Source organism: Talpa europaea, assembly GCF_964194135.1.
Source record: "Talpa europaea genome assembly, chromosome: 16".
Classification (NCBI taxonomy): domain Eukaryota; kingdom Metazoa; phylum Chordata; class Mammalia; order Eulipotyphla; family Talpidae; genus Talpa; species Talpa europaea.
In genome coordinates, this window is record NC_140084.1 from 7,129,115 (window position 1) to 7,270,658 (window position 141,544).

A 141,544-nucleotide genomic window follows, 5' to 3' on the forward strand; every position below is an offset into this window, starting at 1 on the left:
CACCAAAACTTGACTCCTATACACCTCCTTGGGCTTCATCATGCTGCCCCCCTCTCCTGGAATCTAGTTCTCCTGGGACTAAGAGCCAGATCCTGAAACATTCCTGTTGGCTTGTGGCTCCTGCTCCGTCTGCTGCCGCTGCTGCTGCTGCCCAGGGGCTATTGACAATCCTGCAGGCTCCGTGGCTGGCCCATCTTCCCAGCTTTGTCCTCTCAGCTTACAGGCCTGTTTCCTTTGAAACAGCAGTCCTTCAGTTCTTTTTAAAGACACCACCCTTCTATTTCACTTCTTCAGTTCCTCTGCCCACCATCTCCCTCTTTGGAGAAAGTGAGATCGAGGGAGGAAAGGCTAGGTTTAGATTGGTAAGGACATAGACCAAGATGGGCAGAGACAGGGACTGAGAGACTGGGGCAAGTGGAGATGGGCAAGAGACAGAGTCTGAGACTGGGACACAGTCATGGGGTGTTTGAATTTTGTGGTCCAGAGCCAGGGAGGGGAAGGGAGTAGGATCCCAATTCCTGCTTCCATAGAGCTCTGACAGCCTGGGCTTCAGGGCTCCATACCGCTGAGCCACTAGAGGGCGCTCTGAACACTCATACTACATCCATTATTGACCAAATCTGGAAAAGGAGAGTGCAGGTAAGGTCAGGATGCCTATGGCTGACTACACCGGTCCAGCTGCACCGCTGGCCCGGGTGAAGCCGGACAGCAACATGAAAGAGAGAAGCACTCAGGGCCTCCCTGGTGGTGCAAGGGGTTAAGCACCACACTATGAAGCAGTCCGCAGCCTCTGCAGCACGAGTTTGATCCCTGGCCTGCCAGGGAGCAACCCACATGGCGGAGCAGACCTCTCCTGTCTCACCTGCTGCTCCCCTCAGCAGTGTATTTCAGTCACTCTGGCTGTTCTGTTCCCCACTCTGTCTCTGGTGAATCCTGCATCTCTGGCCTGTACCCCAGCTCTTGTATGCTTAAATAAATAAATCTTTTTTTAAAAAAAAAAAAAAAACACTCACACAGAGGCCCTGCCCAGACTGCTCCCCAAGCTCTGCCCTGACACTCATCTACCCTTGCCACCCATTGTGGCCTTGCACTCAGCCCCACTGCCACCCTTGCCTTTGCACCTGCAAAGGAAAGGCATGGAGTCAGAGCAGGCCTAAAGATCAGCAGACTGGGATTCAAATCTGACCTCTGCCATCTCTGGTCAAGAAGCCTGGGAAGTCTGACCTCCCTGAGCCTCAATTTCCTCATCTGAAGAATGGGGGTGAATAATTGAACACTGCTGAGGAACAACTGGTGCTGGAGGGCATCTGATCCACTGCTTGGTGTACAGTGGCTTTCAGTTTGTGGGCTGCTGTACCAGGGCATGAGACCGTAAAGCCAGAGATCTAGGAGCTGGCAGGTTGTATATGTGGCTGTTGCTAGGACAAGTGGAGTGGCTGCCATTGAGTCTGGAGCCATTGACCAGGGAAGCAGGAGCAACTGATCCAGGGAGCAAAGGGTCAGACGCTAATGACTCCAAATAAATATGCTCATTCCCATCTAGGGAAGGAGTTCCGGGGAGAGAGCACAGCATGGGCCGCACCAGTGAGGACTCTTCCAGGATCATGTTAGGTCTATGGGGAGTAAGATGGAAAACCCTCTCAGATACAAAGTCAAAGTTGTTTCAGTGTGTATTTTAGGAGTACCCCCTGCCCTGTGGGGATGGGTTAGTGGGAGCAGGATAGGGATTGGGAGGCTACTAAGACTGGAAAGAAGAAAACATGAGCTTCATGTTGGGAGGAAGTCGGACAAAGCATGCAGGGTGCTGCCCATCTCTGGTTGGCTTATTGGATGCCAAGAGCAGGAATCTGAGTGTGGTCAGTCTGAAAGTGAAAGGTGTAGCTGTGAACGTGTATCTGGGAGAAATGACTCCATGGCCCGTGGCTTGATGTGTGGACAGGAAGCTAAGGGGGAGGCTCACGAGGTCAGGAGGCCCAAGACTGAGGCTCAGCACTACCGGAGGGAAAGCAGCCCTTGAAGGAGATGAGGGAGCAAGCAGAGGGAGAGGAAGAGGACCGAAGGGTGCATGCAGCTCCCCCATGAAAGGTGTGGGCAGGGCCAGGGAAGATGAGGGCTGAATCTTGTGTCTGAGCCCCAGGCAGGCCCGGGGTTGGGACAGGCATCCCGGAAGCCTCCGGGGGCTCATGGACTGTGTGTGGGTCCCAACTGCAAGTGGAGGAGGCCGAGTCCCGGTTGTCCTCCTGGGGGCCTGGGAGCGCGCGGCGAGCGGGTGTGGCGGCCGCCAGGTGAGGGGCCGGGCCAGGAGCCACCTAGGAACTGGGCGTGGGGGCCATTTGGACGCCCCGCCCCTGCCCCGCGGCATCACCCCGGCCTGGGGCTCCTGGGAGGCCCCGAGCGCCCTCCGGTCGCGGGTGGGTGGGCCCCCTTTGTGCCCGCGGGCGCGGCAGCACGTGCGCGGAGCCGGGGCGCGCGGGCCGCGGGGGGGGGAGCCGGCGCCGGGCCCACGCGTCGCGCCGTGTCGCGAGCCGCGGCGGGTGACGTGGCGGGGGCGGGGCCTGCGCGGCGCGGCGCGGCGGAGCATCCTGGAGGCGCCGGGCGCGAGGTAACGGGCAGGGGCGCGGGCGGGGACGGGCGGGGACGGGCGCAGGGACGGGCGCGGGCGGGGGCCGGGCGGGCGGGAGGGCGTCCCGGCCTCTCTCGGCGCAGCCCCGCGCGCGAAGCCGCCCGGGAGCCGGCGCGGACGGGCACGCGGAGCCGGCGCGCGCGTCGGCGGGACCCGAGCGGGAGGGCGACGCCGGCAGTGGGGGGCCCGGGGCGTGTGGGGAGACCCCGCGTGAGAGACGGGGGCCGACGCCCCGAGCCTGAGGGCCGCCCCGCGGGGGTGAGGTGGGGGCGACTCGCGCCGCGTGTGCGGCCGGGCGGGAGGCGCGGGGCGGGAGACTCGCGTCCGGAGCCGCCACGGGCGAGAGGGAGGCGGGCCCGAGAGGCGCCCCGAGCCCGGGGCCGGCGGCCGGCGGCGACCGCGCGCCTGGGGGGCAGTGGCTGCGAGACCCGGGGCGCGGGACCCCCAGGCCCCGGCAGGGGACTCGGCTCCTCGGGGCGCCCGCGGGGCGGCTCGTGCCCGGGCAGGGGGCGCCGCCGCGACGGGATCCTGTGGCCGCGGGGGATCCCCTCGTCGAAAGTGGAAGGAGATATTTGTGGCACATTCTTCCCTGAGCACTAAGCAAATAGCGCGCCCGCGGGTTGAGCAACGGCTGGTATAAATAGGAGCCGCGTTTCATGGAACACTTGTCTGTGAGCCCCGCGGCGTGTGTGGTGACACAGTGGAAAAGAATCTGTCCCTGCGCCTCATGGCGGGGCGCACCCCCCAGGGGAGCGAGCACCGTCTAGCACTGCGGTAGCAAAGTGCTCTCCCATCTGGTGCTTATCTGTCAGAGCTGCTCCCTGATTTGAAGATCTGGGAGGCACAGACTTTTCTAAACCTGGGAGTGCTTCCTGCAATCTTTTTGCCTCTTTGCTTTGCCCTGAGGCCCCTTAGGAAACTGCCCAGGCTGCCGACATTCCTGGCGTCCTCATGTGTGCTGATCCCTTTTGCTTCCCAACTTAAGTCTCAGATGTCCTTCAAGTTCTTCTTCTTTTTTTTTTTTTTTTTAGAGATTTATTTATTATTTATGCAGAGAAGAGCTGGGGTTAAGGCCAGAGATGGGGCGGGTGGTGAGATGACTCACCAGAGACAGAGTGGGGAACAGAACAGGCAGACCGGCTGAAATTCAGTGCTGAGGGGAGCAGCAGGCGAGACAGAAAGGTCTGCCTGCCATGTGGGTTGCTCCCTGGCGGGCCAGGGATGGAACTCATGCAGCAGAGGCTGTGGACTGCTTCACAGTGCGGTGCTTAACCCCTTGCGCCACCAGGGAGGACCTCCTTCAGGTTCTTAAATTTTATTTTCCTCTCCTGATTAATAGGTGGAAAACCACCAGCCATATTTTTCCTCTCGTCTTCCTCCCTTGTCTGGCTGTAGACCTATTTTTTATTGCAGACAAAAGTAAATACCAGTTATGTCACTGATCTCCCCGGCCCTTCTCACAGGAAATTTTCTGACCTCTGTCCTCTTGAGCTTCCTACTGCAGTCTCCAGGATGTTCTACAAAAGTGACACAAAAATTCATGGGACCTGGGGCTCCGGGAACAGCCGCTGTCTAGACATGCGTGATTCGAGATGGCCAGCTTAGTTCTCTCGACACGTGTTTGGGCTGGTTGTTTCAGTTACACCCCAGTGTGGGTGTGATGGAACTTCTCAGTAATTGCTGCCCCTGCTGGGCATGTACAAAGGAAAATATTGTCCTACTGCTTACAAGGTTCTTTTATTTATTTATTTTTAATTACTTTCCTCACTCTTTGTTGCAGAGATTAAATGACCAAGACAGAGATGAGGAATTAGGCCTTGCTGCAGAGACTTCAATTTCTTCCCAGTACCTGACCATTTATGATGAGGCAGCTTGTGGAAGTGTGATGTTTCCTTATTTCCTCACAGGTGAATATTATTGCTCTCTTATCTGTGAGTTTTCTTGGAACTGTATGATTTGTAAAGAATTTTAGTTATTTGTTAACTGTGAAAAAGATAGTAAAAAGAATGGCTCACACATAATTAACAATTATGTGGCATATAATTTATTATATGAGGAAATTATATATTATGTTATACTTTCAGAAGAGTAATTATGGTGTTTTTTTTTTAAATTTTTTAAAAAGATTTATTTATGCATACAAGAGCTGGGGTACAGGCCAGAGATGCGGGGGGGTAAGAGGATTCACCAGAGACAGAGTGGGGAACCGAACAGGCTGACTGAATAAAATACACTGCTGAGGGGAGCAGCAGGCAAGACAGGAGAGGTCTGCTTTACCATGTGGGTTGCTCCCTGGCCAGGGATTGAACTTGTGCAGCAGAGGCTGCAGATTGCTTCATATTATGGTGCTTAATCCCTTGTGCCACTAGGGAGGGCCTTTTTTTTTTTTTTTTTTTTTTTGTGGGACCCTCGCTGGTGGCCACGTATGGAACTGGCACTGCAGAGGCTGCGGGCAGCCTCACAACCCAGCACTCAACCGCTGCGCCACCAGGGGAGGCCCAGGGAGGCCCTTTTTTTAATTTTTAAAAAAGATTTGTGCATACAAGAACTGGGGTGTAGACCAGAGGTGTAGGGGACAAGAGGACTCACCAGAGACGGAATGGGGAGCAGAACAGGAAGATCCACTGAAACACACTGCTGAAGGGAGTAGAGAGCGAGACAGAAGAGGTCTGCTGTGAGATGTGGGTAGCTCCCTGGCTGGGCATTGAATTTGTGCTGCAGAGGCTGCCGATAGCTTTGCAGTACTGAGCTTAATCTCTTGAGTCACCAGGGAGGCCCTGGACTGCTTTTTTGAGAATGTATGAATGGCGATACCATTGTGATACCATTGTGCAAATGAATCCAAAGTCATTGTTATGATTTTAGAAGCTTTTTGTTACTTCTTTTTCCTTGTTCATCACCTGTTCTTGAAGAACAAGTACCATGACAGAAAATGGTGGGAATCACTGTCTTGGACTGCTTTTTCTCTTTTTTCCATATATATATATATATATATATATATATATATATATTTAAATGAGATACCATTTGATAATCTTTTGGGTTTTGTTTGCTATTTGTTTGCATTTTTTAATTTTAATTAAAAAAATATTTATTTTTATACAAGAGCTGGGGTACAAGCCAGAGGCACGGGAGGATGAGAGGATTCACCAGAGACAGAGCAGGGAGCAGAACAGGCAGAGGACTGAAATACAGTGCTGAGGGGAGCAGCGGGTGTGACAGGAGAGGTCTGCTGTGCCATGTAGGTCAGCTCCCTGGCCAGGGATTGAACAGCTGCTTTGCCTGGGAAAGCCTTTGCAGTGGTAGTTCTGAGTCTTAACCCTTAGGCCACCAGCGAGTCCCTGATTGATTGTTTTGACTTCTCATAGTGGGTGGTTTTTATTGCTCTTTTGTGTTGCTTGCAATTTATTATTGATTGTCAGACACAGTGTATAGAGCAGTGGAGACTGAGGTACATCATATTTATTCTGAGTAAAGTTAACCTCTACTTTTGCTAGGCTGTTAGTGGGGGAGTTTGAGTCAGGAGATTGGGCTTGGGTTTTATGGTTGCTATGGTTACCTCATGTGCACTAATGGCTTCAGATTCCTTAGGTATTTCCTTATGCTTAGGCTTGGTTTAATGGAGAGTGGTTTTTCTTAATCCTTAAGCTTCACCCTCAGCTTCAGCTCTTCTTTGTGCACCTATGCCTCAGTGCCCAGCCTGCCAGTCTTGTCGCCGGGTCAGGAGCAGAGGGCTTCTCTCTTGTTTTGTTCAGTCTTACTCTGAGTTAGAGCCTATTTCCCTGGGTCTGGGGTGCGTGTGTATGTGTATAGGTGGATGGATGTTTCTAGGTGATCTTACCCCTCCCCCAGAGGTAAAATAACTATAAACTATAACACGTATAATGGTCTAGATGAGAATTTGCCCTTCCTGCAGGCACAGAGAGTTCTCCTATCTTTTGTCCTGCCCCATCTTCCTTGGGAGTGAGTTTTCCATCTTTTACCAGGGATTTAAGATTTGTATTGTTAGAAAAGGACCAGGTGGACCTTTGTCTTTTTCCCAGGCCAGTCACTGCTTTCCTCCTCCAGGCTGGCACCCCGGAGAGGCTTTCCCTGTTTTCCTGCCTGATATTTCTTAGGCGCACCACTGAGGTCTGTGGAGGAAGACCTCTTGAGTGTCTGTGTCTCTTGCTAACCCACACTTGACCTTTAGTAGTTCATTAAAAACTGCTCCGAATTCTTCTTACTTGCCTGAATACTGTCCCATCATCTTCCTCTGCCATCGGTGAGCCAGAGCTTGCCTCTCACTGTGGAGGTGCCTGTTTCTCCTGAAATTTTTGTCCAGGCCAGTAACGTCAGCTCTCTAGTGGCTTCAGGAAATGTTATGGTTTTGTAGGTTATTCGAACCTTTCTTGTCATTGGAATAGGAGCGATGCTTTCCCTAGCTCTCTACATCCTAACTGGAAATTAAGAGTCAGGGAGATTCCTTTTTAGACTCATTTTCCAGTGAAATGAATCCAATGAAATGAACTTACCTGTCTCTTTCCCTTCCTGTAATATTGTAATTAAATATATATTTGGTCTTTGTCCACAGTTCCTGGCATGCAGCTCCTGTAATTTCCTATATAAGATCCATAGGGACATCTTTTGTTAAAATATTTAATTTTGTTACTGGTTCCTAAAATAACTCCAGAGCATAAAGGAAAAATGTATATCTTTCATTATTTATAAAATTAAGTCACTTTCAACCACACATGAATTTATGATAATGAGGTAGATTTTGGAGCATCTACATCTCTAAGGATGGGGACTAGGACTGATTGCTGGGGGGACTAACCTTGTGATTAGAGGGTTGAAACTTTCAGTCCAGTCCCGACATTTGGGGATGAGAGAAATTTGAGACTGAATCACCAGTGACTTAATCAGTCTAGTCTGCCTTTGTGATGAAGCCTCCATAAACAACCCAACAGGATGGAGTTTGGGGAGCTTCTGAGTTAGTGAAAGTGTGGAGGTCCTAGGAACCCAGAAGGGCCATGGGGACTTCATGCTGTTCTCACACACCAATGCGTCTCTCTCATCTTGCTGTACTTGAGTTGTAGCTTTTATAATAAAATGTTAATTTCGTAAGTAAACTGTTTTCCTGAATTCAGTGAACTGGTCTAGCAAATGAAGCAAACCAACAAGGGCGAGCAGGAGCCTCTGACTTATAACCAGTTGGTGGGAAGTACAGGTAACAATGTGCACTTGCCAGGGTGTCTGAAATGGGGGAGGGGCCATTTTGTAGCACTGAGCCCTTGACCTGTGGGATCTGGTGCTCTTTCCAGGTGAGTAGTGTCGGAAGTGAGTTTAATTACAGAACATCTGGTGTTTAGAAAACCCACCTGCAGTGGTGGTGTCAGAAGTCCATAAAGAATGCCTGGTAGTCCCAGTCCTTGTCCCCCCAGCTACGCTCTGATGGGGTAGGGGGAGACTGGAGTGGTCACATTTCTCTGCTTGCATGTGTTAAGTTGAATGGGAAAGGCAGCCTCTCCCTCTAGTGAGAATGTGGGCTCCTTGGCTGTTTCCTGGTTTTGTTTTCATGGATGCCTGGGCTCACCTGACAGACACGTGAAAGCAACTATGTTCCCATGTGGCTTATAGGGAAACTTGCATGGCTTGGTGCTAGAAGGGAAAGGAGAAGCATTGCTTCCTCAGAGCCAAACCTCATCTGAGCAGGGGTCAGCTGGGGCTGGGGGAACGCTTATTACTGACCCAGGGGAGCATTTTTCGATTGGGCTGAAGTCTGCACTCTGGAAGCAGTCTGGGACAGGTAAGGCAGGAGTTTTGTGGAGATAGGATTTTACCCTGAGAACTACTCACACCTGAGTGGCTGTGGTTCCCTGTCCTGGGCTTTATGACACAAGATTCTGGCACATCACCTTTGTTAAGTAGATGAGAGGTTTCTAGGAAGATGATATGCTGATCCCACTCTTACCTCTGGAATTTATTTCTGTGACCGTTAAGGACTGACTCCTGGGTGGGAATCAAATGACCTATCAGATTGCTTCCTTCAAAAGATGGGGCAGGTCACAGTTGCTCCTGGGGATCTGAGCTCCTGGTCTGCTGTGGTTCCAGGAAAGAGACAAGGCCTGTGGACCGACCATGGATCTACAGCTTTTAGTGAGGGAGGGGTGGGGTGACTGGAGCTGGGGAGGGAGGCACGGGGGAGGGGAGTGGTGGTTGGTGGTGGATTATTGGTGGGAGGGCTGCACCTAAGAGGAACAGTAACTATAGAAAGATGATCCACAATGTAAGAAAATAAAAAAAATTATAAAAATAAGCAAAACAACAACAAAAGACGAGGCTGGAGAGGGGAATGTAAATTCCTGATTCCTGGGCACAGGAATTGAGGGAGGGAGAAGGTCATGCACAGTCAGGAAGGTGCTTGTCTTTCTTTGGCAAACTCAGGGTCCTTTATAGGAAGGTTGGTGTGGAATCCAGCTTCTCTGAGGTTTCTGGATTGGCCCAGCTCTAATCCAGAGGTAATAGTGGGTGTGGGTGTCGTCGTCGTTTCCTTATAGGATGCCTTCCAGGGTCAGAGCTGTGAATAAGAGAAGTCTTATAGCTTTAACTGGGTATCAAGATTCCTGGTTTCTATTCTGGAAGATTCTCTTTCCAACCCTAGATGGTAGTGAGGAACGTGCAAAGGGGAAAACAACAAAGCAAATGAGCCCCAGGTTAGGGCATCCTCTGGATGTTCTTTTTTTTTTTTTAAGATTTATTTATTATTTATTTGTTTATTTATACAAGCACTGGGTACATCAGAAGCGCGGGAGGGTGAGAGAATTCACCAGAGCCAGAGCGGGGAGCAGAGCAGGCAGAAGGACCTAAATACACTGCTGAGGAGAGCAGCGGGCGGCAGGAGAGGTCTGCGTGCCATGTGGGACCCTCCTCTGGTGGCCGGGGAGCAGCCGGGGATCGAACTGGGCTGCAGAGGCTGCGGGCAGCTTCGCAACCCAGCGCTCAACCGCTGCGCCACCGGGGAGGCCCTGGATGTTCTTTTTCCATCTGGTTTTATTATGTTATCCCTCCTGTGTACTTTGGAAAAAGAAAGGTATTGAATGGGTAAGAAGTGTTGTCAGAAGTTGGTGGGTGTTGTTGGACACAGCTACACATAGGTGTTCATTTTCATGAAGGTGCTCTCCTTGGTCCATTCTCTGAAATAGTGATGTTCCTTTGTCTGATCATCTTCCTTCCCACCATGTTCAGCCTAAACGTGGCTACAGATCTCTACATGTGGCTGGACACCGTGGAAGTTCCTATTTACATTTGGTGGAGGTGCGGGGGAAGGACTGTCTGCGTGTGGGTCATGAGAGGCCTATCAGACTGGTGAGGGCTGTGAACCTGGTGCTGGGACCCTGGTCTTCCCTGTAGGGTAGGTCTGCAGGTGTTTGAGCTGGTAAGAACAGAACAATACCTGCACCTCACGACAGACCCGTGCTTTGGATAATCCCAGTGGCAGCCTGCTTAAGCCTGGCCCCTTTTTAGAGTTGCCGTCATATAGTGTCTGAGCGCTCATGGCGCCTTTCTCGGGAGCAGTGGAGCTCTGCCTATCTTCCTTCCTCTATTTCCTGTGGTCATTGCTTTTAGCTCTGTGAGAGGCTTGTTGTCTCTATATAAGATGTGGACAGAGAAACCTGCCTTTGTGTCTGAATCAACGCTTCATCAGTGCCTGCCAGAGACTGACATATTTCTGTACTTTGCCAGGCCACAGTAAACAGAGGTGTGAAGGAAAAGTTAACTATGGAAGCTACGGAGTTGGAGAGCCCCAGACCCACCTACTATCTCATTCCTGAAACCAGCCAGCTGAGGGAGGAAGAAGATGTCAGCATACCCTCTAAAGCAACCACAGAAATCATGCAGCTGAAGAAGGAGATCTCTCTGCTGAACGGAGTTAGCCTGGTGGTGGGCAACATGATTGGCTCGGGAATCTTCGTCTCACCCAAGGGTGTGCTGGTACACACTGCCTCCTATGGCTTGTCACTGGTCATATGGGCCATTGGCGGGGTTTTCTCTGTTGTGGGTGCCCTTTGCTATGCAGAGCTGGGGACCACAATCACCAAGTCTGGGGCCAGCTACGCTTATATCCTAGAGGCCTTTGGGGCCTTCATTGCCTTCATCCGTCTGTGGGCCTCACTGCTTATCGTGGAGCCCACCAGTCAGGCCATCATCGCCATCACCTTTGCCAACTACATCATCCAGCCCATCTTCCCCACCTGTGAGCCCCCGTACCTGGCCTGCCGGCTCCTTGCTGCTGCTTGCATATGTAAGTCTGGGGGCTTCCTACAGAGAATGTGTGGGGGGCGTGGGTTATTATAATAACTTCTAATGGTACCATGTTTGAACAGCATATTTAACTTTACTTTTTGGTGGGCACAGCGGCATCTTACCTTTGAAGAGATAATTTCACCAAAGTCATTTGATCCTGAGAGATAAATAAGAGTGTAGGATGGGGATGGGAAAAGTCTGAATCTGTTTTTTAGCTTTTGGTGTCTCACATTCCTTCAACTTCTGGCTGTCCCTGAGTTTGCATGTCTTGTATTTATTTTGTGAGATTTTTTTGATTGGAGTCAACATCACTAGTTATGATTTTTTTCCTTTTTGTTTAATTTTATACTGTTATTCTCTCTTTCTACTCATTATAAGTTAACTCAGAAAAAACTCAGTGGTGAGGTCTTTATCCTGCTGCTCATAAAAAAGAAAAGTTCTTTTGCTTTCCAACTTTTCTACCTTAAACCAGTTTAAAGGCATCAGTGAAGAAATAACCTTCCCTAGACGGGGATGGGAGCGGTTCTCAAGGCACGATCCCTCAGACCCAGCAGACCTCCTCCTTCCTGTGCTGCCATTATCTGCAGCTATTCTAAGCAGCAGGCACCACACCAAACATGACTTTTCCCATTGGTGTTTCAGATTTCTATATGCTAACTTTGTAAACAAGCTCTGTGGTGGCCAGTGAGGGTGGCTTCAACCCCATATTTGGGTTTCTGAGAACAGAACCTGAGCGCTTTATTTTCCTTTTTCTCTTATGAAGTGGTTAGGAGGGATTCTGTGTAAAATCACTGAAAGGGGGAGAAGCTTGCTGTAATTTTCCCCAGTCTTATAGAGCTAGTGTTTTAGCTAAGAGGTGGCCCAGAATTCCCTGTGTTCGTGGCTCCGTGCTGCCAGAGGCACTTAATTATGCTCCGTTCTTTCCATAACTCTGCTAGCAAAGGCTTTGGCAGTGTGTGGAGTGTATCCACAGTGTTAAAAATAGACTGAGTGTACCTTGGAGTTAGCAGTAAGGAGGTTGTACGGTACACCTCTCTCCCTCACTTTAAGGAATCTGTTAAAGACAACTGTTAAAGGATAGCCCTGGGACAGGGAAAGGTGGGTACTCAGGTTTGTGTCTGAGAGGATTTGGCCAGGGGAACTCTGTCTGGCTGAACACTCTAAAAAGTGAATACTTTTCTTACTATAAAACATGGTCATTAAGGAGAAAATTAGCTGAGCCTCAAATCACCAAGAGATGAATACTTCCAACTGTTCAATCGTGTCTTCATTTCTTTCTTTTATAGAATTGGCATCATACTTTGCATGTAATTTTACGTTGCTGTAAACATAACGCATCATGGATTTTTCCTTTGCCTGGAATGTCCTTCAAAAGAAACTTTATTTATTTATTTAAAAGATTTATTTATTTATGCATACAAGAACTGGGGTGTAAGCCAGAGGTGTGGGGTAGGGGGTGAGAGGATTCACCAAAGACATAGTGTGGAGCAGAGCAGGCAGATCTGCTGAAATACACTGCTGAGGGGAGCAGCAGGCAAGACAGGAGAGGTCTGCTGAGCCATGTGGGTCAGTTCCCTGGCTAGGGATGGAAATCATGCTGCAGTGGCTGGTGACAACTTGATAGCACTGAAACTTTAACCCCTGTGCCACCTGGGAGGCCCCTGAATAATATAAATAATGCTGCTGTGGGGATCTTTGTATATAGATCACTTTTCACAGTTTTTACATAATTTCTTAGGATAGAATTCTGTAAGAGAAATCCCTGTGTCTAAGGAAATAAACTGTTTTAAGATTCTCCATTGCTTTCTAGAGGGTTCTGTGAGCTTGTGCTTTTTATCTGAGTACTTGAGAGTGCATGTGTATTCTTTCCATGATTCCATAGGATGGGTTCCAAGGAATAACCAAGTCAAAGTGCACCTTTTATATAATTTTTCTTATATAATAGATTTTTGTTAAATCTTTTTCTCCTTTATGAATTTTTTCCCATTTTCTTTATGTTTAGGAAGTCCATCTCCATGGCAAGAGCCAATCTCTTGATTGGAATGATTTCACCTCTTAGAAATGCAAAGTCATGATGTTAAGTACAATTAGTGTGCAATACAGAAAAGGGGACAAATGCCGTTTCCAAATCAAGCACCCAAAGTTACCCATCCCCTTGTGGGTGAATGTCCAGCCAAACAGGGTTGGCCCAAAACAGGGCCTCTGAGGCCCGAAAGCCTGCCACAGGGCTAAGGCACCTTCTGGTGGGGACCTATAGAAAAGGGACAGAAGAATCCCAGCTCATCTAGGACAGAAGGAGCAAAATTACAATCAAAGCTGCCATTGTTAACCTCCCCCCAGGTCTCTCACCCACATCTGTTTCACCCAGTCCAGGACCAGAAAGCAAGTGCAGCTTCTTCACTGTCTCTCTGCTCCATGTGGCTCCATGTCTCTCTGCTCCGGGTCTCCCCCTTGCTCTCCATCCATCCTTCTTTTCTTCCCCAGTCTCTTCTCTAGCTTCTTCCAGCTCAGCTCTACCCTCCCTTGGGTAGGGCAGGAAACCTGGAACCTTCCCTTATCCTGAGGACCATCCTGTTAAAAAGATATCTTCTTTCATTAAATGTACCTTTACCCAGATTTCTCAGAATATGAATTCCTGCAAGCCTTCTATCCCAGAAACCCAGATGTTTCTGTAATCCAGGTCTGAAGGCAGAAATTGGTTCCAGGTGGAACCAAATGTGTCCTGTCCTATCCTGTCTGACTAGACTTTAGGTTCATCTTCTCTTCTTGAAACTTAGGGTGTGGAATCAGGCTGATGATTTCACAAAGCCGGGGTGTGCTGGAGAGAGTCTCCTTGAGCAGGGGTGGCAGTGGGAGCAGCCTGGTCTCAAGTGACATAAATTGGAAGATGCCAATTAGTTCATAATGAGGGAAAAAAAGAAAAATTTGCACTGAATTCAGGGTGAACTGAATCCTGCTTGGAGGGTAGGAGAATTAAGTTAGTCTTGGAATTGACACATTAGAGAGGATTGTTGGTTGGAAAACTGCCTAAAGAAATCATAGCAATGCCAAAGTAGACATTAAGAGCCCACAGTAGAAAGACAGAAAGACAGGCCCAGACAGGCTCCATGTATTCCACTCTAGGGCAAAGACTACAAGTTGGTGGTCCATGTGGCAGACTTGGCCTGCAGATAGGTTGTCCCACCCGGGTTATAATCAATTGTGAATTTCTTGCATATTTGAAAATCAGAATTTGCTCTTTCTTTTGAAAAATCACAAGTTCTGGCAAACTTGGACCCTAAATCCTGCCTTCCACAATCAGCTGAATGTAGGTGGTGGTCGGGCCCTTTAAATGGAGCACATACGCTCCAGTCTGCTGTAGTCCTCTCCCTCTTGTTCTGTACTCCATTCTCGCCTTTGCTTTTCTGGATTACTGCCCGGGCCCCTGAAGGCACTGCTGTTTTGGATCCCGGCTGCAGCCGCCCAGGTTACACTGGCAGAGAGAGCCAAATAGCTACTTTTGAATTTCAGGCTGTCTTAGCAACTCATTATCCTAGAGCAGTGGGTCGCAACCCTAGGTGAATTTGCTCCCCAGTGGATTTTGGCAAGGTCTGGAGACTGCCTCAGCTGTTGGGAGGGAGTGCCACTAGCATCTATGATGGGGTCAGGAAGGCTGCTGAAAATCCTGTAGTGCATGAAATAGGACTTGTCTGACCCAAAATGTCAATAGTACTGAGGTTGACATCTCCGTCCCGAGGTACAGTCTCCTCTACACATTCTGCATCTTGAAATCTTCTGTGGAGGGTTGGGCCTCAGGCTGCAAACTGAACTCAGAAAGCTTGGGAGCCCTTATTCACTTATGGGAGCGTGGGGGGAGCATGGGAGTTCTTGAGGTCTTCTTTGGGCCCCTCTCCCTGGCCAGGTGACAGGTATGTTCTCTGTAGGCCAGGTAGTTAGCACTTGAAGAGTACTTGATTTGAACGCCAGGGGTAATGTCTCTGGCTGAGTTGTGGCCGGTCCATTTATCTCTGTGGGATCCTGCCTGTGGTATCTCCTCACACACACCACCGGAGAGTATCTGCCGGGAAGGTTTTAATATGGAAATCAATTCAACACTGACAGTGTGACAGCAAAGCGGAAGTCTGCTGGGCAGTATCTCCCCCGGGTTTGCGTGATGAGGCTACAGTGCGGGAAGAGGTGGAAGGGGAGGGAGACTGCCAGGGTGAGACTGGAGTGAAGATACGCTGAGGAAGCCTCAGTAACTTTCTGTTGTCTCTTGCTGTCCTGGACGCTGACTTGGGCAGGGTGCTCAGTAGGAAGGATGTGCCTCCCTGTTTTGGTGAGTTGTTGCTATGGCCAGATAAGCTTCCCTGTTCTGCCAGCGGCAGGCGTGAGGAGGCTTGTGTGTTCACCGTAGTTGCTTTAAGGCCCGAGCTAACTCTGCTCTGTATACATACAGAATAAGAAGTTTTTATAATAAGAGTGAAATTTTTATAATAAGGCTTAATACATATGTGTGTAATAAAAAGCCAGGGGGCTTTTTTTTGAAAAAAGGCGCGAACCTTTAATAAACAGAGGGAGGCTGGCGTCCAGGGGACCCGAGGAATGTTGGTGGAAAAAACACAGTTCCCTCCCGCAGTGCAAAAATAAATAAATAAAAGCAAAAATAGTCTGTAGCCGAGAAGATTGTTCTTAAGAAGGCATGTCCATCACACGTTCATGCGGTTCCAAGAAGCAGCTCTGTGTGGTGGTTCTGCATTTGGGAGGGTTTGTTTGCTTTTACTGAACAGTAGAACTTTTCTCTCCTAATCGTTGTTTTTCTCCTTTCTCCCGCTTTGTTGTTGGTAAGGATTGCACGCCTCTGTCCTTGAATGCCCGTGAGTAACACCCAGCCTGTTTGTGGGAGGATTGGAAGGGTTCCTTCTCCCTGTTGCCTGTGGGGAAAGGGAGCTGGGCCTCCCGGCAGGCCAGGATTACCCTGTGCTGCTCTTGAGGAGAGCTGGGGGGCGCAGCTCTGTCTCTGGGCATGTGCATTATGGGGTTTCAGGCAATGGAAAGCCTAAAGCAGCAAGGCTCACACATACTGGGGTGTGTTTCTCTCACCTGGGAAAAGGAGCAGTGTGGGGCTGGTACGATGACGTCATCATTTAGTAGGAACCGGGTTCTTCCTTCTGTCTTACTGCTCTGCCATCCATCTTCAGCGTGTCGCTGTGAGTCGGGGGTCCATGCTGGCTGCTTAAGCCCTAGCTGGCCCGTCTGCATCGTAGGGGCAGGAAGGACAGAGCACGGCATCTGCCACCTTGCAGATGTACTTCCCTGAGGTTCTGTTTCTGTGAAACGTTGCTCTCATCCTTCCAGAACCCAGTTACTTGGTCACATCGACCTGCAACTTTATTTTGGGCAGCCATGACTCCAGCTAAAACCCCTATTGCTAAGGAACAGTGGAAGAACAGACATTAGACGATACTTAGCACTCTTTGCCATAGAGACTTTGGGGATTTGTTTCTGTTTTGGAGTTGAGTCTGGATTTGCTGTTTGAATACTTCTTTGTCAGCATCAAGCCCCCAGAGAGCCTTGAAGACCCTCACATGGGTGCCAGAATCTTTGGTGCGAGGAAACGAGAGAAGGGAAGAGGGAAGCTTGGGTGTTTTCATGGTGGAGCCCCTGGCCTGCAGGCTAGCCATGTTGTCTCTAAGTTCTGACATAGTCGGTGTCTCTGATGCACTCCGTAGGGATGGGAGTTCTGGGAGGGACGAAGGGTGGAGAGCAGATGGCGACATTTTGTTCCTTAATTAGAATCAGGACAACAGTCAAGGAAGGTACTTGGTTTCTGCTCGGCAGCCCTGTTCTGGGAGCTCTCTGTTCTCTGGCAGGCCTGAGAAGAGGGTGAGGCAACGAGGCCCCTGGGCCAGCATTTGGGAGGTGCCCTCTCTCGGGAGGCCCTGGACGAATCCCCTTTAGTTTCATGCCCCAGGGGCCTCACTTCCCTTGCCCAACCCCTGGTCGTGCTCCCTGGCCTCACACTGTTGTTAATTATTTTTACTTTTATTAAGGAAGAAGCATATGTGCATGGGAAATAAAAGTAGAAAAGGGCATGTACAGTGGAAAACATCTTTGTCCCTCAGAGCTTCAGTCTTCCTCCCCAGAGGCAACCTTATCTCCTTCCAGCTGGTGTCGGGGCTGGGGGGGGGGGGCTCTGCAGGGACTTGCAACAGGCTGCTGTCATTCACTGAATTCCTACCATGTGCAATATTTCCTTTATTTACTGGCGTGCGGAGAGCACCGAGCCCTGCAAGAAGTCTGTAGCACGATGGCAGGAAGCAGAAGCAGGGACTGCCAGTCTGGGGCAAACGAGTGTCCTCTTCCTCATCTTTTTTTTTTTTAAGATTTGGTTTTTATGCATATAAGAACTGGAGTACAAGCCAAAGGTGTGGGGTGAGGGTGAGAGGATTCACCAGAGACAGAGTGAGGAACAGAACAGGTGGATTGACGGAAATACACTGCTGAGGGGAGCAGCGGGTGAGATGGCAGAGGTCTGCTGCGCCATGTGGGTCACCTCCCTGGCTGGGGATGGAGCTTGCAGTTGGAACTTCCGCGCAGTGGCTGCGGACAGCTACATAGTGCTGTGGCTGCACCCCTTGCGCCACCAGGGAGGCCCTCTTCCTCATCTTGCAGCCACATTTCGCTCTACAAACCAGAAGCTGGGGGAGCACGGCCAGGTTCCTGGGAGACAGTCTCTTTCTCTGTGTGCGTGCTCATCTTTTTGTCCCTTTCTGTCTGTCTCCGTCTCCTGTTTTGTCTCCTATCTCTGTCTCCTGTGTCCTTCTGCATATCTCACCGTCAGTGTTTTTCTCACTGGCTGTACAGCCACTCGCTTCTGCTTCTTTCTAGAATCCTGTTTCCTTCCTCTGCTTTCTTGTGGCTTTTGTTTCTCTATTACAAGAGCTTGTGTGTGACTTTGACTTTATTATGGTCCCAAGCTTGTTGCTAATGTTAGTTAGATTCAGTCTCTTGGTATCCCTACTCTGTGTCAGGAGAGATTATTCACTAAGTGAAGTTTGGGTCCAGTGTCTAAACGGATCAGCCATGGTTGGAGAGGAGGAACAATTTCTAAGAAGGGATTCAGCAGCTCCCTCAAGTTATGCTTACTGCCTTGCACAGGGTCCTGGGGATTACCGGTGATTATTAACCAGGTTGTCCTATGTCAGTTGATCTAGGCTTAGCACCAGGAAGCACACTGATAAGCAAGGCAGGTCCTGGGGAGACCTACCAGCAGCCTGCATTCCTTTGGTCCTCTCTCACCTTGACTATGGTCACCCCCTCCCCCCAACACTAGTCACTGCTTACAGGCTAGTAAGCACCTGGGTCACTGCCAGTGTATTGAGTGAAAGCCCTTGAAGTGCCCTGGAGATTGTTCTGTCCCCAATATTGCTTATTTCACAGACTGGTCCTCGGCAGTCCCCTCCACTCGAGTGGAGGATCATCCGCTGTCTGGCAGTTGCCTTTCCCTGGGGAACTGGCAGTTAAGTGAAAGTCACTGCCACCTTCTTCCAGTAAGGGCTCCTCAGTTCCCCTCTTGGCTTGACATTGAGCTTAGAAAAACAGAGTGCTGGGCCTCCCCGGTGGCGCAGGGGTTGAGCGCTGGGTTGCGAAGCTGCCCACAGCCTCTGCGGCACCAGTTCGATTCCTGGCTTCTCCCCGGCCACCGGAGGAGGGTCCCACATGGCGCGCAGACCTCTCCTGCCGCCCGCTGCTCCCCTCAGCAGTGTGCTTCGGTCCTTCTGCCTGCTCTGCTCCCCGCTCTGGCTCTGGTGAATTCTCTCACCCTCCCGTGCTTTGACTGTACCCAGTGCTTACATAAACAAATAAATAAATGAATCTGTAAGAAAAAGAAAAACAGAGTGCTTTTGTTTCCCCCTGAGAATTTGTGGTCTCCTGGGGGACGTACCACCCCAATGCCCAAGGGAGAGACTGGCATGAGACAGCTGTCTACATGACTACAGCTTGAGGAGCTAGCTGTGTTGTGGAGTGGGAATGCTGGAAAATTCAGTGACGCTTGAGCTCAGTGACAGGCTGGCTAGTGTATTTGGAGAAGTGTTTGCCGAGGAAGTGGGGGTGAGCTGCCTTGAGAGTGGGAGGTGCTGTTGTCCGTGGTGGGAGGAAGAGGGAAGGTGATTCTTTATAGGCTTATCTGGCACCGAGAAGGAGAGAGGCCGGCTGAAGGAGAGCGTACAAGTGGGTGGGAGGACTAAGAAGTGACCTGGAGGATGAGCCCAGCAGATCCTGTGGTGACATTTGAGGTTCACATAAAAGTTCTGTTTTTGGAGATCAGAGGTGTCATTTTGGAATCCCTGGTTATTTGGGTCTCTTCTATTCCCCTCTTGTGCCCCGTGGATCAGAGCTATCCCTGTTCAGCAAGGGTAAGGTCTGGGACTTTCCATGTAGGGCCCCGCTGTCACTGGGGTATGTGCAGAACCAGAGCATAAAGCCCGCCCTGCTGCCCGAGCCTTCAGAGCCCCCAAGGCAGCTTGCTGCTTCAAGGCCCTCGCCAAGGTCCATGAAGGTTTGGATAGAAATGGGGGTGGGAGATCAGTGGGGTCCATGTGTGCTTGGGAATGGTTGTTAGCCTCCTTCAGCCTCAGTTTCCTTACCAATGAGATGGGAATAGGAATGTCTGTATTTGGGATGGTGAGAATTAGTTTTGAGGATGTATGTGAAGTTGTCGGGCTCTTAACAACCCCCCCCCACACACACACACACGTACATGCAAAACACTGTCTTTCTACTTCCTGGTGACCTACCACCTGCATTCAGATTCAACTCAATTTATTGGTGGGCCTATATTTTTATGTAGTCATGGAGAAGTCTTATGCCTCATCTGACTGGAAATTGGGGCGCTTGAGTGGGGAGGAGAGGGTGAGTCCACCATTCCTGGGGGTGGGAGCATTTACAAAATGGTTCTGGCTATCGGAATGTGTGAATGTATGTAGCTCACTTGTCAACAGTGATGGCCATATAGATGGCTATACAGCTACCCCTCAGCTGGGGCAGATGGGCAATGTCCCCCTATTTGCCAGTTCTGGTTCCGACTAGTCCATTGACCCCTTTACATTAGGCAGATAGGACAGAAATGATGTTCTTTGTAAAGGGATGTTGGGCCTCTCTGCCCTCAGGTCCAGCCTACCAGTGACTTTATGGTTTTCCTCCTAGGTCTGCTGACATTTGTGAACTGTACCTACGTCAAGTGGGGCACACGTGTGCAGGATGTAGTCACTTACGCCAAGGTCCTGGCGCTCATTGCCATCATTGTCATGGGCCTTGTTAAACTGTGCCAGGGTAAGAAGGGCCTAGGGTGGGGAGGAGGGTGGCTGACTCCTGGAGTCCCTCTGGGTTCCCAGAGGAGGACATGGGACTCTGCTAGCTCCACGGCTCAGCTCTCTCTGCATCCATGCTAGCCTGCGTGTGTTTGCGGCCCAGGCATCCTGGGCTTCTTGGCTCAGGCTGCCTTGGTCCTGAGTCCACCTTCGCTCAGAGCTGCTTTCCCTTCGTGGAGGTTGAGAGCATTACAAGGAGCCTGCCAGGGCCTAAGCGCTCTAGAAACTTGGACCATGCATAGGGTCTTAAAAATAATCAGTGAGCATAGTATGTGCTCCTGTTTTAGGTCTGTGATGCCCAGGCAGAGCCTACGGGAGCTTGGGGGGGGGGGGTGGGGGGGGCGGGGCATATGCGTGGTATGAAGGCGGCTGTTGAAATGAGGGGTTGTCTTGCAGGCTTTATTTTTATTTTTTTAAAAATTTATTTATTTATGCATCCAAGAACTGGGCTTTAGTCCAGAGGTTGGGGGGGTGTGTGAGAGGATTCACCAGACAATGGGGAGCAGAACAGGCAGACTGACTGGGATACAGTTTGTGTATCTGCCCGCTGACTGAGCAGCAGGCAAGTCAGGAGAGATCTGCTGTGCCGTGTGGGCAGCTCCCTGGCCAGGGATCGAACTTGTGCTGCAGTGGCTGCGGACAGCCTCATTGTTATCCCCTTACGCCACCAGGAAGGGCCTAGGCTTTATTTTTCATCTGAACTTGCTCTTTAGTATTTCCTCCCCAAGTCAGCTCTCAGCAAAATATTAAAATATTGTGGAGTTGGCACTGACTTTCCTATATGTTGACTTTAAAAAGTTTCATTCCTGCATCAGAGCAGATTGGCAGTGAGGGTAACAGGTCTACCAGGATCTCCTGAGCCCTTAGAGAAGTTCTGAGTAGTCTTTGACCAATCAATTAACAATGCAGTTCTCTAGATGATGCCTCTGAACTTGGCTGTGTTAAGAATCACCTGGGGAGCTGAGACCCACTCCCCCTACCCCGGGGCAGACCTGTGGGGGCAAACTGTTTGGTTTGGAGTCAAAAAAGGTGCAATTTTAAGACATGCTCTGGGTGATTCTTAGGCAGCTGGTTCAGCACCTTTGTGCTTGTATGGCAAGTTAGTATAACCAGCTATCTGGATGTCCCTCAAGTCTCAGGAACATCCTGAGGTCAAAAAATTGGGGTGGCTGAGTAATCCTCCCTCCAAGATCTGTGCTTTAAAGACCATCTGCTATGTGTGATGATTCACACCGCTGGGCCCTAGGGACTCTTTATTTTTCCTTTTGCTACAGACACTGGCCTGTTCACTGAGGGATAGGTCTAGCTTTCTCCAGGGGGTGACAGCAGGCTTCATTTCAAGTTTGGGTGTAGTTAAAACCCGCCATTGTGCCTGAAGCTCTCTGGCCAGGGCAGCTTGGTACTAACTAGCCTCTTGACTTTCAAGTCCTGAGTCTCTGGTGTCCTCTAAGGGGAGTGACAAGTGCCTGGGCTGGATCTGCAAGGGTGGAGGTGACTCAGGCCTACCCCAAACCCAGTTATAAGGTCCTAGTGCCTACGTAGCCTGTGATTTCCTGCCTCATACAACCACACCACACCAAGTGTAGCAACAGAGCTCTCTCTGTTGATCAAACTGTGTACTGGGCTGGGCCAAGAGAACTAGTGCCGCGGGAAGGTCTAAATGTTAATCAAAAATGAGTCCTTTATGTGAAACAGGGTTTTTTCCTAGAAAATAGGAACAACTGTCGCCTGCTCTGAGGTTGTGAGCAGGAAATGGAAACTCATTAGAACTTTGGAAGAGGCGTTATCACGTCAGACAGAAGGCAGCCGGGAAAGCCCTTATTTTTTCTGAGATTGTCTAGTTTTACTAAAAGGATGTGAACTTTCTGAGGGAGGAGGTGGGGTGGTAAAAGGCAGGCCAGGGAGCTGGTGGAAATTCTTGTCTCGGTGTTAAACTATGTTTTTTTCTTCCCCCGCCCTCTTGCTCCTCCCTTCTTTCCTTGCCCTTCTTCCTCTCTCCTTTTGGCCGTCTCCCCTTCCTTTTTTTTTTCTCCCCTTTCCCTCCTGCCTCTTCTCCCCTCTCTTCCCCCTTCTCCTTCTCCCTCTTCCTTCTCCCTGAACCCCCATCTACCTTTGTCTCACACAGGACACTCTGAGTACTTTGAGGATGCCTTTGCGGGTTCCTCCTGGGACCTGGGACACCTCTCTCTCGCCCTCTTCTCTGCCCTCTTCTCTTTCTCAGGTTGGGACACCCTTAATTTTGTAACAGAAGAAATAAAAAACCCAGAAAGGTAAAGGCACGATCACACCATCATTGTCACTCCCCAAATTGGCTGGAACACGGGCTGACTGTGGGCACATGCTTCCCCCCACCCCCGCCGCCCCCCGCCTCTCATCCTTCCTCCCACTCCCTCACTTTTGCTCAGAAGGATTTGAGGGAGGATGGGAAGGCCTCTGGCTCCTTATCCTCCTGTTTACACTGGAGCACCCCAGGGCCTCTCTTGAGGAGAGGTCCTTCAGTGGCAGCGGCACAGCCACACTCTGTGCTGACACTGAAGCCTGGGGACCCAGACATTTATTCTGGGAAGGCAGGTTCCAGCCTGGCTTCTAGTCCCGAGAGGACACGTCTTCCTCCAGCGGGACCCATTTGTCCTGCTGTGGCAAGGATCAAGTAATGATCATGACCTTTCCCTCTGCTTCTCTTTCTCCCCCTCTTCTGTCCTCCCCCGTCTTCACCTCTCTCTCATTCAGTTGAAATATCCTGGGGCTGGGGTGTGAACCCAACCTAGGCCACAAGGGGGTGAGGAGCCTGCCTCAAAGACCCCGAGGCCAGGGGACTGTTAAAAAATTAGGGAAAAAAAAAAAAAATCCCTGGGTGAACTTTTACCTCAAGTAGAGGTTGGTTCTAGGTAGTCCTGTCTCACTTGTCCTGACAGAAATTTGCCCCTGGCCATCGGGATTTCTATGCCAATTGTGACGTTCATCTACATCCTGACCAACGTGGCCTATTACACAGTGCTGAGCATTTCCGATGTCCTTGACAGTGATGCTGTGGCTGTGGTGAGTCTCTTGGGATCCCCATTTGCTCATCACCTTTTGGTACTGAATGGCTTGATTTCTCTTTCTGCAGCCACTTCAGCTCTGCAGGGCAAGGTGATGGATGTAGGCCAGAGTGGGATGCCTGCCATGACAGCGTTTGTCCTGCGAGCTTAGATGCAGGAGGCTTATGGAATCCTGCCTTGTGCCAAATGCTCCTTCTGTGTTCTGCCCCCAGACTTTTGCTGACCGGACATTTGGCATGTTCAGCTGGACCATTCCCATTGCTGTCGCCCTGTCCTGCTTTGGGGGCCTCAACGCATCTATCTTTGCCTCATCAAGGTACTGTGTCTTGCTTCACCCATAACAGACGGACAGTATTTAATTCTCTGAGGCTCCAGGTGAGCCCTTAAGGGCCCTTCTTTCTCCCTCTCCCCGCTCTTGGAAATACAGTGTGCGTATGTACATTTGTGCTGGTAGCTCACATTTGCATTTGAGGCGAGGGCAGATTGGTAAGAGGCAGAGGGGAGGAATGCAGTAGCTCTGTCAGGGTCTAGGCGTGGCTCCTTGTGGGTTATACCGCACTTGTGGCACTTGCAGAATCCACTGCTTCCAGAAGGAATTAGTAAGCACTTTTTGTGTCCCAGGCACTGGTATAGGATGACTGTCAGTCACTTCACAGAAAACATCAAGGCCAACAGGTAGACGCCTTGTCCCCTACCCCCAAAGATGGTGTTTCCCGGCCTCCCTGGTAGCACAGGTGGTTGAGCTCCGCACTGTGAAGCTGTCCACAGCCTCTGCAGCGCGGGTTCGATCCCGGCCGGCTGGTGAGAATCCCACATGGCGAAGCAGACCTCTCCTGTCTCACCCGCTGTTCCCCTCAGCAGTGTATTTCGTCAGTCTGCCTGTTCTGTTCCCTGCTCTGTCTCTGGTGAATCCTCTCACCCTCCTGCGCATCTGGCCTGTACCCCGGTACTTGTATAAAAATAAATAAGTCTTAAAAAAAAAAAAAAAAGATGGTGTTTACCATAGTCCCTTCCTTCTCTATGTCCCAGACATCCCAACTGGCTCTGCAAGTCATCCCCAAATAAATACTAGGTAGTGGTAACTTCTCACCCACTCAGACATCTTGTGGCATTGACAAGAAGATGAGGGGTGGGACAGTGGTGACTCTGGACCTGCACATGAAGGGCATCGCAGCCATTTGAAGATAGTGCAGGTTGTTTCTGCCTGTGTTACCTTTGTCACCTTTTTCTTATTACCTGTGCAGCTATCTTGGCTCTGTCCTAGAGACCTTTGCCTCACCTACACATCACCCCTTGCAGCATTTCCCTTAGCACATTTCTCCTCCACTTGGTACAGATTATTAGCCTCATGATCCAATTCCATCTCTGCCCTGTGACACCTGTCCAGGGGACATCTACCCCAAGCCTGGTGCTGTGGCTCCGGGACGGTGCCTGTTCCTCTGGGTGGCATGCCACTTCTCTGCTGCTGGGTTCCAGTTGGTAGGGCTCGTTAGGTGCAGAGAGGAAATCTGGGCTGTCCCACGAGCCCCAGGCTTACCTTGGCACATCACAAATCAGGATCTTAGGGGAATATATGTGAGGACAACAGAAGCTTGGCTGCCCTTCTTTAAAATACCTTTGTGTCAAATATGAAATCTGTTGGGTGGCAGAATGGGGATACCCCTGGTGGAATGGATTGGGGTACAGGTGGATAATGGTGAGGTATCTGGTTGAGAGCAGTGGGGAGTGTCTGTGGGTGGTGGTGAGTTCCAGAGCTGTGGGGTTGGGAGTGTCAGCAGATAGCAGCAAGATAGGGAACTTGTGGGTAATAGTAAGGTGCCTGTGGTTGGCACATGGGGACATGTGTGGACATGTTGGGCTGGCCACACAGAGGACGTGGGATCATCTTGAGACATAACCCCCTGCTCTTTTCTGGGACTCTGAGCCTAGTTTGAATGGGGAATGTGGCTGCATAGCTGCATAAAAGGATCCTGCTGACATATTTCTTATCCTTCCAGGTTGTTCTTTGTGGGCTCCCGTGAGGGCCACCTCCCCGACCTTCTGTCCATGATCCACATTGAGCGTTTCACACCCATCCCTGCTTTACTGTTTAATGTAAGCTCTGCTGGGGGAGTGTGGGGACTGGCTATAGCAGTCTATTTAGTACTTCTGCTGACTGTGAGATGACTGTTAGGTGGGAGGGAGATGGTTCTTTTTTTTTAAAAAAAAGATTTCATTTATTTGTATACAATAGAGGTACAGGGGGTGGGGGTGAGAAGATTCACCAGACAGAGTGGGGAGAACAGGCAGATTGACTGGAATACACTGCTGATGGGAGCAGCAGGGAGACAGGAGAGGTCTGCTGTGCTATGTGGGTCAGCTCCCTGGCTGGGGATCGAACTCGTGCAGCAGAGGCTGCGGATAGCTTCATAGTGCTGAGACTTAAACTTCTTGCACCACCAGGGAGGCCCCCAGGAAATAACTTCTTGAGATATTTCCCAACCATCTCAGAGTTTCTTCCTTTTTCTTAAAATTGAAAAAAATATATGAAGATAAAAGTATAGTCGTTTTAGAGAAGGCAGATTACAAAAGAATATAGAACTGCATTTATAAAAATTATTGTTCAAGTCAGTGACTTCTCTTTCTAGCTCCTTTTTTTCTTTTAAATTAAATCATATTTAGAAAAATCAGGCCGGTTGTACACCAGCCACCCTAGGGGCCTCTATTTGTATCACAGACGTCACAGATCTATATGTAGTGGATGGCAGTAAACTAGATCCAGTAAATCCAACAGAATCAGTAAATTATGAAAGTATTCTGAAGAATCCTGAAGAAGGATTATTTCCTAATTTTCATTAAGGTTTACAGAGACCCTAGACAGACCTTTCTCCAAACTAGGTTCTGTTCATTTTTCTTGTCATTTAGTTCTCTTATGACTTCATTAACTTAAGTAAATTTTGGACTCGTCTGGAGTTTATATTTTGGTGTATAGAGTGAGGTGGGTATTCACTTAATTTTTCTCTAATCACTAGCCAGAGCTATACCATTATTATTTATTGAATCATCAATTTTACCACAATTGTCAAATTTTTATCATATAAAATAATTATAGTTAATTTTTTAGATTTAGGTTACTTGAGATTGCCTTTCAAATTTGTCATTTTTTTTTTTTAAGATTTATTTATTTATTTATTCAAGCACTGGATACAGTCAGAAGCGCGGGAGGGTAAGAGAATTCGCCAGAGCCAGAGCAGGGAGCAGAGCAGGCAGAAGGACCAAAGTACACTGCTGAGGGGAGCAGCGGGCGGCAGGAGAGGTCTGTGCGCCATGCGGGACCCTCCTCCGGTGGCCGGGGAGCAGCCGGGGATCGAACCGGCACTGCAGAGGCTGTGGGCAGCTTCGCAACCCAGCGCTCAACCACTGCGCCACCGGGGAGGCCCCAAATTTGTCATTTTAATTAATTCTCTTCATCAGCACGAAGCTTCACTATTTAGCTTTCTATTGATTATTTGAACTAAAGAGGAACTGAAGATACTTTCCCCCTACTTGAATTCCTGGAAATTCTCACATTTGTTTCTCTTGATAAACCTTGGTATAATTTTATCAAAATAACAACATCCTCTCAATATTTTGGTTGGCATAGCACTGAATTTAAAATTTAGAGAAGAGCTGTCATATTGTCTTTTAAATAAATCCCTTTGCATCCCACTTTTTCCTGTACTCTCTCCAGAGCAGGCTTTCTATTTTGAATCCTTCATTGATAATCTGGGTGAAAAGATAGGTAGGGGGAACTCTGTATTCTTAAAGTTCAAGCAAATCTGATCTTGTCCCAAGACTGCAGTTCCTGACCCCTGTCCTCTAGAACTCTTTTGTTCCAGAGGAGAAATGCTGTCATACCTTTCTGTCCAGAGGTAGAGGCATTTTGCTGGTCTGCAGAACAGCAAGATGGTCCCAGAACAGCAAGGTCCCAGAACAGCAAGATGGTTCTAGAGGCATTTTCCTCGTTTGAATGCCAGGCAGTTGAGACCACGTGGAATGGTGGCCTTTTCCATCACAGTGTGATTCGCGTTGAGGTTGGGCAGTGAGGAGGCCCCACTGTCACCAGGAGAAAGGAGTCTGGCTTGTTACTGAAATGCTTGCAAAAAGAAGAGAGGCACTGAGTATAGGAAGGGAACCCAAGAAAAGGGAGAGAAACCACCTGAAGGTTAGTGGAGTGAAAGGACCCATTGAGTGCCAGAGGGTCATTGAAAAGGACTGGAGGTAATGGGTGAAGCCTAATCCGTAGTCATCAGATCTGTGCTGCTCCCGATGGCGGAGTGCCCTGGGGTGGCCTGGTGATGACAGTGCTTCCCTGCCCCTGCTTACAGTGCGCCATGGCGCTCATCTACCTCACTGTGGAGGATGTGTTCCTGCTCATCAACTACTTCAGCTTCAGCTACTGGTTTTTTGTGGGCTTGTCTGTGGCTGGACAGCTCTACCTTCGCTGGAAGGAGCCCGACCGTCCCCGGCCTCTCAAGGTCAGCACCCCTGGGCAGACGAGATGGGATGGGCCATCTCCTCCAGGTATCTTCTTGCCTATAGGCTGTCCCCTATCCCATTCACCTAATATCTTACTCCCTTCATTGCAGCTGAGCCTGTTTTTCCCTATCGTGTTCTGCATATGCTCCTTGTTTCTGGTGATTGTGCCCCTCTACAGCGACACCATCAATTCCCTCATTGGCGTTGGTATCGCCCTCTCCGGAGTCCCCGTCTACTTCCTGGCTGTTTACCTACCAGTGTCCCGGAGGCCGGTCTTTATTCGGAATATCCTGGGTGAGCCCATCACTTGGGGTGGGGGAGGGTGTGTGTGTTGGGGGGCGGGGGAGGGGGTGTGTGTGTGTGTATGTGTGTGTCCACACCAGTATGTGCAGAGGTGGAGCTATTAGCTAAGTTCCTGGGTGAGCCCATCACTTGGGGTGGGGGAGGGGGTGTGTGTGTGGTAGGGGGAGGGTGTGTGTGTGTGTCCACACCAGTATGTGCAGAGGTGGAGCTATTAGCTAGGTTTCCTGCATCCTAGCAGTGCTCCGGAGGCCTGGAGACTTCAGTTCTAACTTGAATCCTGTTTGGGAGTTAAAACGCTGCTTCCTAAAAGCTTGGGAAGACGAGAAGTCATGCATCAGACTGTTCTGGTTGGACATGGGAAGGAGGGCAATGATATTTCCTGGGAGTGAGGAGCCAAGCCTGGCACAGGGAACCCAAGGGACAGGCGGGGAGGGTCAGATATGCTTTAATCAGCCTTGTGGTATTCAGAGTGAGGCTGGAGCTGAATGTTTGCTAAACTCTTGTTTTCTCTATTTTCCTTTAGCCACCATCACCAAAGTCACACAGAGGCTTTGCTTTTGCGTCCTGACTGACCTAGATGTGGGTGAAGAAAAAACCGTTGATAGAAAAACTGACTAGATACCAGAGGTGACGTCCACTGCGGCCTGGAAGGCTACCTGTGGTCACAGCCACCAAAGTCCAGATGACAAGACTGCATGCCCCAACCCTCCCCATACAAAGGAACCTGTTGGCTGACAATGAGGGGGCTTAGAGTTGATGGCCTGCTCATTGGTAAGCTATGGGAGGAGACTTGGGGGCTGAGGCTGGCCTGAAGGTAGGGACTTCAGAAGGTGGTGGTGGGACCGTGGGTTAGTTTTATTCCTGGCAGGTACATGCAGCCCTTACCAACAGCTGGAGAGTTAGCGTTGAGGGAAGAGGGGTGGCTGGTAGTTTCTGAATTTGATTTTTGAGATCTGAACCAGAGAGGCTGCTTTATGGGAAGTTTTCCTCTGACCAGGTGCAAGACTTGATTTTAGAGCCCTGAAATGCTACGTCTTCCTCTGGCTCTAAATTGTTCCTCGCAGGGGGAAAGGGTTGTATTTCATTACTTGCTGATATTAATCCAGAACCCAGTTCTCGCAAGCCATTGGTGTTCATTCAACTACATGATGCAATAAGCTGTTTAAAAACGTCAAGTACCCAAAGCCAAGCCACTCTGCCCTTAGAGGGGCCTCTATGTGGCAGTGGGTCAGACTCTGACCAGATTTTCTTTGCTCAGCTTTAGCACAATTTTCTGTTGAACCTCACCTGCAAAGTAAACTTTCAAAGATTTTTTTACTCATGCCCCACACTTTAGTATAGGGATAGATCACGTTTACAAGCACCTGGCTCAAGTGTAGCAAGGGCAAATGAATAAACTCATGAGTCAGAAATCTGCAATACTGTTCTGAAGGATTATCCTCTATTTTACATAGCTCTTTGTTGTAGTTAATAGGAAGTAAATCTCTGGGTTTCTGGTGTGAACTTTAAGAGGTCAGAAAACTGTTCTAGAATTCAGAATCACCTGAATTCTTACAGCTGTCATTGGCTCATGGGCCCAGACCATCGTATAGCTTGCTTCTCTAAGGGCTAGTGTGAGGGGCTGCTGTGCAGACCCAAACAAGCCTGCCTCGGTGCTAGGAGTGGTCATTTTCTTTTCTGAAAACCTCACACAAGGCTGCATTCTCTACTTGTCCCTGCCACCAGGCTTTGTTTACACTCGAGTAGCTTTGGTGTGCATCAGGGATGGTACACGCCCCTCTCGTCTGCTTCCTCTTACCCTGAGGTCCCTGTAGGGCTACAGTGGCAGGAAGAGCTTGGTACTTGTGGGGACTTGTTTTCTCCCTGTGGAGATCAGTGAAAACTCCAGGAAAAAAGCTGCTTCAACCTCAATCTGGCTCCTCAGCAAACAACGTGATTGGAAGCAACTCTTTCTTGTGCTCTGGCTGTACTTTAGGACTCAGGTTAGGCCTGAGTGGCAAGTTTAGCCACACGTTCCTTGGCAGGCGGTATGGCTGCACTGGATTGTACAAATGTGACACCACCAACCCTGTCACCCTTGGCACAAAGACGATTCAAGGGAGCATGATCACAGATGCCTTTGGTTCAGGGAATGCATCTGTGAGAACATGGGGGAACCTTCTGACTGACATGTTGGAGATTTGTACAGCAAATTCCTGCCTGATGGCAGAGTCATGTGCAGAGGCTGACTTGCCTAGACTACATAAACATGCTGAGCCAGGCTGGCACCTACCCCAGGGATCCTCTGGAGCTAATCCTTTAAGAGTACACGTGTCTTGAAGATCACCAACTCAGGCTTTAGCTTTCTCCACTGAAGTAAATGACCAGCTAATCCCAGGAACTGCTGCCCCAGAGAGACTCCCGGGGGAGCAAGGCCCTCTCACCTGGGGTTGCCTAGTACTTGCTTAGTGAGCCAAGTCGTCCTCCACTGGATGGTGACCACATTCTTCCCTCTATGCTGGATATAGACTTCTCCCACTAACCCCTCTGTGGGGGTACCAGACTTCTCACAGCACTCAAGCTTCACCACAGAAGTAATCTCATTAGGTATTTGTTGTTTCCTTCAACTCTTCTACAGCGCTAATCCCTTTTGCAGTGGGAGTTTGTGAAGATGTCAAGCCCTTTGGAGTTGGCAGACTTCAATGAGTACATAAATGAGTGAGCACATTATAATGGCATCGAGTGATTTGTAATCCTTTGTTTCCATGCCTACAGGAGACAAAGATGACTAGTATTAGACATGTAAGTCTGCCTGTTACTTTTAACACTGAATTGTACCTTTGTGGATAGCTAGGATGGGAAAGCAACAGCTTTTTGGATTAGAGCTGCAACAGGAGGGTGTCAGCACACGTATAGGCAGAACTTCATCACTTCTGGCAGGTTTAACAACTTTGCGTGGACAGGAACTAGTGTACTGCTAAAGATGTACAAAGTGAATATAAAGAGAAGTGGGTGGAGACAGGGAAGTAGCGATGCTTATGTCCTCTTACCAGAGGTGGGAAGACCTCTCCCTGTGTGACTCACCTTCCCACTTGACAGTGCATCACCGGGCAAGAGGGCACACCTCCAATCAAGGGTTTTTGTAGACTGTTTCCCTAGCTCTGCCCTGTCCAGTCCAGTTGCCACTAGCCACATGCACTAGTTAAATTAAAAATTTAATCCCTCAGTTGTACCGATCACATCTGCAGTACTCAGCAGCCACATGTATAGTGCCTACTACACAGCTGTTTTTGGCGAATGCTAGGAATAAACACTTCTCCATGGAAAGCCAAATTCATAGTATATTTGCCTTTTTGTTTGCCCGAAACCCTTAGTGTCTGAAAGGTCTATCTTACTCCCCTGCCCCTTTTTTTGGTGGGGTGGTGGAGGGAACAGGGGAAGAGAAAAAGTACCAAGGGAAAGCACTAAGATACTCAGATTTAAAAGACTTTAAAGGAATTACTTACTCACACATTCAAAGTTAGTTTTTACTGAAAAGTGATCACACATACACTCTGTCCCTTGTCAGCACTGCAAAAAGACCAATCTCCGCAACCATTACCAGAGCCAGGAAGCAGGGAGGTAGACACAGCTGTTAAACCTCCACAGCCCAGGCGGATTCTGTCCTTTCCGAATGGCCATTACTGTGCAGTCTGGGGCGCTATGAGGGATCCACTGGCGCCCCACCTAAGTTTCCTCTATCAAAAGGAACAGGCTTTACTGGACACAGGTGGTGCGGTGGTATGGGAAAGCCAAATATTACTGCAGATGAAACAGAGCCTCCAGATGCACTCACTGGCTTCAGCCTCAGAAAGGGAATGCCAGGAACATCCTCTGATCAGGAAGCTTTGTATTCATGACACTCCCCGCTCAGTCCCCAATGGAGGGCCACAGGGTCACTTTTCATTGCAGCAAAATGGCCCTACTCTGAGTGCACAGACATACTCCCTTAGCACAAGTTTTCACTACAGTGGGATCGTGCTGTTTGATAGGCTTTTTCCTTCCCCCTGGTGAGGAAATCCGAGAGGAAGCCACTAAGGTGGCGGTTGCTGTAGTCACAGAGCCCCCAAGGGCTTGTGGTAGAGCCTCGTGGCTATCACAGGATGATCAGTCTGAATCTAGGTCATGAGCGCTGTCATAGCCAAACTCCTTCTGCACATGCAAAGGGTATTTGCTCCACATCTGTGGTCTGCGATGGCTTCCTCCCTCCTCTTCACTTAGGTTGTTGCTAGAACCTAGAATGAGATGACAGGCGTGGGTTCTAAAACTATGTGACTTTCTAGGTGATTACAACAGCCCCCCACCCCTCTCAAAAGGCCTATTTTTTTGTTCTCCATTATAAAACACTTGCTTAACAAAGAGAATTTAGAATTTAAGAGAAAGTGGTTGAATTTCTACCATTCAAATTGAGTCCTTCCTTTAAATTTGAATATTTTGTCATTTCTCCCCTAACACAGGATTTTTGTTTTGATAGTTGTACTCATATTGTAAATATAATTTTGTATGTTGTTCCTTTCCTTTTAACATATTATAAGCACTTCCCTAATAGAATATTCCCTAATTTGGGCCTCCCTCGTGGCACAGGGGTTAAAGTCTCAGCACTATCAAGCTATCACCAGCCACTGTAGCATGAGTTCGAACCCTGGCCAGGGAGCTGACCCATAGGGCGCAGCAGACCTCTCCTGTCTCACCTGCTGCTCCATTCAGCAGTGTATTTCAATAGATCCACCTGTTCTGCTCCCCACTCTGTCTCCGGTGAATCCTTTCACCCTCTGTACCTCTGGCCCATATCCCAGTTCTTGTATGCATAAATAAATAAATCTTAAAAAAAAAATCCATGGTTTGCTTGTTTCCACAGTAATAGACCCCTAGAAAGTACTTTCTGTTGGAACTGAGCCAACAGCTCAGTTCCTTCCATATTCTCTCCCACAGGTACCATGTTTGGGTTACCACTTTCTGAAAAAAGTTGTGAATACAGCAACTTCTTAAGAGATTAGATAATGGGTGTGTGAAAGCCCTGGCCCTAACCCTACTGGTGAACCTCTCCAATGTATTTTTTTTTAAGGTTTATTTTATTTATTTACATACAAGAACTGGGGTACAGGCCAGCAGTGGGGGGTATGTGTGTGTGTGAGAGGATTCACCAGTGACAGAATGGGGAGCAGAACAGGCAGATCTACTGAAATACACTGCTGAGGGGAGCAGCAGGCGAGACAGGAGAGGTCTGCTGCACCATGTGGGTCAGCTCCCTGGTTGGGGATCGAACTAAGGCAGTCATGGTGACAGTGCTGAGACCTAACCCCTGGGCCACCAGGGAGGCCCCAATGTAGTCTTGATCGAAACAGGGAGAAGGACACTGAGCTAGATGTTTCATTGAAGTTGGTGCAGTATTCTCTCATTTTCTGGAGAGAAAATGAGGTCAGTGAGGTGGAATAATTTGCCCAAGATCCAGTTAGGCAATACAGTAAGGATTCTGGACCCACAGAACCCAGCAGCCCCCTTGGAAATACTGGTCTGTGGGTCTCCTATGGCTCTGGTGGTCAGTGGTGGAGTTGCTGGAGCTCAATGGCAGAGAAAAGGCCATGTAAGATGTGTCTGTCAATCTTGCTCTACCTCAGTCTGGGATCCCTCTCCAACCAGGGCTGCAATCCAACCTACCCCTGGAATCTTCATCTCCATCACTGTCCTCTTCCTCCGGGTACTCATTGCGCCAATTATTCTCACTGTTCTCATCATCTTCATCATCATAAATGTCCTCTGGTTGTTGGTCATCATTCACCTGCATATCTCAACACAAATATAAGTCTAAACCTCTATAGTTAGGCTATGGGGGAAGCTATTATCAGGCCAACTCAGCGGTCATTTAAGGATGCCAGGCAAAAAAGCAGCAGCCCAGGGTTTAGTCTGCCATTGCTGCACAAGAGGATGTAGGAACTCAGTCTAGATAGAAGAGGGAGCTAGCGCCTACTCCACTTAAGAGTCTGGCTCCAGGCACCACACTGCTGGTGGGATAGTCTACACTACCCCAGAAGGTGGGAAGGAGAGAGAGTTCTGAGCAGGTGACGACAGAGATCTTTAAACTCTCAAAGGACAGTCAGGTGTGAGGAGTATATGGATTATGGGTGACACTCAAGGTCACAACCAAAGCCTAAGTGTGACAGGTGCAGGAAAGCAGAAGTAGGGGCTATGCATTGGTCCAAGGCAGGTGGTCGTGAACTACAGGTGTAGTGGTGGGATGGGGTGCTTCTCCCAGAGTGAGAGCATAAGTACCACCTTAACTTTTTTTTTTCAGTTTTAAAAATAATTTTTTTCCCTTTCTTATTTTCCTACATTGCTGTTCATTCTTGTACAGCAACTCGTTTCTCCCCTTATGTGCAGTCCCTACAGTCCTCCCATCACCCACCTTAACTTTGCTCATTAGTCATTCTAGAATTTAACACCGGTCAGGATGTTAGCTTTCTTAATACAGGGTTTCCTCCCTACCCTTTTAAGTTGCAATTTTTTTTAAAGCTGTTGTTCTCATTCATGTTAGAGTGGGTATTTTAGAAACAATAAAGCTGATGTTGCAAACCTTATAAAAGATTCATTAAGAGCATAACATACTGATTTAATTGATCCTTCCCAAAATCCTTTTACTAAACCCAGGATCCTAGAAGGAATTTAAAATAAATTTTTCCTTTTGAGCAAGAACAAGATCAACTAAGAACAATGCTGATCAGTAGTGGAACCCACGAAGCAAAGCACCCTGACTAGCAAAGCAGCTTAGGCTGCCTCATGCCCCCCTTACCAGCTCCCACTCCTGGCTGTAGGGCTGCACAGAAAGGATGTTCTCAATCCATCCCGGAGTGGCCATCTCCAGGTAATAAATGTCATACACATAGTCTTCCTTCTCCTCCGGCTGCCCAGCCTTTGGCCCCTCCTCAGATATAGTCAGCCGCTCACGGATCAACTCTACGGAATTGCAGAGGATCACATCCGGGTCAGACGTCTGTAAATAAAATAGCAGAAGACACATACAGGATGTTCTAAGAGGAAGAACATAATAGTTGGGTGAAGGAAGGCTCCCTAAGTTCTATGTTGGATTCAAGATTCTTTAGGACCGGGCCTCCCTGGTGGCGCAAGGAATAAGATGCAACCTATGAAGCTGTCTGCAGCCACTGCAGCATGAGTTCAATCCCCGGCCAGGGAGCTACCCACATGGCAGAGCAGACCTCTCCTGCCTCGCCTGTTGCTCCCCTCAGCAGTGGATTTCAGTCAGCCTGCCTGTTCTGTTCCCTGCTCTGTCTCTGGTGAATCTTCTCACCCCCACACCCTTGGCCTGTACCCCAGCTCTTGTATACATAAATAAAATTAAAAAAAAAAAAAAAAGATTCTTGGGTCCTACCTGGTGGCACAGGTGGTTGAGCGACGTGCTGTGAAGCTGTCCACAGCTTCTGCAGTGCCAGTTCGTTCCCCCCTGGCTGCGGAGCAACCCACATGGTGCAGCAGACATCTCCTGTCTCACCCACCCGCTCCCCTCCACAGTGTGTTTCAGTCAGTCTGCCTGTTCTGTTCCCCGCTCTATCTCTGGTGAATCCTCTCACCTCCCACACATCTGGCCTTACCCCAGTTCTTGTATAAATAAAACCTAAAAAAAAAAAAAAATTCTTAGGACCATGACCTACTTATCTCTTGCTTAGCCATGAAATCAAAAGCATCAAGAACTTCTACATAAAATTTTTGTGTAGTTCTTTTGCAACTGAAAGTTACAAGGTAGCCTCCTGCCCTTCTGTGCTGGGCTGGCATAGATCACATGGTAGATTGCCTAAGGTGAGGGCCAACAGAGCCAGAAGCAGACTCTACTGCCCCTGGGTCTTCTTTGAACTTGTATGGCATGATATTCTCTGCTTGGGTATCCATAGGCCCTTAGTAGTGCTTCTAAGGTTGAAACCCAAATGGATTTGCAGTTTGTGTGGCCTTCTATGGGAGCATAAACGTGATTCCTGATCCCTGGTGACTACCGTCCGCCATCACCCATCACTTGGCATGCCCAACCTAACATTGTGCTTTTAATCACAAATCAGCAGTGGACTCCCCTAAAACCCTTGATGTGACAGAATAGTTTGAGACGAGTTGCCCCAGATAAAACTGACCAAGGTAGGGTGTGCTCTATGCCTGCAGGCTTTGTTATCTAGGGCAGCACAGGTCAACTGGAAATGAGCTGTAAGCAACCCATCCTGACAAGTTCACTGCCGGAGGTTGTACTGTCTCTGGTGAATCCTCTCACCCCCACTCCCCCCAACTCTGGCCTATACCCCAGTTCTTGTATGCATAAATAAACAAATCTTCAAAAAAAAAAAAAATAGAATTTTTTTTTTTTTTTAGAAAGAAATTTCTATTTTTTTTTTAAAAGATTTGTTTATTTATTTATACAAGAACGGGGGGTACAGGACAGATGCGCGGGAGGGTGAGAGGATTCACCAGAGACAGAGCGGGGAATAGAACAGGCAGACTGAACAAATACACTGCTGAGGGGAGCAGCGGGCACAACAAGAGAGGTCTGCTGCGCCAAGTGGGACCCTCGCCGGCCGGCGGGGATCGAACCTATGCTGCAGACAGCTTCACAGTACGGCGCTCAACCGCTTGCGCCACCAGGGGAGACCCAGAAATTTCTATTTCTTTGGTCTTCCTGCACACAGAAGACTTTGCTTTTTGGCAGTGAATCACAAAACTAACAGGAATGTAATGTAGTGGGAAGATCATTGGATTAAATGGGTTTAATTCCTGCATTCTAGACCTCAAACTCAATGTGCTACCCAGGACTAATCCACTAATCCTTTTACCTCCCTTTGAAAGATTTTCCCATCTCCTCTAACCTTGTTTAAAACCCTCCAGTGATTGTAGTGGATAAGGGAATAGGGGATTCTCTGAGCAAAAGCAAACAACACCTTAACTTTTCTCATTAGGCTCCCAGCAAACTGACCTTGAAAACCCAGGCAAACTGCTTCAGGATCTTTGCAATTGCCGTTCCGTAGTGTGGAACCCTCTCCCCAAGATATCCATCCACATGCACTGCCCTTCACCTCCCTCAAGTCTCCTCTCAATTGTCCTTTTCTCAGTAAGACCCCCATAAAATGGGACCACACTTTTCCTGTTTTCTCCCTTACAGCTCATATCATCATCTGACATTGAATTTTCTCTCTTCTACCTGAATGTTAGGTCCTCACTGCTGTTTCAACAAACCTAAGAACAAAGCCTGACACATAGTGGCTCCTTAGTAAATACGGTTGAACGAATAATCTAATCTAAACCAAGGCTAGCTTGCTCTATGCCCTAGGACCACTATCTCTAAAGTGTAGCCGTGTGCAGCCTCTTCTTTTTTTATATTTAAAGAACAGTTTTATTAGGGAAGGGATAAAACAGTAAAAGACACTTGCATAGACACAAGCGGGCAGGAAGAGCTGCCCCGAAAGGGACAGGTTTGCTGAGAGGCCTGCATAGTTGCAGGCAGGCGGCCTTGAGGAGAGCGGCCTCGCTGAGGGAGGTCAGTGAAGGGAAGCCCCGGCATAGGACAGGTCACGGGCAGGCAGGAAGCTGCTGCCCTGCAGAGGGAAAGAGCTGGTAAAAAGAGGCACCTGCATAGGCACAGGTGGGCAGTGGGAGTACTGCCTGCATCCTCTTTTTAACTGTGTCCTGATTCAGCGTCCAGACTCTAGATACTTATCAATTCCGAAAAGCCCACCGCTTGCCTCGGGGAGTGTACCCACTCACCTTGTGTGAGATTCCTGAGGCGGCCTCTGAGTCTCTTTCTTCGTGGACCAGGTCGAACAGCTGGAATCCGGCGTCCTCGGTAGCGTCCGGACTTCCAGGCGCGCCCTCGGACGCCAGGCCACATGAGGGAATCCCCAAGGATCGGCGGCTGGAGACCACCCGGTAGCGGCCCTCCTGCCGGATCTCCCGAGCCGACGCGCGGAGGTCACGGCGGATACGCTGCTGGCTGCTCTGGGAAGGGCGCAGGGCTTCCCGCAGGAGAGGCTGGACCGGCTCCTCCTGGGGGGTGGCGGGAAAGGGGCCGACTTAAAAGGCGTCGCGAAGGGGTCAGGGAGACAGTTGCACTCCCTTGTCCCCCACTATTTCCCCAATACCTGGGAGAGCACGGTGGCCACCAACTGGAAGACATTATTCTCCGCCGCTCTCTCCAGACCCTCGGGGGGCGTCTTTTGGGCGGTCGACTCGTCGGCGCTGGCCCGGAGACGTTTACAAGCAAGTACGAGCGCCTCGGCGGGCTCCGCGCTGCGCTTCCGCTTCACTCGGAGTACAGCTGCCCTGCCGGCCTCCATAGCGGCTGTCGCGGGGCATTATGGGAACGCGCGCCCGCGTCCCAGGGCCCTTCGAGTTCCGGTTCCGGTCCCGCCCCGGCACGCCGACGTCCACCGGGTGACGTCACCCCCACGCGCCAGCCGCGGCAAGATGGCGGCGGCTGCGGAAGTGAGTAGAGAAGATCCTAAGGCGGGTGAGGAGCTGGGCCGGCTGGGCCGGCTGGGCGAGCTGGGGTCTGGGAAGGAGCCTGCGGTGCCGCCAGCCTCGTGTCCTCGGTTTGAGGGTCCCGGCAGAGTGGCTGGCGTGGGTGTGCTCGGGCGTCGGGGTACGCGCCTCTGGGACTCTTGAGAATCTTGAGAGTCCGCGTGGGGCGGCTCAGCGCCCGGGCGGGCGGAGACCGCGGGGTTCCGGGCCGGCCCCTTCTCTCCTGTCCAGTCAGGTGATTGTCATTTGCTGCTCTCGTGGCGGACCACACGCTTGGGGAACCGGATCACAATATGGGGCGCCTCTCCTCAGTGACAGAAACCCGAACCTCTCAGTCTCCCGGAGCTTCAGCTATCGCACCGCTGCCTGGGCCACCGTTCTCTGGTTCAGGGAGCTGCTGACGGGCTCACCTTTCCAGGCACGGTGTCCTCAGTATTTGGAAAATAGTCTTGTTCACACACTCGCCACAGCGGCCCTGTAAGAGGTGCTTCCGGCGTGGGGAGTCTTGAAACCCTTCAGCAGCGTCCCGTGTACTTAGAACGAAACCCAAACACCTTTCCAAAGCCAACGTGGCCCACTGTGAATTCCAGAAGCCCACGCCTAATTTCTCATTTCTTCTCCTCAGCGCGCTTCAGTCTCTTAGGCTTTTGTCGTTTTTGCTTATGTGTCTCTCTCTTTTTTCCACCTGAGGCTCTTTTCTTGGAAAAGTTGGGTTAAAGATAACTGAAATAAAACACAGTTCTTCCCAGTTTTTGACCTGGATTATTTGGCGCCGCTCAAATTCTTCAGTCTTTTCACAACCTTGTTATTCCCCTTCATAGCACAATGCATATTTCATTTTTTGTACTCACGTGTTATACTTAAATTCACTCATCCCAATTACAGGCTGTATATTCTTGGAGGAAAAGGACCTTGGCTTTGTTTTGGTAGTTTTCCAGGTCTAAAACGGTGTTAGGCATGTTAGGCATCAAAACACTTGGTAAATTTTGAGTGAATGAGCCACACATTTGTTCTGAAATCTGACTAGTGGTGAAATTAGGACTTGGCAGGGTGATTCCATTCCCTCCTTGTAAATGGCCATATGAGTTCACAGCTTTTGGAGAATGAGGAAGTGGTCAGAGAACAGCTCCAGAATTTGGAGTATGGGCTTCTGTGAGAGGACAAATCATTAGATGAGAGGATTTCCCATAAAAGGTGTGTAGTACTCAAGGCTACAGGACATGGTTCCCATCCTTAAGTGTTTATTTAGACTTATATGAAACTGGTGAGGTTAGCTGCAGTTGTGCAGGGACACTAGTCTTAGTTATAACCTCAAAAACATCATGCTATAAAGGGAATTTTATAAACTGAAGTTCTATACAACACTTTCAACCTCTGGCTTCAGAATTAATTCCACGTGGACCACAGATTAAGGTTTCAGAATTCCCCAGTATGAACCCCAACATGTTTGGCACCTTTTTCAGTTTCATTTCAGCAAGACTTATTTACTGTGCGTGATTGTCTATGCCTTTCTAATCTGGAGAAGGGCCCTCTAATCTGGAGAAGGGCCCCATGCCCATCTAAACTTTAAGCTTCTCTGAATATTCAGCCAGATGTGGTCATTTCTGCCAACTACAACATTTGTTAGTTTTCTAAAGCACTTTACAGATCCCAGTGGTTCTGTATTCTGTGTCTTTGGAAAATAGATATTAGCATATCAAATTTATAGAATACAGCAGTAGCCACTTTTCAAACTATGGGTTGCAACTCATTGGTGAGTTACGAAATGAATTTAGTAGATCTTGGCCAGCAATTAAAAGAAAAATAAAATAGAATCTGTCAGAGGGCTTTGCCCATGGGAAAGCTGACTACTGTGTATAAACTTTACATTGTGTGTGTGTTGTATCTCAATATAAAATATATCACAGGGGGTGTCAGAAAGTTTGAGAGCCCATTAGATCAGAGGATAGATATGATGGAATTTTAGAGTTTTACTGAAGGACAGATTACCTGCTTTGAACCAGCGCAGTGACTGCCGGAGCTCTTCCAGAAAAGATTGTTTTCCATCCTCTTGTGTAAGAATTTATTATTTGCTTATTCTAGAAAACGTCAAAAGAAATTCAGTCACTCTGGCCAATAAAATACCTTAGGAATGTTTAGGACCTGTGAAGTATACATTCTAAGGATTCCTGGAGATGGATCAATGTTCTACAAGAAGTGGAGTGTGGAACACTTGAAGTTTTGGGGAAAGAACAGTGCTATTACTTTTGAAGGCCCCTGTGTGACCCTTGATCTCATCTTTCTCCCGTTCCTCAGTGAGTTAACCAGGCTTGCACCTTGCTGTGCTTTTTACTGTGATCCTTGAAGAATATATTCTGTTTTGCACAATTATAAATTTTATATAAATGTAATCTTTTTATGTGTACTGTGACTTATTTTTTGCTTCAACGTTATACTCTTAGAATGACCTGTTTGTGTGTAGCTATGAATTATTTGTTTAGATGCAGGTTTTTCAAGTTGGAACTGCTCTATCTTCGTATTTTTTCCTTAAGCGTAGTGTTCAGTATCCTAAGACAGCATGGATGGTCCCCTTTACCACCATTCCATTCTCTTTGCTCCCCTTACCTGCTAGTCCTTTCATCTTTTTTTTCTTTTGTTTTTTATTTTTAGCCCTTTCCTCTTTATTGCCCTTCTCACCTGCCTTTACCTGAGGCTGCACCCAGAGGCCCCTGTGAGGCGCATTGATTCTGTTAGAATCACTAAGGACTGCTGAATTTCTAATAGCTTTTATGAATTTATGTATGGGGGTTTTCAATAAATTGTTATTGAAATATCATTGCTGTGTAACAGAAGTTTCAGGTGTACAATTATGTTGGGACATCTGTAGATACTACATCAAGATCACCACAAAAGTCTAGTTTCCATCCACCACCGCTGTCTAATTGCCCCCTTTTACCCATTTCATTCACCCCCAACCCCTTACTGGTAACCGGCAATTTGTTCTCTTTCAGCTTAGAGTTTTTGTTTTTATTTTTGTTTTGTTTTTATTTGTCGCATTATAGTTCTTAATGTTGTAAGCAGAATATGAAAGTAAATAACTCTTGCTGGAAAGATTAAATTATGATTAATAGTTATTTTCAGTGACTTTGACATTTGAATTTCTTGATTTATTTATTAAGGTTTGTTGGCTTTAAAATTTTTTTTCTTCAATTTTTTTTTTGGCACAGTGATGTGAATAGATTTTTGATGATCAGACCTGTCTACACGAAGTGAAAGTGATCTGGCACGTCTGCTCTTCTGTACAAACTGAGAACTGATTGGCACCATGAAGGTCTTCTGTGGGCGGGCCAATCCCACCACAGGATCTGTGGAGTGGCTGGAGGAGGATGAACACTATGATTACCACCAGGAGATTGCCAGGTAATGAGGGTTTGTTCGCAGTTGGTGGCACTTGATCACAAAGCAGATGCCTCAGAGTCCAATCTGAGTGTGAACTAGGCTGTCTCCAGTGCTTCTGATGTGGGCAGGTGTGGGTCATGAGCAGGTCTGCTGAGCCAGTTGAGTATAGGTGTCAGGCACTAAGTCACACCTGTGTGGAGAATCAGATATTGTGTAGCAACCTTACCATTGTCTTAGAGGGTGTCTGTAGTGAAGAGGACCCAAGATCCAGTGGTGTAGCAGCAACAGCAGTAGTGGTGGTAGTGGAGATTATGAAATTAAATTATTTACTATGTCACTGAAGTGGTGACACATTCATCATAGTTAAATTCTCTAAAATGGAAAAGAGGAGAATGCTTTTTTTTCCTGGAAAGGGATATCTAGAAATATGGGAGTTACTCTCATTTGGCAATCTTTATGTCTATACAACATACGGGCACTGTACTAAAGCTCTGAATACTAAAATGGAGAAGATAGGGTTTCCATCCTCAAGGAACATGCAGTTCTGTGGGAGGTACAAATGCATAAAAAACTACGAGTTGAAATGAACACAAGTTCATGGAAGCAATAAGAACCATCTGGGTTAGGAGGTGACTCTGGGTTTAGGGGGTGACTCTGTGTTACTTCTTAACTTTGGGATGTCAGCCAACCTATTTAACTTCTGTGAACCTCAGTATAATAATATATGCCTCAGTGTAAAATATAATAATACTTGCTTCAATATAGTAATACACAGTTTATCATATAATACCCTCATCTTAGGGTTGTTTAATGACTGAATGCAATGCAATGTCTGGTACAGAATAAGCACTCAAAATCATACTCTCTAAAGATTTTGGACATTATTTTCTAAGTGATTAAGATGTTGAGCAAGTAAGGAAAAAACTAGGTTGTGTTTGGAGCACTCACTGAGTGCAGTGTGGGAAATAGGAGCCCATTGGCATAGATATTGCAGCTCCAGAGCTGAGGCAGTAGAGGTGGAGAGAGCGGGACTCAACTTTGAGGAAGCCTGAGTTTGAAGTTCATTGGATGCAATGATGGAGGAGAGAAAAAATTCAATAATCATCAAGATTTCTAGCTAGATGACTAGGTGGATGGAGCTCTTGTTCCCTGAGAGGGAGGACACAGGCAGAATGGGTGTGGCTGGGGAGGAGAAGGTGATGGGTATGAGGTGTCTGGATATGGGCATCCATATAGAGATGGGCAGAGAAATATGGGTCTGGAGACAATTTGCAGTTGTTAATGAGAGTTGAAACTGAAAGATTGTTCTCAGAGAAGGAATGGTATCAGAGAAGCAGAGGGCTGGGGAAGGGATTCTAGAACAGCTGAGGAGGTAGGAAGGAATGGCCAGAGTGGAAAGGAGAGCAGTTCAGGGAGAAGGCATATCTGAGGGTCAGAGAAGTCCTGGATGCTGATGGCAGTGCTAACAATGGGAGTGAGCTGGTGGTGCTTAGCAAGAATCTTGTCAGTGGAGTGGTGGGGAATCTTGTCAGTGGGCTGGTGGGGAATGAGAGGGGAATGAGGCAGGGGATATGGGGAGTGGAAAAGGGAAGGAAAGACCAGATTTCAACTAAACATTCATAGTGGGTTCAGATGTCAAAAATTTGGTGTGCCATTAAAAAAAAGCCCTCTTGGGCCTCCCCAGGTGGCGCAGCAGTTGAGCCCTGGGCTGCGAAGCTGCTCGCAGCCTCTGCAGCGCCGGTTTGATCCCCGGCTGCCGGTGAGGGTCCCACATGGCGCGCAGACCTCTCCTGCTGTGCCTGCTGCTCCCCTCAGCAGTGTATTTTGTCAGTCTGCCTGTTCTGTTCCCCGCTCTGGCTCTGGTGAATTCTCTCACCCTCCTGCGCTTCTGACTGTACCCAGTGCTTGCATAAATAAATAAATAAATAAATATTTTTTAAAAAACCCTCTTCTTTGGGGCCTTCCTGGTGGTGCAGGGGGTTAAGCACCACACTGTGAAGCAATCTGCAGCCTCTGCAGCATGAGTTTGCTCCCCGGCCAGCCAGAGAGCAACCCACATGGCGCACCAGACCTCTCCTGACTCACCCGCTGCTCCCCAGCAGTGTATTTCAGTCAGTCTGCCTGTTCTCTTCCCCACTGTCTCTGGTGAATCCTCTCACCCCTGCATCTCTGGCCTATACCCCAGATCTTGTATGCATCAATAAATAAATCTTTAAAAAAAAAAAAAAGCCCTCTTCTTTTACTGCAGCACTTCTCAAAGTTTAGAGAACGCAAGTATGGTGGTTGCCTGGCTCACCATCAAGGGCTGATTTCTGGACTGTAGCTGAACCCTCTCTGACTCCCTGAAATCTGCATTTACAATAAGCTTTCCAGAGATTCTGATGTTGACTGAAGCTGGAGATCCTCTGTTTTAGTGAGAAAGCCTTAGTTCTCACCTGGAACTTTTGGCAAAGCATCTGTGGGTGAGGGCTGCTGAGTTGTGGGGTTCTTCCTGACCCTACTAGAGGTTTTTCAAATTGTGGGTTCTACAGTAGACAATCTGGATAAGGCACTCTCTTCCTGTTAACACCTTGTAGTTTGGTGAGCTCTTAGTTTTCCCTGATGACATAAATGAAAATGCCATCATGGTCCCCTGGCATATACAGGTCCCTAGCGGCCTGGGGATTAAATCTCAGGTGTTATCACTGCTAACGCCTGAGTTCGATCCCCCAGCCAGGGAGCTGACCCACATATATTACAGCAGACCTTTCCTGTCTCGCCCACTGCTCCCCTCAGCAGTGCATTTCAGTCAGTCTGCCTGTTCTGCTCCCCATTCTGTCTCTGGTGAATCCTCTCACCCCACCCACCACCCCGTACCTCTGGCCTACACCCCTTTTCCCCTATGGGAAAAAAAAAAGATTTAAAATAAAACGGGTATCTGCTTTTCCTTTCCAGTTGCTCTTCCATGTGTTACATTGGTGACTATCCCAGTGTACAAATGTATGCAAGATTGTATATATGTATGAGTCTGAGGTGTTCCTGAGGAAAGAAACGTAGGATGTATAACATGTTCGTGTGCTGGTAGCTGTGGAATTACTGTGAAAGGACAGACTAGCAGAGCATTTTTAGGTCCGAGGTTCCTTCCTGAAAATAACATTTATCTCTGATGTTTTTTGCAATACTGGAGAATGATAGCATATAACTATTTTTTTTAAAGATTTATTTATTTATGCATACAAGAGTTGGGGCACAGGCCAGAGATGTGGAGGGGTGAGAGGATTCACCAGAGACAGAGCGGGGAACAGAACAGGCAGAAGGACTGAAGTACACTGCTGAGGGGAGCAGCGGGCACAACAGGAGAGGTCTGCTGCAGCATGTGGGTTGCTCCCTGGCCAGCCAGGGATCCAACTCATCCCACAGAGGCCAGCATGTAACTCTATTAAAATAGTTTAAAATGGGCCTGAATGTGTGTCCCATCTGATTTAGGACTGCATTTTTAAAAAAAGATTTATTTATTTATGCATATAAGAACCGGGGTACAGGCCAGATGTGCAGGAGGGTGAGAGGATTCACCAGAGACAGAGTGGGGCACAGAACAGGCAGACTGACTGAAATACACTGCTGAGGGGAGCAGCGGGCGAGATAAGAGAGGTCTGCTACGCCTTGTGTGCATCTCCGCGGCCAGCCAGGATCGAACCCACGCTGCAGAGGCTGCTCACAGCTTCACAGTACTGCGCTCAACTGCCTACACCACCAGGGAGGCCCAGGACTGCGTTTATGTATGTGACTACCCCCTGGGGCGTTGTATATCATTTTTGCAGAGGTTCCTTCTGACTTGTGTTTTTGTGTTTCTAGGTCATCCTATGCTGATATGCTGCACGACAAAGACAGAGTAAGTATGAAAGGAAGCCATTATCTTAGTGGGGTGTCTTAAAACCTTTCATTACAAGAGGGTTAAAAACTCCCTCAGAGGCATGATGTTAGAATGATGCTGAGAGGAAGTGTCGTGTGGTGGTCAGGAAATCAGTCAAGGGTGAGCTGGGTCCTACCTACTCCCAGCTTTGCTGTTGACCTGAATGCAGCCTTGCTCAGAGCATGGGACCTCTAGAGAAACTGTTTATTAAGATTTAAAGTGAATGAAATATGCTGGCTAATCTCCATGATCTCAAGATAAAAATTCTCTAATTGCATGATGATTCGCCTTGTATAAAATTACTTGCAATTCTAAAATAAAATCTCTAGAGGTCACTGCACACTGTATTTTGTAGAACACATTAGGCTTTCATTGCAGAAATCCATTTCAGCTTTTCTCTTTCATCTAAACTTTCATGTTTGAATCATGGAACAGTATAGCTCTGGTCTTATGACAGCAGCCCAGAATTTCCCAATCTATCTGAGGGCTTGACTAGTTGGCCTCATCTGGATGGTTCAGAAGCTGGGAAGCTTGAAGGAGAATGATGCAGGGACAGGCACTGAACAGTGCTAGGTAGAAGCCAGCTCAGGGCAAGTGTTAGGCTTGGTCTTGGTGGTGGTGGTGTCTCCTTCGCCCCACACCGATTAATACCTCAACCTGCCTGCTTCTTGGAAACACCATGACAGAATGATCTCCTTGAGCACCTTTAGTATGTAGGCCACAACAAAGGGGCTGGAGCCTCCCTGAGTGCCCTTGATGAGCTGTTGGGGAATTACAGAATATGGGATAAACATTATTCTTGGCTGTTGATTAAGCCTCTCTAATTTAAGGGTCTTGGCTTCTTATTGGACTCTCTAATCACTAAAACCAGAGAGGCCGATTTTAGTGTCATCTGCAAAGAGGGTGCTTTTTGCCCCAGCTTCCAGGGGGTTTGGACAGATGGCATTGCCATCCAGTCAGCCACTCCAAAAAGATGATGCCCTTTTCCTCATCTGAGCAAGCAGTCTGTCATCAAATTTGATTGGTCTTTCAACCCCACTGCCTGCCTAACTCTCATGTGGTGTTGGCCCCTCTTTTCCTTCTCTTGCACAGTAGCCCAAGGGATCTTCTTGAATGCCAGTCTGGCCTTGTTTGTTCTCTAATTAAAACCCTTCATGGTCTCAAAAAAAATCCAAACTCTTTGCCAGAACATTCCTGAATCTGCATCATTTAATACTTTACTTCTTTCCCTTCCCCAGTTCTATACATGAGAAAATGGGACTCAGGGGCCTCCCCGGTGGCGCAGCAGTTGAGCGTTGGGTTGTGAAGCTGCCCACGGCCTCTGCAGTGCCGGTTCAATCCCTGGCTGCTCCCTGGCCACCGGAGGAGGGTCCCGCATGGCGTGCAGACCTCTCCTGCCGCCCGCTGCTCCCCTCAGCAGTGTACTTCGGTCCTTCTGCCTGCTCTGCTCCCTGCTCTGGCTCTGGTGAATTCGCTCACCCTCCCGCACTTCTGACTGTACCCAGTGCTTGTATAAATAAATAAATAAATCTTTAAAAAAAAAAAAAGAAAATGCTGGTTAAGGACAGAGGCAGGATAGACATATTTCTCTGCTTTTGCGTGGCGCCGTGCATTTGGTGGTTGTTTTAGAGCACTTCTTTTATCCCATTGCCAAACCCCAACCCCAGGCAACCATTCACTGGTCTGCTTTCTCTCTCTATAGTTCTGTCGTTTCTAGAAATTTCATGTAAATGAGACAATGTAATATATGGAATATGATTCTGAAACTATAGATAAGTTCTCATGAGTCTGTTTAACTTCATGTTTTTGAAGTTCACTCAAGTTGAGTATATATCGGTATTCATTCTTTCTTAATTACTAGTTATATTCCACTGTTGGATATACTGTATTTTATTTATCCATTTACCAGTTGATGGACATTGAATTGTTTCCAGTTTGGGGGCTATTTTGAATAGTCCTGCTGTAAACATTCATATAAAAGTCTTTGTTTTTTATTCCTTTTAGTAGACACATAAAAGTAGAGTTCCTGGGTAAGTGTACATTTATGGTAAATGTATAAATTTTGAAGAAACTACCAAACTCTTTTCCAAAATGGAAGTACTATTTACATTCTACCACTAATGTGTGAGGATTCCAACTTCTTCACAAATCTGGTATTGTCAGTGTTTGATTTTAGCCATTTTATCTGAATGTGAGTATATAGTGATGTCTCATTGTAGTTTTATTGTCCATTTTTATAATGATTAATGATATCATTAATCATTATAATGATTATATCATTAATCATTGTAATGATTAATGATAAATGATATCCATCTGGATATCATTTTGGTATAGTCTGGATAACCTTTTTGGTATACGTGTGACTTTTGATAGATACTGCCATATTGCCATTTCAGAGTGCATCACTACAAATTAGCATCTGTATATACTGTATTTTTTTTCACTATTACAAATCTAATTCCATCTGTCACCTTACAGTTGACTCTGTTTATCTATTTATCTGGCGTCTTTCCCCCAGATTGCCTTTTTGGGAGCAGGAGTGGGGGTAGGATAGAAAACAATTTTTTTTTTAATTATTCACAAATACACTGAAAATGCCAGTATTGGGTTTAATCCCAGGCCATAAGTCTGCACATTTCTGTGCATCTGGGTCCAGCGATGGCAGAACCTTTCACTTGCCTTTATTGGTACCCTGTGACCCCAGTTCTTCCAAGTAAAGAAATATGTCATCGTCTCCAGTATGACTTCCATTGTCAAATTACTACTGCCTGATAGTGCCATTCTCAGCGCCGGTTTGCCTTTCTTGACTGGATCGCTATGTCACCCACACCAGACGCAGAAAGTCTGTTCAGTGACCCTTGAACCCTTCATGTGGTTGATGTACAAATTTTTGGCTTCTGTCTTCTTAGCATAGTTGATTATGGCTTCTGACAGAGGAGCTAAGAAAATCTGGACTTTTTGCAACAAACAGCACACTGTCTCCTTCCTTCAGCATCTCAAAAGCCAGAAAAACCTACGTTGCCCTTTACGGGGCTCCAGTTTCCCTACAGGATCTCCAAAATTGAGTAATTAAAAGTTAATAACTACTCTGTTGAATGTCAGCAGTTTGAAGGGTGTGTTGAGGATTCTCAGGTAGTCAGCTCATGGCAATACTCAATCTCCCAGGCTAGCTCCCAGTCCCACACTGACCCAGAGAAAACAGCACCGCCCGCTTTGGGGGGCTATAATGTATTAATGTTCAGTTTTTTAGTTCAACAAATTCTATCAATTGCAATATTGATTTTTTTTTTCAAAAAACTCTTATTTGTGATTTTAAATCACACAGCGTAAAATGTCATATTGATTTATCCACAACATAAATGTACAAACTTTAAGAGTCAAATAGTTTTTTAAGATCTGCTGTGAAAAACACTATTCCCTGGTGTATCATGTTCACTAGACAAACCATCTTATGCTCAAACTCAGTTGCAACTTCATTTCTTCTCTTCGAGCTGTCTGTTTTTACCTCCAAATCTGCAGAGCTATTATCTGTTGACTTCTCTCTCTTTCAGCTCTTCCTTCCAATTCATTCCCCTTTCTTCTGAAAGCAATATAATTTTTGCTAGATCAACAGTTACTTTTCAGGGGCAAGTCACTTTGTCCCTCTCTTTCTTTCATATGTAAAATAGGGATACCCTTCCCTTTTTTGGCACTGTGAACAGGATAATATACCCTCCTTTTACAGAATGAGGTAAGCCCTTACAGAAGTGTGTATTAGTTAAAATCTTATGTTACTTTACTAGTTAAAATCTTATGTTTACTAAAATCTTGCGTTTACTTTACTAAACACTATTCAGAGTTGAGCTATGTGATTCTCTGATTACTTTTCCTTTCTTGCATAAAAATAATTAGCTTAGTTTTCCTTTTTCTTTGTAGAAATCATTGTTTTGAGCCCAAATTTCCCCCAATTGTATGTCTCTCCTTTCAGAAGGAAAGATCAACCAATTAGCTGTTCTGTCAGTTTTATCTTCTCGGAGAATGTCTCTGGGGTCATTTCAACTGTTCTAGCCTGATCTAGATGGTCTCTGGACCTGTTATATATCTGCCATCCCAGCATTCTTGTTTGTTGTCCTCAGATCTTGCTTGTGTTGGGCCCTCTGTTTCCTGAATCCTAAGTCTTCCTAAGGGCCTGTGATGAGGCGCTTTCCTCCCCAGTTTCCTGTGAGAGGGTACATGGGAGGTAAGGTGTTTGAGACTTTCTTGAAAAGTTCTTCCTTCTACCCTTACATTTCAGACTGAGGTTGACTTTGGATTCTAGTTTGAGAATCACTTCCCTTCAGAATTTTGACTGTATCACTCTATTCTCTTTTAGACTTCAGTGTTACTATTTTGAACATCGGTACCATTCGTACTCATTAAAATTCTTTTTAAGGTGGCCTCCCTGGTGGCCTAGGGGTTAAGTTTCAGCGCCCTTGGCAAAACAGCCTGAGTTCGATTCCTGGCCAGGGAGCTGACCCACATAGTGTAACAGACCTCTTCTGTCTTGCCTGCTGCTCCCCTCAGCAGCGTATTTCAGTGGATCTGCCTGTTCTGCTCCCCACTGTGTCTCTGGTAAATCCTCTCACCACCCACACCTCTGGCCTACACCCCAGTTCTTCTATGCAAAGATAAATAAAATAAAAATCTTAAAATAACCTTGTGACATATAATATAAAGGAGATAAAATGTATACATACCATGTGAAAAATAATAATAAAGTAAGTGCTATAGACTCACCACTTTGCTTAGGAAATAGAATACTGTCATTACTCAGAATTCGCCTGTGTGCTCCTTGATTGCATTGTTTTTCCATCCCCCAGAATTTCCCAGTCTTTAATTTTGTGTCAACCACTCCCTTGCTTTTCCTTACAGTTTTATCATCTGTTAGGTATCTGTAAAAGATAAATTCTTAGTTTCACCTAATTTTGAATTTTATATGATGCAGTCATACTGTGTTTATTCTTTGTGAATTGCTTCTTTGCTCAGCATTGTTTTTAAGATTCATCCGTTTTGCATGAGGCTATAGTTCAACTGTTTTCACTGCTGTGTAGATTCCAATGTGTAATAGGTCATTATTTGCCCATTCTTTTTTTTTTTCCTAAAAGATTTATTTATTTATACATACAAGAGCTGGGGTACAGTCCAGAGGCGCGGGGGGTTAGAGGATTCACCAGAGACAGAGCAGGAAACAGAACACGCAAATGTTCTGTTCTAAGTATACTGCTGAGGGGAGCAGTGGGTGAGTCAGGAGGGGTCTGCTGCTCCATGTGGGTAGCTCGCTGGCCGGGGATGGAACTCGTGCTGCAGAGGCTGCGAACAGCTTCATAGGTCGCTTCTTTTTTTTTTTTTTTTAAATAGAGGCATGTTTTTATTTATTTATTTGTTTGTTTGTTTGTTTTGTTTATACATGCACCGGGTACAGTCAGAAGCGCGGGAGGGTGAGAGAATTCACCAGAGCCAGAGCGGGTAGCATAGCAGGCAGAAGGACCGAAGTACACTGCTGAGGGGAGCAGCGGGCGGCAGGAGAGATCTGCGCGCCATGTGGGACCCTCCTCCGGTGGCCGGGGAGCAGCCGGGGATTGAACTGGCGCCGCAGAGGCTGCGGGCAGCTTCGCAACCCAGCGCTCAACCGCTGCGCCACCGGGGAGGCCCCCATAGGTCGCTTCTTAATCCTTGTGCCACCAGGGAGGCCCTACTTGCCTATTCTTCTGTTGATGGACTGAAGTTATTCCTAACTACTTGCTGCTATGAGTAATGCCACTATAGCGTTCCAGTGCATGCACTGTAGGGTGTATGCACATTTTTCTCTTGGTTTTTTGGGCCTAGGAGTGGAATTGCTAGGATTGGAATACGTGTGGTCAGCCCTGCTAAATGATGCCAAATTCTTTTCCAAAGTGATCATGCCAACTTGCATTTTCACCATCTGTGTGCGATAGTTCTTGTCCACATCCTCATCAGTATTTGGTATTAACCAATTTTTTCATTTTTGACAATTTGGAAGATTTGAACTATTCTCTCATTATATTTTTATTTTACATTCCCCTGATGACTAATGAGTATGAGCTCTTTTCATTTGTTTATTAACTACTCATGTTTCATCGTCTATGACTATAGGAGATATTTGTAATATGTTCTGGGTACTAGTCATCTGTCACTTTTATGTGTCACAGGTGTCTTAGTTTGTGTTTTTTTTTTTTTTTGATAATCCTAAATTCTTAAACCAAATGTCATATTTATCTGATAATTCCTTTTTTTTAAAAAAAAGATTTATTTATTTATTTATTTATCCAAGCACTGGATACAGTCAGAAGAGCGAGAGGGTGAGAGAATTCACCAGAGCCAGAGCGGGGAACAGAACAGGCAGAGGGACGGCAGGAGAGGTCTGCGCGCCATGTGGGACCCTCCTTTGGTGGCCGTGGAGCAGCCGGGAATCCAACTGGCGCTGCAGAGGCCGCGGGCAGCTTCACAACCCAGTGCTCAACCGCTGCGCCACTGGGGAGGCCTGATATTTCCTTTTTTGATGGATGCTTTTTGTCTCTTATTTAAAAAGTCTTTGGCCAAAATTTTAAAGGCTTTTGCTAATACATAAAAATTTAATTGGGGCCTCCCCGGTGGCGCAGCGATTGAGCGCTGGGTTCCGAAGCTGCCCGCAGCCTACGCAGCGCCGGTTCCATCCCCAGCTGCTCCCCGGCCACCGGAGGAGGGTCCCGCATGGCGCGCAGACCTCTCCTGCCGTGCCCGCTGCTCCCCTCAGCAGTGTACTTCGGTCCTTCTGCCTGCTCTGCTCCCTGCTCTGGCTCTGGTGAATTCTCTCACCCTCCCACGCTTCTGACTGTACTGTGTTTGTATGAATAAATAAATAAATAAATCTTTAAAAAATTTTAATTGAATTTTTTATTCATTTATTTTATGAATTAATTTACTTTTATTTTATTTATGAATTTGGAATCCTATAATTTTAAGTTTTCTTATTAATTGTAATAATTATTTGTAGGTATATTGGGCTTTCTTCAGAGACATTCATTTTGAATAATAATTTATATCTTTCTAGACTTGGGGTTTTTTTAAATTTATTTTTTAAATTGAGGTATGGTAGCTTACACCTTTATTTGTATTTTGGGAGTATAGGGTTTCCCCAGTAGTGCACCCACCATCATAGTCCATTGTCTCCTTTGTTCTTGCCCCCCCTTGCATTTTTTTTTTCTTGTTCTAGTATATTGAATAGAATCTTTCTGTGATTTTTTCAAATTTATTTGCTAAAAGTTGTTCATAATACACTTCAATCTCTAATATCTGTAGTTTTTTTTTTTAAAGATTTATTTATTTATGCACACAAGAGCTGCGGTACAGGCCAGACATGTGGGAGGGTGAGAGGACTCACCAGAGACAAACTGGGGAGCAGAACAGGTAGACTGACTGAAATACACAGCTGAGGGGAGCAGCAGGTGAGCCAGGGAAGTTCTGCTGTGCCATGTGGGTTGCTCCCTGGCCAGAGATCGAACTCGTGCTACAGAGGCTGCGGATTGCTTCATAGCGTGGTGCTTAACCCCTTGCGCCACCAGGGAGGCCGTAATATCTATAGATTTATCTACCTATAGTGCATCCTCCCCCTTCATTCCCAGTTTTGGGTTACTTGTGCTTTTTTCTCTCCCTTTACATTTTTTACTTGACTAGTTTTACCAGATCATTGACTTTATTAGTCTTTTGAAATAATGAGCTTTTATCTTGTCAGTCTTCTCTATTTTACATTTGTTTCCTAGTTCAGTAATTTTTGTTTGCCATTTTCATTCATCTACTTATTTGGAGTTTATTTTACAGTCTTCTAATAGGAGCTTAGCTCATATTTTGGCTTTCCTAACATTTCTCTTCAAATACTGCTTTCACATCCCGTGACCTTTGATATGTAATTTAGAAAAATGATTCAGTTCTAGATATTTTCCTAATTTTCCCCTTTGATTTAGTAATTTACCTTTGAGGTTAGAATTTCTTGATGTTCAGAAGTTTTTTTTCTTCAGTTATATTTTTGTTACTGATGTTTCTAATTTGATGACAGAGGACACTGCCCTTTTGATACCAAACCTGAATTTGTTACCTACTCTTACATAAACAATTATTACAAAACTTAATGACTTAAGATTTTTTTGATCTCACTGTTTCTATGGGTTAGAAAATTGGCGTGAGCTTGGGTGCATCCCTGAGCTCAGGTTTTTATCAGCTGTGACAAGGTGTCAAGTGTCAGCTTCTAGGGCTCCTAAGAATGCTCAGTGGGCGGTGGAGCCACCGCCACAGGTTTGGCCTTTTAATGTACTCTTTTTTTTTTTTTTTTATAGAGGCATGTTTTATTTATTTGTTTGTTTGTTTGTTTATTTATACATGCACTGGGTACAGTCAGAAGCGCGGGAGGGTGAGAGAATTCACCAGAGCCAGAGCGGGGAGCAGAGCAGGCAGAAGGACCGAAGTACACTGCTGAGGGGAGCAGCGGGCGGCAGGAGAGGTCTGCGCGCCATGTGGGACCCTCCTCCCGTGGCCGGGGAGCAGCCGGGGATCGAACCGGCGCCGCAGAGGCCGCGGGCAGCTTCGCAACCCAGCGCTCAACCGCTGCGCCACCGGGGAGGCCCTTTTAATGTACTCTTAACTATTGTCACAGGTCACTGGTGCACTGAACAAGGTTTACAATTACTTTCCCCATCATTTTAAATTATTCTCAACAGAAGAGTCAGAGCACCTCTCCAGCCAGACCGTTACTGGCGAAGATGTGTCTGTTAAAGTTACCGATGTCCTGAACTGAAGACAAAGAACTGATTTCCTGAGGGGGTAGATGTGTTTTAGACAAGGAAGCTGTATGGGTTAGTAAGTCTAGTAAGGACGCAAAAGCCATGTTACATAGTTCAGCAGAAGAAATTGGTTATACAGAGTGGGGGGACTGGGAGGCAGATGCAGCATCTGGATAACCCAGAAGTAGTTGCAGAAAGCTATTACCTTTCCTAGGGCTGGGCAATTAGAAGAAGGTTGGAGTTCCCGAACCTAGACACGTGGCGGATGGGGTCCTGTGGAGCCGGTGCTCAAATCTCTGGGCCGGATCGCTGCTCCCATGCCACTTCTTCCTGGGAGGGGCCCAAGGAGGCTGGCTAGGGAGCAGTTCGAGAAGTTGGGGTCTGGAGCCACCTGCTTCTCCTGTGAGGAAACAGAGGAGAGCAGCGACCGTTCAGCATCCTCTTTCCTGCCTGCCAGGAGCCCTCCAGCTTCCTGTTGTCAGAATGTGGGCAGAGCCCCACGCCCGCCATGGTCTAAGCAGGATATGGAAATGCTGGTGGAGAGGGGAGCTGACTGCTCAGTGAACGGCAGGAGACTGGCCCCAAGCATGTGCAGTTTCATGAGCCTGCTTGGCGCAGCGGCCAGTGTTGTTCCTTGAGGAACCAGAGTGGCCAGTGTCCGGAGTGATGCTACTGCTGCCAACCATCTCTCAGAGCTTCACAGAGTGCCTTTCACTTATGTATTGTTAAGTGTTGTGAAGTGACAGCTCTTTCTCCCTTTTTCTTAGAATATAAAATATTACCAGGGCATCCGGGCAGCTGTGAGCCGGGTGAAGGACAGAGGACAGAAAGCCTTGGTTCTTGACATTGGCACCGGCACAGGACTCCTGTCAATGATGGCAGTCACAGCGGGTGCCGACTTCTGCTATGCTGTCGAGGTGAGCCACTCTTGGTTGTCATGCGTGGGAAGTCCAAGTCCCTCTGTCCCTTATACACTGCCCCTCAACTTGTGCACCAACAGCCCCAGGATGCTCACTCTGTACCTAGCACAGCTCCAGGTTCTGAGAGTATCATGTTGTATCAGACACAATTCCTTCCTCTAGAAACTTGTTTTCTCCACTGAAAATAGTGGTTTCCAGCTTTGGCTCCATGTCAGAATTGCTGAGGAGCTTTGAAAAATACTAATGCCTCCTTGGTGGTGCAGGGGGTTAAGTCTCAGCGCTATGAAGTTATCGGCAGCCACTATAGCACAAGTTCGATCCCTGCCCAGGGAGCTGACACACATGGCACAGCAGACCTCTCCTGTCTTTCCTGCTGCTCCCCTCAGCAGTGTATTTCAGTAGATCCGCCTGTTCTGCTCCCCACTCTGTCTCTGGTGAACCCTTTCACCCTCCCTGCGCCTCTGCCTTATACCCCAGTTCTTGTATGCATAAATACATAAATAAATCTTTTTAAAATAAGTAAATCTTTAAAAAAAAAAACTAATGCTTAATCGACTATGTTTCTCCCCCCACCCTGCCCCCAGGATTTGGTTAAATTATTCTAGAGTGTGGCTTGGGTATTGGGATTTTTTTATGTGGGGCGTCCCCCAGCATACCCACTGCACAGCACAGCAGGGCATCTACTTTACGTTTCTCTGCAGAGCTACCCATCAGATTATGTTTACCGGTAATTTGGCAGTCTGTTATTTCTCTATTTTTTTTTCTTAAAAGATTTATTTATATAAGAACTGGGGTACAGGTCAGAGGTGCAGGAGGGTGATTGAATTCACCAGAGAGAGTGGGGAACAGAACAGGCAGACGGACTGAGAACACTGCTGAGGGGAGCAGCGGGCGAGGCAGGAGAGGTCTGCCCATGCCAGGTGGGTTTCTCCCTGGCCGGCCGGGAATCAAACCGGCGCTGCAGAGGCTGCGGACACCTTCACAGTGCAACGCTCAACCCGCTGCACCACCAGGGAAGACCCTGTTATTTCTCTAAATAAAGCATATGTTTTAAACATATGTTTTTCTGATACTGTAAATAATACGTCATTATAGGAATTTGATAAATGTAAAACAGAAATAGTATGTTTACTCAAAGTTAACCATTGTTAAAATTTTGGTGTGTGCTCTCTCAAGGTTACAGGGAGCGAAGGGTATATTCTAACACATTTCTGGGAGAAATTTGGTTGTTAAGGTGACGGGGGTACAAATAACAAAGTCCCCAAATCACAGTGGCTTAAACAAGGTAGAAATTTTTTGCTCTTTCACATAAAGACTGAGAGCATTCCAGGCTATTCTACCCCGACTCATTTTACCTTCCCAACCACCACCCCTTCAGTGTGGCCCTCATGCTCATGGTCTGGAAAGTGGGCATTTTAGGCTGAGGGAATACTGTGTTGTGTTTGGGGAACATTGTCATCCAGTGTTTTGGCAGAGGGTATCATAGAAGCCCAGATTGTGGAACTCCTGAGTCCCACAGCAAGGAACTGTATCTTGAAAGTTACAGGTTTTCTTTTTCTTTTTAAAGATTTATTTGTTTTCATACAAGAGCTGGGGTACAGGCCAGAGGCACGGGAGGGTGAGAGGATTCACCAGAGACAGAGCGGGGAGCAGAACAGGCAGAAGGGCCGAAGACACTGCAGAGGACTGCTGTGCCATGTGGGAATCTCCCTGGCTGGCTGGGAATCGAACCTGTGCTGCAGAGGCTGTGGACAGCTTCACAGCTGCGCCACCGGGGAAGCCCCAGTACAGGTTTTCTTAACCTAATGAGACTATTGGGCTTTAGGTCTCTGAAAGTTTTGAGAGGTGTTGGGGGGTAGGGGAGGAGGGGAGGGGGTGGGGGCGGGCTCTGGTGTGGGGGCGGACAGTGATGCCATTGACTAGTAAGCTAAAAACTGGTCAACAGGATGCTTACTTTGTGGGAGAGAAAATGCATTTCATGTTGACCGTGTTAAGTATGAGAGAGGAGGTCCTGGGGCAGGAGCTGGTATGTGTGTACACTGCTAATTAAAAATATAGGGTGAGAACATGTTTTTTTGGCAGAATTGGCAGGACTCTGCCCTTGGATTTTTCCATATTCCTGTCTTAGCTGAATTCTAGTTTGCTTCTGCTGCGCTGGCCTTTGGCTCTCAGTACTTCTTCCATTTGGCTCTTTGCATCTTACAGTGGCCTCCCACTTTTTACTTCAGTGACCACCTCTTTGAATCACTGGCATTGTCCATGGATTGCTTGACTTTCAGTTCTCCCTGAGCTGCAAAACAACAGCAAAGACAGGTTCGGAAGAATAAGTATAGAGAGATGCCGCTGGCCCTAGAGGTGGAAGTTGGCCCTCAAGAGAGTGGCGCGTGCACGTGGATTGGGATTCACTGCGATGCGACAAGTGATATTGGCCGCGTGGGAGATTGAGGGGAATAGAGGGAGAAGAGCAAACCTTGGAACATTTAGGCGCCGAGGGATGAAGAGTCAAGTTCAAACACAAAGAGAACCTAGAAGGCAGAGTTGGAAACCAGCAAGGGCAAACTGCGTGGAATTTGTGAGAAAGAGGGAGTGTCAGCAGGGGTAGGTATTACAGAGCAGCACTGTGCAATAGAACTTTCCAAGATGATGAAAGTTTCCTGTAGTAGTGCTGTCCAGTGAGGTGGTCCCTAGCCACGTGGCCGCCCAGCACTTGAAATGTAACTGGTAGCATGGAGGAACTGAATTTTTAACTTTATTCCACTTTAATCAATTTGTATTTATATAGCTACATGTGGCTACTGTGTTGGAGAGTTGAGCAGGAGGAGAAAGCTGTTGGGTCATTGGTGACCTTTAGGCGATATTACAGGAGAGAGTAGAGTTGAGGAGTGGAGGAATACAACAAATTACAGACAAAGACTGTAGACTTCTAGTACCTTTGAAAGGAAAGGGGTATTTGGCCAAGGTTACTTGTGACCATGGTTTCTGTAGCACGTGCCTGAAAACCCTCCCAGATGGCTTGGAGAAGGATGTTGTCAGGAAATCCAGAGTCTTGTTGGCTTCAGGGTTAGTTCATTCAGAAGGTAAGAATGTGGATGAGACCCCAGATCTCTCTGTTCCTCACCTATCCTCTTCCTGAGGCTGGCACCATTACTGGTGCTGAGGGCTTGTTGCATTGGCAACACCACACTGATGCAGAAAGTGATACAGGAGGCGTGGAGAAGGCCCCACAATGCAGGATGCTATGGAAGAGCAAGATCCTGGCCTTTGTATTTATAAAATAATCATGCAGTGTCAGTTGTGAGGAGAAGGAGGGAAAAAAGAAAAGGGGAAGGGTGAGACAAGGAAATGAGCTGTTACCTGTAGTGTGTCCGGGATTGTGAGTCTGCCTTCCAGGCTCTTCTCATCTCCTTTTTTTTTTTTTTTTTTTAAAGATTTATTTATTTATGCATAGAAGAGCTGGGATGCAGGCCAGAGATTGGGGGGCAGGGGCGGGTGAGAGGATTCACCAGAGACAGAGTGGGGAGCAGAACAGACAGATGACTGAAATACACTGCTGAAGGGAGCAGCGGGGAGACAGGAGAGGTCTGCTGCGCCATGTGGGTCACCTCCCTGGCCGGGGATTGAACTTGTGCTACAGTGGCTACGGACAGCTTCATAGAGCTGAGTATTAACCCCTTGTGCCACCAGGGAGGCCCAGCTTCTCATCTCTTTGATGACTTGGTATTGTAATTGAGATCAAGCCCTAGATCCCCAGCCAGGGTTTCAATTTTATCAACAAAGTATTCAGCTTCTGGGGTTCCTTGTCATACATCAGTGTCCACTCCTGTCCCCCCCCCCCCCATCTCCCGACTGTCACCCTGCGTGGCATTCCCCACCCTTCCCGGTCATACCTCGTGATGTATAGCCTTCCCAGAGTGATCAAGCTTTCTGCTCTTGATTGATTTGAAAGGCATCTTGCAGGGTTGGGCTCCTATAACTGATTGACCGGGCAATTCTGATCTTGCTTAGGAATACAGAACTGTAGGTAACTAAATTGTGGCCGAATAGGCCACTGAGGACTAGCAGACCCACAAGGGCCATTTCAGGCTGCGTGTCTGATAGAAAAGCATTGTCCTGGTTTCCTTCCTTCCTCTTTTTTAACAGCAAGAACTACTTTCTCAGGAATTGCTGGCAAACCTCTCTGTGGGTATTATTGGCCAAAATAAGATTAAATCCCAATTAATTGAACTTGTCCCTGGTTAGAGAGATTCAGTTACTCTGAGACCAGACAGATGTACCACTCAAGAAAAGGTGGATTCCCCAAACTGATTTCAGGGGCTGAGGAGGACACAGAATGATGCTGGCAAGTCAGCTTTAGTGTCCATTCCTGACAGAGGTTCGGGTGAGATTTTGAACTCCTGGGTGGCTGAGGAGCAGCAGCCTGTGATGCTCAGAGCCTAAAGTCAGGAGAGGAGATGAGTGACCAGCAAGAGACAAGAGCACTGAAGGGTGGTGTAAGCACGGGATATTCTGAGGCAGAGGCCAGTATGGGTGAGAACTGAGGCATGAGGCCCTCCAGGTACATCTTATAATGTCAAGCCAGATCCTAGAAGTCACTTGAAATTGATTATGAAGATTTTTTTTTTCCTTGCTAAGCACAGACATATTCTTTACAGAACAAAACATTTCCCCCCTGATTATAGTAGAAGAAACACGTGTTCATGGGAATTCCTAGCTGCAAGTTAAACTCAGCAGAATCTTATCCCTTTGTGTTCATTTTCATGACACATGTTTGGAGAATAAAATATTTAAGTTACTCAGATGAAGTCTTGTTTATTTTAAATCGCCCCCCCCCAAAATTTTTGCCTACATCTTGAATTGTAACAAAGGGACATTTTGTGTATTTAGGAGGGAATCCAGAAGTGAAAGCCTCTTTTACTTCACGTCTTAGGAAAGGAATCAGGGACCATCTTGCTAATCTTGGGTATTAAGATGTTATTTAATTTATCACTTATTTTTTCCTTGGGTTTGGCTCTAATTTCTAGGTTTTCAAGCCTATGGCTGATGCTGCTGTGAAGATTGTGGAGAAAAATGGCTTCAGTGATAAGATTAAGGTTATCAACAAGCATTCCACTGAAGTGACTGTCGGGCCAGGTAAGATGAACACATATTTTACTCTTAAAGGAGGGATCACTTATTCTAGTTGTCTGGGATAAACATGCTAGGCTGACTGCCTAGAAATAGTGCCTGTCCACGGGGTGGTTTGAAGATAAACACTTTGCATCTCTACTAGTTAACACAAAGCAGCAGTGGGCAAACAAGAGCTAATCAAGTGCATTTGGGGTGACACAAATGTAATTTCCTTTTTCTTCAAGCAATTAGAAGTACTGTGGCTCAACTCTCTCAGTTTCAAGTTTCATCAAACAGGAGTGAAACTGGTTAGAGAGCAGGAAGAGACTTGCTTAGCCCTGACGTCCTGTTTCAGCATCCCACATGAGAGAGTTGCCTGCATAGCACAGGCTCCAGGTTGCCAGAATATTTTGTAAAATCTGGGAAGTCGAATGAGACTTCTGAAATTTTACATGCCTCTGATGCTTGGCTAGCACAGTGGAAAGAAGTGCAAAAGAAGCTTCCGGGATGAGGTAATGATATATCACTGCAGTTTTTAAAAAATACAGTAATTTAGAATTGAAGTATCTGCGCTTAAAGACAGCATTTTTCTCCAATTAAAACAATTTTTATTTTTAATGGGCCTCCCTGGTGGCTTAGGGGTTAAGTCTTAGCACTACAACCCTGACAGCCTGAGTTCAACCCCCATCCAGGGAGCTAATCCACATATACCACAGCAGACCTCTCCTGTCCCTCCCGCTGCTTCCCTTAGCAGTATGTTTCAGTTAATCCACCTGTTCTGCTCCTTACTCTGTCTCCGGGGAGTGCTTTCACCCTCTGCACCTCTGGACTACACCCCAGATCTTCTATGCAAAAATAAATAAATAGTCTTTTAATTAAAAAATATTTTTTAATGGAGAATCTCCAGCATTTACAAAGAAGAGACTACTATGCTTTATTTTTAAAACATAACACACATACAAAAGAACACTCAAATAATTATCCCATTTTTAATCAACATTTTGAGGTATAATTTACATAAAATCAATGCACCTATTTTAAGAGTATAGTTTGATGAGTTGGTAAATGTAAACTCACAGCCACCATGGCAAGCAAGACAGTAGATTATCTGTATCATGCCCAAAGAGATTCCTCAGGACCCTTTAGATTGCCCCCCCCACCCCCCAGCATATCCTTGGGTCTAGGCACCCACTGATCTAATTTCTTCAATATAGATTAGATTTGCCCATTCTAGAATTTTGAGTAGGTGAAATCATGCAGTGTGCTTCTCTGTGCCTACTTCCTTCTCTATAACATGGTGCTTTTGAGATTCATCTGCATTGTCTATGTATTAAAGTTCATTCTCTTCTGTTGCTGTCAGCGCTCTGTGTGCTTATACCAGAAGGTGTTTATCGCTTCACCTGTTGGTGGAAGGATGCAAGTTGTTTCTCAATAGGCCTTTAGGTTCACTGATACTTTACTTTTCTTTTTAATGAAGATTTATTTTATTTATACAAGAGTGGGGGTACAGGCTAGATGAGCGGGAGGGTGAGAGGAGTCACCAGAGACAGAGCAGGGAATAGAACAGGCAGACTGACGAAATATACTGCTGAGGGGAGCAGCGGGTGAGACAGGAGAGGTCTGCAGGCCATGTGGGTTGCTCCGAGGCCAGCAGGGATCGAACTAGCACTGCAGGGGCTGCGGACAGCTTCACAATGCTGTGCTCAACCGCCTGCGCCACCAGGGAGGCCCCTCTTTTTTTTTTTAAGATTTATTTATTTATTTATACAAGCACTGGGTAGTCAGAAGCGCGGGAGGGTGAGAGAATTCACCAGAGCCAGAGCGCGGAGCAGAGCAGGCAGAAGGACCAAAGTACACTGCTGAGGGGAGCAGCGGGCGGCAGGAGAGGTCTGGGCGCCATGTGGGACCCTCCTCCGGTGCCCAGGAGCAGCCGGGGATCGAACTGGCGCTGCAGAGGCTGCGGGCAGCTTCGGAACCGAGCGCTCAATCGCTGCGCCACCGGGGAGGTCCCCTCTTTTTTTTTTTAAAGATTTATTTTATTTATGCATACAAGAGTTGGGGTACAGGCCAGAGGCGTGCGGGGTGAGAGGATACACCAGAGACAGAGCAGGGAACAGAACAGGCAGATCAACCGAAGTATACTTCTGAGGGGAGCAGCGGGCGAGTCAGGAGAGGTCTGCTGCACCATGTGGGTTGCTCCCTGGCCGGCCATGGGGATTGAACTTGTGATGCAGAGGCTGTGGATTGCTTCATAATAAGGTGCTTAACCCCTTGGGCCACCAGGGAGGCCTCGATACTTTTCTTTTGATCTTCTGTGTGTCTGATCTGCTGTGAAGCATATCTAGTGAACTTTTTGTTTGTAATACTATGTTTCTAAATGTTCCATTCAGTTCTTTTTTAGAACTTCCATTTTTCTAATTATATGTTCATGTGTTTCTTTGACTACTTAACATATTTGTATTAGCAGTTCCAACATTCAACATTCCTACCTCCTGCTTCCACCATCTCTGTTTTTTCTGTTTGTTCCATTGACTGATTTTTATTCTGGTACTAGGTCACATTTTCCTTCTTTGCATGTTTAGTAATTTTTTTTTAAGATATATTTTATTTTTTTAGGCATATAAGAACTGGGGTCTAGGTCAGAGGTGTGAGGAGTGGGAAGATTCATCAGAGACAGTGGGGAGCAGAACAGGCAGATCCACTGAGATACACTGCTGAGGGGAGCAGCGGGCAGGACAGGAGAGGTCTGCTGTGCCATGTGGGTCAGCACCCTGGCTGGGATCGAACTCATGATGCAGTAGCTGGCGATAGCTTGATAGCGCTGAGACTAAACCCCTGTGTCACCAGGGAGGCCCTGCATGTCTAGTAATTTTTATTTGGATGTTGTAGATATTGGGCATTTTTTATTGGTGAGTGCTAGATTTTGTTGTCTGTCTAAGAACTTTGTTTGGCACACAGTTGAATTCCTTGCAGATGAATTTGATCCTTTCAAAGGATCCTTGCTTTTGAGCTTTGTTGAGCACGGTTAGAGTAGCTTTAAGTCATGGTTTCTCAACACTGGCTCTGTTGACACTTTACATCTGATAATTGCTTGTTGTTGGGAGCAGTCCTGTGTATTATAGATTTAGCAGAAAAACCCCCCCCCATTTCTAACCAGTAAAAGCCTGTAGCACCTCCAAATCCAACCCCCCCCCCAAAAGTTTATGTCAACAAAAAATGTCACCAGGGGATAGGGAGATGGAGGTTGGGGGACATCACCCGAGAACCCCTGCTCTAAGGCTGCTTTATCCTTTCTGCTAAAGTCTGACCTTTCTGGGCCTTCTGCTAAGTGCCTGGGTACTGTCTAAGCAGCACTGGAATATTTCCCAGTCTTCCATGAGCTCTAGAAATTGTTCAGGTTACAGTTACGTGACCTTCTACAGTCTTACCCTGTGTGAAAGTATATTCAGCCAGACTTAAGGGAGCACTGTGCAGATTTCTGAAGCCCCTTTTCTGTGTAACTGACTTCCTCGTTCTTTCCCCTGCAAATCCCAGCCCCCTCACCTTCCCTCAACTCCAGTTGCTTTGTCCTGAACTCAGCTGTGCTTTGTGGGACTTCTCACTACTCCCTCTATCTGGATAGCACCTGCTGGCTGAAGGCCAGAGCAGAGTAAGGGTCACTGTTGTGTTTCCCTTCTTGGGGAGCAAACTGCATGGCCTTTTGTTCAAAATCTGAAAAATACTATTTCATATGTTTTGTCCAGTTGTCTAGTTGATTACAGTTGATCCCAGCTATTTTGACCACAAATGAAGATCAGTTCTTTTTGAAAGTTTGATCTGTCTTGACAGCACTGAGACCAACCCCCAGAGCAGCCGTTGCCATGTCACTCTCCCTGTGACTATGCCTCCTCTCGGCTGCGTGTTGCTCACACTCTCCTTGCATTAGGTAGGCCCCTTATGTGCTTAATACTTTCCTTTTGTAGCACTCATCACTGCAATAATTAAGCAATTATGTAATTCTGTATTTAATGTCTATATCCCCACACAGCTGAGGCATCCTGAGGTCATGGACTATGTGGTGGTATTAAATTTTCCATTCCATTGCACAGGGCCTGACGCAGAAAAGAACACAGCGATATTTACTCAGTGGGTAGATTGTCAGCTTTGCTTGATTCTTAACCCTTTGTAAGTGGAACTTTGTTTCCATTCCTCTGATTTGTTGAGCCATTTCCTCATTGTCAAGGCTAATGGTCTTCCCTCTGCTTTTTGTCTCAAGCACTGCAGTTTTGATACTTCTGCCATTCAGTTCTTCATTCATCATGACTGGGAGATGTCACTGAGGCCTGGGAAGCTCTTCCCAGGCCTCAGTGACATCTCCCAGTCATGATTCTCCTTTGCAGCTTTCTTTTCTGAAATGTGTTTTCCAAGGTGCTGTTCTCAGCCCATTTTGAAAATGCCATCGCAGTTTGTTACCTATTCCCAGAGGTGGACTATATGAGGCCTGTGGCGCCACTGACTCAGGGAGCAGTATTTGTAAAGACTTAGGATGTACTTCGGGTAACTGCCCCTCTTCAGGCTCCTACTGTACTCTGCACCTTTCACATTAGCACTCATAGGCTCCCCTGAAGTGTTTGTTGAAATTCACTGGATCATAAAGTTTAATTTATTTGAAGCAAAATTGGACAATAAATCATTCTGAATTACATAATTGGCTTAAAAAGTATTCAGGGGGTAGAATTGGCAGGGCTTGGTGATTGATTGGATGCAGAGTGACAGAGAAGGAGGCATCAAGAATTCAGCTAATGTTTGCTGACTGTTACTGGGTGCTGGCCATTGCATTAGGCACTGAGGTACATGGTGAACAGACCGGTTAGGGTCCCTGCTCTCCTGGAACTAGGAAATAATGTCCAAGTTTTTGGACTGAGTGACTGGTGATGCCATTCACTTAGGCAGAAACATCAGAGGGAGAAGCAGATAGGGTATGTTTGGTTCGGTTTGGGACAATGTTTTGTTTTTTTTTTAAGATTTTATTTATATACATAAGAAATGAGGTATAGGCCAGCAGTGTTGGGGGTGAAAGGGTTCACCAGAGACAGAGCATAACAGACGGATCTGCTGAAATACACTGCTGAGAGGAGCAGCTGGGGAGATAGGCGAGGTCTGCTGCATCATGTGGGTCACCTCCCTGTCCGGAGATCGAACTCATGCTGCAGTGGCTGGCGATAGCTTGATAGCACTGTCTTTAACTGCTGTGCCACCAGGGTGGCCCTCAGTTTGGGACAATGTATTCAACTGAGATTTGACATGACATCAGAGAAGATGGGCAGTGCCACTTGGGAGGGAAGTCTCTGTGCCAGGAGACAGAAGTTTCTTCTCAGACTTCTTTTTCTTTATTCCGCCATTGAGCACAACCATACCTCATAGGAGTTGTGTACAGCCCTACCTTTCCTGTCCTAACCACCACATGAGGTAGAGCTCATTTCCTACCCCCATTTTGCAGTGGGTGGGTTAGAAAGGATCCAGAACTAGGTCTCTGCCTCTAGGTTCAAGCTCCCTCTACTTCAGCCTCCTTTGAACCACTTCATTACTTCTCTTGCAAGAGACTCATGTTCTGTGTAGGAAAGATGAGTGGGCTTTGTCAAATGGTAATTCACAAGCCATTAGGAGTGTTTTTGTTTGTTCTCGGTGATGAATAGCCCCTTCCAAAATAATTTTGTCTTAGCTCATTAAAGGTTATAATTGTAGGGGTAACCATTATATTACAGAGGTTTAGAAAACAGAGTTAACAAAAGATCCTCCATAATCCTACTATCCTGAAACAATTGTTATTTAGGGAATTCTTGGGTAACAAGAAACTAGCTTAATTAAGGAAGATTTAATGTAAAGAATAGGGATTCTGAATCATGGATCTCAGTGGTATTATTGGGTGTCAGGGGAATCAGCTGAACTCATGGTAACTAGAAGGTCGTCATTCTCTCTCTCTTGCTTTTGTTTTTTTCTCTCTGCAACCTAGAAATACCTGAAGTATCAGCTTTCAGTTTTTGCTTTTCAAATATTTTTTGCTAATTTAATAGTCAAGTTTGTAGATTTGTTTCTCTCCAGTTGCTAATAAGAATGAAAAACTTCCCATGTGTTTGATATCTTTTCTATTTGGAACTGTCTATTTGTATTTTTGTCTGGTTTCTTTTTTTGGGTACTTACAGTTTTCTTAAGACTTTTACACATCCCTTGCAGTACTACACAGACAGAAAAACTGAAAGGGAAGTATAGCAGGTCTCAGTCCCTCAATAAACCAAGTTTTACCAATTGTTAGCGTCTGTAGCCACCAGTTGTTTGTTATACATGTGTAAACGGATCTTTGGCTCAACCATTGCAGTCATTGCAGACATCATGACCCTTCTTAATATTGTAGCATATGTGTGTGCTTCCAATAGCCTATTATCTCTCCCCTCCCCCCATAATACTTGCTGTAAATATCTTTTCTAATCTGTGCTTGCTTCTTCATGTTTCCTTGTGTTTCTCAGATGGTGACATGCCATGCCGTGCCAATATCCTCATCACGGAGCTGTTTGACACGGAGCTAATTGGGGAGGGGGCGCTGCCCTCCTATGAGCACGCTCACAGGCATCTCGTGCAGGTAGGGGCCCGGCTGGCTACACAGCTCTAGCTAGTACACCTTGCTGAATGCTACCCAAGCGCCCAGTACTTCTCCACATACCCTGTGACACCCCGTTCCTGTAAGACTGGTTTCCTCAAGTTAGGATATTTGCCAAGCCTTGGTAGAGTTGAAAGGCAAGAAACTGTCTTCAAATTCAATTGGCTGCAACAAATATTCTTCCTGGGTAAAATGTTCTGGCATCCAGGAAGAGGTATAAGACAACCTTCTTCCCTCTAACCCATAATGGTCAGTGATGATGACTCCTGCATGGACTGAATGAAGAGGCTGACAGAAGCAACACTGCTATTTGGTCTGGGACTGACAGAAGAGGTCACAGGTCAGAAAGGAGATGCGAACACGTGTGGAAAGGGTAGAATTTGCAAACACCCTACACTCCGAGGAGAGGGAGAGGTAGAGGTGTCCCAGATAGAGGACTTGTTGGTACGTCAGTGAGAAAACCAGCCTGGGGGCCCTGTGAGCTAAAGGCAGAGGCTGGGGTAGAAGGTCAAAGGCCTTACATGCCAGATCATTCTAGCTATAGGAGATTAGATAGTGACCTTTTTTTTTTTTTTTTTTTTTTTTTGTGGGACCCTCGCCGGCAGCTGGGGAACAAACTGGCGCTGCAGAGGCTGCGGGCAGCCCTGCAGCCTAGCGCTCAACCGCTGCGCCAGCAGGGGAGGCCCTGGATAGTGACAATTTGGCAAACTTTTTGAAAATGGAGAGACATACTGAAGGCTTGTCTTTCTTTTTTTGTCTTGGAAGCATTGGCCTTGCTTTTTTTATGGGCATAAGCTGGAGGTAGAGACCCAGAGGCTGAGGCGAACTGGGAAGATGTGAATGCTACTTCTGCTGGCACCAGCCTGGTGGACACCATCCATCTGAGTGTGCAATTGGCCCAGCCCAGGACCTTCTCTGGGGGCTTTCATGTCCCCAGAATGAGGAGGGGAGTTCCTTCTAGGGTATTCAGAGCCAGAGTCCACCTTACTTACATGGGCAGCGTGCAGTGGTGATAGCCCTGCAGGTCTCCCACTGGGAGGTGTCTCATTGTCTCTGGGGTGTAAAATCCTTTTCTAATCAATCAGTAATAAGAATTAATGTTTCACTGTGTTGAAACCACCAACTAGACAAATCCCTGGAATAGAGAATGTTTGGAATCATGTTAAACATATATAAATACATAAATTATTTTATTAAAAAAATAAGCAGAGTAAAACTCTCATACAAATAAAGAAACATATTTAAAAATTCTAAAAAATAGAATCATGTTCATTGTGTCCCAATTTGTCTTTCTCTAATTCTTCTTATGAAAGTGCGCAGGCAGCCATTTCCTCTTCTTGCTGGCCTGTAGCAGTCTGGGTCCATTGTCCACTCTAATCACTATCGCCACCTGCCCACCCTGTACCTGAGCTTAAAGGGATTGCAGCTGTACACAAAGACTACCAGTGCCCTGTCCCTCTTCCTGCTGTGTTGGAGGTCATGGAACCAGGATGGTGGTGTGTCCGACAAATAGTCCGTATGGTATTGAAGTAACCCAGGCAGTGATCTCAGAAAACACAGTTCTTGAGCATTTTTATTGTGCCAGGCCCTTTTTGGGGACACTAAGATTTTGAAGGTGAGTTCTTGGGGAGACAAGGTAGGTAGGCAGGTCCTTGTAGTACAGTTTGAGGTACTCTGTGAGGATGGTAAGTGGGGTAGGAGCCTACCTGCTCTGGTAGGGGGCAGAGAGGAGTCATGGGAGATGAAGCTTGAGCTGAGTCAGTCTTGAAGAGTCATCAGGTATTGCCCTGGCACTGGGGGGTATTTGCAGCACAGGGGACCACACGCACAGAGACATGAAGTATTGCTGGTGTGGGGATGCCCAGACCTTGAGGGCTGATCAGATTTTGCATAATGTTGGAGGAGCAGGAGGTGGTGTTAATGTTAAGCCTAGATTACTGGGCAGGTCTAGACCGAGAAAGACTGTGTGTTCCAGAAGGCAAGTGGGGTCACAGAAGTGTTTTAACCAGAGGATTGATGTCTTGTTTATGCAGGAAGGCATGTGCAGAGCATTTGGAACAAGAATAGAGGCGGGAAGACTGTTTAAAGGATATATAGAGTCATCTAGGTGCTGGCAGAGGTGAGCTGTCACCAAGGCCATAGGATAGGTCTGGACCCAGGGAGGAGGAGGTAATCAAGGAGTCGATGCTCACTTAGATTGAGAATGATGCCAGGGTTTGCAGCGTAGGCAGCTGGACTGGATGTGGATCCCTGGAATGGGAGTGGAGGAGGAGGACCAAACCTGAGGAGGCAAGGGAAGGGCTGAAGGTGATTTACTGGTTTAGAGGTGACCTGTCTGAGTGTGAGGGAAGTGGAGAGGACTAAGAGGCCTTTAGATGATGATATTTGCTAAGTGAAGATGGAGAGGTTGAGGACACTCAGGAGATTATGTGGAGGGAGGAAATAGGCTATCCAGACCAGATCTCTGAGGAATTCCCACTTTGAGGATGGACAGAGGAAGCATTACCTGTGAGGGAAACAGCAGGGAGAGCAGCGCTTCTCAGCCAGGGCCATGTCTGGGGACATTATTTATGTCACAACTGAGAAGGAATATGCTACTGTCATCTGTGGATGGAGGCCTGGGATGTTGCTAAACATGCTATGATGCACAGAACCTCCCGCCTCCCACGACAAAGGCTTATCTGGCCAAAGAGGTCACTTGTACTGCCGTAGAGAGACCCTCTGCTTGTCATGCAGTAGCAACTGTCACCTGCCTCACAGCTGGGCCCCTAGTTCCTGGAGTATAGAGGGTGTTAGATGAGTGAATGAGATAGGAGTAAAACTGGACAAGGGACTGTAGCCAAAGCCAAGTGGGAAGATGCTTATTGGCAGTGCCAGGTGAAGTCAGAAGGTCAGGTCAGTTGGGCTGTGTGATAAGAAGGTTCTGGTGTCTGGGCAAGACACCAGATTGCTATATTGAAAGGATCTCTGAGCCTGTGCCAGGATGATCACATTAGCAGTAAGACTTGGACTTTTTCTTCAAAGTTAGTGTGGGAGTTAATCAGCATGATGACAATTAAGGCTTATTTTTGAAGTATTTAGTGTCAGGTAGCTGGGAACTTACCTGACATAAATCATTTTAGGCAGAAGCATGCATTCTTTTTGAAATCCGGTTTCTTTTTTGCTTTTCCAAGGGTATCAGGCTGAACAGTTTGCTATCCGAAAACTGATAAAATGTTAGCTGTTACCGAGCCAGCCTGACACTAAAGAATGCACTTCTTCTTTTCTCTTGCCCCTTTTTATTGAGGTAACATGAGGTTTCTGGTGTACATTTTCTTACCTCAGCACCTGTATTTCTATGCCATGCTCAAGCCCAGACATCCAGTGGACACCCCACCTCAGCTGTCCAGTCTCCACCACCACCAGCCAGTCAGCTCTCTCTGCCTTCTCCCTTCCCCTTCCTTCCCTTCTGGTAACCTCCTTGTTGTCAAGTCTGTGGATTTGGTTTGGTTTTGTTCGCTTAATTGCTTTTATTTTATATTCCCCAAATGAGTGGAATCACATAGTGTGTGTTTTTCTCCTTCTGATTTATTTCAACTTAGTGTAACCCCTCAAGGTCCATACATGTTTTCACAAATGGCAAGATTTTTTTGTGTGTGTGTGGCTGAGTAGTACTCTGTTGAGGAATATACCTCTTTCGGTCAGTGGGTATTATGGTGGGCCAACATACCCTGTTTTTTTTTTTTTGTTTTTTTTTACTATAACCTAGGAAAATTGTGAGGCGGTGCCTCACAGAGCAACCATCTATGCGCAGCTAGTGGAGTCAAGAAAGATGTGGTCGTGGAACAAGCTGTTTCCCATCCACGTTCAGACCAGCTGTGGAGAGCAGGTCATCGTCCCCCCGCTGGAGCTGGAGAGGTGCCCCGGCGCACCCTCTGTCTATGACATTCAGCTGAACCAGGTGTCGCCCACTGACTTCACTGCCCTCAGTGACGTGCTGCCTATGTTCAGGTACCGAGGAGCTATGCCAGGTGACGGCGCTTTGAGAAATTTGGTGGAATTCGGGTCTTTGGACGTTCTTTTTTGAGTGGGAAGGAGACCTAGGCCATGTCACCTGCCTCTGAAGGAAGGAGTCCATTGCAGCCAAATCTCATAAACTTTCACCATAAAAGCTTAAAAATGGAATATGTGAGCTTAAAAAATGTTTAAGTTCCTAAATGTTCTTCCACAGCGTGGACTTCAGCAAGCAAGTCAGTAGCTCGGCAGCCTGCCACAGCAGGAAGTTTGAACCTCTGGCATCTGGCCGAGCGCAGGTGGTTCTCTCCTGGTGGGACATTGAGATGGACCCTGAGGGGAAGATCAAGTGCACGATGGCCCCCTTCTGGGCGCACTCAGACCCAGGGCAGCTCCAGGTAAGAGGCTGGAGCTGAGCACATTTTCATGCACATCCGGAAACTGGTCCATGTTCGGTTGTGGGAAAGCAGTGTGTTGAACGTTAGAGTCACAAGAGTTTGGAGACAGAAGGGGCTATGACAGAAGGGGCAGTATCGATGAAGAAGTTAAAGGGGACCAGACAAAAGCAGGGCTAGCTGTGATCAGATCGATTTCTCAGTGTGAGTTTATGGTTTGTACCAGGGGACTCAGCCTTAGGGGAGCTTTGGTGTGCTGGCTCCGTTATTCCCGCACAGCCGCTCTGAGGTCACCCCCCCAGCCCTGCGGAGCCTCAGGGACCTCAGATCAGCTTGGAGTAGACTGCTATGACCTGTCTACAGCCTCATCTTCTGTGATCTCAAAATCTACCTCTTCAGCTCAATAGAAAATGGACAGAGGACATGAACTACAGAGAAGGAGATAGAACAACTCCTTAACATGGGAAAAGTTGTTCAGCCTTACTCATAAGAGAAATGCAAATTGAAACCACAAGAAGATACCAGTTTTCTCCTGTCAGTGAATATAGTTGGGAAAGTGTGGTAGCACAGTTGGGGCTGTGGCAATGAGCAGGAAAGTGAGCTGTCGCGAGTGCAGCCTGCCATGCTGGGGAGTGATGCTCCTTACAGACATTCGGCTGTGCAGTGATGTGTGTGCTGGGGTACTCGGGTCAGCCCAGATTTAATAAGAAAGAGTGGCACAGCCCTGGGGCCCCAGCAGGGCCGTGGCTAACTGCCCACTGCCCTGCGTCCTAGCAGAGCATGAGCAACTCTCCATTCTTGATGGGGGAGCAGCCTGCAGAAGGTGAAGTGAAACAGAAATAGAGGTGCAGAACAGTACGCAGTGTGCCAACATTGGCATTATTACAAATAAGAATAGATGTGTTTATGACTATGTGTGTGTTGTGTGTGAGGATATCTTTGGAAGAACTCAGAAATTGAGGTTAGAGGTGGAAAGGAAGCTTATTTTTTACACTGTGACCCTTTTATATCTTTTGGATTTTCTTTCATGTGCGTGTTTATCCACCTCTCTGCGCACACACACAGAGGAAAAGGTGGGAAGACTACTTCAGGGCCGAGCAGTCAAGCCTGCCCTCTCCCTGGTGTCTTGGGCACCAGCGTCTGTGTGTTCTATCCACTTACTGCTCACTGATTTTGTTTTGGTTGCTCACCTGCTGGATCTAGATACATGGGGGTGACTTCAGGAAGCCCTAGTAGCTCCCTGACTGGCTGCTTAGACTAAAGGGTCAGGCCTGCTGTGAGATTGCTGTCAGGGTCTGCTCCATGCTACCAGCCAGTCACTTGGCGGAGTCACACTGCCTATGCATGCGAGCAGTGTGCCTGAGCTCGCCACGTGCCCCTGTCCTCTGCAAGCTGAGAGAGAGAGAGAGAGAGAGAGAGAGAGAGTGTGTGTGTGTGTGTTGGGGAGGGGATCGGGCAGAAATCTCCCACAGCGCTGAAACTGGTCCTGGGCTGCTTTGTTCCTCCCCAGGAGTGTGATGGTTGTAAAATTAGCATAAGAATATAATAAAAATGGTAATACTTTTCATTTGCATACCTTCAGAGTGCTCCCATGTGTATTTCTCCTTGAATCCTCATATAAGACACGCTGGGTAACCAGCTATGCAGCGCTGCGGCTCTGCTCTGCACTTGGAGCGGGGCTTGTGGCGGGCAGTGGTGGTGGGTGCTGGTGGCCAGGTCTCCTACCTGGGTCTTGTGTCCTTCCTTCCTCCCACAGTGGTGACTGTTAGGAATTTGAAGAGCTGCTAATGAATCTCCCTCATGACTTCACTAAACTGCTCTGGTTGCAAAATCTGTTCAGCCCATCCCACCTCGGACAGTAGGTCTTGTCATGTTAGCTTAAAATTGCATGGGCAAACATGACAGGGAAGCCTGTTGGGAGCATGCCAGGTCAGGGAGGGCTTCTCACTCTCAGGACACTGCATAGGAGGGGATGAGAAGCATGTTTTAGAGGACTTATTTTTTCCTCCTTGTTACTGTTTATTTTTTCTAGAACATATTTGGTTATGTTTTCTTTTTCTAGCTTTCGTGTTAAATAGATATCTTAGATACATGGGACTGTCATCCCCCTTCCTTTTAGTTAAATTCAAGACAGGGTGGGATGTGTTCCTTAGAAGTGGGACCAGTGTCTTCTTCCTTTGCCTCCAAGCTCAGCAGTGCTCTTGGAGTCCCCCAAAGCCAGGTTCACCTTCCTGTCTAAGGAGGGCGGAGATTGAGCAGGCAGTTAGCTCACCAGAGTTGGGTCCAACATTTACTTTTTTAGGACAGTTCTTTCTTTTTTAAGAGAGGTTTAACATTATACGAGTAATAGCCCTGATATAAAATAAAACAAAATGAATCAAAAGTCTCGTGGTTCTTCCACCCAAAGTAACCTTCCTTTGGGCTCTGTACACATGCATGGGTTTTTGTTAGTGCTGCTTTTTTCTGCTTATTTGTTGTTGTTTTTTTTTAATGCTGCACCATAGTCCTCATAGTCATCATTTTAAATGTCTTGAGTATATTCTGTATAAGGATTTATGAACCCATTTCTGAAAGTCTGGACATTTGGGTGTATTCCAGTTTTTGCTAGTGTAAATAGTTCTATGATATGAATATAATGTGAATATAACCTTTTTCCTTCCCCCCCCCCGCCCAGGATACAATCTTGTATGTGGATTTACATTATCCAAAAGGGTCAGTGTAGCTTATTTAAGGTTGATTTGGATTATTGTAAACTGCTTCACAATTTATTTTTATTCATTTAATTTAAAGATTTATTTATTTTTGCATAGAAGAACTGGGGTGTAGGCCAGAGGTGCGGTGAGTGAGAGGATTCACCAGAGACAGGGTGGGGAGCAGAACAGGGAGAAGGACTGAAATACACTGCTGAGGGGAGCAGCGGGCGAGACAGGAGAGGTCTGCTGCGCCATGTGGGTTGCTCCCTGGCAGGCCATGACAGCCCTGAGACTTAACCCCCAGGCACCAGGGAGGCCCAACTACTTCACAGTTTAGGGTATTTAGAGTATTCCAGTTCTTTCAAAATGATTGCATTTCAGAAGGAATAAACAAAAGAAAACCTTTCTAATATTTTCCCAACTTTGTATTTTGAAAACTTTTAATCCACAAACTGTGAAAATTAAAACTGGGATGTTCTTTATTTAAAATTGCCAATCATTAAAAAAAAATTGCCAGTCATTGGCATTGACCACATTTGCTTCCCCTCTTCCTCCTCTCTGTCCCCTTCCTTCTATCTCGGTAGGAGATAGAAGACTCCTCTGAGTCCCTTTTGGAGACGCCTGCCCTTGGGCCACGCCGTGTCTTCCTAAAGCCAGTGTTCCAGCAAGCACTGGGGCCACTAGCCCCAGACTCAAGAATGTTTTTCCTTATTTCTTCGTCACAGTGGTCTTTGTAACCTACTCCATGGTCTCCCTGCAAACCGATTTTTGGCTTTGCTCTTGTTTAGTTTGGTGATGGTTGGTTCTCTATTTCAGTGGCGGGATCACTGGATGCAGTGTGTGTACTTCCTGCCAGAAGAGGAGTCAGTCGTCCAGGGCTCGGCCCTCTGCCTGCTGGCCCACCACGACGACTATTGCATCTGGTACAGCCTTCAGAGCACCAGGTGAGCCCCGAGCCTTTGACCTGTGACAATGAGCTGCTTATGGAGAACCCCCTTTTATGGACTCTGTAGAGGCACAGGTGGTCACATTTGTATCTGAACAGAATAAAATAAGAACAAAGGTTTGTGACTGGATGTCACTACCTGTGTATTCGGGAGAGGCTGCCCTGTTCTGGAGCTTCTGTTTGGAACAGGTGTACAGGGAGGTCTAGCAGGGGAGGGCTCGCACCCTGATGCGAATTCCAGAGCCGGTGCTTAGACTGTTACCCTGCGGAAGACAGGGAGTGCTTCTGGGACCCCTCGCAGTGTCACTGGGACAGGTGCCGGTGCCATACCCTTGTGCTCACTGGTAGCTAGCAGGTCTCGCTTATTGCCCTGTCTCCATTTTCTGGCCCAGCCCCCAAAAGAATGGGAAAGTCCCCTCAGTGCGCCCAGTGTGCGACTGCCAGGCTCACCTGCTCTGGAACCGGCCTCGGTTTGGAGAAATCAACGATCAGGACAGAACTGATCAATACATCCAGGCCCTGAGAACCGTAAGTGTCCAGCCCCTTGGGTAGTCGTGGACAAGGAGCAGTTTGTCCCATGTGCCCTAGCTCATTGCTCTCTTGGGATTTGCTAGTGTCCTGTGCTCCCTTGTCTGTGAGAGCCTGCAGTCGGCTCCTGGGTGGGCACTCAGGCAGAGAGCTGGGAGATTGCTTCTGGGCTTGGCCTCTGGGAGAGTCTTTGGCTGGGAAGCACCCCCTAGTCTCTGCCTTTGTCCTGCTAGATACTTTGCCGCTGTGGTCATCAGCAGTTCCTGTGAGTGATTCTAGTGCATTCAGCCACCTGTTCTTCCTTTTATCTGCTTCTGCCTTTCTAAAATTTTCTAAACTGTAAATCTGATTAAGTAACTCACCTGCTAGAAATCTGCTCCCTGATGCCTATAGTTGGGGTCTCTTGGCCTGGGGTCTTAGAGGGAGGGGGAATCCCTTGGAGTCTTGTGCAGAAGTACATGTGCTATGTGCACGTGCTTGCCTTTGCGTGGAGGGAGGGACAGAGTGGAGGGAGATCCTGAGTTTCCCTTAGAGGGATCTATGAACCTTGCCTCTGGTAAGTCACTTGACAGGCCCACAGGTCTCCCTGCTGTGACAAGCCAGGGAAGAATCCTGGCCTTGTGAACTGGGAGGTGACCTCTGGCAAGTGGGGCAGGCCTTCAGCTGGGGCCTTCTAGGATGGCATGAGGAGGGTCTTTCCTGACAGTGGGCACTGAGGGGGGTGGTGAGTGAGATAGCTGTGTTGGAGTGTGGGCTTGGGAGGCAAGCATGACTAGTGTAGGGGCACTAGAGATGTAGTGAACAAGGGGTAGTAGGGGGTGGGTGAGGAGATCAGATTGATTGATCACAGAATCCAAGTTAGTGGGGTCAGGAGAAAAGGGACATTTTTCTCAGTGTGCCAACAAGGATTTCTTGACATACTGTTGGGAAACCTAAGCTAAGGTTGCTCTTTTCCTGCAGGTGCTGAAGCCAGACGGTGCCTGCCTGTGTGTCAGTGATGGCAGTCTGCTCGCCATGCTGGCCCATCACCTTGGGGCTGAACAGGTACTGGACATGATCGTCTGCCTGTTTCCCGGGAGCAGCTCTGGGGTCGGGGTGGTATCTTCTGGGTCACAGTTCTGGTAGTAAAGCTCCACAGCTGCTGTGCCTTTATGCTGTGCTCTTGGTCCGGCATAAAGCTTGCTGTCGCTTTGGGGCTTATTGACTCCTTGTACAGCTGGACTCAGATAGTAGCTGTTGCCATTGGCTGCAGCTCTGCCTGTGACCCTGATGAGGGCCAGTGCAGAATGTGGCTGTTGTCCCAGTGGGTAATGAGCGCAGGCCCAGGGGGAAATGAGATGACCTTTCGGCCATGAGATGATCTTTCCCCATTTTAATCTTTAATTTCTTTTTCTGTTAAGTGACTCTCCAACTAATAGTATGTTATTCTCTTTAGGTGTTTACAGTAGAGAGTTCTGCAGCTTCTCATAGACTGATGAAAAAAGTAAGTGATAATTGACAGTGGAATAATGAGGGGACCTATGGGCCTGCCTTCCTGAGCCTGGGATGCTTTGAAGCAGCATTGACAGCAGGGCAGCTGCTGCCAGTGGAAGCTCACGTTGCTCCCGCACTGAGAACGGGCCCGGAGGTCCAGGGTTGTCGCTGAGTAGAAGCCAGTGTGTTCCCTCTGCCTTTTTTCACTGTGGCAGCAGAAGTTTAGGGTTTTCTCCTCATTTCACATAGAGCTGAAAAGTGAGTCTTTGCAGTGTTAGATTGAACTTATGGTTTGTTTCTGGGAACACCAGTGCTCAGGGAGTCCCTGCTCATAGGCCACCCTCCCTGAAGGATAACCCACTCCGCCAGAGCTACAAGCCTGTTGCCAAGTCCTGCTCATGTGCTTGCAAGAGAAATTTTTGTTGCCAGTACATCACTTTGCTGGTGAGCTCTTCTAGATCACTATAGGATGTTCCTAGGCGGGAGAGTATCCACCAGACAGATAAAGGTGGTGTTGTAGAGCTATTTGGCCAGAAAACTGCAAGTGGATAAAGCAACTCTGAGATTTTGCTTGTTTGTTTTCTCTTTTAAGATCTTCAAGGCTAACCACTTGGAAGATAAAATTAATATAATAGAGAAGCGTCCTGAATTGCTAACATCCGCAGACTTGGAGGGTAAAAAAGTACGTATCAAGAGGCTCTGCATTGGCGCCAGACAGCTCAGCCCTGAAACCACCCGTGGTGGCCCCTCATGTAATTCACCAGCCACGGCCTTGCTGCTATGGAGGGTGCCATGAGGCGCTGGCAGAGCTACCCGGGGAGCAGCCGAATGCCTCATAACTCTGGCTGATCTCTGCTCCTTCACGTTCAGGCAGATACCTCTGTTGGGGTTCACAGCAGCAGGTCGTGTCCTCTCCCCTCCCCCACACCTTGCTCCCTCTGCAGGCGCTCTTCAGTCCCTAGCCTGTGCCTCAGAACTGTCCCTCTGGTGCTCCTTAGCAGCCACTTTGTTACTGAACATCATCTCCCAAGATCATCCCAGGGCTCTAACCACCCAGGGACCTCCTGCTCCTCAGCACACTTCTTGCAGTGTTTAAGAGACTGTTTTTCCCGGTCTTCCTCTTGTCTTTCTGGCTGCTGCTCCTCAGCACTTTGTGAGGCCTTTCTTTCCTTCTCCGGGCTAGGCATGTCACTCGGTGTGCTCTCTGGTCTTCCTCTGTGTCTCCTCTGTGGGTGATAATGTCCCATCCCGGGTAGCAATCTGTGACCATCAAGGCTGGGTCTGCAAATCTCTGCCCAGCTTCTATCTGGATGTCTTTCCTTGTGTGTCCAATAGGCCCTTCAAGCTGGAATCTGTCATTTTCTTGCCAGTCTTTTTTTTTTTTTAAACAACTTTATTGTGATAGAATTGAAATACCATGACATTAGCCTGTTTCAAGTGTTCAATTTAATGATTTTTAGTAAGTCTATGGAGTTGGACAACTATCACACAATCTAGTTTTAGAGCGTTTCCATGACCAGCCTGCAACCCCAGGCAACCACTATTGTGGTTTCTCTCTCTCCATCAGTTTTTCTTTTCTGGACTCTTCTTAGTATTGAAATAACACAGTGTTTGGTCTTGTGTGTCGGCCTTCTTCACTGTGTGTGTCTTTCTTTGAGGGTGTTTGAGGGTCATCCGTGTTGTAGAATGTGCCAGTGTTTTGTTCCTTTTAGTGCTAAATCGTATTCCTTTGCCACAATTTTTGTCCTGTCACCTGGGTATGGACATTTGGATTGTTTCCAAGTTTTGACTATTTTTGAAAAATGCTATGTGTAAATTGGTCAATAAATTCAAAAAAGAAAAAAAGAAAAAGAAAAATGCTATGTGAACGTTGGTGTCTGAGCCTTTGTGAGGAAGCGGGTTTTTGGTTATCTCAGGTAGATGGCTGGGTTTAGAATTGCTGGGCTGTATGATAGTTTTGTTTAACTTAAGAAACTGCTCAACTCTTGTCTAAAGTGACACTGCCATTTATTTATTTATATTTTTAAAGATTTATTTATTTATTTATACAAGAACGGGGGTACAGGCCAGATGTGTGGGAGGGTGAGAAGATTCGCCAGAGCAGGGAACAGAACAGGCAGACTGAAGAATAAATAAACTGCTGAGGGGAGCAGTGGGTGAGACAGGAGGGGTCTGCTCGTCATATGGGACCCTCGCCGGCTGGCCGGGATCAAACCTGCGCTGTAGAGGCTACGGGCAGCTTCACAGCGCTGCGCTTGATCAGCCACCTGCACCACCAGGGGAGGCCCAACTCTGACATTTGGATCCCCTTCAGTAATGCATGCAGACAGCCCTTGCAGTTAGTTATGACACATTTTAAAAATCCTTTTGTCATTGATGGACATTGGGTTGTTTCTGCTTTTTGACTACTATGATCCTCTTTTGAACATTCATGTATAAATTGCTCATTTTCCCGCTCACTTTTGAGGATTGAAAAGATGCTTACATTCTGTAAGCCATTGATGGGATGCATCTGACTAGATTCCAGGCATGTTGGATAGAAGTGGCGAGAGCAGCATCCTTGCTTTGTGCCCAGTGAGGGTGGGGAGGTGTGCTCAGAGCCCTGATGGAAGCTTTTAGTGGCCCCCTTGCCTTTTTGTGGCTCCCCTTGCCTCCTGAGTGCACCCCTCTGATGTCATCAGCTGCCTTTGGGTGGCATGGCTCCTCTCCAGCCACTGCCTCGCTCTCACTGTCCTCCCCTGTTTGCTGGTCTGAGGAGCTCCTGAAAGTGCCTTGCTCTCACTTGCACCCTTACTCTTTCCTCTGCTCTTCTGTCTGGACCCCCACTCTTTTGCTTTTTGTACGCTTACTCAGCAGATGTTTCCTGCTCTGGGCCAGGCACTTTGCTGAGTTCTGGGGAGACTGTGTTGTCACATCTCCACTTCCATGGCGCTCAAGAGGCCAGTGAAGGGGACAGACAAACATCAATGAGACATGTTGTGGTAGTTAAGTAGGGTTTAGAGGATGCCATCCTGGAAGCTCTTCCTGTGTTCTTATCTCTGGGCTCCTTCACATGCCCCTTCCTTGCTTCTGTCAAAGCTTGCCTGACTGTACAACCCTAGGCCCCGGCCTTGTCTGCTCCCCATTCCACCCTGCACTCCTCAGGGCAGGGCTCGTGTCTGTGTCTCATATTTGTTGTTGATTGACTGAGTGAATGGCCTGTTACTTCCACATTTCTGTGAAACTTAAGACTTGTCCTTCACTGTTCAGTCAAATCCTCTGACACCTTGATTTCATCTTGCTCTGATCACCAGGTCTCTCTCCTCCTGGGTGAGCCATTCTTCACCACCAGCCTGCTGCCATGGCACAACCTGTACTTCTGGTACGTGAGGACTGCCGTGGACCAGCACCTGGAGCCTGGTGCCGTGGTGATGCCCCATGCTGCCTCACTGCACGCAGTGGTGGTGGAGTTCAGGGTAGGCTGCCTTTCTGCAAAAGGGCTAGGGGGGAATGTTCTTGCAGATGCCTTAGGTGCAGTTGATGCAGCTTGGGACTTCGTGTTGGGCCTTTGCTTTTCTGTGTCAGTACTCTGCAGAGTTGAATAGAAGAGACGTTCCTTTTCAAAAAGGCAGACATTTGAAATGAAATGGCTGTGTGTTGTCATTTTACAATTATGGCTTATCAGAATAATTAAAAAATATAAATTAAGCGTTTCAGAAGGCATGCTGCACAGCCTCCTCTGCTCTCATTAGCGCTGAGGCTCCGGTTGGTAAAAGCATTTTGAGACAGGAGAGTCAGCTTCTTTGTGGAAGAAAAAAATTGAAAAGCTTCATTTTAATTTTCTCATCAAAGTAGAACCATGGTCACAAAGTCATTTTGGGAAATGCATTTTTTTATTAAAAGGATTGTGAAATGCTTTTAACCTGAAATGTAGCGTGAACCTCATTTGATATTTCTTTTATGAGAATGGCTTTATCTGTTGGTAGCTTAGTTGTGCCATCATTTATTTTCTGGGCATTTCTTTTGTATCAGGTATTTATCTGATCAGATTTCCACATGAATTTGGTTTTCAGAGCCAAAGAGGATATGTGGAGAGTGGGCTCTTATTCTTAGATGCAGGCCACAAGGCTGACTGTCCTCCTTCCCATTGGCCCCATGCTCCAATTTATCGTTGCAGGACCTCAAGAACTGGCTCACAGATTTCTCCTCAAAAAAACAGTGATCAGGATGGTGTGGACGGGGACTGTAGATAGCCTAGCCTGGGTGCCCTGGGGACCATCTCCTTGTGGGAGAGATCTTGGGGTCGTGCGAGATGTTGCAGATTCAGAGAAATTCCTGCAACCTTAGGTGGGGGGAAGGAGGGTGTCCCTGTCAGGCATGTGGAACAGCAAGATGTGTCTCAGGTTTGGGTCTGAGGTTGCTCCCAGCCCAACCTCACTGACCTCTCCCTCTTGCTCTTGCCACCACATTTCTCTGTGGTGCTGGTTCATGTGCTGTCCCATAGGGCCTGAGGCATGGCCGTGCTCCACCTTGGGTGTGGACATCGGTGTGCTGGCTGTGGCGGGGGTAGATAATGACAAGGGCTATGTGCTCCTCATAGGACCTGTGGCGGATCCGGAGCCCCTGTGGAGACTGTGAAGGCTTCGATGTGCACATCATGGATGACATGATTAAGGTAGGCAGGGCCACAGCTCCCACCCTATGCCTGACTGACCCACTTCACATGCCACAGATCTCTGACAGGGAGCACTGGCTTCCATGAAAGGACCAGGGTGGGCAGTGCCAGCAGCATACAGAGAATGCTTCTGTTTGGCACAGTGAGGGCAGGTACTGCCATTTTAATTGGCCCACCATGAACACAAACCTGAGCTCCATTGTGTCTTAGAATCTGGTATCAGGCCACTCTTAGCCCTGTGTGGTAACCCCTGAATCAGGAACTGGGGTGTCCTTGGGTTGGGGAAGGTAATGTGTCTTCCAGGTATGTGGGAACAGCAAGATGTGTCTCAGTTTTGGGCCTCGGGCTACTCCCAGCCCGACCTCACCTCACTGACCCTTCCCCCCAGCTCTTGTCACCACATTTCTCCGTGACCCCAGTCCATGTGCCGCTGGGACTGTCCTGCCAGTATCAGTAGTTAGTTCTTTGATGGGACAGTCTTCCAGACGGTGTTTTGGTGGTAACCCTTTGAGCCAGCCATTTTCATTTTAGGGACTCCATTTTGGAGCATGATGGTAGGTATGGGGAGGGATGTAGAAGGAGGGTCCTTTAGGCTTACTGATACAGTAGATATTAGCAATGCCCTAATGCTAAGAGGCAGGGGATTGGGTCAGCACCAGGACAGCAGCTGCCAGAGCCCCGGCAGTCATGCTAGTGTCAGAAAGGAGGGCGGAACAGTGGACAACAAAACATTAGTTATGTGATTAAGAAGCAGTTTTCCCTCCTCCTGCTCATTTTTCTGTCCACATATTTCCACTGAGAACGTGAATTGCTTGTGTAAACATTTTTTTTAAGAAAATAAATCTAATGGATATTTTCAGCCTTCCTGCTCCTCTGTGGCAGACCACTGACCATTCCATGCTTCTAGAAATATCCTTTGTGTCAAGTCGTTGCACATTTCGGTGCTCTCTCTCCACTCCTCAGTCTCGTTCCTGGACTCTCCCACCATTCTCATCCCCTAAAGTGTCATGTGTTCTGGGTCTCCCTCAGGACATTGTCCTGGCCCTGTCCTCCCTCCCTGACTGCCCCCTGCCACTCCTCTCTTGTTGCCCAATGTCTGCATCTCCACTGAGCTCAGACCAAGAAGCTTTTCCACTGGGGTGACTTAGGCACTCTGACTGCAGTGCTTCCAAAACCTACCTGCTCTTCCCTCCATCCCACCTGGCCCCTTCCTTGTCCCATCCCAGGCCAGCTGCCATTTTATAGTCACCCAGACTCAGGTCCCAGGCATCCTCACTGCAAGTCCTCACCTTTTCTTGTACTTGGTCATTGGTTCCATAACCACCCGGTGTTCAGTGAGTGGCTGGTGGTACAGTTTTCTCCCCTTGCTGCTACTGTCCTGTTTTTTGTTTTTGTTTTTGAAAGATTTATTTATTTATTTATTTATTTATTTATTCGTTCATTCATTTATTTATTTGTTTTAAAAGATTTATTTATTTATTTATATAAGAACCGGGGTACAGGCCAGATGCGCGGGAGGGTGAGAGGATTCACCAGAAATAGAGCAGGGAACAGAACAGGCAGACTGACGAAATACACTGCTGAGGGGAGCAGCGGGCAAGACAGGAGAGGTCTGCCTCACCATGTGGTATTCTTGCCGGCCGGCTGGGACCGAACCAGTGCTGCAGAGGCTGTGGACAGCTTCACAGCGCTGCGCTCAACCACCTGCGCCACCAGGGGAGGCCCAGATTTATTTATTTATACAAGCACTGGGGTACAGGCCAGAGGCACAGAAGAGTGAGAGAATTCACCAGAGACAGAGCAGGGAGCAGAACAGTCAGAAGAACTGAAATACACTGCTGAGGGGAGCAGTAGGCAAGACAGGAGAGGTCTGCCTTGCTATGTGGGAATCTCCCTGGCCAGCCGGGAATCGAACCAGCGCTGCAGAGGCTGCAGACAGCTTCACAGTACTGCATTCAACTTGCCGCACCACTGGGGAGTCCCCGCTACTGTCCTGTTTTGGGCAACTTTTATCTCTCCTAAGCAGCCTCTTCTCTCTCCCACTTAGCCCATCTGCCTTTTTCTACTCAGAGCCCAAGTATATCTGTCATTGCTAAGTGTGGCCCCTCTATCTCCAGCAGGAAAACCCCATGACTTCCTGGCCTTCCCCACAGTCTCCCTTGCTGTCACCCTGACAGTAACCCCTGCCTCCACTCCTGTGGCCACCCTGCATTCACCCCTGCCTGCCCCTCAGCTCACCCTAGCCCGTTCTGTGTGCTTCACCCCTGCTTGATTTTGTTTGGTCTCCTTCCTGCTGCCAGTTCCCGTGTGACTTTCATCCCTCTAGGCACTTTCCCACCCAGCCCTGATTTGGCTGGAAGGCAGTGCTCACCAGGTTCTGGGGTTGCTTGTCTCGCCTCGCCTGGGACCTGTGTAGGGTGACCCAGAAGCTGTAGCGCTCACTGGGGTACTGGATGGCGAGTATCCAGGCAGCAGGAGTTTTCCCTGCTGTAGCTACTTGGTCCTCAAAGTAGCCGTGAGATGGGCAGTATTATCCCACTTTACAAAGAAGGAATTGAGACTTAGAGGGATGAGGTGACTTGCTGAAGAGATGGCTTGTGACTGGTGAAGGGGAGAATGAGCCAGCTGGTCTGATCCAGCCTCTAGTCTTTCTATGAGGACTTCCTGCCAGGTGACTTGGCTGTCTCCCTGAGGGACCTGGGCATGGCGGTGAGGGGAGTCATAGGCTTAAACCCTGGAGATGGGGATGTGAGCCCCTTGTCCCTGGGCCACTGGCTCTGGCTCAGACTCTGCAGACTCCACCTCCCCTTCCCTCCTCAGCATGCCCTGGACTTCAGGGAGAGCAAGGAGGCCGAGCCCCATCCTCTGTGGGAGTACCCCTGCCGCAGCCTCTCTGACCCCCAGCAGATCCTCACCTTTGATTTTCGGCAGCCAGTCCCCGTGCAGCCTGTCCGTGCTGAGGGCTCTATTAAACTAAGGAGGTAAGTTTGGCTCTGGTCCTAGGGAGTCTACTTGGAGGGGCCTGCAAGTGGCAGGGCCTGTGTTTGTCTAATAGTTCCTGCCTAGGGACTAAGTACTCTGGAAACTGTAGTGCAGGGCGACTGTTCTGGCCTCAGCCTTGCCCTTCTGGGTCTGAAGTGGCCCTGAGTATATAGCAGGTCCCCACACCTTTGGGTGTGCCAGGTGGGGAGGGAGAACCGGAGTGGGCTTTGCTCAACCCCCCACAACAGAGGCTCCCTTTGAGCTAAGCAGTGCGTTGGCTCATAGCTGCAGAGAAACGTGAATTTGGTTGCCATGGTTACCCATTGGACCATTTTTCTGTGCTCTCCTAGGAATTAAAGCAGGTTAGACATTGGTGAGGCTGCTTGTTGTGAGCTTCGTTCAGCCCCTTCCAGCTCCACCCCCCTTCCTAGAGGAAGAAACCACTTCTGATGGCTGGATGCCGGGAGCTCAGAGCCTCAGGGCTCCTTTGACAAGGGGGCGGCAGGGTAGTCACTGTCTGGGCTTTTATCCAGGGTGTCTGGGAGGGCTCTTTCAACCTGTGGTGCCAGGGTGCACTTTCATGACCTCAGGCTGTGCTGGGCCGTACTGCGAGGAGTGAGTGGGAGCGTTACGTGTGGCTCTTCTTGCTCAGCCCGCTTTTTTACCGTAAGGCCTTTAGTCAGGTGCAGGGTTACTAGTTCCTTAATGGGGAGGATGGAAGTAGGGAAGACCGGCGGTTTCCTGGAAGCAGAGGAGCCATGGCCAGACCCACCCACCTCTCTCGAGTGTGACTGTTTCAGTTTGTCCACTGTCCCCTCCCCTAAACCCGCAGGCCTGGGAGGAGCCATGGGGCTGTCCTGTGGATGGAATACCACCTGACCCCAGACAGCACTGTCAGCACCGGTCTCCTGGAGCCTGCAGAGGACAAGGTAGTGCTGTGTGAACATCCCTAAGGGGTCCACCTGAGGGCAGGTGCTGCTGGGGGAGGATGAGACACCCATATGCACTCTGGGTATTCCCGGCACTTTCAGCCAGATGAGAAACCCTTAGTCACCCCAGGTCACTTGGCCCTCAGCAGCAACTTCCACTACAAGCTGACCGGGCTAGAGACTGGCCAGGAGTAGTATAAGAACCCTCACTGGCTTCTTGTTCCTCTGTAGGGAGACTGTTGCTGGAACCCCCACTGCAAGCAGGCTGTGTATTTCTTCAGCACCACGCTGGACCCCAGAGTGCCACTGGATGGCCCTCAGACTGTCAGCTACACTGTGGAGTTTCACCCCCACACTGGAGATGTCACCATGGATTTCTTGCTCTCAGATGCCCTGGACGGTGGGCACTGACCCTCACTTGTTGAGAAATAAAGTGGCCCAAGGGCTCTGGGCTCGGAATGCTGTGGCTTTCTGCCAAGGAATGTGAAGGCTTTTCTTCCAGGGCCTGCCTGGCCTCCCTTTCTGCATCTTTGCTCCTCCAGCTCCTTGCTCCAGATGTGCCAGCCAGAATGAGCCGCTAGCCATATTTGGGGCTGAGGAGGGTCCAGGAGCCCACCCTGCTGTGGTTCTGTGCTGCTCAGAAAGCTCCAAGGCACGCAGTGTTTCTTTTGCCCTCCCGAAAGGGAGTGGCGCCCAAGTCTGCTGGCTGAAGAGCAGTGCGAGGCAGCGTGTGGCTCACAGCTGGGAGTCACCCTGGCCTGCTCTGTGGACCTCTAGGTCCTACCTGCTTGACTTGGGCTAGGAGGGACTTCTAGGGGCGGAGATGCTGATTTGTGCCTGAGCTCTAGGCCTTGCAGACCTTGGCAGGGGCAAGCTGAAGACTGACCCTTTCACCCACTGGGTAAGTCACCGAGCCACATTCATGAGTGTCTGGACCTGAGACCCAGACAGCAGGTTGCTTGGGGATAGGGGGAGGGGGGCAGAGGCTATCCCAAAGCTGTCCAGAGCTTCAGGCCCAGGGACTCAGCCATCAGTGGCAGGAGCCAAAAGTACAGCCTTTTGCATGCGCTGCATTCCAGCAGAAGGCCCTCCCACCCCTCAGAAGTCTCTGGGCCAATGGGCACATGTGGTGCAGGATCACCCCGGCCTCGACCTTCCTGCTCCCCACATAGCATGTTCTTGTGCTGTTTACTCCCGGTTCTCAGAGGGGACAAAGCACACCCTGAGTAAGAGAACCCAACAGTCTGACTTCTTGGTCGTTCAGGGCAGACTTAGGCTGTACCCATCCTGTGGGGAGGCAGGGAAGGCAGTCCCCGGCAGCTGTCCCCTACTACCCATCAGGCGGCGCAGCCCCAGCTTGTCCGCAAATAAGTGGAGAACACAAACTTGAGCCTCACAGTTTTATTTTCTCCTCATTATCCATCCTTCCTTTCAGCACCAATAAAGGAAAAAAACACCTCTCTTTTCAAAATATTTTATCAGGTGTAAAGGTTGTTTTTCTTCAAGGGAAGAATCGTCTGGATATATATTTGATAATGTTTTTACCAAAACCTTAGGTGTGCTTACCATATAAAACCCCTAATGTCCCATGAGGATACAATACAGAAAAAAATACAGAAATTAAAAAAGTGTTTTTCTTTTTTAAAACAGTATTTCTAAATCTCAGCAAGTTAATACAATAGTTAAAAAGCATCAAGAGTAATATTCATACTTAAAACTCAAGGTGGTTTGGACAAATGAAATGGCCGTTTCCTTCTGAAGCCGACCCCCACCTCCTGGCTTCTTCAGAGGAGGCCAGGCATGGGGTCTTGGTCTGGGATTTGGGTGACACCTGTGTCTGCCCTTCCAGGACTAGATGCCATAGAATCTCACATCCTGGTAATGTTTCTTTTCTCTCTTTAAAAAAAAAAAAGTGAAAATGCAAAAGTCTGGCTGTTCATGGCCTGGGAGTCCACAGGCTTCGAGAAACGTGGTTGTGTGATGGTGACCCAGGCGCCGAGGCCACTGGAGAGGAGGTGCGAGGGGCTCTGGAGGGCCGGCCCTGCTCTGGATGCCAGGCCACGCTGGACAGAGGCGACCTTTTAGGACAGGAGATGACCGAGGCACAGGGAGGTATGACTTGCCTAAGGCCGCCCTGTGAGTTGGGGAGATAAGCAGGCACCCCTGTGCTCTGGCTCCCACTGCGAGCGGCCTGGGTTGGGCGGTGGCCCCTCTGAGGGAGGGACGTGGTGCTGGCTGCTCGGCCTCAGGAGCCCTGGTATCTACCTCCTCTGCTTTGGCCATTTGGCTGGCTCAAAGCCTGGGGCCCCTGGCCTGTGTGAGCAGATTCCTGGCTGCCCCAGGTTAGGCTGCCCCTAACCAAGGCCCAGGAAGACCAGCCTCAGAGGAGGGGTACAGCAGGGCCCCAAAAGGAAAATGCCCTCAGTGATGAGCAGCCGCTCATGGCTCTGGATGTTGCTGGGGGCCTAGCCAGGGAAGTGCTCCTGGCAGCAAAGCCCTCAGCCCAGCACTGCCCAACCAGTGCCCCCTCAGTGTGGCTGTCAGGGCTAGTCTCCCCCAGCACAGAACCTGGTGTCTGGCTGGCTGCGTGACCCCCTTTAGGTCCCTTATGCAGCTCAGTGGGTCACAAGGCACAGCATCAGTGCTCCCCCAGTAGGTGGGATCCTGGGAGGTCAGCGTCCTGGGAGGAGGGGACCTGTGGGGGTTGTCAAGAACAGTCTCCCTAGTGGGAGGAGCCTCGCACCAGGAAACAGACAAAACCCTCCCTGTCTGACTGTGGGGTATCCGTGGGGGTATTTAAAAAGGCAGGGAGCAGAGGCAGTGCTGCTGTGCGGTGGGGAACTGCAGGCCTCACCTGCAGCCTCCAGCAGCTGTGCCTAGTGCCCAGGGCTGCCCTGCTGGCATGGTGACAGGGTAGGTGCCTGTGCTCCTGGATACCAGCAGTGCCTCTCCCTGACCTGGGTACGATGGCTGCTGCATCCTGCATATTGTTGAGGGGACAGGTCACTCTCCCCGCCTTGACTTCCAGCCTTGCGTCCGGGGCCCTGGGTCGCTGTTGAGGGCTTGTGAGGACAAAGCCGCAGCCCCACCCAGAGGCAGTTGGCCAGTTCCTGAGCTCAGCCAGCATGTGGATGGGGACAGTCCCTAGGGGAGGGTTAGTCCCGAACCAGAGAGGTGTCTGGAGGGGAGAGGGATCAGTCAGAAAGAAGAGGATGTGTAGGTTTTGAGAGAAGCTACAAATCAGTCATTTTCAAAACCAGAAACCCTGCCTAACCCCCTTGCTTTTGAGTTCCCCTTCCTGTAAGAAAGGGTGCATTTCTGCATTCTTGCCTCTGGTTCTATTGCCCACATCAGAGAGAACCTGCGGTGGGGGCCCTGGTGTGCCAGGAAGGGAGCCCCACTCAGGAAGAGCAAACGTTCTCACTCAGGGCTTACTGACCCTTAAACGTGAAGGGTGGTTTTTGCTCTGAACTTTTCTTTTTAAAATGTAATCGCCCTTGAATGCAAGACCCTGGGGGGAGTGTGGGCTTGCTGGTAACTGGACACAGCCCTCCGGTCCCTGCTCATGAGCTGTCGGGCTGGAGGCGGCCAGCTGGCGGCCCTGTGCCCAGAAGTGCTTCTTTGGCTGGTTCTGATTGTGTTTGGAGTTTGGCCTTGGGTGAGGCCCGAGCAAGGGGTCTGTGTGGCTACGGCGTGGCACGTGGCATGCGGGCAGCGGGCATGCGAGGGTGTGGGCATGCGAGACAACATGGCAGCAGACAGAAAGAGTGAACCCTGGACAAAGCTTGAGAAGAGATACAAAGAGTACAGAAACCCGGTTCTCATACTAACCCACCGGTTACAAACTAGGTTGTGCTGTAGAGTTGTAGAAAATCACGTTGTGAAAGAATGGCACTGGTCGGGCAGCTGGGGCTCCCCGGGTGGGCCTGACTCCTGTCCACGGCGTGTGCCCCAGAGGTGCAGGGCGATGCTGCTTCAGCTCACCGGGACTGGCTGCGGCTCCTCCCAGGCCTCTGCCCTCCCCCAGCACCAGGCGGTGCTTGCCAGAGGGGACGTGGCCCGGGAGGGGCTGCGGCTTTAAAGGCTGGCAGAGGCCCGCTGCTCCTGATTACTTGGCTGGCTTATGCCTCGTCCTCTCCTGAAGACACCATTAGCCGCATGGCCACCGGGAGGTGGTCTGTCAGGCCCGACAGCTGAGTGACAAAAATGAATTCTTCCACTTCCTATAGGGGCAGAAGCATCGGATTAGACTCAGGGCATCTTTCTGAGGAGGGGCCTGGTGGGTGGGGCGGGGCTGGGCCAGCCCAGATCTTCCTGCAGGCAGTGGGATGGGACCTGGAGGCGCCTCTGGGGCCCCTAGGCTCTGGGGCCAGCCATCTCACTTTCAGAGGGGAGCTCAGTACCGATGAAGGGTGCATGGGTCCCCTAATGACAGGCACAGCCTGGCTGCCCTGCCCCACTCAAGACTCACGGCCTTCCAGTCGGGGCACAGCCCCTCCTCTGCGTGCAGCAGGTAGTCGATGCGCCGGCCATTGCCCTTCAGCAGGTCCTTGCGCCCCTTCTGGCCTCCTCCGGGGCTCTTGCTGGTGGGGAAGGCGAGGTACTCCCGGCGTCCTTCCTCGCTCTCCAAGACCCTGCTCACACACACAGGAAGGCGAGTGAGCCCCAGGGGCTGAGGGTGGAGCCACATTCTCAACCCCAAGAGAGTGAAAAGCCGGTAAGCCCAGATTCCTGCATTTAACTGTCTTCCCTATGGTCCCCCCTACCCCCCAAACGGAACTGAGATGGAAGGAAACAGTTCGAGCCTACAAGCTCTGGCTGCACTGGGCCACCCCAGCCTGTCCAGATTTGCCCCGTGTCCACTGGTTCGCCAAGCGCTGGCTTTCCCCTCTGTACTCGGAAGTGGGCCTTGGCCACAACTTGCACCCGGCACCAGCCAGAATCTGTGGTGAGTTGGGGCCAGAACTGCACTCCCCTGTGGAGCTCTGCCCCGAGCCAGCAGGGGTCTGTTTGAGAGAACCAGGTCTTTGCTTTGAACCCCAGGAACCCTTCTCTCCTACATGCCTCCAGGCTGCCCGTGGCTATTGTTTCAGGTGGGCTGGTGGGCAGGGGAGCGCAGACAGCATCCCAGGGGGTGGGATGTGGCTGCCATCCTACTTCTCAGAGGATGGAAACTGCCCTGTGTGCTTAGGTAGGGCTTGTCAGGGGTTTACAGGGAGCGCTGGGCTCCTGGGTGGGGCCTTATATCCCGAATCTGAGTCTGCCATCTCATCTGCCATGAGGCAGGCTGGGGCCTGAGTCCTTCCTGGGGGTTTCCACCAGTGGGTGTGTTTCCTTCACAGGACACAGAGGGCAGGCTGAGGCCCGTGTTGGGGGTGGGAGGTTGCACAGGCTGGCCAGGGCCACTGATATCTGGACCAATGGAAGGGTTGCCAGCAGCAAACCTGGGTCCCTGCAAGGTCTCCATGAGCCTTGAGATAAATATACTAATAACACGCAGGGCATCATCACATATCAGAAATGTAATCCGTTACTGTCCTTTGCCTTTGAGAAATAATTCCAGCATCAATGTTCTAGGAGTTTCTGATAGTCATTTTTTAATCATCTCATAAAAAGATAATTTTCTCAGTATAGGATGATGTTTCAAATTTAGTCTATAATCTAATTAATTGGCCCAAATTAGCTGCAAAGAGCCATCGCCGTGACTGTGCAGTCTCGGACTGAGAATTATAAATTGGTTCTGCTGTTGGTCTCTCAACTGTGTCCTTTATGGAAGTTTCATCAGGTTCAAGAATGAGGTTTGGTTGGGATAGAACTATCTCGACTTTAAAAATGACCACCAATGTTCTCTTTGATTTGCCTAATTGATGGTTACCAGCTGCTGGGCACCCCGAGCAGACAGCATCCCCAGGGCCCTTCTCCAGGGGTCTGGGCAACCCTCAGCTCTGCCCCTGGGGATTCTGGCCCCTTTTCTTGTACTGAGCAAGCCCCCAGAGTAGGCTGAGGCCTGGGCAGGCCAAGCTCTTAAAAAGGAAGCCCAGACACAGGGTGCTAGTGTGGAAAATGCCACCGGGAGACCCCAGGCCAACTTGGTTTCTTCTTGACAAGGCCAGCCCTGGGGTGTGAGGGCCTCTGCCTGTTCCCAGCGTCAGTGCCTGAGGCTCCCAAAGGCTTCTTTCTCCCAAGGCAGTGCTGTCTAGTCTGCCCTGTGCACCTGTCTCTCCAACCTGGGTCAAGTGCTCATCACCTGGGAGCCTCCCTGGGTCACTGGCCCACCAACCTGCCTGCAGCCGCACGGGTGCTGGGTGCTTACTTTTGCAGATTGTCAGGGGTGCTCACATCCTCGTCATAGAGGCCATCCGTGTCGAGCAGGGTACCTGGGGATGAGGGGGTGAGAGCAGTCAAGGTGTGTAGTTCCCAGCAGCTCAAGGAGAGCTGCCTCCCTGGGGCAGGAGGGGCAGGTGAGAACTTGGCCTGCCTGGGTAGCTGTGTACCCCCACTGCCCTCCCACTCTGAGTTCTTGGGGGCAGGCCCTGGAGTCTCTGGGAAACCTGTGGGGGGCCAAGCCTTATATGGTATTGGGTCTCATGGTGGGCTCAGGCCTAAGCCGTGTCCTTCCCTTGCCTCCCCCGAGCCCCAGCTCACCGATGGCCCACGACTTCTCGTCCCCTGGCCCCAGGCGGCAGGGGTCCTTGTAGCGTGTAAACAGGGAGTGCTGCTGCTCCAGCTTGTCGTCTGTGCAGGAAGGAAGAGGGGATGCAGTGACTCAGGGTATCTAGCGGTTCCTGTCAGCTGCTCTGGTCCCTGCCCCTCAGTAACCGCCTCTAGGTAGGGTCCGTGGTTCATTTGTCATTGGTTTTCTGTATCCTTGAGAATGCCCCCTGTTCCACCCACACATGGGTGTTCAGCTTCCTGTCTGAGGACGGTGGTCATTGTCCCTCTTGGGCTCTAGGGCTCAATGATTTTAAGGCCTTTCCAGATCCTGTGGCAAACCCTGTGGGGTCTGGCTAATGCTACCCTAGTGGAACCCCCTCCTGACAACCTCTTATATATGCTGGGTCCCCATCCTGACTCAGGAAGATTGCCAGGGGTGCCCAGCATTTGGAGCTGGCATGTGACTTTGAGGGGATTACAGGCTGCTGTGGGGAGGCTGTGTTCCATGGTGGGTCCTGTTCTCCCCACTCACCCTGGAATTGCCACCATTGTCAAGTGATCCTCCTTGGGTCGTGAACAGGGTGAGCCCCACCTTTGGGATCTTCAGGCTTCCTGCCTTCACTGATGCATGGGCATGAACTCTCAGACCCCCCCATCACCTACCCATCCTCAGTCTCCCCTGGGGCCTATGGCCGGTGGGGAGGGGCCCAAGAGCCAGTGGGCTAGAGGTGGGTGGGTAGGGGTGGTTCCTGGCACTTAGCTTCTAGGGCCAAAGGCAGTTCAGAGCTGCCTCAGCTCTCAGGAAGCCCTTAGAGTCAGCATGATCATCTGAGTCACAGGTCAGTTTTAAAAATCAATTATTTATCATTTTACCCATGATGCACTTTTCTTCTTTTTGCCTAATGGTTTAAGGCATGATTTCTAAGGTTCAAATACACTTTCAGTCACTTCTTGGCTGTGTGACTTTGGACTAGTTACTTAACAACTCTAGGTCTCAGCTGCTTCTTCCACACCAGTGCCCACTCTTACAGTTGTTATGAGACAGAAATGAAACAGTTGGCCTGTGAACAGTCCTTAGAATTGTGTCCAGTGCAGAGAGAACTGAGTGAAGACTAACTTGCCCTTAGTCTGAGTTTCCCGGGCCCCATGGCCTTCCTAGTCAGTTTCCTTTTTTTGGATGTCGCTTTGTCTCCAGCAAGGCAGCCCCTGAGCTTTCTAGGCAGAGCGTGGGCTCTTTCTCTTCTCGACTTTCTAGGGGGCAGGGCAGAGAAATCATAGACTTGCTAATATCCCACCCACATGCACGCAAGGAGCAGGAAGTTCTTCAAGCTGTCTAACCCCAGTCTTTCCAGCCCTGTTGGGAGCCCACGCCTTCCCCAGGAGCTCATGGAACAGGGATGAGCCAGGCCTCACCAGAGGAGCAGTTGTCAAAGTTCAGATCTCCACAAATGACGTCAAATGCCACCAGCTCATCGGGGTTGGCTGTGCTGGACGAGGAGGTAGATTTTCGGAAATCAGCCAGCCAGTCCTGAAGCATGTCCAGCTGCTCACACCTGATGGCACTGTCCTCTGCAGGGCAGAACCATGAAGAGCTGGTGATGAAGCTGCAGCAGACCCCGGTTAGGCCCCAGCACCAAGCCCACCCTGTGAAAAGCACGGGCCCCAGACCCTACCTGGCAGAGCATGCAGGTGTGTGCAGGAGATGTACCCGACAATTCTTTGGTCCTGAGGTGTGCTTCCCACCTGCACCTGTGGGGGAGGAAGTGTGGTGTTGGCGATGAAGCAGTGACTCCCTGGCGATGCCCACCCCCACCAGGTCAAACCCCACAAGCCTGGCTTTGTCGGTTCCTGGCCCAGGTAGGAACAGCACATCTTCCTTCTAGCAACTTCTGGTCCAGTGCGGAAGGCAGAAGCATAAAGAAATACTGGCCCCTGGCATGGTGAGTACTATTGGCACTTCATGCAAGGCTTTAAAAGAGGAAAAATGCAGAAACCACTTCATATTCCCTCCCCAAACCTCTGCTGTCTCCTGCTGGCTAAGCGCAATGCCCATGTGGATGACACTTTCATGCCAGCCCCTCAGGTCCTGTCTGCTCCAGCCTGGTGTCTCTTTCCTCCCTCCCTCAGTCATCCCCTAGAGTCTGTGTCTGAAATCTAAATGGGATTCCCTCTGTGATGTAATCCAGCTGCAAAGCTAACCACTGTCCCTCTGCTGTGAAGGCTTCACCCCGGACTCTTTACTCCTTCTCCCCAGCATCTGCCCGCCCCCCGCCCCAGCTTCATGAGAAATCACTTTATCTTTTTGACTGTTAGTCTTTCATTGTTGGATGACAGCTGTGATCTGTGTCCCCCATGGCCTGTGTCAGAGGCTGGCCCCAGGTAGCCTGTCCTGAACCCCAGCAAGAGTCCTTGGGGTGGAGAGGGGTCAGATCTTCCCCTGACTTCCTGCCTAACCCGCAGATGACCCTGACAGGCTGTCTCCAGAGGTCGTTGTAATGAAAACAAGCTTCTTAATGATACATCCCAGACAACTGAAAATGCACACCTCCCACCCCATGCCCGTGGTGACCCCAAAGCAAGTCTGAGTCATTGTGGGGGCTGCGGCCAGGGAGGCAAGGGATGACTGCCCAGCCTGCCAGCTCTCCCGAGCCCCAGGCTATGGCACAGCTGCTGGAGGCCATAACAGGAAGGCCCTTCCTGGACACACTCCCAGGACCGCCTGTGGGCACCTTTCCCCTGGGTAGCCCCTTAGCCTCCTCTTGTCCAAGCCCCAGCTGTCTTCTGGAAATTTGACAGTGCACTCCGGACTAGAAATAGTGAACCCCTGAGCTGGGAACCCTGCAGGGAGGGTTACCGTAGAGGCCAGTTCTTGGCTGAGGGGTCCTGCAGCAGCAGCAGGGACATGATCATGACCCTGCCTGTCCTCCAGGTAGAATGGCCTAGACTCGCTGTCGCCCCCTGCTGAGAGCCTCAGGAGGCTTCCGTCTTTCGTTTGCTGCTGCAGTTGGCACTGTTCTCTTCCATACGGGCTTTCACGGCATCACTCTATAGCTCTTCACCCCCTTCCCCAGTGAGGATGGATGTCTGTCTTTCCTTTACCAGCATCTTTCCCTGGGCGGGGGGTTGTGTGTGTGTCTAGCTACCTGGTAGCAGGCTAGATGGCCGAGATTTGGGGATGCTTATAAACTCACATGTTGACCGTTCACTTCTTGCCCATGTCCCAGAACCACACCTGAGCCTAATTGTACCCCCGTGCCTGGAATTGCTTGGGACAATCGCACACCCTGGCTCCCCCCACCCCCACTCCACGTTGCAAAAACACAACAGTTTTTAAACCACAGTGCCCCCAAGGACCACGTGATGGCGCTATTGTCCCTGGTATTTCTCTGGCCATGGGTCTGTTGGAGTAATATCAAGCTGTGAGCGTTCATGCTTAGTGCTTAGTCCCGAAGACTGCCTTGCTAGAGGTTTGCAACCACTATGAGGATCATGCTGGAATTATACCACAATTGGCCGGGCTCACAAGGCCCCCACGGCAGAGGTCTGTTCAAGTCAGATCCGTTTGCTGCCCACACCTAGCTCCTCACCCTGCTCTGTGCTGCTTTCTGAGCTCCTGGACATGGCCAGGCTTGCCATTGGCCTCCCATTTGATGGTCTCAGTGGGTCAGCCCTTCACTCCCACGTCACAGTGTTACCTGCCTGTGCTGCCTTCTGGGTGGGCCCAGGGGACAGGTGCAGAGAGGCACCATTGTACCTTGAGCTGAGACCCCACCTCGGGAGAGGACACAGGTGAGGCCACTCCTGCCCCCTACCCCTGCCCCACCTCTCAACCCCTCACTCCACGCCCCATCAGTCTGCGAGCTAGCCGCTGCCCCACTGCTGCCGCTGCTGCTGTGGAGAGCCACTTTATTATGCGCTGGAACTTATTGATTCCAGGCTCGAGTCCTTGGGAGCCGCAAAGGCTTATGTTTCTCTTGCAAAAACAAACAATCACACTGAGAAGGTTGTGCCTTTTAGTCCTGTGGGCAAAGATTGTTGATAGACAAGACCAAGAACGAGGCTCTCTGCTAAGTGAGGCAGAAGTGGTTCCCGTCTTTTCTCAGGGCCCCTTGGAAGTTGTCAAGGATCAGAAGTACCATGAGAGTGCCACAGAGCAACCTGGACGGGTGGGGCTGGAGGGGAGAACCCTGCGGGTGAAGGGAGTGCTGGCCGGGACAGCTTCTTTCTCACCGCCCTGGACCCCTTCCTGAGCTGGTGTGGTTCTTGAAACCTCATGGTCTTGTTCCTGCATGCAGGAGAAACAGGCACGCGCCAGCAGCTGAGCTGGGCCTGCTGTGTGTGGGGCACACCCAGCTCCACTCTCAAATCTGGTAGGAGAGACGGGAGACAAGATCCTGGGGACAAGGGCTGAGGAAGTTCCCCCACCAAAGGACAGCTGGCTTGTGCAAGGCAGCCAACCCAGGGTGAGTGCAGACAAGGGGGAGGCTGGCACCCTCTGGGTGTAGGGCGCAGGTGGCTGAGGGTAGAGGGGCTCAGGTGAAGGCAGTGGGAAGTGTGGGAAGAGGAGTCCAACCCAGGATGGGAGGCTTAGAGAGGGAGCCAGGATGCAGTTGGGCTGATGCAGAGGGTTGGCAGCCTGGACACATGGAGTGGACCCAGATGAGTTTGGAAAGTGCAGCTAGCCATCATGAATGGGTTAGATGGGCTCTGGACACAAAGAGGAATCAAGCAGGCCCGAGGGATGGTGGCACCTGGCACCTGGGAGGGTGGGACGAGCAGCTGATGAGTTGGATCCAGGAGTCCACAGACTGTGTCTAGGAGGCAGTCAGACAAGAGCTGATGGCTCTGGAGAGACCTGGGCCGAGGCAAACCTGAGGGCGCTGGACGAGGATGGAAGGGAGGCTGTGGAGTCCCACCCAGCCAGGTTGGTAGGACGGGGTATGACCATCTGGAAACGAGGAGGTCTACTGGGTGGGGCTCACTGTACGGTTGAGAGCTGGGTGAAATGCAACAGACCCGGGGCTGCCAGATCTGCTGAGGTAGGGAGAGAGGTGGCAAACTGGGTTTTCTGTGAAATACCGGATTTTTATGAGTTAACTGACATAATTTTTTAGTGGTATAGAACAAATCAAACATATCTGCAGACCATTTTTAGGTCCATGAGGTAGAGGAAGCAGCATTTAAGGGACAGGCAGGTGACGAGGAGCCTGGAAAGAACAGCTTGAGCGGGGAGGAGAGCCTTAGCTGCGGGACTGGCCCAAGGACACTGCTGCTGGCCTGGGGCCACCATGGCTGGAACACCAGACCCAGGAGGGCGGTGAGGAGAGGGAGGGTGAGGTCTCAGCCCCTTAACCATCTGCCACAGGGGCAGGTGCAGTGAGGGGGCTGTGCTCTCCCACCCTGAGCCAGGTCTCCTTCTTCCCCAGAAAGTCACTCTGGCTGCGGAGACAAAAATACATCTGTGGAACAGAACACTGATGAACCATATGCCGAACTGGGAACGCGGGCTTTACGGTAAGAGTTCATTCACTTTCAGCATTTCAGGATGCGAATAGAGAACCAGGGACTCCAATTCTGGACCTGCAGAGCCACACGGAGCTATTAGGCACCTCAGAGTGGGGGCCAGGCCCCTGGTGATGGCCCTTTCCTTGACAGACTGGGGGATGAGAGCTTCACCATAATGGGGCTCCTGCATGAGCCACACCAGTGCTCCCCACACCAACACACAGATCCCCCTCTAAGGGGGGCTGAGAAGTCCTGAGGGAAATGCCTTCCCTCCTGGGCCTCTACTTGTTCACCTCTCAGCTTCAAGAGAGAACCCACACCCACAGCAGCTGCTGCCTCTGGGGACAGAAGGCGCTGCTCTGTATCAGCCGGCCAAATGCTGCTTCCGAAAACTCTGGAGGCACCAGAGCGGCTTTTGGACAAGGAACAAAAAGTCGGCACTCCAAGCGTGTCAGGCTCAGTAGAAGATAATTCGTAATGACCAAATTACCATGGTCTAAAAACTCCTCCAATTGCATTCAAATTAGCAGAAATAATTATGATTCACTTTAATTAGTGACTATGGAAGTGCAGCCATGGGCTGGTGGGCAGAGTGCCTGGCACGGCAGCTGCATGACAGCGAGGAGGGAGGGGCATCCGGGCCAGTGAGGCTGGTGGCCTAGGCTAGGAGCTGGAAGCCCCAACTTTCCTCTAGCAACTTCTGGCTTCCCTTCTCTATAACAGAGAGGGTCCCCCTGCCTCCTCCTGCCCCCTCTTCACCGCCATGATCGCCACAGCCACCTACACCACCAGGCCTTGTTTCTCATACTAGCCTCCCCACCCTGAGTAGGCACTAGGTGGCCCCCAATTTTCAGCATCTCAGAGATCTGAGGAATTTGCCCAAGGTCATCCAGCCAGGTCTGTCCAATCCCTGAGTCTCAGCTGCTTTCCCCCACCTTCTCATTTCCTTTATCCCTGAGCTGTTCCCCTCCCCTCTTCTGCTCCATGATAGAGCAGTCCTTGTCTGCTCTCAGTCCCTCAAGAGATGAGGGTCCCCTGAATATACCTCTTAGGTACCCCCATGTAGGACCATGTCCAGCGTGGGGCCAGCGTGTGCCCTGGGCGGCCAAAGCCTCCTACCTTGAGAAACAGCGCTCCCTTGGAGGCCAGGGAATCCGAGCCTCGCCCGTTGGGGTAACAGTGATAGGCCACGTCCATGATGGGGTAGCGGCTGGCAAAGAAGAGGCCGCTGTTGAAAAATTTGAAGCTGCAGCAGCCGCGGCAGCCATAGACCCCCACGTCGTACAGGATGTACTCGAAGTAGCCGTGCAGCCGCTCTTTCAACTTGGCGGCCGCACGCTTGTCAAACACCTCCTGCAGGCACAGGAAGTCCAGATTGGCAGGGAAGAAGGCCGAGACCTCGTGGTCAAAGGCCTCGTCGGGGTGCCGCCTCTTGCGCGCAGTGGCCTTCTTAACCACTGAGGTCTTGTACGGGAGCTTGCTGTTGTTGGTGGCGCCCGGTTCCACGCTGCCACTGTCCCCCCCGGCCCGTGTCTTCACCAGGGACTCCCTGGAGGCCGAGGGGCTGCCCAGACTTCCCGAGTCCCCATCCCGCTGATTGTGGTTGGGTGTCTGGCCCCGTGAGCCCCCACTGGCTCCATTCCTGGCCTGGACCCCAGTAGGCGGGTCATCGACTTCAGGGAGCCGGCCACCCTCCTCTCCCCCAATGCGCACGATGCAGGCGTCCTCAAGGTTGCCACCATCCCCTGGATCCCCAGAGGCTGGGCCGTTGGCAGCCTCATCACTGGGGTGCCGCCCGCCGTCGCCCTTGTATTCCACCGAGGCCGTCCTCTTAATGCTCCCAGGGACGCCCCTGGACACACCATCACCGCCCTGCGGGGACACCAGGCTGCTGAAGCTGGCTGCGCTGATGGAGGTGTTGGTGGGAGAATCGATGTAGATTTTGATCTGGGGCCGACTGGCCCCGTTTCGGATTCTCTGCCCGATCTCTTTGGCCCGAGCCTGGGTGTTAAAGAGGTTGTTGTATCTGGCCAGTGAGTCGGGGAGGAGGCAGAGGTTGGCAGAGGCGAAGCAGAAGCTTTTGCCTGGACCCGTACCCTTCCATTCACTGAGCAGGGCTGCCCCACCCCCTGGGCCTTTGTCCTCTAGCCGGGAGTAGATGTAGGGCCTGCGGGCAGACTGCAGTGGGGACCAGAGGAGGAAGCCAAGGAACGCGAAAGGGAGTGAGGCGACCAGGAGGGCCAGGTAGACGGGCGTGAAGAGCACGGTGCAGAGCAGCTGGAGGTAGCACGGGTCGTCGGCCTGCTGGCGCTTCTCATACGTGGTGGGTTTGAAGGAGGCCACGAGCCGGTCCACCAGCCAGTAGCATGGGAAGATGAGGGCCCAGGACACGGAGTGCAGGGCAGACAGACAGCTGTTGGGAAAGGGAGTCGTGTACAAAACCATCGCAGCTCACTGGGCGCCTCAGCGGCCCTACTACATGGTGTCCGTGGCTGCGCGGGCACGTTCCTGGGTAGGGGTGGGTGAGAGGGGGCAGCAGGAGGTCACCTCCCGGTGAGATGCAACTCTCGATGGTCAGTGGTGAGTGCTGGCCAGCGGGTCATGGTTCACCTCAGGGCCATGCTGGGCCACCAAGGCCTGCTGGAGAACCTGCAAGACAAAAAGTGAGAGGCCATTATTTATCGTTAGGGGAACAGGAGGGAACTGGGGCCGTTGTCCCCATTCACCCCATTCCTGCTTCCTCCCCATGAGCAAGACTATTCCAGGACTGGGCCGGAGCTGTCCTGTATACTCCGTCTTCCTGTTTGTAAAAGTTTGGTGACCTGACTGCTTCCAGCTCGGCAGCTTGACCTTGAAGCCTGGCTGCATAGCTTTGTGGGTGCTCAGGAGGCAGGCCGGGGAGCCTAGAGGACATCTAGTTCTGACACTGAGCTGGAGCAGCTGGAAGCCTGTTAGGAGCAGCCAGGGGCATGATTGGCAGGGAAAGGGACTGCAGGCATAGCTGCCTGTCACTGGGCACCCACAGGTCAGGAAGGAGAGGGAACAAACTGCAGGGGAAAGCGGCTGGAGAGTCCTGGGGTGGAGGGCTGTCTGACTGGGCTGCAGCAGAACACTCGGCACACACATGGTGCACACCCTGTGGACCCCTGGCAGAAATCCTCATCCCAGGGAGATCCAGGCACAGCCTGGACCTTAACAACTTCCAGAATGACCTGTTACCCAACCACAGGATGACTTTTATAGGCACTCCCTGGGGTCTCAAGGGCTGGCCTGAGCTTTAATCCGCTTCCTATGTGGAGATGCAGCCCAGGGTGAGAACAAGGCTACCTTTGACTAATCCCAGCCTGTGTGGCAGCCACAGGGGGGTCCCAAAGCACCCCAGGCCAGGGCCTCACCCGGGAAAGGCCAGCAGGTGCATTTATTGCACTGAATATAAAATCAATAAAGACGATAGTGTGGAGTGTTTACCCAGCCTCCAGAGGCCTGTAGTACTCACTCTGTGGTGAGGTTTGTGTGAGCGCAAACCAGAGTTTTCATTACCAGTCAGCTGGGGGTTCATGCTCTGCCCTGGCAAGATGGGGGCCATCATCCTGGCCTGACGCTCTTCCTTCTGTGTCCCTGGTCACCCATGCCAGAATTTGGGTGTCAGCTAAACTCCATCCTCCCTCAGTCCACAGGTCCCTTCAGTGCCATCTCCCCACCCAAGCCCCCGGGAGCGCCTGTGCTGGTTGGCACTGCATGAGACATCACCCACCTTCTCAGGCCATCCTCAGGCCTGCTTCAACCCCTCGGAGGCCTTGCTTGGCCTTTACAGGAGACACCCCTCAGCCTGTGTCTGCAGCCCCACCTGCTCTGTGTTCACCTGCCACCCATGGAGATGTGGTTTGTTGTCCATATGCCCTGCCATTGCCCAGCTGCTGCCCCTGACCTTTAATACTCAGCTTAGAGATCACCTTCTCAGACAGAACCTCGAGCCTGTTCCTTGCCCAGGTGCCAAGGCCCCTCCACTGGGGGACCTGTCCCCCCGTGCATGGCCTGCATTCTGTGGTTCAGACCATAAATGCTTATGGGATGCCAGTCCCCCCCACCTTTGCCCAGTGGGAACTTCTTGAAAGAAGCAGCTGCACTGAGGGCATTGAGACTCCCAGGGTTGCACCAGTGGCAGCTCAAGTGCTCACCTCCTCATGGCAGGTGAGCATGAGGAGAGGAGCCTCTGCGCTGCCCGCGGGCCCCTGTGTGAGGAGGGGAGTCTGTGTGACTGCACATCCTCAGCCACCATCCCTAGGGCTGAGCGGCAGTGGCAGGGCACTCACCCCAGACTCAAGGGAGAGCTTCAACGGGGGGTTAAGTAAGTTCTGGCAACATTTTGCAAGGATTTTACTTTCGTCAAGGGAAATGGCTTGAAAGCCAACACTGGAAATTTACAGTTCGGAGAAGCAGGTAGATCACGGGAGATGGGTTCTCTGCAGCCACCTCCTTTCTGTTATGAGTCAAAGGTGGACCTAGTGACTCATCCCCAACAGTGTTGGAACCTGCTGTCAGCTGGGGCAGGGGCCCCCTCTTTACCTGTCTGGTGTCCCCCTTACTCCCGCTGCAACCCCAGAAATCCTTCTGGGCAAGTTTCTTCCCCAGCTCCACATGCACTGGCAGTGGCCAGGCCTGATCTTTCTGCCTCTGCTGGGCCAGTCTTAGGAATGTCGTTGGTCCCCAGTCAAGCATCCATGGGTGTGAGGGGTCCTGTTAGACCTGGCAGGGCTGAGCACTTCCTGCTTGCCATCCTGTCCCTTCACAGCTGCGTTGGCCCCACCTGTCCAGAGTCCCTCACCTGCCTGCCCTCCCACAGTGTCCTGGGCAGAAGGAGCCTCCAGGTGCTGCCCACCTGCCCTGCTCCCCATGCAGTCTCGGCACCTACGCACAGAAGCTGCTGACGCAGTTGACACAAAAGGGATTGCCACCAATGGCGCGGGCTTCCAAAGCTCTGTGGTTAATTATTTTGTCTCAGTGAAATGAAGGGAGGGTAAACAAACAACAACACATTAATTAGTCTGAACTACACTTTCTTCATAAAAGAGAGCGAGAGTTAAACATTAGAGGCTGGCAACTTCTCAGAGAATCCTGGAGTCCTGGGAGGTGGGCAGGCGGGGGGTGGGCACACAGGTGCCCAGCCTGCAGCCCTTGTGTAACCTTTCCCCTAGCTGTGCCCCAACTGTGCAGCTGACATGGGGTGGTTGCACAGCGAAAGTACCTTCCCCCCTCCTCACCCTAGTTCCCTGCTTCCAAGTCCTTTGCCAAGCAAAGCCCATTATGGGCATCTCTGATGGGACTGACAAGTCCCTCAGCACAGATGATGTGTGCTGCGCTGTCGCCAGTCAACCTCCCAGGCTGCTTTTCCCTTTCAGGTTCTGTTAGTCACCCCTGGGTTTAGCCCCTTTGCCAATCCCAGTGTGTATTAGGGTTGCTGGGGATGCCCCAACGCCACAGATCCAGAGCTGGGCTGGGGTTCCAGATGCGCTCAAATCTTCATGGTCACTCCTAAACTCTGGGGTCAGTGTAGGGGCTACACCGTGTCCCAAGAGAGTGCTCCTAGGAATCAACCTCTCTGTCCTAGACATGAGACCCCAGACTCCCCTCTTCCCCCAGGGGCATCAGTCAATGCTCAGCTTGGGCTCGGGGTTTGATTGACCTAAATAAGATCCTGGCACTGTTTCCTCATGTATGACATGGGGTAGTGCTTGCTTCTGTGGGCTATTGATCATCTGTAGCAACCTGTAACAGTGAGACACCTGGTTGCTAACCTGCAGCCTGTGATGCCACAGCACATGGCGGGGACTCAGACTGCTGACAGGCTGAGCTACACCCAAGTCTCTCCCTACACGGGCTCTAAAGGCTTGGGGGCTGGCCAAGCTCCTGCTCCCTGGGAAGGGCATCCTCGGCTACAGGGCCTAGCCAGGCCTGGTCCTGTTTGAGGAGGGGGAGACCCCAGTAACCTCTTTGGGCAAGCTGCAGGTGGCAGAACCTCTACTAGGATGCCAAACAACACTGACACCAAGACAGCCATTCCACTGCCCACCTCCCTGGGAAATGGACCTGGCAGGCATGTTGGTACCCAAGACCTGCTGCAGACTCCTGGGGCACTGGCTGGACACTGGCTGTGAATTTGAATTTCTCCTACAGTGGGGAAGTAAGTGAGCCAGACTAGCTCTGTTCCCCAGCAGCTGCTCTGAGGAAACCCATCTTTAGGAATCTGAACCTTGAGGAACTTCCAGGAAGCTGATGAGGGGTGGGAGTCGCCCCCTGGTGGGGCAAGGACAGGACATGGCCCTGCTTCATTGCTCTTTGCTGTCTTCAGTGTGCCCAGCCCTCTTTCCAGCAGCAGAGCTGGGAGGCCTGGACAGACAACTACTCCCCTCCTCTTTGTGTCTACAGGCTGCCGTCGGAACAGGAGCCGGGCCAAGCCCCAGGTTTCCGCAGGAAAGGCCCAGAGGGTTGCTCCGATCCAATTACCCGAATGTGCTCACATCCACCAGCAGGGCCTGGATGGGCCAGCCCATTTCTGCCTGGATGCCTGCTGCAGGGGTTGTCATGGCAACGTAAGCTCGGAGCTGCTGAAACTTGAAGTCAACTCATCGCTGAGATGACAGGAAGAAAGACTAAGGAGGGCACCTTTCTGAGTGATGTGGGTCAGACGGATCCCAGCTAATCCTGCAAGCCATATCCCAAAAGCAGAAGTGGGGTCTGGCATGAACACATGTACAGTAGCAGCAACACCCACTGACATAGGTGTGCCAGGTAAATGCCTAACTGTTTCATGATCCACATTACCTGCCTCCTCCCAGAAGCCCTCACCAACCTCCCCAGTGCTCCCACGCTCTTCCTGCCCTGCTCATCCCTGACTGCCCCTCTAATCAGGCACCTTCCTGTTTGTACATTGCGGCGCTGCCACTAGCCTGTGAGTTCCCGGTCCCAAGTCCCAGCCTGCCCCACCTCTCTTCAGGCAGATACACTTTTGTCTGTCCTGCTTCAATCCAAGGGGAATGCAATGAGCCACATCAGGCACTTGGCACCGCGGGCCTCTCTCCCCCCAAGATGAATGTTCACATAGCCCAAGCTAACATTCTTTTAGAGATGGAAAGACTAAGAGCCTGAAGCTTCTGGAGCCTTCCTCTAGTGATTTTCCTGTGTCTGAAGGCAAAGCAGTCCTCAGACTCTAACTAATGAATCAGCCTGTTACCCATTTCTTTGCTTGTGTCACTTGGAGTTGAGTTTCGGTCACTTGCCACCAAAGGAATCCTGTTTAATCTATCCCAGGGATGTGCTCTATCTATAACTCAGTTCTCAGTTCCTCTCCTGTGCAACCTCAAGTAGCACCGCTGGCCTGCTGTTCACTGAGCAAAATGGGGCATCCCTCCTGAGTTCCTAAAGGTGCTGTGAGGTGTCTAATGAGGTTGGTGTCTAATGAGCATCCCTGGGGAGATGGCAGGACAGACGTGACAGGCACAAACTGGTGTCAGACATGCCAGGTTCCGGTCCTCCTGCTGGATATTAGACAAGATGGTTAAGTGACTGTGTGCGCTAGTTTCCTTAGCTGTTAAGGGTGGATGATAACAACCTGTCAGGGTAGTTGGAGATGAGGCACTGTGATACTGAGTGCAGTGCCTGCCTCATCTGTAGTATTATTTTTATTACTAGTAGTAATTTTCTTGCTGCAAAGGCCCTCAGAATACAGCTGGAGCTTTCATAGCTTCCTCTTTGTATGGTCAGTTGCTTGGCAAAGTGAGTGCCCTGCAATCCCATAAGCAGAGGAAGGATGGCAGGGGATGACAGGGCCTCTGTCTCCTGCAGGACCTGTGCAAGCCCAAGTCACAGGTCTCTGCAGAAGCCATGTGCAGGCAAAGGGGCCATAAAATTTTCAAAAGCAACATTCTATGGGAGCTATTAATGCATCTTGTGGTTTCTAAGAATAGGAACAGGCTGCAAACAGCTTGGTGGCACTCCTTCAATCAGCCAGCTTCGGCATTTCCATGTCAGAACTCAGAAAACCCAGAATTTTTGCATGAGAGGAAAGCAAATCTCAAGTCAGCTTGGAAACATATGTGCCAAGGGTGTGCAAACCAAGCTGCTATTCAAACGAGCAGTATCCCTGGTCTAGGCCCTTGTGCAGCCTCAGCCTGCACCTGCCAGAGAGTGTGGCCTCCACCACAGGAGGGGATCCACTCTCCCCTCTCCCCTCCATTGCCTGCCATTCTAGGATCATCTATTGGTGACCACAGTGGAGCCATTAAAGAGAAGTCTAAGTGCTCAAGAACCTGTCTGCAGCTAGATCCATCTGCTTGCAGTCTGCTGGAGGCTGAACCTGGGCTGAAGGGAGTAGGGTGGGAGTGGGGTGGTGGGGACCTGCTCCATGGGAAAACCAGCTCTGAGAGCACTGTGTTCACACAGTCCTCCATACAGGGCATTGGCAGGGCATCTTCAGGGCAGGGCAGTGACCAGAGGTGAGGAGGCTTCAACATCCCCAGGCAGACCCAATTCAGGAGATACACAAGCAAGGGCCTCCTATCCCAAGTGCACTCAGTCTTCCCAGATGCTGGGGTGTGTGCCTCAGTGGGGCCTCAAAAATAGCCACAAGCAGCCAGTCAAGTCACCTGCCTCAGGCAAGCTCTGTATCAGCAGCATGACTGGCTGAGTGCCAGCCCCCCCCCCCCCACATAGCCCCAGCTGGCTGGCACCACCTCCACCCTCAGGAGAGACCCTCCTATGGATGGAGGCCAGGAGGAATCTCAGAATCCCGCTTTCTCAGGCTCTACTGTTGACGCTGTATCCCAGCAAAGTCCCTGCTCCCTTGACAGGAGGGTTGATGTTAATGGTTCCTGAGGAGAACAAGGCTCAGAACATACTTTGCTTGCGAAGAAGTGACAACATACTTTCTGTGGGAGTAGAACTTTAAATACAAGACCACACAAATGGTAGGCTCTCTGCAGACCCAGCGTTCAGCTGCATTTCAATCACAACGTTTCCTCCTAGGATGGATTGGCCGACAGAGCGGTGTGTAGGCATTTCAAGGCACCAGAGAACACAGATGAAGACAACAAACTTTCCTAAAACGGAACAGACTTGCTAAAATTCTTCTGGAGGGAATCATTTCACATTCAGCCGAAAGTTTTCTATGCAAAGAACATTCAACAAATTGAGTCCTAGAGGGGAATTTATGCAGAGATTAAAATGCAAATGAGCACAAATGAGTAAATAAAATTAGGCATCAGTATTTCACCAACTGTCCTCAGCTTTGGGCCACTTGAGGGCCTGGCTTTCTGGATGAAGGCTGGGTCTCACTCTGAGGGTTGAGGCCCTGGTTCAGGGTCTTTCAGAGACCTCACCGCCCCACCCCCCAGCTCACTGCTAGACTCAGGTCCTCCCCTGCACATGGTACTACAGGAACCCCTGGCTCTGAGAGAACCAGCCAGAACCCCCACACACCCTGAGAAAAGATGCCCCAGCTCAGCGTGACCAAAGGCCACTTGCTTGGGGAGGCCTCCTACCTGCCTCCAGAATGAGTATGGTGGGGACTGGGGGCTGCTGGAGTTGACAGCTCACAGGGAGCTTCATTTGCATAATACTGTGACTTGGTCTTTGCTGTGGACAAAGTTTATTTGCTCTTGTTTGTTGAAACCTGACCTCTGGAAAAGGAGACATGAACTCTTGATTCTGGTCATAGAGGCTATGTGTCCCCAGATGGCTGATACAGACAGTGACACATCCCCATTCAGGAGTGACAACAGAAACAAAAGATAAGCATGCTTTGCCTTTGTGAAGGTCTGGGTAGACTTTCCCCTGTGTCCACATCTGCCTCCACAACCTAGGGCTGGACTCTTGCCTCACTTCCTCTGGCCCCTGAACAGTCTGGGGAGTTGAGCTTTAGTCTTTAATTTTTAGTGGAAATAGTTTCTGTTCAGAAAAGGGGCAGTTGCTAGTGATACAGGTAGCCAGGTTGATCCATAGACATAGGGAAATAAATCCACTAGAAGCTTCTGTCAGGGACTGGTAGATGGGGCTGGTCCCAGGGTCCAAGTAGAGCCTGCAGGTGTTGGGCGGGAGGACGAGATGAGGATCCACTACGGTGGCCTGCAGGTTGAGATGGAGCCAGCAGGCCCAATGCTGGGCGAGGTCAGACACTGCCAGATTGGGCTGCCAGATGCATGCCAGGACTGTCCAGGGGCAGGACAGCAGCTGGGAGGCTGAGGGCCTGGCCATCTAGTGCCAGTGAGTCAGAGGCAGCACTGTAACTGGTCCAGGTATATCACAGTAAGGGGTCAGGAATTTCTGGGGGTCGAACCTTTGCTTTCGAGGCGTGTATATTTGAGAATGGGGGTGTTCTCCTAGAGCATATGGACAGTGGAAATGGTGGGCTGTGGGTGGAGCAAGCAGTGAGCAAGGGAGGGACGTAAGGTGGAGGATCAGAGAGAGAGCCAAGGGTTAGCACATGGGAGGCAGAGCCACTAGGAAATCCTGCTGTCAGGTCATGCCCCTGGTGACCAGGTTAACAGCTGCATCCCAGACTGTAGGCCTGAAGGAGAAACTGAGGAGGAGCTTCTATGGAAAATTGGCCCGAGAGGAGTCAAATAATTTACTTATAGTGTATCCCTTCTTGGGTTTGATTAACTTAAATGCTTGCAATGTCTGGTTAACATCCTTCCTACAATGAGCAAACCAAGTTGGCCAGGAGCAAGGCAGCAGCCAGAGTGTAGCTCTGTGGGGCCCGCCTGTATCCTCATTCTGGAAGTGCTGAGTGACCCTCTGGCTGGCTTGGAGTTCTGAGAGCTGACCCAGCTGAGGCTACTGCACCCACACCCCCCATTGTAAGACAGTGGACAGGGTATCTTTCTGATATAGTTTTGGAAAGAAAATTTCCAGAACAGACATCAAGTAGCAAGGAGAAAAGAGTCTGTGCAGTTCAACCAGACTGGCTTTAAGAAATAGACCCAACAAGAGGCTCATCTGTCCCTGAGTTCTCTGCCCCTTTGTCCCGGGCCACCATCCCAGTTGCAATCCTGCCCTTGGGACTGCTTCTTCCCAAAGCCCTTTGTTGTCCCCTCCTCCCTGGCTCGCCCTGAGGGGCAGGACCTTCCCTTGCCTGTCTCTCCTCTCTTGGTTGATCCTTCTCGAGTCACCTCTTTCCAAGTGACTTCTCATCTTGCCTCATCTCTGATCCCATGATTTGACCCGTAGCTCTAAAAGCTCGTCATTCCTCTTCCCCCACTTCCCCAATGTCAGCTCAGTCTCCCAAATAGTCCTTAGGCCCTGGGCCTCCTCCATACGCAGCCTCCTTTCACAGCCTTCCTTCTGGTTCTTCCTTCCCCTTGTATCCACTCCCTGGCCATGCCCAGTTCGTGCCATACCTTCTGGCACTTGACACTGCAACCACCGTCCCCTGCTCTCTCCACGGCAATCCCCGCTCCTCTGACCCACATGGTGGCTGGTGGGATCTTTCCAAACTACACATCGGACCACGTTGCTTCCCTGTTAAACTCTATCGTGGCTCCTGCTGACCCCAGGGAGATGCCCAAGCACCTGAATGGGGACAGCAGCATGGACCCAGTAGCCTAATTGTGCTGCATCCCCTTTTGCTTCTGGAGTCCCAGGAACTCCCAAACTGTGCCCTTCTAGGCCTCCATGCATTTGCTGGGGCTATTCCCACGTCACTCATTTGTATTAAGGGGTGAGGCCTTGGCAGAGAAAATCTGGATTCAGAAGTCATAGTGATGGTATCTTCCCCAAACCCCAGCCATTCCCCTACTCTGTGACCCCTGGGGATAATTAGGGGACCTTTGACCTGGCTTTCTTGACAGCTCGTGGTTCTGTGCGTTTATAGTCTGTACACCACAAAGGTGACTGGGCCTTCGCCCTCAGAGCTCCCAAGCTAGGACCAGAACTGAGAAAGCAGTGTCAGTAAATTCCGTCCCCTCAAAGCAAAAGGAGGAAGCACCTTAAATATGTGGCCCTGTGAGAAGACTCTGCAGGACTGGGGTCCTCCCCACGTCCAGTCCACCTCCAGTGCTGGGGATGCATTTTCCAAGTCTGAGGCCTGAGTCCCCAGCCAGCACTCAGTGTTTTATTCATCACCTGCCCCTAGCTGTGTGTTGAGTGCATAGTCGGCAAGATAATAGGAATCCCTGATGACTGACAAGAATCAACCTTGCACACCTGCAGACCTGGAGTCCAGCCAGGGAGGCTTTAGTGATCCCGCTCATCTGGGGCCACATGCAGCTGCTCGCGACCTCAACCTCCCTCCAAGCCAGTGTTCCTGGTTTCACTTTAGGTAAACTTGAAAGCTCTGGTACGTATTGCAAAGTGCTTCCCACCAATTCACCTATTGTTTGAGAGTGCCTGTTTCATAGCATCCCTATTAGCTCTGGGTTTTAATATTAAAATTTATATTAGTTAATTAATTAGTGGGTGATGATATCTGGTTGCATTTCCCAGGATATTAACATTAAATTATATTCCTTCACTTTTGTAAAGTGCTGCTTCAATCCTTTTCCTGTGTATTAAAGGAATTTGTGTTTTCTCCACAGATATGGGTATATCAGACACGCCACCTCCTCTGGCATTTACTCCCCTGAGCTCCCCTGCAGGATAGGACCAGCCAGGACCAGCTGGTCTGCCCCAGATGACCTAACTCAAAGCTATGGTTTCGAACTTTAAAACCAAGTAGCAGCACCTTAAATGGTCTTACACAGTACAATATTTATAAAACATTAAGAAGCAGCCTATGAAGGGTGGCCTGGAGTGGCACCCCCAACCCCCTTCTAGAAACCCGCGTCTTACCTGAGGAGGGGCCGCTGGGACCTTCTTAATTTTCGTCTGAAGAGGGGCCGTCACTACGGAGTCAGTCAGGGTCTGAAAGGAGATGAATAGTTCACGGAGGTGCCAGGAGCTCAGCCAAAGGTGGCCACGGTGCAGCCAGGTACAAAGACCAAGGGGCCCCACCTGCTGCAGGTACTGCCACACCCTCCACATTGTTGCCAGGAGAGGGTGTGGGCCCTGCAGTCCCTGTGGATGAAGTGCAGCGGGGAGGGGTGGGGGGAGAGGCTTGTGTGACCAACCAGACTGGGTGGGGAGGGTAGGAGGGTTGGCTGGTAGGGAGCGCGCTCCAAGTGGGAGGGATGAGGACTCCACGTGGACAGCTGAACTCAGGCCAGGCCCTGGATAGGAGGGTTGGGGGGCCGGGAGAGGCGAATCCAGAGCTCCCGCGGGCGGGCCTGGATTTGATCTGATAGGTGAAGCCAGGGCAATCAGAGCTCTCCCCGGGAGCTTTGTGTAATCTCAGCCTTGCAGAGATACCTGGCTTGGAGAACTGAACCCAGAGCCCGGCAGAGGGACTGCGGTTACTGGCATGGGGGTGGGTGGAGGGAGGAGAAAGTCGCGCTGGGAGGAAAAACTAGAGAAATTGAGCAACAGATCCATCAGGGAGACGGTAAACAGACCTGTGGAGGGGGTATTCCACGGGAACACATCGTGAACCCAAAGGGGCCTTCAGAGGGGGCTTTGGGGACGGCACCTGTGTGGACGGAGGACACAGCGCCTCCGTTTGGACACTGGCTCCCCCACATCCCACGCAGACCCGGCGGGAGAAGCCGCTGTCAGGCCACCAGCCGGGGCTGGCGGGCGGGCGCGCGCAGCTCTCTGGCCCCGCCCCGGGCCTCAGGCGCTGTCCGGCTCCTTCCACCCGCCTCCCAGCCCCAGGATCCGCCCCTGACTTTCTAGTTGAATCCTTGACTGTTGGCCCCGCCTCCAGCCTCAGGCCCTGGAAGTTCTGCCCCCGCCAACTAGGCCCTTGGCCTGCCACCTCCTCTTGCCAAATCCGCTGCCCGACCCAAAGCCCTCCTGCCACCCCACATCCTGAGCAGGGCAGGCTTACTCCCCAGGCTCCCCGGGACCGTTCCTGAGCTTTATCTACACGCATAGAGCCGGGCCTTCTGTCCCCAAGCCAAAGGTGTTGGCAGAGTGCTGGCAGGAGGGTCACCGTCCTCAGCCACCTGTCGGCTCCCTCCTGCTAGGTGTTTTCATAAGAAAGCTGCAGTGACACCTGGAGTCTGGTCCTGGGTCTGTGGCCCATGAGCTGAATGGTCTTAGGCAAGACATTTAACCTCTGAAGCCCCTTCCCTGTGACACTAGGGGTTCACTCCAGTGTCTTGGATGAATCCAAATTAGTTCTTCCAAAAGAGCATGGGTACTTGGTGTTGCAAGATCAGGATAGGAAGAAGGAAGCCTCAGCCCCTAGGTCCTCACTCTCCACAAGGTCACCTCTGTTCCCCCAGGGCCCACAGGGTCCATGCACATCCCCTCGCTTGTTTCCTCTGACTCAAGCACCTGTCTACCTGTAGTCTGGGGAGGCCAGCCTGTTGGGAAGTCAGGGGATGATCTGCTTTCCTGGTTCTCAGGGGAGCCCCAGCTGCTGTACCTGGGATTCCTGCTTCCTCGCCCTTGGTAAACTGACAACCAGCACGCACCTTCCTGGGCTGCCCTGACCCTGGAAGTCCATGTCTGGACGTGGACATGAAGGAAGCAGGCCTCCCCTGAGCCATCCCAGCCTCTCTCTCAGCCCCCACTGCCCTGCCTTGGAGTGGGGAAGAGTCTCACTTCATTTTTCCAAAGAGAAATTGGGGGGAGAGGTTGTTCTTAGTGGCCAATCGGTCCCCTGCCAGCTGCACAGCCTCTTTCTCCCACCAAACTTCCAAAAAATCCCCAGAAGCTTTGTTTAGAAAGAAATGACAGGAACTGGCTGTCTAGGGAGGGGCTCCCCAGGGGAAGTGCGATCTCTACCACCGTGAGTTGACAGGACCTTTTCTTTTCTCAAAAGGAAAGAAAAAGATTGTCAGGTCATTGATATTCTGAGCCAGGCCTTGTTTTGAAATATGCTCTCCTCTGTCCCTTCACAAAGTACAGCCTTTCTCCCTCTTTGAAAATAAGATCACATCAAGCCAGGGGTTAGAAATGGGAAAAATTCAATCAGCGCCTCCCTCAGCCAGCTACACATCTCAGTGCACTCCCAGCGTAGAATCAGCTCCCGCCACAACCCAGCTCAGCATCCTTGCTCACAACGCACCGATAGGAAATGGGGAAACAGAAGGACCTTTCATCTCTGAGTGAGCGATCCTGCAGCGTTGCTCGTTGCTCTCCTAGCTCCGGAAGCTGAGTGTCTGGGCTGCTGCTCTTCTAGTTCCGGAAGCTAGGGTGTCTGGGTTGAATGAAGTTGAGTCCCAGGCTCTTGCTTAAATAGGCAGTGGCAGTGGGGCAGGGCGGTCCTGGGGGGCGGGCATGGAAAGCGGGCCGTTTACCCAGCACAGCGGGGCAGTGTCCTCGGAGCCAGCAGAGCCAGCAGTGGTCCTAAGCATGCGCCTGCCTGCTTGTCCACCAGGAGCCTCAAGTCCAAAAGCCCAAGACCGCAGACCAGCACCTGGGATGACCCCGATGGACATGTGGCGCCAAGTGAGACCACATTCCGGGATGCATGGAGCTTGAGCTGGATTCCTGGATGCCAGCACCTCTCCTGAGACACAGCCTGGGCAGCAGAACCCACTGTGGAGTTGGCTAGAAGTGCTCCCTAAACCAGTGAGCAGTGGCCTCAGGCAGGGCCCCTCCCCAAGCCTCAGTTTCTACTTTCTTGCAACTAGGATAATAAGGCTGAATTCAGAGGTCCAGAAATAATGTTTGCAAAGGGCCTGGCACTGGGAAGTTGATTTATTTATCCATGTGGTGATGCTGGGGCTAGATGCCTTCAGTGAGGCTCAGGCTGGGAGAGGTTTGGTAATGTATGCAGAGTCACAGAGGCCTCCGACTGAGTGTCAGAGCAGACTTCCTGCAGAGCTGAGGCTGGTTTGGGTTGGCAGAAGACCCTTGGGGGGAGGGTGCAGGGCCGCTGCTGGCCTTGGGGAAAGGTCTGGACTTCGGTGACAGAGTTGCCCTTAGACCCAAGCACCAAAGCAAGGGAAGAGTTGGGACTGGACAGGCATGCTCAGATGGTTTGTCTGAGACTAAAGCGTGTGCAGAAGTACCCCAGAGAAAATGCCAGGGATAGCTGGTGAGAGGAGCTGCCCCTGAGACTTCAGAGGTCTCTGTGGAGGTCAGGACCAGAGGCGGACAAGGGTCTCACCTGACGAGTTCCAGTGAGGAACCTGCCAGTGAGGGGGCAGTGTCCCCCAGCCCAATGAATAGAGGCTAGGACATCAGGTAATGGGAACTGAGCCAAAGCAGTGGTTCTTTTGTCACTTTATACTTGTAACATTTCTACTCTGAAAAGTGCTAGAAAATCTGCAAATAAATAATTGAGGTTACATGCCAGTCCGTAATGGGGAAAGTATGCATATGCAGTCCGACTAACAAAATGTTATCTCCTTGGCCTCCCCGGTGGTGCAGAGGGTTGAGCGCAGCCCTGTGAAGCTGTCCGCAGCCTCTGCAGCGCCAGTTCAATCCCCGGCCGGCCAGGGAGAAACCCACATGGTGCAACAGACCTCTCCTGTCTCTCCTGCTGCTCCCCTCAGCAGTGTTTTTGGTCAATCTGCCTGTTCTGCTCCCCACTCTGTCTCTGGTGAATCCTCTCACCCTCCCACGCCTCTGCCCTGTACCCCAGTGCTTGTATAAATAAATAAATCTTTTTTAAAAAAAGTTATCTCCTTATTTCCCCCAAAGAATCCCCAGACCAGAAAACCTGGATCTCTGTAGTGAGAAAAATCAACTTGCCATACATCCTGAGGAAGGCAAAGCTGAAGTTACGGTAACGTATAAAACCTATTTGTCTGTCCATCATTCATTTTGTGTGTGTGCGTTTGTGTATGTGTATGTGTGTGTATTGTGGGCCTGACACTCTTCTAGGTCTTCTTTCTCTTTTTCAGCTGGTCCATTCTGATCCCCGTGTCTTCAGCTACAATGGGGCATGCATGCAGAGAGCTGCAGATGGGGGTCAAATTCAGTTCTGGGTAGTGTTGGGCCTTCTCTTAGCCTTTGAACTTTGGGTTTTTATCAATTTGCAGAGTTGTTTGGAGAATTAGATGGAATGATATTGGTAAAGACCCCTAATAGGTGTTCAGTGATTCGTTGTCCATTTGGGGAGACAAGTGGGGAGCTGGAACAGTAGCTGAAGTAGTTGGCAGAGCAAGGCAGTGGGAAGAGAGAGGGGTCACATATCTGGGGAATATCTAACAGGGTAGAAAGGTGTCATGGACTGGATATTTGTATCCCTACCCTCAAATTCAGCTGTTGCTGAACCTATAGGGTGGCTGTATTTAGAGATGAGACTGATAAGGAATAATAAAGATTAAATGAGATCATATGGGTAGGCCCCGATCCAATAGGATTAGTGTCCTTATTAGAAGAAACCACAGAACCCTTTTCCACTGCCCCCTTCCACACACTGAGGCAAAGCTAAGAGATGACCGCAAGCCAGGAGGACAGAGCTCACCAGAAACTGAATCAACCTGAACCTTGATCTTGGACTTCTAGCCTTCAGAACCGTGAGAAAATATATTTCTGTTATTTAAGTCACCCGGTCTGTGATTACTTAAATGGCAGCCCTAGCAAACTAAATCAGATGGATGGGATGGAGGAGTGGCTGGGGACGTGGAAAAGGACTAGAAATGAATTCAGAGATTTCTAGCTCAGGCAACTGGGCGCTGAAGTCACGCACTGGTCTGACGTGGAGTGGGTGAAGGCGGGGCTTGTGGTGTGGCATGACATTTACATGGATGTGACCATCTGGCTGTAGAATATTCAGAACCAGAACTCAGAGGTAAAGTCTGGGCTGGAGCAGGATTTGGGAATGATTTAAGTGTGGAAGTCCTGGCAATGGTGTCATTTTAATAGATTGCGTATTCTTTCTCTTTTTCAACTGGTCCACTCTAATCCCCGTGTCTTGTTATGTCAGCCTTTGTCTTTTATATTTTTCTAACAAGTCTCCTTTGCTTTTAAAAAAATCTTGTTGCACCCAAGTTCTCCCCAATTTCAATTACTTTTTTTCTTCTACTTGAATAAGGTAAGTCTTGCTAAGGAGCCTGGTGTGTGGTTAGAATACACATGTGCAATTAGAATTGTACCTTTCTCACAAGGCTCAGCTTGTCTTCACTATTTTTTTTTTTTTTTTTTTTTTTTGCGGAGAAGAACTGGGTGTAAGCCAGAGGTGCGGGGGATGAGAGGATTCACCAGAGACAGAGTGGGGAGCAGAACAGGCAGATCTATTAAATACACTGCTGAGGGGAGCAGCGGGTGGGACAGGAGAGGTCTGCTGCGCCATGTGGGTAGCTCCCTGGCCGGGGAGCAAATTCAGGCCATAGCAGCGATAGCGCGGAGACTTAACCCCTAGGCCACCATTTGTGATGTGAGTTCTCTTGTCACCCTTACCCAGTTTCATGGGAATCATCTCCCTTCACTTCAGCCTGCGAGATAACTTATTCAAAAATCTTAACCAGCAAATGCTTTATTTCTTTCCATCAGAGTTGAATTTGAAAGGCACAGTGTGTGTTATTTATTTCTAGCTGAGCTGTTTTTTGTGTCTGAAAACTTATTATTTCTTTCCTGATGTCTCCCTTGCCTAGTTCCTGACTTCACCACCCCCACCCCCCACCCTCTCTCTCTCCTACTTCTGGGCTGTGACGCCATTTCCTAGTTTCCAAATCAGTTATCTGCATCTTTGTTTTCTTTGTCCTGGCTTCTGGTGTCTGCAGTCTATTGTTTCAGTTATGCCAACGACCACTTCCAGATGCTTTTTAATTCTTTTGTGCTTTTCACCAGAACTACAGCCATTTCGTTGTTGTTCTGATAGGTTTCTAGTAATAATTTGTCATTTTCTTCTTTCAAAGTAATTATTATCCAGTCCATCTTATTTGCTCCTGAGGCCTTTCAGGAAGAAATTAACCAAAATTTAATGAGGGCCTAGTGTATGCAGATAAAGCTGCTCATTATTTAGCATATATCGTAGCAGCCTGCTTTCCTTAGAAGTGCGTGTAGGAAAATTCTTGTTAGAGCCACTTTGAGGGAGGTTCTGATTACCTAAGATTTATTCCATCTTGTTCCAAAAAAGATTTAAGATGACTGAAACTTTGTTCTATGTATAACATAATGAGACTTTATTATTATTATTATTATTATTATTATTATTATTATTATTAAGCAGTGAGAGAATTAGGGCTCAGGGAAAATAAAGGCAGGGAAAACAAGAGGCAGCCAAGCAGAGCTAGGAAGACAGAGTGAAGTCAGGGCTCTTAATTCTGACGGTGGCCTCAGGTGGGCTCAGGTGGGCACGGAGGGGTCGTGCCTGCTGACCTAGACTGTTCTTTGGATTTTTGTGGGTGGTTGTTGAAATGACCCTTTGCTGTGGCATCTGAGGCTCCTACCGTGTGACTCACTTTGCAAGTCCCCTGGATAGGAAACACTTTCTGCCTCCCAAAGAGGGATGGAATTGGAGAGAACAGCAGCCAGATACACTCGTGCTGCTGAGGGCCAGCTGCACGTACACAGTGCGTCGTGGGCTCCTGCTCATCTGCCCAAAGTCAGTATTGATCAAACAGCTAATTAGCTGTCTATTTCCTTTGCTCTGAATCAGATCATTTCCCTGTTTTGGGGTGGCAGGTGTAATCTGGGTGAGAGGAAGGCTTTTCCAGGGCTCTCTGTTCCCTCAGAACTCCAGAGTGGCCTCATTTCACACCTCTTAGGAAACAGTTTTCCGAGTGACAGATTGATTGGTGTATGGGTGGTTACCAAAAATGAATCTATTTTATTAGCTGTTTGTCTTGCAAAGTGAAATAGTTTTTTAAAACTTTATCAAAATGTCACGGTCCTGGGGTTTAAGAATGTGCCCTCTGGCTCTGGGGGAAGAGCCACAGATCCCACGGGAAGGGCTGTCACGCCAGAGTTTCACTGGAGCACTTGGGTGGGGAGCCTGGGATGTGGCAGGTGAGCCTGTCCAAGGCTCAACCCCAGCTCTCTCAGGGGGTGGAGGGCATTGAGAGTCATCTGGGCACTACAGGGATGTCACCAAATGTTTTCCTAGTGCCCAAACTGTCTTTTTTCCTTCAATGCATGAAAGAAAAATTAAAAATCGAGATATTCATACACCTGAGAGACCATGTATAGGTGATTTGGCTTTTCTGTTTGAACAGGAAATAGAAAATGTCCATGTACTCATTTGATTTCCTATTGGTACCAGTTAAAGAAGAGAGAGATTGAGAGACAATGAAAGTGGTGGAGGCAAAGTCAGATGGAATCCTGTCCCCCAAGTGCCTCTGCTTGGTGTGCCCCTGAACTGCCCAGCCCCACCTCTGCCCCCTTGCTCCAGGGCTCCCAGCCTTGCCAGTGTTCTTAGCAGCTCATCCTGGACCCTCAGCCTGTCCTGTCCAGAGTCTAGGCCAGTCATTCCCAGCTCTGCTGTCCATTTCCAGTTCCACTTGCCCCTCTTCCCTGACTGTCAGGACACCACCTCCATGCAGGCCTCCACATTTCTTGCCTGCCCAATTGCACAGACACTACACCTGCATTCAGCCCCTTCTGTTCTGTGATACCCACCATGAGCCACTATGAGTTCATTGTCCTGTATCTCCAGATTTTCCACCACACCAGAACAAATCCCTCTACCCAGCCTGGCTTGGGGACCCTTGGTGATGGGGCCTGCCCTCCCCAGCAACCTTTCTGCCTTCCTCTCCCTTCCACTGACTTATTCTGATGGCTTGACTTCTAGTTTTCATGTTTCCTGGAACATTTCAGGCTCCTTCACACCTGCATCCCTTTGCACACACTGCCTCCTGTGTCTGGAGCTACTGCCCCAGCCCGTCCACATGCTGCCCATCCTTTTAGGCTCCCTCTGCTCTTGTCAAGCACTGCCTCCACACACACCAATCACACATGCATGCAAACAAGCAGAGCCCAGAGACACTCAGGGAACCTTGGAGTGTCTCCACTCAGGGAACCATTAATAAAATGGTTTCTAGCCTGGGAAGAATGCCAGTCACCAACAATTTCCACTCTCTCTGTATCTACCAGGTGGCACAGCAGGAGCTATGACAGAACTGCTCCCAGTTGTTTGAACTAGTGCATCAATTAAGCTGCCTTGTATAAAGGGAGATTTGCAAAAATGTGGCTTTAATGGTTAAAAGATCGGGTGAACTACCATGTATGGAACAGCTTGCTGAAATCATCATCGTCGTCGTCATCAACAATATTTTGGGGGCACCCACTGTGTGTTGAGTGTGGCATGCACAACTTCTTAATCTTCTAAACAGCTTGGGCAGGGGAGGTATTATTATTCTCATTCTCAGAGGGAAACTGAGGTTCAGAGGAGTTAAATGACTGAACCAGAGTCACGAGGCTAGAAAGTCACAGAGTAGTAAACTGTGAGTGATTCATCTGTGACCCATCCTGGTTAGGGCTCCATAGTGCACAGAAGGTACCCACAAACAAGGGAGGCACGGCCCAGGGGACTGGGCAAAGAGGTAATAACACCTCCCTTGCCCAAGCTGTTTAGAGGATGCACCAAGAAGTTGTGCAGCCACTACCCCTCTTTGCTGCAGCCTTGCGCTGTCCCAGAGGGATGTGAGGCTGATGCTGCCATTATCTGCCCTTAACAGCTGAGTGTGAATTGTTTCCCAGGCTGTTGTCTTGGTCCGAGAGCTGGTGAGCCCTGGAAGTTATGAACCAACATGAGCCAGTAGAGCTGTTGTGGGGGGTCTTGGGGGCTGAGCTTCACGGTCTCTCACTGGGTCCTTCATCCTTCCCCCCACTGTTTGTTACTCACACAGAAGCCAGAGTGATCTTTCTACGCACATACCTGGTCACCCTCCCGGCTTAAAACACTTTCGTTGCCCCAGCATGAAATGTAGGCCCTGTGTCCACCTGCTCACTCTTATCTTTGCTTGTGCCCTCCAGAGTCCTGCTGTCATCCCTGATCTCTCCCAGGGTGTGCCTATGTGCCCTCTGTCCCCTCGGCCTGGAGCCCCCCACCTTGTCCACTGGCTGCTCCTCACTTCGGGTCTCAGCTGGAAAGCCTTCCTGGCCTCCCGTGCATTAAGCACTCGGGCCTCCTGCAGGGAGCACCCCTGGTGTCCGGCATGTCTCTGGGTGAGCTCTGGAGGGGCTGGGACCTGGGTCCATGTCAGGTAGCCCTGGCAACCTGCATACAGACAAGACTATGGGTAGTGACAACTGGTGCCCCAAACGTGCCCCTGCCCAGGGAGAGGCCCGCTTCGGTTTGGGGATGCTGGGGCCATCGGGGGGTGGGGGTGCCTAGAACATGCCAGGGCTGGGGCCCTGGGGGCCCTGTGCTGAAGCCACCTCTGGTTGCCTGTCCTTGAGGAGGGCAGGTGGCAGAAGAAAGAGGGTCAAGGACAGATCCTTGGGACACATCCCATTTTGGCTGGGTGAAAGAGGAGCCAAAAAGAGCGCTTGGGAAAAGGTGGAAGAATGCAGAGAAGGTGGCTGAAATGTAGAACTATTTTTATTTAGTTCTCAGATACTCTTGCTTTTTTTCCCTCTTCCACTTAGAATAGCTGGAAAAGGAGGGCCCTACATGGCAGTCCCTGGGATGAGAAAACCATGTGTCAAAGCAGTTGCTGAATCCCTCGCTCTATTTTTACCCTCCTGACACTACCTCTTTGAGCCCCGAGGAGGGATCCTGGCCTCGGGTGGCCCGAGCCAGCGTCTCTGAGGCAGAGGTAGCCAGCGCTCACCTCGTGCTCCAGAAGCCACCAGAAAGCCAGCTGTTCCCTTCTGACCAGAACTAAACGCATTCAGCGAATGTTCTTAGGCAATGTTGAGGGATGTGAACACAACATTACCCTGGAAATTACTTTTGTTTCCTTCAGTTCAAAGTTGGTTTTTTGGTTCGCCTTAGTTATATTAAAATCAGACAGTTATTAATGTTCTTAAAATGGAATGTCCATATTCCCAAATTTAGAAAGAAAAACCACCTAGGAATGAAAAGAAAAAAAAAGGACCTGTGTGGAATGCCATTCCATTAGCCACAGTGTCTTTTATGAGCCTCGGTGGGGAGCGCCTGTCAAGTGGGATTTGTGGCAGAGCTCACCGTGGCAGACCGCGGCTGCGGGCTCGCTCCCTCTGTTCCCGGCTCCAGGTCAAAGAAACCTTTGACATCGTGGCCAGGAACTCTGGGGGTTCACTAACCTCTAATTACATGTCTTTTTTTAAATATTGATAAACAGTCCCTCTGTTGATTCAAACGTTTTTAAACACTGACCCTGTAGCTGTTGGCTCCGAACAAGAGCTAATCCTCCAGGCCTGCTCGGGCCCCCGAGCCTCTGGGCTCTTGGACTTGAATTCAAACACTGAAAGAAGAAAACTGTCTTGTGTTTGAGGGGCAGGGGGATGGGGGTTGGAAGGAGGTCATTTCAGGATTCAAGATCAGGCTGGGCTAGGTTGCAGGGGGAGGCCCTGCTTTCCCCAGATCGGGATGTCTGGCCCCCCCTACCATGGACTCTCTGGGTTCAGGATGGAGACTTGGGGGTGGGGGTGAGGCAGGAGGGCCACTCTCCAATTCCCACTGCCCTAGGGCCTGCTGCCCCAGTGCACACTCACATGGTGCCTTGCTTCACTTATGAATGTCAGACCCTGGTCCCACAGGCTTTGGATGTTAAAAGGACAACACTGGTGCCTTTCCTTTCACACCCACACATCTGCTACCTGGGGTGCAAGAGAATGGAGCTGGAGGGAAGCCCTTATAGTTCCATGGGGTCCAGAAAGCTAAGTGCTAGCCATCAGATCCTGGGGACGCCCACACAGAAGGCCCTGGCAGGCACAGCCTCCGCCAGAGGAGCTGTATGTAATGTGGGGGCGGGGTGGTGGTTCCCATTCCTCCCAGGTGATGGGAACCCTGTCAGCTGCTTCTTGCAGAGATTCCAGGTTCCTGTCTCCATTGATTAGATGACTCAGCTGGCAGGCAGGTACTGACGTTGCTTCTGTAGTGACCATGTCTAGAGAGGAGTCCCTGCTCACAAATGCAGGGCGGAAGCCAGAGTTCCTGACTCATCACACCATCTAGCTCCTTATGCTCCAGATGTCGTCACCATTTTACAGATGAGGAAATCAAGGCCCAGAGAAGCAGTGTGCCACCCAAGATCACAGTGGAGGAGCTACGTATGAACCCAGGTCAGCCCGAGTCTGAAACCAGTGCCCTTCTCCATCCACTCTGCCAGGCCCCCCTGGTCCTACTTGCTGCCTCTGGTAGCCTCTGGAAGGGGCCATCCTTAAATACATGTATCAGGGGTGGGGGGGGGGTCCTGCATAAGGGCCAACGGCTTTGTGGAGGTACCAGCAGCCATAGAGTTTCTTATGGAATCGTGCCCAGTTCTGCTGGGGTATCCCCCTTAGTTGGGGCACCTTGTGGGTGTGAATCATTTGGGCTGCAGTTTTAAGAGGTAATTATGGATCAGCTCGGTGACCATCAGGCCCTTCTGCTCTATCCCAGGAAATGTACCTAACCCTGTTAAAGGATAAATCAGATACAACCAGTTCCTAATTCAATATGGTGACTCTAAGACACATTTATCAAGGGACAGAAGCTGGTCCAGTGGCTGAGACAACAGTGGTGTTCACATTAAACTCAGACATGAACCATCCTGTACTTTCTGACCATTTTTAAAAACCGAGTACGAGAGAAAAACATGTTCAGTGCTGTATGATAGATGCACACACACTCAGGTTCTCCAGGCACATAGGGGGCACCTTTCGGACCGGCCGTGCACACACCTGCAGCCTCACTCTGCCATGGTCACATCCTGACAAAGGTGCCTGGGCCCCTGGTGCACTGTCCTGTTCCAAATCGAACTTGGGGGATCAACCAGTGGTTGGGCTGGCCTTTCCTGTCCCTTTGGTGCCCAAGAATTGTAAAACTCTTAATGGCTGGGCTCATGTACATGGCAAACTTCTGACCAGCTCTAAGTGGCAGAGAGTTCCTCTTTTAACTAGTGGGTGAAGGGGGAAATTGGGGGTGGGGTCACATGGACCACATAACTACCCAGTTATCGGGGGATTGTGGGCAAAAGCTATTGCTTTGGATGAGATGGACCTTTCTGTCCCTGCTGTGCGTTCAGAGCACTGCCAGGCACTGGGACACAAAGCTGTCCCAGTCAGAAACGCACGCCATGCCAGGGCAGCTGTGATCAGGTGGCTGCTGTACCAGGAAGGCATTTCCCTAGAGGATTTGTGTCCTGGGAAGAAGTGTTGAGTGTAAAGAGGAGAGGGGATGCTGGGAGTGGCTTGTGGGCAGGGCGGAGAAACAGGGTTGGTGAGCCCTGGCCTGGGACGCAGTTCAGTGCCCCTTGTGTCCTCTCTCCCCAGACAATTACGTTCCCTGGGCCCTACTCTGCATTGTTCCAGTGCCAGGCACTGACGAGACATAAGCTGTAACCTTGAAACCCTCCTGCCTCTTCCAGGCAGCAAAATAAATGTTCAGAGTCTTGAGAGAACCACCTTGGTAAACACTTGTGAGTGTCAGAACTGGAGCTTGAACTCTGACTTGAGATCCCTGTTTGGAAGCCTGGGGGCTTCCCACAGGATCTCTGCTTTTCACCTTTCTCCTCCTTTTTCTGCCCCAGCCCACCGGAGGGTGACACTGCCTGGGGGTAGGGTGGAGAAGGGAGCATCCTGTTCAGGGGAAGGTGGCACTTCAGCCTGGAGCTGACATTCCTTAGCTGACATTCCTACTGGCTCTTACTGGCAGCCAGGAACCAGTGGCGGTTTTCTGAGCAGAAGTCTTAGGTTTTTGCTACCTAGCCCAGTAGCCATGCCCAGCAGGGAAGGGAAGCGCAAGGCCTGAGTTTGGGGTGGGTGGGTGTGGGTGATGGGATGTAGGAGCCAACAGAGGATGTCATGAGTGCGGTGTTATGGGGCAGTTGTATAAAGATGGCCCGGGGCATGGGATACTTCACAGTCGGGGTGGAGGGGAGATGGGGAGACATGCAGACAGGCCAGACAGGCTCCGTGGCTCTGGGAAGCCAGCCTTCCAACCCTGCCTCTATCTGCTCTTTCCTCCTGAATTTAGGCCTCAACAAACAGGTCGAGGATCCCTACACTAGTAGCCTGGCCATGGACAATGCAGGCTTTAATGCCAGGGGCGTTTCAGGGTCCCATATTGGTCAAGGCAAGGGACTATCACAGGTACAAGGCAGACCGTGGAGCCAGGTTTTCTGGGGCCTTCTTTATAGTATCCAGGATCCTACCACTGGTTTCCCCAAAGGCATTTAGAATCCCAGTGAGGCGAGCATGCCAGAGGGCTGATAGGCTGGTCGTTTCCAGCTTGTCCTCACTTGTCATGTCTCTATGTCCAGCTCTCCTTCCCAACTGCCAGCCCAGCTGACCAAAAGCGATACACCAGACGTTTCTCTGCAAAGTCACAGAAGCGGGGACCACTGAGAGCCATACCTGCTACAGACATCTCCCTCTCTTCCTGGGCCTGCCTTCCAGGCCTCCCTGCAAGCACCAAAGCCCCTTTACCCACACCAGGGCTGGCTGGTGACTGTCCTGTGATCTATCAAGCCCCCCGATGGGCCGTTGCTCACTCAGCTCTTCCTGTAGTCTGTAAGGCCTAGTTCTTACAATCAGTTCCTTATTCCATCATGCCTGGAGTGGCTGTGACTCCCACACGGAATCCCAAGCAATATACCACACACCCTCAATCCAGGCCTCAGTTTCTCTGCCCTCTAAAATGCGGATGGTGCTGAGGGCAAGCTTTAGGCTAGAATTATGAGTCAGTCAAGTTTTTCACCTTGGTGTCAGCAGTAGGAGCCCCGTAGAGGGGCCCACATGAGGTCAGCATGCATGTTTATACTGGGGGTGTCCTTCCAATGTCTGGTTGGTTATCCCATGGGTGCCGTGACTGAGCGTTTCAGTCAGTGGTGTTCAGAGGCTTTACTGACTGGATGCTATCATCTCAGTGTCAGGAATGCAGCCCCCAGCTGGAATGTCACTCCCCTGGGAGGCCAGCCTGTGCTGAGTTAGGAGGCTTCCAGGAAGATGCTGAGAAAGGCGAGAATGGCTTGTTAGGACTGGGATGAAGTCTGCAGACTTGCTGGCGAGGAGACTTTGTTTTTGTAATGATGAGCAGTCTTGGCTCTCTGGGCTGGAGAGTGGATTTCTAGAATCTGTGTCAGGGTGCAGCCCACAGAGCACCATGTCCCACCCCCTCCCCTGGCCCCAGGGCCTTTGCTCCAACTGTAACACTTTGCCCTGGGATGTTCACATAGCTCACCCTTCACTTTATTCAGGTCCCTGCACAAATGTCACCTCCTGTGCCACCCTGTGCTAAATAACACTCCTTCCCTTTATGCTCCATCCCTCTCCCCTCTTCCCTTTTTCTTTCCAAAACATCACCACTTAAACATTATACATTTCTGTTGGATTTCTTCCTCATTAGTAGGTAAAGAAAGCACCGGGAAGTCAAGGATTAAGTCTGCTTTGTTCACTGCTAGATCCAGAACTCTCAGAACAGCACCTGGCTCACAGCACACACCAATACAAATTTATTGCATGATCAGAACTGACTTGTGTGCACAGTTAAATGTCCTGACTTCCCTCTACCTCTGACGCCATTCCTGGCTGAAATTGCTGAAGACAGCAGCCCTAGCCTGGAGGAAGCCTACTTACTAGTGTCAGGAAGGCTGGTTTGGTCAGTTAAGGCCCAAACATGTGTTCTCAATACCCAGGGTTTTATTTTTTAGCCTTTTTTTCCTAACCATTACTCTTGATCATGAGATCTGTAACCATTTTGGAAATGGATTTGATGTGATTAAATTCTTTCCTAGCCTAATCCTTTCTGGAAAACAAAAGTTATAAATGAATGGATTTGCTGATTGTTTGATTGCCTGCATGATCATTTACCTTGGCTCTTTTCAAAACCAGGACTGGGCATGATGACCTGAAGAATCCTCCATGGGATCTTCCTGGAACGGAGCAGAGAAGATCCCCACTGTCATGTGACAGCAGTTACCGAGTGCCTGTGACCAGAGGTGTGGCCACAACAGGGGTCGGAAGGGCCAAGGCCCACGAGAGGAGCATTCAGAAAGCTTGTGCCCTTGCTTTTGCAGGGAGCACCAGTCCTTCCTGGTAACGCTGTGGTGTGGCGGGGATGGCAGCAGCATTACTACCCTGGCCTGGTTTATGTGTCCTCCTGGAAGCCCAATGGCCACAGCTTAGCAAACGCACCGGGGCAGAGGGTGGGGGTGGCTGTGCAGGGGGATGGGGCACAAGGAGGATCTGGTAGGAAACCTTTGGTCCAGGACTGCAGGGACAAGTCAGAACCCTTCAGGGAAGAAGGGGAGGTCACCTGTGCCCCAGGCCAACTGCCACGGAGGCATCAGCGCTCAGAGGCTGTTGCATTTGCCCCTAGCCCAGTACAGAATTGGGGGGTATCAGAACCTACACCTGAAACACTGTTTTTGAGGATAGAACATAGAAAAGAAAGCCTTCCACCCAAACTGGAAGCAAAAAGGCACTGATATTTGACAGGTCCACTCCAGTGATCTGGAACTCTCTGTGGGAGACTTGTTCTTGGCAAGCCAGAAGTGGGGCAGCCCTGTTTCCTCTCTGTAACCCCAGAGAGGTTACAGACTTGCCAGGCCCCATGGGTCAAGCTGGGGTGAAGCTTGGCTCTTACCAAACATTTGGTAACTTTCATAAATGGGATTTTCTCCTTCTGCTAATTTGACTTCTAATTTGGGGGATTGATTATGTTGGGGAGGTGACCTATTTCTGAGGCGCTAGGAGTGGGGACAGAAGGGTTTCTTTTCCTAATGCAGGTGTTTTGATGAGGATTTGGGGCTCCAGCCTCAGGGCCCACAGCAGCCCTAGATCTGCTGTCTTTCTGGCCTGGACAGTAGAGTTCTGGCAGCACTGCCAGCTGCCTGGCAGGTTTCACGATGGGAGATGCACAGAGCCATTCTGAGAGTCCTGTTGTCCCCTCCCACCACGAGCCTGGCCACTCTCAGATGCAAATGGTGACTGGAAGTAAATCGTGTCACTTGAGACCCTCTTTTTCCTCTCCAGGCCTGGAGAAATGAGCTGAGCCACAGGAGGGCACACCAAGGTGCTGATCTTTTATAGTAAAACCCAGGTTCACATCCCCTCCTGACTGGGTGCAATTTAGAGGCTGCTGGACACACATCCCTGTCCCAGCTGGGTCTCACCCCTGAGAGTAGAAGTCCAGGGTCCTCCTCAGCCCTCAACAAAAGATGTAACTAGCATGGGGGAACCCGTTCCTTATGCTGGACATGGTTCCACCTCACCCAGTCGTGTGCCCTGCCCCATCTGAGAAGTCCTTCCATCCCAGCTTTTGGCCTGGGTCGGTAGCAAGGCTGGGATTTGAAGCCCAGGGGTCTGACGCCAGAGCCTGTGCTCTCAGCCAGCCTGCCATTCTTCCCCTGGGGCCTGTTTGATGATTCATTTCTTATTCTATACCCAGACAATGAGGCGTAAACCAAAATAAAAGTGGGCTATTATGATATCACTGTTTGCCGTTTATCTAAATTAGATAATAAATCACAGAGCTACTTGAAACAATATACATGTCAACCTCCTGAGCATCTAGTGATCACTTAGTACCTTTAGATGGTGCCTATGGTATAATTAGCACTTTTGTCTAGAAAATATGATCTTTCTGTGAAATGGAAAACGGAATGAGGAAATACATTGAACTCGACCCTCCTTTTCCTTGGGGACCCGCCCTGTAGTGGTGGTGGTGGTGGTCAGCTGGGATGGCTAGGGCTGGTGGGTAGTGAGCAAGCATTCCAGCCCACTCCAGGCTGGGACTGTGGCCCCAGTTGCAGAAGCCCCAGCTGTGTGACGCTGCTGAGTCCACAACTCCATGCCCATTCATCAGCCTCGGCATAGTTGGGCATCTGCCACTGGCATCTCCAGATGTTTGCCTTTGTCAGACATTGGTGTGGTTCAGTATTTTCATTGAAAGCCTCATAGAAAGCTCTAGCTGGCTGGGGATACTTATTGCTAATTTTATTTGAGTTCCTTATCGTGTGCAAAATGTTCCAGGCACCATTAAGAGACACAAAAGCCTCAGAATACACAGTTTCAGTGGGCAGAAGCTCACTACAGCGTGGAGAAAACATGGTCACCAACATTTACAAACATTTGCCGAACACAATCAGCTGGCAGAAATAAAAGTTACAGTGGCACATCAAGGCAGGGGGGTTAGGAGGGGGCAGAGTGGTGGAGAACGAGGATTCAGTGCTCACCTAAGGGAATCTTCCAGAATCAGATGGGTGTTTCAGGCTGTTTGCTTATTAATGTGGTCTTCAGATTACTTCCCAGCGAGATTGGGGTGTGGGGGACCAGACAAGAAGTAGAAGCTTGGACAGATCTTGCTTGAAGTCAACATTTGAGGTACAGATCCAGCCACATTATAATTGTTGCATAGCCATGAATGTAATGTGGCAAGATGCACTGATTTACACGCAGGTTGCGAAGGACATTTTAGGGAGAACAAAATGAAGGCAACGAGAACTATTCCCATCAATTTACCAAATTCATGTCTGAGACAGTGTCTTGGAAGCACAGATAACCCTGCTCATAGGCAAAAATTAAGGCTGTCTTCCTTGGAAAAAGATCATTTGAGTGATCAATAGCCTCTTGAAAGCATACTTTCGAGAGTATTTTTTTTTATTTCATTTTATTCTCATCAAAAAAAAAAGCATCTGTGAAGGCTTATAGTAAAATATATAACAGTGAGATTATTAAAAGAAATAGAAAATTAGAACCCAGTTAGAAAAGCGAATACAAATTTCCTAACCATAATGACTAACCTTACATCTGTGAGCAATCTCTAAATTTAGCTCTGAGCTTCCTAGAATTCAAGGTGAAAAGGGAAAAATCATCACGTACTTAAAAGGACAAAGTATGTCAATTCATGAGTATTTTATTATTTGTGAATTTATATGAGTAAGAAAGACAAAGGAAACTTCTGGGGAAATGGCGATTTTTAAAAAATATTTAGAATGAAAAAAAAATGGATTTTGAAATTATTTGTTAGAGGCAAAGCTTGGGCAACAAAGACAGACACATCCACTAAGATCAGGGTGAGCCTGAGGTGGCTTTGGTTTGATCAGTTTATTGCTGAATGATTCACTTCCTGTGGTGTGAAGCCAAAGCCACAGACCAGGACCCAGGCATTTGGCAGTGTCTGGGCTGTCCTCAGGAAGAGGCTGTGTCTGTTTCTCTGGTCTGCCAGACAGTGCCTGGTACATTTCGCACACAAAGAACCGAACCAGGGCTGTCTTCTCTTAAGTGGAGAACTCCAAGAGGGCGAGGGCACATTCCTAGCACTGTAGGTACTGGGAGCCACTCAGTGTTGGATAACAGCCCTAAGCGAAAAATGGGAAAAGCATCCACAAAATGACAAAAGACATTTGCAATTGAGTGGGGGACTTTTCAGAGCTGTGGATGAAAACAACCAAATCTGTCAAGTGTTCTCCACGGAGAACCCCCGGATGGACTTGCCCGGGGCCTCGGATGGGTGGGTGCAGCCCGGCTTCCTAGAAGGCCCTGTCATGGCCGTTCTGAAGGCGGGCTCGGCCCGGGGTTCTGCTCAGGTGTGCCGGGTCAGGGCTCGCAAGGGCCGGGAGGGTGGTACTGGGCCCCGACGGGGTGGGAGGGGCGTCGTGCGGGGAGGGGGCCCCGAGCGCCCACAGGGTCCTGTCTCTAGTGACCTCGCAGCGGGCTCAGGGGGATTCGCGCAGGCCCGCGCTCTACCCGCGGCCTCGCTGGCGCCTCTCATCCTCTCATGACCTTTGTGTGACTCTATTTGCTAGAAAACGCCCTAGAGAGCTCCCTGAGGCCCACTTCGAACACCCTTCCCGAGAAGCGGAGCCCCGAGCCCAGAGGGGCAGCGTCAGGCGTCCAGCGCCCGACCCTGAGGGCGCGGGGGCTCCGCCATTGGGCGTGTTGACGTGTTGACGTGCGTGTGCGCGCGTGCGCAGTCAGGGCGAAGCTTCGCGCCTGGCCTGGAACCTGCCAGCAGGGGGTGGGGCTTAAGGCAAGATGTCGCCTGCGGCCTAGGCAGGGCCGTGTGGGCCCCGCGGCCCCACCCAAGCTGGCTTCGTGTTGGGGGACCTTGTGTCTGGAGCTGCCCGAGCTGAGAGGCCGAGCGCGGCGGGTGTGAGGCCAGGCCAGGAGGCTCTGAGTAAGTCAAGTTTCCTGTTGTGCCTCGTCTGTCCTTGTTGCTGAAGTGGGGATTGGGCGGGTACCCCAGAAACACCAGATTGAGGTGTCCCGAGAGTGAAATGGAACAGATTCGTGTCGCGGCCGGCTGTGCGCGCCAGGTGTGGTCTGACTACGGTTAATAGGGTGCCCGGGAGGCCGCAGGACGCGCCGCCTGCTCCCCCACCTTGACAGAGGTTTCACACCCGGGGCAGACGAGGCTGAGCTTAGTCACCCGCAGAGGCGAGCCGCGGGGCCTCCATGACTGTGCGTGAGAAGTGGGGCATCCAGACCAGCCCTCTGAGCCTTGGGACAGTCAACTGCCTCGAAGGCCCGGGAGAGGCAACCCCTGGCGCCCTAACTGTGCCACATGAGACCAGAGACTTAATGCTCACAAGAGCCTGAGTACAGAAATGACTGGTTACTCCGTGATGTTAGGGAGCACGGTGCTGGGCCAGGGGCGATGCGTGCTGCGGGAGGGGAGGAGGGGAAGGCTGAGAGGGTGGGCTCAGATGTCACACTTGGGGTTCAGGACAAATGGCACATGCTTTCCCCTGTTGGGGCCCTATCAGTGCCCTCCCCCTCCCCCCATGTCCTTTATTTTTATGTAATAAATCTAGCAACTCTAAATGAAGGGGTTAAGAGCTAATGGATTTAAATCAGCCCGACTTTGGACACCTAAAACTCAAAGAGCTCTGAGTCAAAAGCTCAAAGTACTGCATGAGCGTTCCCGGCTGGCTGCAGATCCTGGCTTTGCTGTAGGGGTCGGCTGACAGTCATTTTATCTTTCTGCACCACCAGGGCTGGGAAAACTGGAGTAGATTCTGGGCTTTTGCTTTGTTGGTTTTGTTCGTTTGTTCTTTAATTTAGAACTTCCCCCAGACACGGAGAAGGATTTATAAACCAGCTGAAGGTCCTAACACTCCTATTACAAATAATATAGGTAAACCCAAGAGTAACAGAGGTACCCGCAGCATCGGCGGGCCCTCGTTCTGTGATCCATGTAGAGAATTTAGGCAGTGAAGGCTAGCATCTGAAATGTCGGGTCAGGGGTCGCTCAGATTTTGCAGCAGCTGCCCATGAGTTCTGCCTCAGTGGAGGAGAACTGGTTGGGCATCATTAACTGCCACTGTGGGTGGGTGAAGGGAGGCTGCTGTTCAACCTGAAGGTGTGAAGAGAGAACACAACAAGTTTGAGGTGCCAGCTGGAAGAGACCCTGCGGCTGTTCTGCACTATGGCCAGTAGGCCCCTGAGGGCACGCTGGATTGAACCCCCAGCAGAACATCCTGTGTGCATCCCCTCAGGCTGTCAGACACGGAGAGTCAGTCCGGCCTCACCAACCTCCAAGTTCAGGCTTGTCTTCCAGCCAGGACCACCTCAGTTCAGTTATCAGAGACCGGCATGAACTCGGGCACCTGGTATTTGGATACTGCGACATAGTTGCAGTAGGGAGCACCAGTTGTGGGGATTATGCTGCTGCCTGACCCAGATAGGGGTCCAGATCTGGGGTCTGAGAACCCAGATTAGCCACTGTCTTGATTCTCTTCTTGGGACCTCTTCTCCCCTCCCTTGCAGCCATGGTTGAAGGGATGAAGAGTGAGGGGTAGGAGGAAAAGGGACTGAGGGGGGGCTGATGGCTGTCTGGGCTGTCCATAGTAGTTGAAGCTGGGCAGGTGGAAGTGAGGATGGGCCACATCAAAGATGAGGCCGCACCCACCAACCGACGTACAGAGCATCCTTGTAAAACTAGCTGCGCCACTAAAGCAAGCTCTGGGCTTTACCTTGGTTTTTGATTCTGTAAACAGAAGCTATTAAAGCCTTCCCTGCTTTGCCCTCTGGCACCCCGGGGAGGGGCTGTGATATACTAGTGATCCCAGGGCAGTGGGATGGGCATCAAGAAGTACTAAGGGGGCCTCCCCGGTGGCGCAGCGGTTGAGCGCTGGGTTGCGAAGCTGCCAGCAGCCTCTGCAGCGCCGGTTCGATCCCCGGCTGCTCCCCAGCCACCAGAGGAGGGTCCCACATGGCGCGCAGACCTCTCCTGCCGCCCGCTGCTCCCCTCAGCAGTGTACTTCGGTCCTTCTGCCTGCTCTGCTCCCCGCTCTGGCTCTGGTGAATTCTCTCACCCTCCCGTGCTTCTGACTGTACCCAGTGCATGTATAAACAAAACAAACAAATGAATAAATAAATAAATAAAACATGCCTCTATTAAAAAAAAAAAAAAGAAGTACCAAGGACTGGATTGAGGGCGGGAACTGGGGGCTAGGAATGGAGCTGGACCAGGAGGGCCATGGAGGCAGGATGTTGGTGGTCAGTTGTATCAGGAAGTTTGTGAGCAGCCAAAGAGTAGTTGTTGAGAAGAAAACAAGCCAAAGATTGCCATGTGGGAGGGCCTGGATTTTTGAATCAGTGATGGGTCAGGAAGGAGGAGACAGGAGAAAGCTGGCAAAGTGCAGTACATGGAGGCCAGGGAGGCACAGGCAGTTGCTGGTCAGAGCTACCCCCAGCCAGATGAGACTGGGGAATCCTAAGCCCCTTTCCTGGGAAAGGAGTAAGGAAGGGAAGGCAAGAAGTACACATTTTGAGGAATGAATGGAAGGCAGAAAATTTTACTGCCTGTCAAGGTATCCACATAGCAGCCTGTTGAGAACCATGAGTGCCCAATGCCCAGCCCCAAGACACGCTGCCATTGCTGGCTGCCAGACACAGCCCTTGGGAGGTGACAGGAAGAAGTCCACAGACAGGATGAGAGCTGCTAAGTCCTTCAAGTGATCAAACCAACTAACACCAAACATATATACAAGGTCAAGTTCAGGAAATTCAGATTTCTAGCCACGTCTACTTTCCAAAACATAGCTGTGAATTCAGAAGTAAACAGAAAATATCTCTCAGCACTCAAAACCACTGCCACAGCCTCTCCAGTGCCAGCTTTGTAAGGAGAGTCCTCACGGGGCGCCTACCTCCTTTTATTTAACACACAGTTCTGGAAAACATTGTTACTTGGTTTTAGTTAAAAAAAAAATCAGACTCAAGTGAAAAAGCACAAGGTAAGTGGCTTTGCAAATCTCAGACATTAGGATCATCACAGCGAGGAACTGGCCTGCTCAAGCTCTCGATTCCACTCAAGACTGATACTCAGTGACTTCCGGATTTTGTAAAGAGGATCCCCAAGTCAGGATGATGTTGTCAAATAGTATCGCATCACTGTTGCTTAAGAGGTCAGGGCGGTGAATGGTACAGGTTGGAAAGTTGTGTTTTAAAAAAGCTTAGGCTCTTGCAGAAGGAATGAGCACCTACTATGTGCTTTTAAATATATTAACCTAACAATTCTATAAGTAGCTGTTTTCACCATTTCATACAAAAGCAAGCAGTTGTAGAGAACTCGAGTGGTTTGTCCCGGCTCGCACTTCAAATGCTCTTTCCACACCACCATCTGCTTCCCTGCAGAGTCCTGAGTGTGCCTGTGGGAGGCCTGCTCTCTGACAACAGGCAGACCTCCTGGACCTTAGCTCGGGCGAGACCCTAGAGGGTGCTGGTGGTGCTCACTGACCCGTCGGCTCACTGTGGGGCCAGATGTTCCTGCCCTGGCTTCCAAAGCTTTGATCTTTCTGAGGGTTGGGGGCAAGGGTGGTCCAGTCCTGCTCCTGCTTCTGAATCCAGAACAAGTTCCCCTGGGTAGACCATGAGTAGGGGGAAGGCCTTGCAAAAGACAAAGTGCTGCAAGAGCCCCATCACCAGGGGTAGCTTTGTGAACCCCCGTCTTCCAGGGAAAGTGAGTCTGCTCCCGAAGGACTTGGATGGTGACTGGCTCTGTTTTTCATTCTCTAATCATTCAGAAAAATACATCCATTTCAATTTATTCAAAACGGTGGAAAATCATTGAGGTTTTTCCTGTGTAAAGGTCAAACTATAAAAAGATAAGTGGACTCAGAGAAATCCAGGCTAGTCACGAAAACGTGGCAGCATATTAAAATGGATCTGAAAAGGATTTAATCCTCCTTTGGAAAGAGCTCATAATAATCCCCTCTCTACTCTCCGCCATGTGTATTATATTCCAGTTTTTAGGTTCAAGGACATGAGGTAGATGACTTTAAATGCGTAGAGCATGGGCTGCACAGCCCAGGGTCCTGGATTTGACTTCCTGGCCACTGCACACCACATGAGGGGCCTTGAGCAAGCACGTTTATGTCCCCAAACCTCAGATTCCTGCCCATAAAATGGGGAAGATTCCCCTTGTCTTGGACAAGGCCTGGTGGGCTCCCTGGTAAGAGCCAGACCTTTGGACATTGAGGGCCATTGCCACCAACCTGTCTGTGACTTCCACCTGAGAGGCAAACAGATGAGGCCTGACTGAGCCTTCTGGCCATGCAGAGTAGGAGGGGGGCGCACTGTTGCCACCGCCAGGAGACAGGTCCCCTGCTCTGACCTCCTTCCCCCTCTCTGGCCACTGGACATTCCCAGACTGGTAGGACGCTGCCGCACGCGGACTTGGGTGACCTGTGAAGTCCTTGCAGCTGGGAGATAAACAAGTAACTGCGAGAGCCCCATCACGAGAACATTTTAAAAGGGCACTTGGTAATTTAGCTGCTTTGGTGAAGCTGAGCAGGTGATGGGAGAACGATAGAGTATTTTGAAAACAGCCTGGACAGTAAAATCCTCACTTTCCTCTTTAATAATTAAGAACTGGGGAAAAATCTTTAAGGGGAGTCGTTGGGAAGATAAGGAACAGCTGTGGCCCCGCTTCTTATCAAACCAGAGCTCCATCTCTGCTACCTTTTGTGCAGCTCTGCCAAGCGGTGAACCTGCCTGGCCTCCCACATCAGTCCACTCTGTCTAGTGGGTAGAGGAAGGGATTTGGAAGATGAAGTCAAGTTTACTGTGACAGAGACCTCCAAGCCCTGCAGATGGGAGCTGGCTGTTGTTTTTGATGTGTCCAAGTAGAAACACAAGGGAGGATGTGTACAAAAACAGTAGGAAAAGTGCTAGCTCTAGGGTCCAGCCAGTGGCGTGGCAGGAGACGAGGAAGACTGACAGCGGCCAGGCCTGGCAGGCATCCAATCGAGAGAGGGACATGTCTCCATTGTATTCCACAAAGGTCACATGGACTGTCGGAGTGGAAGGCTCAGAGGCAGCTGGGCCAGGTAGAGGTTGCCCTGGTCACACAGTGTTGGGGATGCAGGCAGTGATGCATCAGAGGGCCAGTGAGGCGTGGGGCGCGGAGGGCAAGGGAGAGCGGATCTGGAAGGGGATGTAGCAGGCCTGAGGTGTGGGCACCTGCGTGGATGGTAAGACCTCAATATGAGATGTGATGGGTGGATGGATTTGGGGTTCTATGATGAGTCAGAGTTGGGCAGTTGAACTTGAGGTTCCTGGGGTACATTCAGGTGGACCTATCCATGAGGGCCTGGGACATAAAAGTGCAGTTAGGGAGCGAATGAGGGAGAAGATAGGAAAGTTCATGAGGTCAGCACAGAGGCAGTGGGCAGCTAAAGCCAAGGAGTGGATGAGCTCCTATAGGGACGGTGCAGGGTGAGACCCAGAGAGGCCAGGAAGCAGCTCCAGGAATCACTGACATTTGAGTTGGAGGAAAGAGACTCATGGAGAAGGCCCAGGAGTGGGCAGAGAGGTGACTGGGAGAGTATGGTGTCAGGGAGACCCCCAGTGGGATTGCCTTAGAGGTGGGACTCACAACTGGGTTAACCTGTGGGTGACAGATTTGGCCCCATCAGCCATGCCAAGGCTCATGCTGTGGTTTCACTCACGCTGCAGGTTTGCAAGGGTTTGTTCTTCTGAATGGAAGGTTCAGAATAGGCATCTTGCAGGTTTCCAGAATATCTGTCTATGGAAACTGTCCCACATCTGAAATTTTCTCTGTCAGGATCTTTTTAACTTAGGTAACTTGAAAAGTGTAAGCAGGGTCAATGTGCGCATTAAAAAATATTTATAACACTTTAAATGATAACATGAGGTTCTATTTTGCCATTCTTCATATTTGTCAGATGAAAAGCCTAATTTCAAAAGATCTACAAATTATGTAATTTTGTAGACTATTGGCGAGTCTGCCTCTTCAGCCATTTTTCTTTTTCGGGCTACAGGAGACCTGCCTTTGGCCATTAGGTATTTAATGTGACATGCTCTGCTTTGCAAAGTAAAAGAGAAAGGACAGGTTTTGGCTCAGATACAGCAGCTTTGCCCCCAAATGTCTCCAACAGCCTGATTTAGTATTAAAGCTCTGAAATGATTGATTATCCATTAGGGTGGCTATTTAAAGAGTTCATCACATCAGATTCCAACCGACAACATCTGCGCTGCAGGGGCAGACAGATGAGGCCAGGCAGGACTCCATGGAATCTGAATGGCACCGGGTATTCTGCCCTGCTAGAGAGTTCAAGACAGGCCTTCCATTAAGAAAGTTTGTTCAATAAATGGTGCTGGGAAAACTGGGTCGCTACATGCAAAAGAATGAAGCTTGACCACTACCTCACACCATACACAAAAATCAACTCAAAATGGATTAAAGAACTAGACATAAGACCTGAAACCATAAAATACATAGAAGGAAATATAGGCGAAACACTACGTGATTTGCACATCAAAGACATCTTTACAGACACATCACCCAAAGCAGTGATAGTGAAGGCAAAGATAAACAGCTGGCACTACATCAAATTAAAGAGCTTCTGCACAGCAAAAGAGACAATAACAAAAACAAAGAGAAACCCCACCAACTGGGAGAACATTTTTGCACCCAACACTAATGATAAAGGACTGATCACAAAAATCTGCAAAGAGCTGATGAGACTCAACAACAACAAAGAAAATAATCCAGTCAAAAAATGGGCAGAAGAGCTAAAAAGAAACTTCTCCGAAGAGGAAATGCAAATGGCCAACAGGCATATGAAAAAATGTCCAACATCACTTGTCATCAGGGAAATGCAAATCAAAACTACCATGAGATACCATCTCACACCAGTGAGAATGGCACATATTAAAAAAACTAGCAACAACAAATGTTGGCGAGGGTGTGGAGAAAAAGGAACTCTTCTGCACTGTTGGTGGGAGTGCAAACTGGTCCAACCACTGTGGAAAGCTGTGTGGAGATTTCTGGACCTACTAAACATAGAGCTTCCATAGGATCCAGCAATTCCACTCCTAGGTATTTACCCAAAGGTCACAGAAACATCAATTCCAAAGAGCACCTGCACCCCTATGTTTATAGCAGCACTGTTTACAATAGCTAAGCTTTGGAAACAGCCCAAATGCCCAAAAATAGATGACTGGATCAAGAAGATGTGGTCCATATATACCATGGACTATTACTCAGCATTCAAAAAAGATAAACACATGCCATTTGCAGCAACATGGATGGCGCTGGAAGGGATCATGCTCAGCGAAATAAGCCAAAAAGAAAAAGAAAAATACCGGATGGTCTCACTCATAGCAGGAATCTAGAAAACTTAAATAAGGGACCAGGAAAATGAATAACTATAAGAAAGTGAAAATCAAAATCAACAAAAAACTATGAACCAGAGACACTTTTAGGGGGGCGGGGGCGGGAGGGGAGGGATTGGGGTCAGAATGGGGGGGCTGCAATTGTATGGGGAATATAACAATAAAATTTATTATCTAAAAAAAAAAAAAAGAAAAGAAAGAAACAGGTTGTTGTCTCCACTGCGCCTGGTGACGGCCTGTGCAGGTTGCCTCCTGGTGGGGGGAGGAGGGGGGTGTGTGTGGACTCCTTGCTCTGAATGTGAACTCTCTCAGGCCATGGCTCAGACCCGGACCCTTCCCCTTGCCTTATGCCTCACCCCTACCTCCCCCCATCCCCTTCCCAGCTGTGCCTCCCTGGGGTCTTAGGTCCTGAGCTGCCCCCCTCCCATTGTGCCCTCCCTGGGGCACTACAGCAGCCCCTGTAGGGTTTCCCCCTGATCTCCCCTGATTGTCTTGTCCAGGATGTCACTGACAGACTCAGCAAAGTTTAATGCCATTGTTGTCTTTGAACCCTGGCAGATTTCCTTGTAACGCATTACCCAGTTAGTCCCCTCGTTTGCGTCCTTGTGTGCTTAGCAGAGTTTACCTTGGCAGGTTTTGGCAGGGTCACCAGGAAATAATAATACTGGTAAAGCCAGATGCTTGATCGAGCTTTCGTTTCTGAAGTCGTGTGTGTGTGTGTGTGTGTGTGTGTGTGTGTGTGCCTAAGGTGGGTGTTAGACAGTTTCCAGCCTGAAGTCATTGCTGCCCATTCTAAAGGGAACAGCCTTTGATGCTTCAAACTCCCGCTGCTGCTGTGTCAGAGCACAGGCAGTGCTGTACCGCAGCGCCCCTTGACTGAGCCTGGGGCCTGCCTTGTCTAGGCCCAGGTGCCTTGCCTCACAGCCACAAGAGCTGTGTGGCTGGAAAGCTCCCTACAGATCACTGGGGTCCTTGGTCACAGATGCCACACCCAAAGCTTCTCTGTCGTGGCTGCTGTGCCTTGTGCCTAGACTCTGTTTTCAGGGCCGGCGCATCCATCCCCTAGAGCTGGCGCTGTCTCACAGCAGCCTCCCTACCTGGGAATTGTTTCAGCGCAGGGGAACTGCCTCGTTCAAGGTTAAGCCCGCACCCAGAAGTTGGCTTATGGCTGGTGCTGGCTGATGGGAAGAGGGCACCTAGGCCAGGTCCCTGGCCTGCCATGTGGGGCAATCCTGAGGGGCCTTCTCAGCTGTGGGGTTCCCTTTGGAACTGCTGTGGTCTCCATTGCAGCCACCATCTGGGTCAGTTTCTACCTTCTTAACTTCCTTATACTCTCCATCAAGTCTGCAAACGACTCAGGGCCCTCAGCCGGGAAAGACTGGACTGACAAATAACCCCTCCTCCCCGTTGCAGACACACCCTCCCCCTCCCCTGGCCACCTGTGCTGTCACTGCGGAGACGCCTCAGTTCTATTATTTCACTTTCTGTGACACTCAAGTCTCCATAAGAGGTCACTTGGGAGGCATTTATTTGTTCTTAGGTTTGAATTTAGGAAAAAGTGTGCTTTGGGCCTTTGGTCGGTGTTTGTACTACCGGTGCCAACAACTGCGGAAGCTGTTGGACTTTCTTTGCTCTGGGTGCTAAGAACTTCAGGCCTGGTTTGAGGCCCATGTGTAACAAGGCACCCTGGCACCTTCTAAGTTCCCTTAATGCACCTCCTCACCATTGTTATCTGTGTTTCTTTGTGGTGTGACACAGTTCCCTCTGCGCAGAGTCTGTCTGAATGAGATGGGGTAGAAATGAGTAAGCAGATACATACAGCTGAGGGGTGTGTTGTCAGACAGACCTGGCTGCTGGTTACCAGCTCTGGGACATTTGCCAAGTCACAATTTCTCTAAACCAGTTTCTTCAGCCAAGCAGTGGGCCTGATGCCTGCATCACAGCATTATTTTGAAGATCCCCATAGTAAGCACGTGCCTGGTAAATAGCGCTCGGCAAAAGGCAGCCGTTAATACCAGCTCCGTGAACCTGCCCTGCCATGTGCTCCATCTCCTTCCTTCCTCCCCCTCATGGGCCACTGGCAGCTGAGATGCATTTCTGGCCTGTTGGGTTTTGCTTTCTTTCTTTTTTTTTTTTCTTAAAATATTTATTTATTTATTTGTTTGTTTATACAAGCACTGGGTACAGGCAGAAGCGCGGGAGGGTGAGAGAATTCACCAGAGCCAGAGCGGGGAGCAGAGCAGGCAGAGGGACCGAAGGACACTGCTGAGGGGAGCAAGTGGGAGAAAGATGCCCACTCAGGCACCCACAGCTCACGCCAGACTGTGGACCAGCAGAAGGACCAGTGGCAGTGTCGGCCAATTGTTAATCCAGAGAGGTGGGTGCACAGTTAAAACGCCCACAGAAATGTGCACCTACTTGGCTGGAGGAAAACTAAAAATAAAACTATGTAAACGGAGCCTTCAGAAAATGAAAAAAAGGTTGTAGATGAGAGATTGGTGATGAGTAATTTAACCAAGACGATGTAAATCTAGGCCTTGGAATTCTTTAAATATAACCATCTGACATAAAAAGAATTTCACTAAATTTTTTAAAGCCAAGATCCTTCCTAGGGTGAGAGACTCGCTTTCCTAATAGGAACACAGTCCCCCAAAAGGCGAGTGGGGACGGTGGAGAATAACATCCCTGTCGGCACCCGCATCCCCTCTCGGCAGTTTCAGAGGATGCTGCTCGGGGTCCGCGCCAGCATCCCCTGTGCCACGCGACACCTTGCAGACCAGTTTGGATTCCATCTTGGAATGCAGACGCCATTCCAAGGGTGAGATGGTTTGAGAAAGTCTTTTGCTCATTCCTGAAGTCAGCCGGCCCCTGGCTCACGCATATGCCACACGGGCCTGAGTGTGTCTGAGCTCGCCCAGAAGTGGTGTGAACTGGAGTTCCATGCCTGTCTTGGGGAGGGAGCAGGGAACTATTCCCTGCCAGGTCTAGGAGAGGTCGCCTGCTAGGAGAGGCGGGGTGCCGACAGGGGGCTCAAGGGCAGGAGGGAGAAGGGGCCTGCGTGTGGGGAGGCTGGGTAGCCGAGCCCTTTAGCCCGAGTGGGGTGAGGGCTGCTGGGCCACACCCGTGGGCTGGTTTAGGAAAGACTCAGTGGGTCTTGGGGGAAACTGCATCAGAGCTGCTGTGGCGGCCAGTGCGACAGGGAGAGGCTGGGATCTGTGGCCTTGAGCCAGGCGTTTTGGGGAGAGAGCTGTGTGCGTTAACCAGCCTCATATTTTGATGAGGCCTCAGGAGCCTTCCTCTCGTGGGGGGATCAGCCAGCGCAAGAGAGACAGTCCGTGCTTGGGGAGCAGGGAGCTCCTGCTCACCACAGGCGGGACAGGGTCCCCCTCGGGGCGTGGCTGCGGAAGGAGGCAGGGTGGGCCTGCACTTTTAGACTCTCAGCATCTGTCTCCTGAAAACCCATTCCCTACACGCTTCCCTTGTACCGCGGGAGTCTGGATGAGTAGGCTAGCCCCGTACGCCGCCTTATCGCCATAATCAGTTACTTCTCTACCTGGGATCCCTCCCTCAGGCCCGTGTAGCACAGGTGCCACAAGCCCAGGCTGGTACATTTACCCCGGGTGATGACGGTGCTATTGACAACCATAATGAAGCCCAGCCTTATTTCTAAAATAAGCGTAATGACAACAACGATAAGGGCAGTCATTAGGGAGTGGGGGAGAGGTCAGACTTTGGAGCCAGACTGCCTGGGCCCTTATCCGGGCTCCACCTCTCACTAGCTGTGGGAACCTGGAGGTC

The 141,544-nt window shown here is 49.8% G+C and overlaps 4 protein-coding genes across 4 annotated transcripts; 2 read left to right on the top strand and 2 right to left on the bottom strand.

Moving 5' to 3' along the window:
• Positions 1–10,354: 10,354 nt before the first annotated feature.
• On the top strand, positions 10,355–28,721 carry SLC7A6 (solute carrier family 7 member 6; the record flags this gene model as incomplete). Its single annotated transcript, XM_084257325.1, has 9 exons — positions 10,355–10,907; positions 20,099–20,224; positions 22,388–22,532; positions 23,178–23,301; positions 23,516–23,619; positions 25,301–25,397; positions 27,650–27,799; positions 27,911–28,094; positions 28,627–28,721. The coding sequence occupies exons 1-9, from the start codon at positions 10,385–10,387 to the stop codon at positions 28,719–28,721; spliced, it is 1,548 nt and encodes a 515-aa protein (XP_084113451.1). The 5' UTR covers positions 10,355–10,384.
• Positions 28,722–32,228: 3,507 nt separating this feature from the next.
• SLC7A6OS (solute carrier family 7 member 6 opposite strand) lies at positions 32,229–38,440 on the bottom strand (the record flags this gene model as incomplete). The annotated part of the gene is made up of 5 exons (XM_084257646.1): positions 32,229–32,356; positions 33,780–33,900; positions 34,909–35,109; positions 37,872–38,150; positions 38,246–38,440. 5 exons carry the CDS (start codon positions 38,438–38,440, stop codon positions 32,229–32,231), a joined length of 924 nt encoding a protein of 307 aa, XP_084113772.1.
• Positions 38,441–41,913: 3,473 nt separating this feature from the next.
• Positions 41,914–86,353, top strand: PRMT7 (protein arginine methyltransferase 7; the record flags this gene model as incomplete). The annotated part of the gene is made up of 17 exons (XM_084256786.1): positions 41,914–42,023; positions 45,837–45,873; positions 55,457–55,606; positions 60,631–60,739; positions 67,219–67,331; positions 71,098–71,339; positions 71,560–71,740; positions 75,247–75,374; positions 75,769–75,904; positions 76,865–76,948; positions 77,340–77,387; positions 77,970–78,059; positions 80,671–80,832; positions 81,957–82,031; positions 84,852–85,012; positions 85,846–85,942; positions 86,174–86,353. Exons 1-17 carry the CDS (start codon positions 41,929–41,931, stop codon positions 86,351–86,353), a joined length of 2,088 nt encoding a protein of 695 aa, XP_084112912.1. The 5' UTR covers positions 41,914–41,928.
• Positions 86,354–90,063: 3,710 nt separating this feature from the next.
• Positions 90,064–100,546, bottom strand: SMPD3 (sphingomyelin phosphodiesterase 3; the record flags this gene model as incomplete). The annotated part of the gene is made up of 7 exons (XM_084257452.1): positions 90,064–90,165; positions 90,414–90,576; positions 92,256–92,319; positions 92,588–92,677; positions 94,010–94,165; positions 94,270–94,345; positions 99,221–100,546. 7 exons carry the CDS (start codon positions 100,544–100,546, stop codon positions 90,064–90,066), a joined length of 1,977 nt encoding a protein of 658 aa, XP_084113578.1.
• Between the last annotated feature and the right edge of the window lie 40,998 nt (positions 100,547–141,544).